The sequence below is a fragment of the Podarcis liolepis genome (genome assembly GCF_965112155.1).
Source record: "Podarcis liolepis genome assembly, chromosome: 10".
Classification (NCBI taxonomy): domain Eukaryota; kingdom Metazoa; phylum Chordata; class Lepidosauria; order Squamata; family Lacertidae; genus Podarcis; species Podarcis liolepis.
Window position 1 is genome coordinate 73,334,892 of NC_139562.1, and position 141,849 is coordinate 73,476,740.

The 141,849-nt window shown below is 44.1% G+C and overlaps 6 protein-coding genes and 1 long non-coding RNA gene across 16 annotated transcripts in view; 4 read left to right on the plus strand and 3 right to left on the minus strand.

Moving 5' to 3' along the window:
- Positions 1 to 2,490: 2,490 nt before the first annotated feature.
- Positions 2,491 to 34,525, plus strand: SEPHS1 (selenophosphate synthetase 1). 4 transcript variants are annotated; one of them, XM_083464219.1, is made up of 9 exons: positions 2,491 to 2,674; positions 5,354 to 5,620; positions 13,592 to 13,695; positions 18,999 to 19,106; positions 20,940 to 21,094; positions 22,533 to 22,623; positions 24,736 to 24,835; positions 27,966 to 28,178; positions 33,248 to 34,525. In XM_083464219.1, exons 2-9 carry the CDS (start codon positions 5,428 to 5,430, stop codon positions 33,460 to 33,462), a joined length of 1,179 nt encoding a protein of 392 aa, XP_083320345.1. In that variant the 5' UTR covers positions 2,491 to 2,674; positions 5,354 to 5,427; the 3' UTR covers positions 33,463 to 34,525. The 4 variants fall into 4 exon arrangements, with proteins under 4 accessions (XP_083320345.1, XP_083320343.1, XP_083320344.1 ...); XM_083464217.1 differs by having other exon boundaries at positions 2,569 to 2,779; XM_083464218.1 differs by lacking the exon at positions 2,491 to 2,674 and adding an exon at positions 3,055 to 3,898.
- On the minus strand, positions 31,444 to 33,241 carry LOC310688103. Its single transcript, XR_014516776.1, has 2 exons — positions 33,096 to 33,241; positions 31,444 to 32,984 (listed from the first exon to the last, which is right to left on the minus strand). It is a non-coding gene; the product is annotated as an uncharacterized lncRNA (long non-coding RNA).
- Positions 34,526 to 37,152: 2,627 nt separating the features above from the next.
- On the plus strand, positions 37,153 to 58,570 carry LOC310688086 (phytanoyl-CoA dioxygenase, peroxisomal-like). Its single transcript, XM_083464215.1, has 9 exons — positions 37,153 to 37,462; positions 48,108 to 48,163; positions 49,309 to 49,419; positions 50,360 to 50,528; positions 51,089 to 51,170; positions 54,720 to 54,901; positions 55,887 to 56,036; positions 56,270 to 56,404; positions 57,392 to 58,570. The coding sequence occupies exons 1-9, from the start codon at positions 37,361 to 37,363 to the stop codon at positions 57,443 to 57,445; spliced, it is 1,041 nt and encodes a 346-aa protein (XP_083320341.1). The 5' UTR covers positions 37,153 to 37,360; the 3' UTR covers positions 57,446 to 58,570.
- A 14,126-nt stretch (positions 58,571 to 72,696) lies between these two features.
- PHYH (phytanoyl-CoA 2-hydroxylase) lies at positions 72,697 to 86,236 on the plus strand. Its single transcript, XM_083464216.1, has 9 exons — positions 72,697 to 72,716; positions 73,224 to 73,334; positions 73,946 to 74,114; positions 75,159 to 75,240; positions 77,264 to 77,445; positions 79,174 to 79,323; positions 79,568 to 79,702; positions 83,987 to 84,212; positions 85,166 to 86,236. The coding sequence occupies exons 3-8, from the start codon at positions 73,956 to 73,958 to the stop codon at positions 84,038 to 84,040; spliced, it is 762 nt and encodes a 253-aa protein (XP_083320342.1). The 5' UTR covers positions 72,697 to 72,716; positions 73,224 to 73,334; positions 73,946 to 73,955; the 3' UTR covers positions 84,041 to 84,212; positions 85,166 to 86,236.
- A 4,326-nt stretch (positions 86,237 to 90,562) lies between these two features.
- On the plus strand, positions 90,563 to 100,856 carry UCMA (upper zone of growth plate and cartilage matrix associated). The gene is made up of 5 exons (XM_083462460.1): positions 90,563 to 92,105; positions 92,474 to 92,542; positions 92,698 to 92,793; positions 96,013 to 96,111; positions 99,515 to 100,856. The coding sequence occupies exons 1-5, from the start codon at positions 92,048 to 92,050 to the stop codon at positions 99,610 to 99,612; spliced, it is 420 nt and encodes a 139-aa protein (XP_083318586.1). The 5' UTR covers positions 90,563 to 92,047; the 3' UTR covers positions 99,613 to 100,856.
- Positions 100,857 to 103,424: 2,568 nt separating this feature from the next.
- MCM10 (minichromosome maintenance 10 replication initiation factor) lies at positions 103,425 to 130,934 on the minus strand. 2 transcript variants are annotated; one of them, XM_083464164.1, is made up of 20 exons: positions 130,605 to 130,934; positions 129,505 to 129,551; positions 128,750 to 129,067; positions 127,889 to 127,993; positions 126,941 to 127,069; positions 125,900 to 126,071; positions 125,074 to 125,239; positions 124,350 to 124,517; positions 122,340 to 122,456; positions 120,018 to 120,217; positions 119,426 to 119,526; positions 116,978 to 117,082; positions 116,771 to 116,888; positions 113,433 to 113,661; positions 112,132 to 112,270; positions 111,023 to 111,141; positions 108,371 to 108,484; positions 106,080 to 106,225; positions 105,320 to 105,362; positions 103,425 to 104,879 (listed from the first exon to the last, which is right to left on the minus strand). In XM_083464164.1, the coding sequence occupies exons 2-20, from the start codon at positions 129,509 to 129,511 to the stop codon at positions 104,796 to 104,798; spliced, it is 2,580 nt and encodes an 859-aa protein (XP_083320290.1). In that variant the 5' UTR covers positions 129,512 to 129,551; positions 130,605 to 130,934; the 3' UTR covers positions 103,425 to 104,795. The 2 variants fall into 2 exon arrangements, with proteins under 2 accessions (XP_083320290.1, XP_083320291.1); XM_083464165.1 differs by having other exon boundaries at positions 126,974 to 127,069; positions 130,605 to 130,687.
- Positions 130,935 to 131,140: 206 nt separating this feature from the next.
- Positions 131,141 to 141,849, minus strand: part of OPTN (optineurin) — a 16,210-nt gene continuing 5,501 nt past the window's right edge. For 3 of the 6 annotated variants that reach the window (XM_083464174.1, XM_083464176.1, XM_083464175.1), the window contains 8 exons: positions 141,515 to 141,596; positions 140,695 to 140,810; positions 140,394 to 140,546; positions 139,269 to 139,362; positions 138,383 to 138,541; positions 137,012 to 137,142; positions 136,721 to 136,794; positions 131,141 to 132,344 (listed from right to left, as the gene is read on the minus strand). In XM_083464174.1, the coding sequence (XP_083320300.1) occupies positions 132,220 to 132,344; positions 136,721 to 136,794; positions 137,012 to 137,142; positions 138,383 to 138,541; positions 139,269 to 139,362; positions 140,394 to 140,546; positions 140,695 to 140,810; positions 141,515 to 141,596 (934 nt within the window). In that variant the 3' untranslated portion in view covers positions 131,141 to 132,219. The remainder of the gene's footprint in view (positions 132,345 to 136,720; positions 136,795 to 137,011; positions 137,143 to 138,382; positions 138,542 to 139,268; positions 139,363 to 140,393; positions 140,547 to 140,694; positions 140,811 to 141,514; positions 141,597 to 141,849) is intronic. The other 3 variants (XM_083464178.1, XM_083464179.1, XM_083464177.1) reach the window with 1 other exon arrangement.

Consider the following 141,849-nt stretch of genomic DNA (forward strand, 5'->3'; position numbering starts at 1 on the left):
GGAGAAAGGTTGCTTTCTGCTGCTCCAGAGAAGCGGACACGGAGCAATGGATCCAAACTACAAGAAAGAAGATTCCACCTAAACATTAGGAAGAACTTCCTGACAGTAAGAGCTGTTTGACAGTGGAATTTGCTGCCAAGGAGTGTGGTGGAGTCTCCTACTTTGGAGGTCTTTAAGCAGAGGCTTGACAACCATATGTCAGGAGTGCTCTGATGGTGTTTCCTGCTTGGCAGGGGGTTGGACTCGATGGCCCTTGTGGTCTCTTCCAACTCTATGATTCTATGAAAAGACCCTCTCTTCAGTCCCCACCCACTTCACTTCCAATAGTGGGGGAACTTGGAGATGGGCCTCTGATGATGAACTAAGCAAGCACAGGCTGCTTTGGAGGCAGGCATTCCTTCAGGCATTTTGATCCCAAGCTAAGAACATGTTCAAAAAGAGAATAGCAACTAATGCCACTACAGTGGTACCTCTGGTTACGTACTTAATTCGTTCCGGAGGTCCGTTCTTAACCTGAAACTGCACAATTTCTCTTCTCATCCTGAAGCAGAGTTCTTAACCCGAGGTACTACTTCTGGGTTAGTGGAGTCTGTAACCTGAAGCATATGTAACCCGAGATACCACTGTACTTAAGATTCAGTGAGATGTGTTCCCACCTATTGATCCCAATCAACAGCTGAAGCTTCTGAGCAGCATTCAAAGGAAAACCCATAGTCTAACCTGGATGTTACCAGAGCATGGATAACTGCATTTAGGCAGCCGGAACATAAGCATTAGCCAAGGGAGACCCTGTCACCTCGAGGGCCAAAGGTGGATCTAAATGCACCTTGATCCCTCAAGGCCAGCGCAATCTCATCCACAACAGATTGAACTCCACCTTCTTGTCTAGACCAGCCACCTGCCAACAGTGGCGTAGCGTGGGGGGTGCCAGGGGTGCCGGCCGCACCGGGCGCAACATCTGGGGGGGCGCGAGTCCAGAGGGCCCAGCCCCGTCATGCCCTCGGCCCGCCCCTATTGTCAGAGCGGCCGGCCAGCCTCCGCCTGCTCCTACCTTGCCCACCCAAGGACTGCGGCAGCGCCCGCCCCCGTGGCCACCTACCCCCGCCTCGCCCATTGGCTTGCCTCCCTCAGCCCCGCCTCTCTCCGATGGCCACAGGGGTGTCCTGCTCGGCGCCGGTGCCTTTTTTCAAGAGGTAGGGAGGCTGGACGGGGAGGTGGGGTCGGAAGCGGGCAGAGAAGGAGGGGAGCTCGTAGCCAAAAGGGCTGCACCGGCCGGCAAAGGGCCGGGGAAAGTTTGGAGAGAAGAAACGCACCGTCATGATTTCCCGGTGGAAGTGGCAGGATTAGGGATGGCGAAGCGTAATTACGCACGAATTTCGCTGGGTGAGAGCTTCGGGGATCGATCGGCGGAAATGGGAATCAATTGGAATATGAGAAAGAGAGAGAGAGAGGGACCATCATTCATAGGCATAGATTTGTAGGGTTAGGGGGCGCAAATTACTTGCCTTGCCCCGGGTGCTGACAACCCACGCTACGACGCTGCCTGCCAACAGTTCTTACAAAGTAATACTTCAGTTTGTGTTGACAAGACTAAAGTTTCCCTTATATAAAAGTTAAAGGGCAAATTTGGACTTTCATTAAATAAAAAAACCAACAGCCTAAGGAAAGAGACAAAGTAAAATATGTCTTTAGACCTTTTCCAACATTTCCATAATTTTATTTTATATAAACTGGTTTCTCTTATGAGTAAAATATCTTAAATTAAGTTTCTTGTTGTTATGCAACTGGGATAAAACATTGTAAAAGGAATTTTGAAGCAGTTTGTGAGGAAAGTAAAACAGTAGTCACTCCAAGTTATTGCTCAATAAATCCACAACTGAAAGGGGGGGGAAATCAGTCCCACTAGCAGCAACTCATCTTAAGTGGCGTCCATGCTTTGCGGGTCCTCATGCAAAATACATTTTACATGCACACACCCCATACATTTGCATCTAATGGAGATGAAACATTATTTCAATATCTTCTAGTAATACAAAGAACATCTCTTCAGAATGCATAAAAATTATACATGCATTCTTTTAGAGATTATAGTATATATTGTATATTATACACTTTGCCCATGTTCAGAGGCGATTTAAAAGCTTTGCCCAAGAGTCTGCAGTGCTAAAAGAGAACAAATGGCATCCCTACCTCTCCAGACACACCTCACAGGTGTACAGCCCTTGCTCTCTGGGGGTCTTTGGACTCTAATGTCTGCCCACAGGGCGGCTGGAGAGAGGCATCCTGGGGGGAAAGACAGGCGAGTCGGCCCACAAAGCCCTTCCTCCCCGGAGCCCCTCGCCCTCTTGGCGCACTTTGGGGTGAACTCGGGGGGGGGGAGGGCAGCCCCTCCAGTTCCCCTCAGCCACGGGGGGGGGGGGCTCCGAGGGGCGGGGCCTGCCTCCGGCGCAGGCGGAGCGCCAGGCTCCCTCCTCCCCTTAAAGGCAGGTAGCGGCGCGGGCTGCTGGCCCCTCCCTCCCGGGTCCCTGGCGGGCGGGGCCGGAGCGGCCGTTGCAGGAGCCGAGAGGAAACGCGGGAAAAGGGGGGTGGCTTAACCCTCTCGCTGCCGCGGCCGAGTCGCCTGCCCTGCCAGAGAGAGAGAGCGAGCGCGTGAGCCGGGCCGGCCAGACGCCCGGTGCATTGTGGGACTGGCTGGCTGGGCTGGGGGGCGAGGAGGCGGCGGAGGGGAGTCCCGTTCGCGGGCGGCGGGCGGGCGAGGAGCAGCAGCCGGGGAGACGCGGTAAGAGGGCGGCCTGGGCGGGCTTAAAGGGGAACGCGGCCCTGCCCTCAGCCGCCAAGCTGCGGGGGCTGCGCAGGAAGGAGAGGCCGCTGCGCCGGCCGGAGGGGCGCGGCGGCGGCCCAGGCAGAGAGGGGCGGGCGGGCGGCGGCGGCGGAGGCTGGCTTTAGGGCCGCCGCTGTGGGCCAGAGCGGAGTCTGCGGAGGAGGGGAGCTGCGCGAGGGCGGCGAAGGGGTTAAACTTTCCGCCCGCCGACATTTTTCCCTGAGAGGAGAAAGAGGGGGCCGCGTGGAGCCCGCCGCGCCCCCCTTCCCTTCGGAGAAGCCCCCCCGGCGCCCCCGGCCTTCGCTCCCCGCCGCGCCTCCCCCGCCTCCGAAATGCCTTTAAAGCCGCCCGCGAAAGGGTTAAGGCTCCTCTTCCTCGAGGCGCGCGCCCGACGCCCCCTCCACCTCTTCCAGCTGCCCCCTCTCGAGGCGCGGCGCAGGGCGGGGGGGGGGCCTCCCAGAGGACCCCCGGTTCTGCTCGCCCAGGGGCCGCTTCGGGCAGAGCGGGAGGCGGGAAGCGGCCCGTCGCGAAGGGCGGGCGGGCGAGAGCCGGGGGGGGGGCAGAGTCGCCCTCTGGGCTCCCCGGGCCAGGCATGGTTGCCAGCCCTTTCCGCACGTGGCCGGGTTTCCTTCCGGATAGGCGTGTCGGCCTGCAATGTCTGTCCCCGCGCAGAACCTCGGAAGGGGGGAGAGTCCCCTGGCCCGAGCCCTGGCGGGGCAGGAGTCTCTTGCTCAACGTGGGGCTTGAACCCGCGACCCTCTGTGCTCGTTTGCCAGATCCACGGTGAAGCAAAGGTTAAATTCGTGGAGCAGTCTTGATTTTTGAACTAATGGAAACTGGGAGCTTGGTCTTTTCCGGTGCCACTCTGGACAGACTTCATGCAGCACTTTAATTCTAACTCGTGTGTTCTCAAAGTTACAAAACAAACTTGCAAGAAATTGTTCTAAAGTGGATAAAGTATGGTGTTGTGGACACTGTAGTTGTTTGGGACAGCTCTGCAGTCTTCTTTCCTCATTTCAGAAAACAGAAAAAAACGTTCAGTCAAGATTCAGAATGTTGCAGCTTTTAATTATATAGGTAGCTGCATTAAGTACTCCCGACTCTTTGTATGGCTTATAAGGCTTAGTTTCCCATGGGGAAAATAGGTGTCTGTCATTCAAACAATGGTTTATAGGATGGGTGGGGAGCTCCCTATGCCTTCTCCCCCAGCATTGTTGGACTCCCAACAACCCCAACTAGCGTGGCCAGGGATTGTGGAAGTTTGTTGTCCAACAACATCTGGAGGGCCACAGGCTCCCCAGCCCTGCTTCAGGAGATTGACACCTGTTTGGGGGAACAGAATGAGGAGAAAGCTACTGTTTTGTGTGTTAAAGTTCAATTGTTAATAGGAAATGTAGAGGAATCCGTAACTTTTTACTGCCTATTAAATACCGTGGGCACAGTTCCCACTGAAACTGATTTGTTGATGTTACTGTTTTAGTTTCGTAGTGTCATAGGTGCTTAACTTTGCTTGGACTGTGCTTCAGACATAATGAACTCAGCTACATTAGTAAAGAAAAAATGCTTTATATGCATTATAACACCATGACACTGTGGAGTCCCATCTTTCACTAGCAGACTTTCCCTTTATAAAGTTTACAGCAGGTTTAGCTGAATCACTTTTTTGATGTGTCTAGATCCAGCCAATGTTTATCTCCTCCATACCGCACAAATGTCCCATTTTTTTCCTGGGTGACCCAAAGAGCGCAGAATCAAAATATGTGTGTCTTTTTGTTTCATGCTCTCTTGGTTCCGCACCTTCGCTGGCCACCACTTGCCACACACATACGAGGTGGGCCACAGCTTCTGGAAGAATGGTGCCACTTCTGGAAGTATTGTCAGTGGCCCTTCTCTGTGTGGCAGCAGGTGGACGCTTAGGCAACAGTGGGGAGAGTGAGCAGGCAGCAGCAGCAGGATGGTGTGTGGGGATGTCCCAATTTCTTCTTGGGAAATGTTGGAGCGTATGCACCTAAGGGTGGAGCAAAGTGGGACATCTTGGGTGTGACACAGGTCAATTTGCTATAAACATAGCCGACCTTTAAAGACCTGGTTTTCTGTAAGCCTGTAGCAAGATCACATATATGCTACTATTACGCACTGAATTCGGTCCAGTTGGCTCAGCACAGCACTTCCAAACTCATGTTTGGCATGTCATTAGAGACATAAATTGAATTCAACCATGGTAGATGTTCCCTTGCTACTTGTCAAAGTGACCTAAGGAGGGTGGGTAGTTTTAGATCCATCCCCTGCTACAGAACTTGCAAGAAAGTAATTGTGCAGGGGCTTTATATGCAAAAATGAATGTTGCCTATTTTTTAAAAAATGTCAAGAGCTGGTAGCCTTAGTGAAGGAGGCGTGTATGGTTGCAGCTCAGATTTTTAGATAGAAGGGAAAAGATAGATAGATAGATAGATAGATAGATAGATCTAAAACTATTCTTCATAACAAGCCTGGAAAGTCTATATTGTATTAATACTTCTTTCTGCAAACTAGGATAATTACCACGAAAGCATACCAACAAATATCCTGAAGAAGAGAAAAAGCTTCTGGTACTTACTGTGTGAATCATGTCTGTCCGGGAGTCCTTTAACCCAGAAAGTTATGAACTTGACAAGAGCTTTCGGCTAACAAGATTCACTGAACTTAAAGGCACTGGCTGTAAAGTGCCTCAGGACATTTTACAGAAATTGCTTGAATCTCTACAAGAAAATCACTTCCAGGAAGATGAACAGTTTTTGGGAGCTGTTATGCCTAGATTGGGTAAGCAGTAGTTCTTCAATGATATTTAATGGTTGTATCATGTGTTGGAGAATAAGGAAAAATATTGTACTGTATGTGTGTGTACAAGGTTGGTTATTTCACCAATCAGAAATGTTTGGTCAATTCTGACCAGTCAGATATTAGTTAATGGTGTATTTATTTACTGCATCTGTATAGTCACCCCATCACAGTTGCCCCATGACAAATTTTCTGGGCTGCTCCCAATGCAAAACAACAGCAGCAACATTAAGATACAGTACAAAAGAATGAAAATTATAACACATTAATTAAAAAACAGAAACACAAGTAAAACTTGAAGCAGAGATGCTCAAACTGTAAAATACAAGTTGTTTAAAGGGTTTTTACATTTATTCTTATTGTTTAAGTTTTGTATATAACTTCCCTTAGATGTATGTGAGTGAAGGCAGAGCATAATTTTAAAAATAAAATCAAGACTATTACTGATTCTTATCCTGTAACTCCAGAATAATTATGGTGGTGTACCATTTATTTATTTAAAAAATCTTTATTGAAAGTTCAAAAAGTACATAAATATGTGCACCAGACATGGTGAGACACAAACAAGAAAGAGAAACAACCTGTGTAGAAGGGAAAACAAAGGGGGGAAGGGGGACCCAAAACTATATACAGTGGTACCTCGGTTTCCGAACATCTCCATTGACGAACATTTCGGGAACTCGAATGCTGTAAACCCAGAAGTAAATGCTTTGGTTTTCAAACTAGTCTCAGAAGTTGAACCGGAAATGTGGCTTCCATATTGAGTTTTCTGTTTTGAGGCTTCTGTTTTGAGTTTTCGAATGTTTTGGAACTCATATGGCCTTCCAGAACAGATTATGTTCGAAAACCGAGGTACCACTGTATTTTACATAGGTTGTTATTGTACTTCACCAGATCTTAACCTATTACAGTACATTGGTACCTCTGGTTACGTACTTAATTCGTTCTGGAGGTCTGTTCTTAACCTGAAACTGCTCTTAACCTGAAGCATCACTTTAGCTAATGGGGCCTCCTGCTGCCGCTGCGCCACTGGAGCATGATTTCTGTTCTCATCCTGAAGCAAAGTTCTTAACCTGAAGCACTATTTCTGGGTTAGTGGAATCTGTAACCTGAAGTGTTTCAGGGCTGTCCTCCTGTGCTGCTTCAGACATGTGGTTTGTACATTTTTCTTGGTACATTTATGAACATTTATTACATATATAAGACCTTAAAATTATTATTACAGTGGCAAGTCTGCGTTTATATGTTGCGAGTTTGTACAAGTCTTCAATCCACTCGTAGAAGGGAGCCACATTTCCCCCCCATCAGTCTTTTTCTGTGGTAAGGGCATGGAGAGTCCACTCAAATAGTCCTTTTGTAAGGTTCCATGTGCTGGGTATATAATTCAATAGGATATTTTGCTCTGTTAATGTAAGGTTGTTCCATACATTTCTGTTGATGGTTTGTTACCTTCTGCTAAAAACCTTTCAATGTAGGACAGTGAAAAAACATATGTTTTAGAGAAGCATTATCCCTATTGCATCTCTAACAGCCCTTCTTTTAAACAAACGTAATGGGCTCCAATATATTCTAAATATTATTATTTGTTGTGTGAGCCTCAATTTAAGATCCAGAGACACCCTTGTTATACCAGTTAAAACAGTTTCCCACTGTGTGGTTGAAATGGATATCTCTAATTCTTTATTCCAACCCTCCCTCAATACCTGTATATCAAAATGGTTAGCTGATAACAAATATTTATATATGTTGATGGCCGTTTCTGTTGTTGTGTAAGAATTAATCAGCTGCTTCAATATTTCTGGGGTCTCTGAGGCTGTAAAAGCTCCTGGTCTGTAGATGGTGGTTAGCAAGTGTTTTGTCTGGAGATATTGCCAGTGAGAATTTGTAGGTAATCTGTATTTGTCTCTTAAGATGGAATATGTATAAAATTCATCCTCTTCGTTTATCAACTGGTCTAACGTTAATGTACCCAAATTCACCCACCTCTTCCACATGACCATTTCTTTCTTGATTTTTAAAGACTGGTTTCCCCACAAAGTCGACAAATGTGTTGTGCCATAATTACAAGCCTCAGACTACTACTACAGCTCCAGGATGAAAGGTTGGCGACTTATCAGCTTGGCTCACCATTTCTGAGGTGCTCAGAGTGCTTTGGAACTGCATGGCCAAAACAAGCCCTAGCCCCATTTTGCAGCCCAGATCTAGAGAGGGCCCTGTGACTTGTGTTTCATGCTTCACTTCCATGTAATATGATCCCCTTCTGCAGCTCCTCATAATGCTTCTAAGTTGGTGAAAAAAGGATGGTAGACTACAAAAACAAAAATGTGTGCTTTTTCTGCCAAAGAGTACGTTTTATATTCCTTTTAATCTTTGGTTCCTGAGTATTTCACTTTTTAATTTTCAGAACATGGCCATGTTATGTGATAAATTTCAGAATGGGAGCACCAACATTTTCATTGACTGAGATTTAAGTATACATGCAAAAGCAAATTTGGAAAGCTAATGATTTGAATCAACAAATATCACCATTGTCCTTTGGGTTAACTGGACTATAGCCATAATCCTGTTGTAGCAATGGCCAACTGGCAGCGTCTGGGGCACAACTGGCCCCTGCTCACTTCTTGATTCCCCCCCCCCCGAACCCACCCTATCTGAGTGATGCTGAAAGGAAGGCCTACAAATAGTTCCACGTTGTACCAAGCCTGTACTATTCTTTCCTACTTCGCTGGTGCACTTACTACTGCTACCACCACACAGAATGTTCAGAGGCCAGTTGTTGTTATTTATTAAATTTTTATAACACACTTCATCTGTAGATCTCAGGGTTGTTCACAGCATAAAATATAAGATGTTTTTACACAAAATACATAATAAAAACAAAGCAAACCCCTTACCCCACCCCCTCCCAAATAGGTTTGGGGGGGGGGCATTCAATACTTTACATGGCTGGATCACTCAGGCATTCCAAGCCTTGCTTCTTACTAAGAAAGCACTCATGTTTTAGAGTTCTTTGAGAGTGTCAACAGGTATGTGGATAAGAGTGATCCAGTAATCTATGTATACTTGAATGTTTGAAAAGCTATTGATAAAAGCCTTTGTTGAGGGAATTTAAGTAAATTTGGCACAATGGGATTAGAGGGCCGGCATCTTACGAATTTGTAGCTGGCTAAAAAAGAGAAAGTAGACCACAGGAATGAATATAGTTTTCACAAGGGGGGCACATAACTTGGTTCCCCAAGGATCTATATTGAAACTGATTCTTTTTCGCATGTTCATAAATGATCTGGGGTTAGGCATGAGCAGTGAGGTGACCAAGGATGGACGAAATCAAAAGAGTGTCTCCAAATTGGGTGAAGGAGCAGCAAAATGGCAAATGCAGTTCAGTATAAATAACTGTAAAGTCTTGCACATTGGAACAAAAACTCCTAAATTCACATGCACACTGATGGGATATGAACTAGTAGTAACCAATCAGGAAAGAGATATTTGTATTGAGGTGGACAGCTCACTGAAAACCCTGACATAAAAATAGAATTTGGGGCCATTCGGTGAAACTAATCTTTAGGAGATTCAGGATAGAAGATACTTTACACAGTGCACAATTAATTTATGAAATTTGATGCTGCAAGATGTGGTGATTACTAGAATAGTTAACTCTGAAAGGGGATAAGATAAACTCATGATTTTTAGTCATGGGTTATATAGCAATATATAAAAAATTTAAAAAATTGTCCAGTAGCACCTTAGAGACCAACTAAGTTTGTTCTTGGTATGAGTTTTCATGTGCATGCACACTTCTTCATAGTATCTAAAGAAGTGTGCATGCACACAAACGCTCATACCAAGAACAAACTTAGTTGGTCTCTAAGGCAGTGTTTCCCAACCGGTGTTCCGCGGCACACTAGTGTGCCGCGAGACGTTGCCTGGTGTGCCGTGGGAGGGAGGCGGGCGAGTCGGGCGGCGAGAGGCGGGGCGGCGGCGGCGAGAGGCCGCCCAGCGTGGGGCTCTCGCCGTCTGCCTGCCTGCGTGGCGCTGATGTCACAGGGCTGTAACGTGCCCCACATAGGCACACGCGGGGCGGCGAGCGAGCTCCCTCCCACATCCCATCGCCGGCTCTGCACCAGGCGGTAGAGCTCGGCGAAGTCGCCTTGGCCAGGCTCTCGCCCACCTGTGCCTCCAGTCACGGCGCCTCGGCGTCGGGCGGCAGCGAGCCCAGGAAGCGGCCCAGCTGGCCGGGGTCACCCGCCTGCAGCAGCGCCTCGCACATGCACGAGACCTGCTCCGCCGAGAAGCGCGGCGAGCGCGGAGGATCAGGCGCGGCGGAGGCCAGCCTCGCGCTTGGAGAGGACGCAGCAGCCGTCACCAAACCCGATCCTCCTCCTCCTGCTCCGCCGCCGTCCTCTGGCTCTCGGCCGGGAGGAGCCTGCGGCGACGGGGCGGGCGCCGAAGTTGGCAGAAGTTGGCGCGCCTCCTCGGCAGCGCCTTCGTCCTCCTGCCTCTGCTCTCCTCCGGCGACGGGGGCGCGCCGTCCTCCCCGGCCGGGGGGCTCGGCGGGGCCCGTGGGGAAGGAGGCCATGTTCGCAGCGCGCGGGATCGCGGCCCCCCTCGCCCGCCTCCAGCCCGCTCCCCTCCCCCTGCGCGCTGCCCTAGCCATGCGGGTCTCCTCCCCCTGCGCCACCGTCCCCTTTCCACATCCTAGGAGCCGCGGTCCGCCTACCGCCCCCGGGCCGCGGCGCGGCTCCCAGCCCGGGCTGGCCTCCGCCTCCTGGGACGCGCGCCCACCCCCGCGGCCCCCCAAACTTTGGAGCAACTCTCCAGACGCTTCTCCCCCGCCTCGGTCTCCCTCCTTTCCACTTCTCTTCCCCCCTTCCTTCCCTCTTTCTTTCTCTTTCTCTCCCACCCGCCTTTCCTTCTATTAACTTTCCTTTCCCCTCCCTTCGTCCTTCCTACTTTTACTCCTGGGCTCCTCCCCCCTTTGCGCAGCCACAAATCAATCTCTCTTTTTTCCCCTCTCTCTCTTCTTTGCTCAGACGCAAAAAAGCGCCGCTTTTTGGAAATCCGGACTGCTGTCCCCGCTGAAACGATACTTTAAAAAAGGAAGAACCCACTGGCTCTTATTTCTGTTTAAAGCAGTAGATCCCGAACTCTTTTGGCCCACTGCCCCCTTGGTTCCACATCCCCCAGTGTCCCCTATGCTTACTCTATAGAAAGCATTACAGGGGTTAACGCGGCTCGCTAAGGAAGATATTAATAGAATTCTGCATTTGGGGGGAGACCCTAACAGTCATCTACCATTACCTTCTATGCTGTTACTATTTTTTTATTTTTTTTTACATAAGTAAAAAGTGACCTTTCCCCATCTGGCATGGTGGTGTGCCTCGAGATTTTTTTCATGAAACAAGTGTGCCTTTGCCCAAAAAAGGTTGGGAAACACTGCTCTAAGGTGCTACTGGACAATTTTTTATTTTATTTTTTTCTGCTGCATCAGACCAACACGGCTACCTACCTGAATCTATAGCAATATATTGTTGTTTTTTAAATCATGATTTTCCAAAATGCAAGCATATATTGCATACCTTGGATTCCAAAGTATTGTACTTGTACATTACATTTTTTACATGAAGAAGAGTAACAAGAACCTGTTAACCCTCCCTAAACATGTCAGGTAATCAAGACAGACATATTGTTGTTTGCTTGTCTGTTGTTTTACTTTTTTTGGTATCGTATCATATTTCTTTTTCCAGTTCATAGGTAATGTTAGAAGGCCGTCCATGTGTGGCTGGTGGATTATTTGGATGGTCATGGTTTATGTGCTGAATAAAGGAATACCAAGTACAGTGGAACCTCGGGTTACGTACCGTACTCCTTATGAACGCTTCAGTTAATGAGCTCCGTTAGCCCGGAAGTAGATGCTCCTGCTTGCAAACTTTGCGAGCGGAAGTCACACGGCGGCAGCGGGAGGCCCCATTAGTGAAAGTGTGCCTCATGTTAAGAACGGTTTCAGGTTAAGAACGGACCTCCAGAACGCATTAAGTTCGTAACTAGAGGTACCACTGTATTCCTAAGGATTATGTTGCTTAATCTCAGTTTCAACAGCAGGAGAGAGTTATTACCTTCATGCTTGTGGGTTTTCTTCAAACGCCTGATTTCACTATTGCAGAAGCAGAATGCTTGGCTTGATGCACTTGGTTCTGTTACTCTGCTGCAAGCAGGGCATGATGAGGCAAGCCCAAGAGTGGTACTGGCCAGAAAAAAATAGCATAGTTCACAAATTTCCCTCCTAGCTATGAACTGGAATGGCCATAAGTCATTAGTAGAGATTCCTGCGTTGCAGGGAGTCAGACTTGATTGCCCTGGGGACGCTTCCAACTCCTACAGTTCTATGTTTCTATGACTTGGGTGGGGAGTCAGGCATATCTTTGTGCCACTGCTCCTTTGGTCTACAAAGAGAGTTAAGCTGGGAGTGTGTGGCACCAGGTTTAACTTTTTTCCAAGTACCCCATTGATGGTGTAGGTACAGCAGAACCTGATTCATGCGTGGCATTGTGCATTTCTGTGAAATTTTATTGAAATTTTGATTTTCAACAAATTATAAATACAGTATAACAAAAATTACCCTGTTTTCCTTCTTCCCAGAACAGATGATCTCTTATCAAATCTTGCCATAAACTTGTTTGTGAGTCCAGTGGATGGCAATCTGAAAAGACTCTTGCTCAGAACACTGCAAAAGAATCTCTAAGCTTTAAGAAAGATCAAGGGGGAAATGGAACATAGGGGTTAGAAAGAGGTCCCAAGTCCTGGTATCATTTGGTCTTTAAAGTTGAGAGATGTATGGAAAACCTTTCTGAACAGTGCAGGAGACTTGGTCTACTACCTCCCATTTCCGTTGCTTCAAAGTGGTCTTCTTATAAAACTATTTGCTAATCAAGGGTCTAATAAATGCATATTGAGAGTGCTTTATCTTGGAGGTCATGGGGGAATCTATAAGTTCTGTGGGAGATTCACCCTAAATTATATGGTTGAAGCCAAGGAAGTACCAGAGCACCCATGTCATTTGTTCCTGACTACAAGTTCAACTACAAGTTTCTATGAAAGCTCTTAATGTCTAAATTCAAAGGGCCAATCTCATGCATCGCACATTGCTCCCTCCCTCCCTCCCTTTGTTAAATCAAAAGTATAGATGGCAGCTTTTCATCTACCAGGTTCTTATCCGTCAGAGAAGGCCGCTGTATTTTTGCAAGAGAGATGGTAAAAAGCTCTTAGGTTCTGCAGCAATTGGATGGTCAGGCAGTTTTCATAAGGCTGCACACCACAGGAGGAGACTGAACCTCATGAATGGCTGCTGGCTAATGTGCAGATCTGCTATCATTATTTTGTCCTAATCAGCTTGTGTGTCTGTCAGTTGTTTTCTGTAGGCAGACATGTTTTAAAGCAGAGTTCAGCAACCTAAGGCCCATGGGCTGGTTCTAGCCCATGAGCTTCCTGGAACCGGCCCACGGCTGTTCTGTGGATCGGCATGGGGATTCTGTGCTTTTTTTCCCGCAGCACCATTTTTTTTCTCGCCACGGTGACCGACTTCCGGGTCGGAAGCGTGCTGGAAATAGCGTATGCACACGGCCACTCCTCCACCCCAGAAGTGCACTGGAAATAGCTTGAGCGCACGGGCGTGCATGCTCCGGCCCACCCGAGAGGTCTGCCAGTGAGTGGACTGGACCGGCCTCAAAAAACATTGCTGACCCCTGTTTTAAAGACTAGGGTTGTCGGACTGATGTTTAATGAGGAGAAACAGACTGATGTATCTCCCCAAACCTCACTAGCTGTTGCTTCCTTTTGAATTTCATTGGTGTGTAAGGAGTCTTTGGGTGAGTGGGGTGGGCAAGGATAGAATATACTTTGAGAAATCCTAGGAAATGACTTTTATTAGTTGGTAATTAACTGCCACTGTCTTTACAGGAATTGGAATGGACACTTGTGTTATTCCTTTAAGACATGGAGGCCTATCTTTGGTCCAGACAACAGATTACATTTATCCTATTGTGGATGATCCTTATATGATGGTGAGTTGCCTAAACATATGTATGGGGCGGGGGAAAGGTGCCTGTTAGCTACCTAAATTGTGATTGGCGAGCATTGTTTTGGGCTGTTCTAGACTTTCTCTGTTGTGATTGGACAGTTGACCTGCCAGTTTTGTGAAATTTTTCTCCTGTTAGAGGCAGAGCTCTAGATCTGAGCTTTGTACTCCAGTTGTCTTGGGATACTTTGAATCAGAACTGTACTGTATTAGGATCACTCTTGGACTCTTAACTAAATACCTGCTCTCCATGAAATTTATTGCCCAAGGTACTCCAACCTACTGTATTGATACAAACACATTCAGAATAGCAAGTATGAAGTCTGCAACTGGGTGCTGCAATCCAAAGAATCAGTGTATACATATGGAATATAACTGCAGGTACAATCACAAGCGTGTATGGTGTTTGTGCTACAGCTGTTCCTATTACTGAAAAGACGAGTTGCTTTTTAATTGAATATCATTATATGTCCTGTCTAGTCAAATTGCGTGGGATAAATTCCAATCTGTTACCTCCGAGGATATGGACAGGCTGCTTGGACGAGTGAAACCAACCACCTGTCTCCTTGATCCTTGCCCATCCTGGCTTATAAAAGCTTCGTGGGGTGGTGAATTCTTCCGTCCGTGAGGGAGACTTCCCAGACCCGCTGAAAGAGGCGGTTATTAAACTGCTTATTAAAAAACCATCTTTAGATGCGGCCACGATGGCCAACTATCGCCCAGTCTCAAATCTTCCATTCTTGGGCAAGGTGATTGAGCGGGTGGTTGCTGAACAACTCCAGGCACGCCTGGAAGAAGCGGACCATTTGGATCCCTTCCAGTTGGGATTCAGGCCTCATCACGGGACTGAAACTGCCTTGGTCGCACTGGTTGATGATCTCCGGCGGGCTAGGGACAAAGGTGAGAGCTGTTTCCTAGTTCTGCTGGATCTCTCAGCGGCGTTTGATACCATTGACCATAACATCCTTCTGGACCGTCTAGAGGGGCTGGGAGCTGGGGGCACTGTCGTACAGTGGTTCCGCTCCTTCCTCCTGGGCCGTGTTCAGAAAGTGGTGGGGGGGGATGAGTGTTCAGACCCCTGGGCTCTCACTTGTGGGGTGCCTCAGGATTCTGTCCTCTCCCCCATGCTTTTCAACATCTACATGCAGCCGCTGGGAGAGATCATCAGGGGGTTTGGGCTGGGTGTTCATCAGTATGCGGATGATACCCAGCTCTACCTCTCTACCTCTCTTTCAAATCAGAACCAGTGAAGGCGGTGATGGTCCTGTGTGAGTGTCTGGAGGCGGTTGGAGGATGGATGGCGGCTAACAGATTGAGGTTGAATCCTGACAAGACAGAAGTACTGTTTCTGGGGGACAGGAGGCGGGCAGGTGTGGAGGATTCCCTGGTCCTGAATGGGGTAACTGTGCCCCTGAAGGACCAGCTGCGCAGCCTGGGAGTCATTTTGGACTCACAGCTGTCCATGGAGGCACAGGTTAAATCTGTGTCCAGGGCAGCTGTGTACCAGCTGCATCTGGTACACAGGCTGAGACCCAATCTGCCTGCGGACTGCCTCACCAGTGGTGCATGCTCTGGTTATCTCCCGCTTGGACTACTGCAATGCGCTCTACGTGGGGCTACCTTTGAAGGTGACCCGGAAACTACAACTAATCCAGAACGCGGCAGCCAGACTGGTGACTGGGAGCGGCCGCCGAGACCATATAACACCGGTCTTGAAAGACCTACATTGGCTCCCAGTACGTTTCCGAGCACAATTCAAAGTGTTGGTGCTGACCTTTAAAGCCCTAAACGGCCTCGGTCCAGTATACCTGAAGGAGCGTCTCCACCCTCATCGTTCTACCCGGACACTGAGGTCCAGCACCGAGGGCCTTCTGGCGTTCCCTCACTGCAAGAAGCCAAGTTACAGGGAACCAGGCAGAGGGCCTTCTCAGTAGTGGCGCCCTCCCTGTGGAACGCCCTCCCATCAGATGTCAAAGAGAACAACAACTACCAGACTTTTAGAAGACATCTGAAGGCAGTCCTGTTTAGGGATGCTTTTAATGTTTGATGTATCACAGTATTAATATTCTTTTGGAAGCCGCCCAGAGTGGCTGGGGAGGCCCAGCCAGATGGGCGGGGTATAAATAATAAATTATTATTATTATATCTTGCTGATAATGGAAACTGCTGGATGCTGACAAATGAAACTCCAGCTGTATGTGCAGTTATGTGTCACACATGCCTGCTGTTTGTTTCTTTATATTGCAGACAAGGTTTCATGTGTTCTGTTCTGCTTTGTGGGGGCTAGGTTTTTTGCAGATGTGTGTAACTTGAAGATAACCAGTAACAAGCAATTTGTGTCCAGCTATGCCTGGGACAATTTAAAAGTCCTGGTTTGTGAGCAATTGCCATATTCTTTTAAAAGGGAGGAGGAGGGGACCACTGGCCACTTTCACTTAACTCTGATACATTGTCAATTTTTTTTTTAAAAAAATATTTATTAAATTTCCAACAAATTAAACACAACACTACAAAAAAGCCAAAAAAGAAAAAAAAGCATACAATACAATACATAATAAAAAAACAAAAAAAAACATAATAAAAGAAACAAACAAGACAAAACAAAAACCATTTAAAATTTCAATTTCAACATCTTTTCTTTCTTTCCCTTATTTCCTCGACCTCCTCACACCTCCCTTTTTGTATTCCACTTCTGTTAATTGTTTCAGCAATTCCTTTCCATCTTCCTCTGTTTTCTATCCTATAATTGTCTTTAACACATTCTAACCATATTTTCCCTTTAAAGCTCAATTAATCTATTTATACTTAATTCCAATTCCTATCCATCTTCCCCTGTTTTCGCTACCTATAATTATCTTAACACATTTTAACCTTATTTTCCTTTAATACTCTATTAATCTATTTATACTCTATTCCTTATAACATTTCTACTGAAGCCATATAACTTCATTCCAACGTTCTTCTAACATTCATTAATTTTACAATATTTCTATAAATAGTCTTTAAACTTTTCCCAGTCTTCTTCCACCGACTCTTCTCCCTGGTCTCGGATCTTGCCAGTCTTTTCCGCCAATTCTATCTAGTCCATCAACTTCATCTGCCATTATCCAACACTTCTGTGCTTCCAGGAGACAACCATTCTCTCAGCCAGCAAAGAGCAGATGATTCACAACAAAGTTTAGGGGTCTGGCAGAGCAGGTCCACCTCCTTCTTTAGCGTCCGTCAATATCTTAAGTTTTACTCGAGGCTTCCTGCCCTGCCAAACAACTCCAAAAACATCCCTCTGCCACCTCCTGATACAATCCATCCCATCCAAAACTTGCACTATTTGAAACAAAAGCAACATCCCCAGCATCACAGCAACCCTCATCCCCACCACAACGACTCGGCCCAACAATAGCAACTTCAGATTTGTCCATATTTCCCAATCCCCCTTCTCTTTAATCCAACGTCCTTCACAGTTACCCTTAAATAGATTCACATTTTTGGCGGTCATACTGGCCCCCAAAAACCTCTCTTTCTCAACCGATGTTAGTCCAGTCTCCTCCTGAAGCTCTGTCAGGCTTTCCTTTCCCAATTCAGGTAGGGCTCTTGTCCTCAAATTCTTCTGTTTTCCTTTAAGTTCCATCATAACAGATGTCACATCAAATTGCCTTTGATTGGATGGAGCTCTTTCACACTCCAGTTGTATTATTTTACATTCAGCAGCAAGGGTTTTCTCCCTGACTTCATCCGCAGTTTGCCATATCGACGTAAATTCCTGTATCGATCTCTGAATGGTTACTGTGTTAGTGTTCACCTTTTGTCCCAGATTGTCTATTTTCCTGTGAAGCTGTTCCAACGAATCGTTTATTTTCACTAAAGCGACCACTAAGGCCTCTTCTGTCGACATTTCACCTGTTTTTTTCCTTTCCATTTACCATAACACTTGAGAAATTCAAGGTCAATCTCAGAGTCTCACAGTTCTTATCTTGCATCTGGAAGTCCCCCTAGCCCAGCTCTTATAAAGTAACCAATTTCAGAGATTTCCACTAGAGGGAAACAATGTCCCCTTTAAACACAACCCATAAAATCCAAAGTTAATTTCAGATTTCAGTTACTTTTTACTCCTTTTTAGAAGCAGCCGGAGACAATAGAAACAATGTATTTCTCTTCCTTTGCTAGCTGTCAAGGAACGTTCTAAGTGCTGTCAATGAACATTCCACAACGTCAGTCCACTAGCAGCCCATTTCCAGGGTCAGAGCGGCTTTATTTTATCTCCCTTCACTCTCTCCTGCAGGCATACTTAGTCCACAACTCCCCCCCCCCCTCTTCTCCTGCCTCCAAGGGGGGTTTTGTGCTCTTTACCGATGGAAATTTAGGCTTTTACAAAAGGCTTTCCAAGACTTCAGCCTAAACCTCCTTGCCTCAGTCTGTTTACAAGTAGGGAAGGCGGACTTCCTGTTTTGAACCTCCCCGTTTCGATGCCAAATTAAACTTTTAAAATCCGATTCTCCCGTCTCAGCTCTACTCACGGGTAATTACTTTGGAGTCAAATTGTCCACAGGAAAAAGTCAATGCTCTCCGGCAACAGCTATGCGGCTTCGCTCCATGGAAGAAGCAGACGATTCGAAGCACTGCGCCGCTCACCCCACGTCGCTCCGGATCCCCGAAACCGGGTTTCCCCGCGAGTAGGGGAGGCGCAAAAGGTGCCCGCCAAATCCCACGTTCACAGGCTTCTCCCGCCTATGATTTTTACGGGTCTCCGCCTTCGCTGCGGTGGTACAGACCCAAATTCCCACGGGGCAAGATCCTCCCGATCAGAGGAACTCCGCCATTGCCGGAGGCACCAACCCGGAATACATTGACAACTTGCCACTTCAGCCTAACTCTGAAATGTTGACACTGGTTAAATATCTTCCAGAGCTGTCTGCTGTGTCTCTTAAAGGAAGAAATAGATAATCATTCACCAATGCAATATTAAAATGTTTATTAAAACAAAGGAATTCTAATTGTAGTAGACCTGCCTGCAAATGTATATTTCTGCCTGGAGGTGGTGCCACATATATTACAGAATTCTGGACATTATTGGCAATACAGTACACTAGAAGCATGTTTTAATATAGTTGTAAAAAAAATGTTCCCTTTGAAACAGAGTATAAAAATCTTTAGTTCATTATCTCTGCCTTTCCGTTGTTGAAAAGTTTGGGAGAAGGATGTATCTTTTCCCCCTATCTTATTTTGTAAAGCAGCACATGAATTGATGATGCTTTGTAAATTCAATAATTTTTTTTGTGTGTGTGTTTTTAGGGACGTATAGCCTGTGCCAATGTTCTTAGTGATCTCTATGCTATGGGAGTCACTGAGTGTGACAACATGTTGATGCTGCTTGGAATAAGTAATAAAATGACAGATAGGGTAAGTACTGTAAATACTGCTATCGGAATGCATCATGCTAACATATTGCCTTGTGTCCCTGAAAATGAACACCAGCTTTCATAGAGAACAATGCAACCTTTATTCCAAGCATCCACAAGAGAATCCCATGTTTGTTGTTGAACATCTATCAGTTATCCTAGGATAACAAAAACATTTTTTTCCAGCTTCCGTTATGATTCATGCTCAAAGAAATAAGAATTACATTTATATACCACCTTTTCCTCCGAGGAGTTCAAGGCGGGACACACGGTTCTCCCCTTCCCATTTTAAAATAGTTGTAAAAAGAGTAAGCAAGCCTAGGGGAGATCAGAGGTTGGCTGAGTGTTGTGTGAACTGGGCCAGTCTGCAATTACCAGGGCCAGGTGAGACCAGACTATTTTTGTAGTCAGACTAAAACATGCACACAGGCTTTTGCGGTTCATGCCACTATTGGGGTACAGCAAGGTGCTTGAAGGTAGTTGGAATGTTTTTTTCTCACACAACACTTTGGCAAGTGCATAATATCAAGCAATATATAACTTCTGTTTAATCTGGAACTCACAAATATGGGATATCTACTTGCCCCATCTTTGTTTTGCATTTTCATCTCATTATTGAATGGCACAATGTGTGGGAGGGGTGCTTTTTTGCTTGGCATGACTTGTACCATGCAGAGAAGTGTTCTGCTTTTCACAATGTACATTTGTATTGTTTTGTGTTCTCCTGTACATACCTTGCTGTATGCTTTTTATTAAAAGTTTTGGATTCAGTGGTACAGAGAGGGGCTTTAGTCGAGTGGGGGCTTCCACAAACAAAAGGAGGAGGAGGAGGAGCTTTTTTTGGTCATTTCCCCATATTCCCCTATACCACCTCCCAAGCTGTCCTGAAAGGTCAAGCAGCTCCCAAGTGCAAACATTTTAGAGGTGGGGTAGAATGAGGGGAAAGAGAAAAGTTGCAGAAATCTCTTCCCCTCTCCATTAATGGCAGTTGAAAGCACCCACTTTCACGAGTTGAGTACTCACATCTCTACATCCAACCCGTTTAAGCATAGGTTTTGAATCCAAGAAATTGTTATTAATTGTACTTGTACAGTGGTGCCTCGCAAGACGAAATTAATTCGTTCCGCAAGTCTCTTCGTCTTGCGAGTTTTTCGTCTTGCGATGCACGGTTTCCCATAGGAATGCATTGAAAATCAATTAATGCTTTCCTAGGGAAACCGCCTTCAGAAGGCTGGGGGGGGACAAGGGCTTTTCTTCCCACCCCCAGCATTTTAAAAAACCCCGGGACAGCGGAGGACTTCTCCGCTGTCCGGGCGATCTTAAAATGCTGGCGGGCGGCATTTTAAAATCGCCCCGGGACAGCGGAGGACTTCTCCGCTGTCCGGGGCGATTTAAAAGCCCCTGGGAAGGCAGGCAGGGGGGACAAAGACTTTCGCCCCCCACCCGCCTTCAGAAGGTGTTCCCGCCCCGCCGCCCGGCTTCGGAGCAGCGTTCCGAAGCCGGGCAGCGGGGGCAGGTGTTCGTCAAGCCCATAGGGAAATTCGTCTTGCGAAGCGCCTCCAAAACGGAAAACCCTTTCGTCTAGCGGGTTTTCCATCTTGCGAGGCGTTCGTCTTGCGAGGTACCACTGTACTTTAAGTTTTTGGAAAATGTGTCTCAAAGACTTTCAAAGAAACTGTGAAACATTCTGCTCTGGTTTTGGTTTGACCAGTAGCTCCTATGGATGGTTTGCAAGTTAAAAATGGATTCAGCAGGTGCTGGTTTGCACCTCCAGACTGGATTTTTTTTTCATTGATTATAGAGTTTATCTGCTTGTGTTGTTTCTGATCTCTAGGAAAGGGACAAAGTAATGCCTCTAATTATCCAAGGTTTCAAAGATGCCGCAGAAGAGGCAGGAACATCAGTGACTGGTGGTCAGACAGTATTAAACCCTTGGATTGTTCTAGGAGGAGTGGCCACAACAGTCTGCCAGCCTAATGAGTTTATAATGTGAGTTGAAGCATTTAATCCTATGCAAAAGGGGTTGTAAAATATTAAAAGGGGTAGGTACTGTTAAAATTCTGGATATTTCCTTTCTGTAATGTTATCTGTAAGAAAACTGATGATATTTTGGCCTTTGGGTTCTTGGATATTAATCATACATGTCTAACTGCAGAATCCTATAAATATTTTCTTGGACATAGGTCTTGCTGTGTTCAATGAGGCTTACTCTCTAGTAAGTGTGAGTAGAATGGCAGCCTCAGAAACCTTTAAAATGAGTTACCCTTTTCATTTGGAGAAGCATGTATCAAGAATGAAAGTTAAGCTTCTGTTCTTCTGGTGTCACATTCTAGATTAGAATGTTAATTGAATGTGACCATTACCAATTTTTTTAAAGGTCCTTGAATAACATGTATAAACATACCCAGGAAATCATATTAATAGTTGCCACTGTATTCAGCATACAGTGGAACCTCGGGTTGTGAACATGATCCATGAGTGAGGCACCCACAGTGCCACGTCTGCGCATGCACGTGACGCAATTCGGCAGTTATGCGCAAAGCTTGATTTAGCACTTATGCGCGAGCGCCGAAACCCGGAAGTAACACATTTGAGTACTTCTGGGTTCAGCGCGTCCGTAACCTGAAAACGTGCAACCTGCAGCGATCGCAACCCGACGTATGACTGTACTGGCTACCTGTTACATTGTACCCTACAATGTAGAATGAACATCCTTGGAGCACTATGTGGCTGTAAATCCTTCCATGATTGCAGTTGTTGGCTTTGAGGTCTGCTTACTTTGTTTCTCCTTGATACAATAACTTACGCTGAAATCCTAAGCTTTTGAAGTAGGAGGAATGAGATTTCCATCTATATACAGAACTGAGACCAGAATCCTGCTATGGAAGCTTGACATAAATAAGATCTATTATTATAGGTAGCGTGAGTGGCAATTTCTCATCATTAAGCACTTTAAAAACAATCCTCTGAAACACGAATAAATGTCAAATGAATTATTTAAGCCACCTAAACAAGCACATTTCATGGGATTTCAAAAAGTATTTTTGTTATTTAAAAATAAAATCTTTGACCTTTTCTTTTACTTTGTCTTTGTGATTATATTCTTTTTTTAAAAAAAAACCACACACGCACCAAAGGTCTAGTATCTGTGACTGATTCACAGTATAGTTCTGAAGATGTTGTTTTTTCATTGGTTACCTGTAGTATCTTTCCATAGCCTTCTGTAGCTGGACAGAGGGCTACTGTTACTCAGTTTGAGATGCAAAGTTCATAAAATTGTCCTCTGGCATTTCACTTCTCATAGTCCTCAGTTTTAGAGTAAGCTCTTTTGGTGGTTGAGCGTTGTTGTATATATTCTGTGGAATGCTGACTGGGAAATAATCACATCATATGTGTCTTTTTACATATATGGGTGTCTTGTTTGCAGGCCAGACAATGCAGTGCCAGGAGACGTGCTTGTGTTAACTAAACCCTTGGGAACGCAGGTTGCTGTAGCTGTCCACCAGTGGCTAGATATTGTAAGTAAATGCGTCTGAATGGGGTCGGAGTAATGGATCAGAGAAATAATCTGTGTAGCTCTTTATCTGAGGCAGTTATCTTAACCTTGAAAATATACACCTGTTTAATCAGTATTTGAACCAGTGAATAGGCATAGGCTTAAACCTATTTACATAAACTGCTAGCAATTTGCTATTGAAATCTTTGAAACTGGGGTTTTGCTCTGCAAGTATAGATCAGTTAATTATCTAGAAATTAAAAAAAAATAATCTCTGAAATTCAGTATTAGTGATAGTATTGAAACTTTTCACTGTAAAAGCACATCTCTATGTATGTTGATATAGGGCATCTATTTTGATAATATGCTTTTCATTGTGCTTGATGAATACTCAGATGGTGGTGATGATGATGATTTTATGAATTTAAATTCATGCAAAGATTGCAGGGCAGTTCACAACATAAAAATACAAAATGAGAAGACAGAATACACAATAAACCAAAAAGAAACCAATAACCCCCTCCCACAAACACATTTAAAAGGCCGTAGACTGTTCAATCAGTCAATGGTTTAAAGATACATGATGAAGGCACTAGGTGAGCTTTCCTGGGGTGACCGTTCCACAATGGGGAGCCACTGCAGAAAGGCCCCATTCTCATGTTGTTGCCTCTTGTGGAGGTGCCACACAAAGAAGGGCCTTAGATGGTAGTTGCAGGGTTAGTAAACCACTAGTAAACAGTTTTTTAAAGCGTGTCATCATTTTAAGAAAGGTAAAGTATAAATAAAAGCAAGTTGGGCTATCATGTATGTTACATGCAAAGGCCAGGAGTTTTCTTGGCACACTTCTTACCATCTTAGGATGGGGAGACATGAAAGAACAATTCAGGAGATTCCATAGTTTTTTGAATGTGGGATATTCCTTTTCAGATCTTGCAGTCCCATTTGAGTATTCAAGTACTCACAACCTAATTGAAAATGAATACTGGTTGTTTAGATACCCTTTGCTTTGAGGTGGATTGGGGCATTCATCAGACAGATTTACTGTCCTCTGCCCCACACTGTTAGGCAGACTTGAAATGCTTCTTGATTCATTGTTGCACCTGGTTTCCCAGGTTGCGTCCGTAATTAAGTGTGAGTTATGTGTGTAATTATGTGTGAATTATGTATTGTGTGTTCATATTTTTGACATTAAGGCTGCAACCCTACATACTTACCTGATAGTAAGCCCCATTGAATACAGCAGAACTTTCTTCTAAATTAATATACACACTAGACCAGTGTTTCCCAACCGGTGTTCCGCGGCACACTAGTGTGCCGTGAGACACCGGCTGGTGTGCCGTGGGAGGAAGGCGGGCGAGTCGGGCGGTGAGGATCCGCGTCGAGCCGGGGGCGGCTCCGCGGTGGTGGTGCCGAGCGGTGGGGCAGCGCGGGCAAAAGGGAGGAGCGCGAGACAGCGGAGGAGGAGGAGGCCGGCATGTCCGGGCAGCAGCAGCAACAACAGCAGCAGCAACTCCCGCCGCCGCCCCCTCCTCCGCCCGCTATCGCCGCCGCCGCCTCAGCTGCCCTCGCTCTGCTGCCTCCTCCCACCCCGGCAAGGGGGAGGGAAAAAACTTTCGCTTTTGTGCGTCCCTCCCGGCGTGACGCTGCGCGCTGACGTCACGGGGCGGGGCTTTAATGGTGGTGTGCCGCGAGATTTTTTTCCGGCTAACAGGTGTGCCGTTGCCCAAAAACGTTTGGGAAACACTGCACTAGACCATTACTGAGGATGGTAGAAAGCCAAGCAAACTGTAAAGAGTTCCAAAAGCAGCTCTTTAATGTGGGTGAATGGATAACATTATTGCAAATGCAGTTCAGTGAAAGTAAATGTAAAGTGATGCACATTGGGAGAAAAAATCCCATCTTCATCATCTCCACTAGCTTAGGTGACTTTAGAAAGGAATTTGCCTTGAGATATGTTTGGAAGGCAACAAATAAATGACAACAGTAATAATACTTGACTCCTGTTGGAAGCAAGATGCTGGACTATATAAGACCTTTAGTTTACTGCACTTTAAACAAAGTAATTGCATCACATGCAGAATTTATGTAGTTAAAACACAGATAGTTTGATCTTGTTTCTTCTTCAACATACTAGCCAGAAAAATGGAACAAAATCAAGTTGGTGGTTACACAAGAAGATGTGGAGCTAGCCTATCAAGAAGCAATGATGAATATGGCAAGACTCAACAGAACAGGTATGAGAATGGGGTATACATGCTTCATGATGAAACTTTTTGGAGTTAAATATGGATAAATAAGTCACTAAGAGGCAAACAGTTTTTGAAAAGCATGTACACCGTTTGTATTAGAGCTGGAAAAATATTAGTGTTGCAATAAATCAGAAATAAATCAGATTTCCAAAGCCCTCAGAATATAGAGGCCTTTGCAATGTTCTGAAAATCAAAATGGAGGGTCTTGGCTTCCTTTTTAAAAGTAGGATCAGAGGACATCAGAACATTTTCTCTGCCTTTGATTGAAATGACAAGAATGGTTACTCTTGCTATCCTTGCCATGGCTTCATACCTAGTACTCCCTTTCTCTCTGGGCAGATAGTTTTTTAAATCAAACTTTGGTTGTAGAATTTCTGCATTCTTTGCAAATACAGTGGTACATCGGGTTACATACGCTTCAGGTTACAGACTCCGCTAACCCAGAAATATTTCTTCAGGTTAAGAACTTTGCTTCAGGATGAGAACAGAAATTATGCTCCGGCAGCGTGGCAGCAGCAGGAGGCCCCATTAGCTAAAGTTCATAAACCGAGGTACCACTGTATTTGGTCCTACAGAAGGGCTTTTCAAACATGTTAAAACTTTCTGCAATTGTGGGTGGCCCCAGGTCCATACAGACACTTTTTAGTATGTCCTATAAAAACTGCTGCTAGTCAGTGATTAATGTTTCTTTCAATGTTTGTGGAAATAACCTATGATGCTGGTTTATTTTGTATGGTGCACAAATTGAGAAACTGCTTACCTGATAGTTTATAAAGCTGTTCTAACTATCTTTCCGCAGGAGCATCATCTAAATATAATTCCCCTAAAAGGAAAATATATTTTAAGTGGAGTGTGTGCGCACGCATGTGTTTCAGGTCTGAATATCCCAAATCTATTATACATAGAGAATGAAAGAAGCTTAGACTTCAGTTCGTTTGAAATTAGGTTTTCCTACTCACTGGTCATGTAATTAAACTTATTAGTATGTAGGGAGTATATGTAGCCACTCAAATAAAACAAAGTTGAATTTAACCTGGAACTGTTCTTTCAAAGTTGTAAAATATATTTACATGACACTTCCTTCTTCTAACTAAGAACAATACTTCCCAAACTCCTCATGCTTTGAAAGCTACATTGAACAACACCCTAGAATGTGTCATCTGTAATGTATACTAATCATTACTGCATTTGATGACTACCTGCTCACATCCTCTTACCTGCTTACCGCTTCTATTGCATCTGCAGAAAATAGCAGGAGACATTTTCAGGTGGTTCACAATTTAATGGAACCAACATTGGGGTTCCGTTAACCCCAAGATCTCCTGCAATGATTTTGCAAAGTTTTTTGCAGATAAAGTCGCTCAGATTCGGGAAGAGGTAGACTCCACCGTGGGAGCAGGGCCGGAGTGGGAGAGTGCTAGAGTCCTGTCTAGTAGAGTTGCATGGAATCAATTCCAATCTGTTACCTCCGAGGATGTGGACAGACTGCTTGGATGATTGAAACCAACCACCTGTCTCCTTGATCCTTGCCCATCCTGGCTCATACATGCGAGCAAGGAAGGGCTGGGTGATGGGCTCTGTGGGGTGGTGAATGCTTCCCTCTGTGAGGGAGCATTCCCAGACCCATTGAAAGAGGCGGTCATTAAACCGCTTCTTAAAAAAACATCTTTGGACCCGGCCAATATGGCCAACTATCACCCAGCCTCTACCTCTCTTTCAAATCAGAACCAGTGAAGGCAGTGAGTGCCTGGAGGCGGTTGGAGGATGGATGGCGGCTAACAGATTGAGGCTGAATCCTGATAAGGCAGAAGTACTATTTTGGGGGAAAGGGGGCAGGTGGGTGTGGAGGACCCCCTGGTCCTGAATGGGGTAACTGTGCCCCTGAAGGACCAGGAGCGCAGCCTGGAAGTCATTTTGGACTCACAGCTGTCCATGGAGGCGCAGGTCAATTCTGTGTCTGGGGCAGCTGTCTACCAGCTTCATCTGGTACGCAGGCTGAGACCCTGTCTGCCCATGGACTGTCTCACTAGAGTGGTGCATGCTCTAGTTATCTCCCGCTTGGACTACTGCAATGCACTCTACACAGGGCTACCTTTGAAGGTGACTCAGAAACTACAACTAATCCAGAATGCGGCAGCTAGACTGGTGACTGGGAGCGGCCGTTGAGACCACATAACACTGGTCTTGAAAGACCTACATTGGCTCCCCGCACGTTTTGGAGCACAATTAAAAGTGTTGTTGCTGCCTTGAAAGCCCTAAATGGCCTCGCCCAGTATACCTGAAGGAGTGTCTCCACCCCCATCATTCTGCCCAGACACTGAGGTCCAGCGCCAAGGGCCTTCTGGCAGTTCCCTCACTGTGAGAAGCAAAGTTACAGGGAACCAGGCAGAGGGCCTTCTCGGTAGTGGCGCCCGCCCTGTGGAACGCCCTCCCATCAGATGTCAAAGCGATAAACAACTACCTGACATTCAGAAGACATCTTAAGGCAGCCCTGTTCAGGGAAGCCTTTAATGGGTGACATTTTAGTGTATTTTTTGTCTCTATGGAAGCTACCCAGCATGGCTGGGGAAACCCAGGCAGATGGGCGGGGTACAAATAATAAATTATTATTATTATTATTATTATTATTATTATTATTATTATTATTATTATTATAGACTGATGTTTCAATGTATTTTTAGTCTCCTTCTGGAAGCAGCCTAGAGTGGCTGGGGAAACCCAGCTGGATGGACAGTGTATAAGTAATAAATGATGGAGGTGATGATGATGATGCAACTTCATTTTTACTCTTTCTGCAACATTTCTGAGTATTTTAATAAAACCTAGTTCAGAATTACTGCTACTGCTACTGGTACTATTTCAGTTCATTACCTGCCCTTCACTATGTGGTCCATGGGTGAATTACAACAGTTTCAAATTCAATATGGAAAACAGTTCATATAAATTACAGTCACAGGAATAGGGTGGGTCCTGAAACCACATCTCTTGTGTTAAAGTTCAGAGTAAAGTGATGGGTCTTGAAACTTCACAGTACATAACTTAAACTGGTTCACAAAGTGGTGGAAAAGAAACTCCAGAATTCATCGTAATGTTTTCTCCTGTTTTCCATTTCCAGCTGCAGGACTGATGCACACATTCAATGCACATGCAGCCACAGACATCACAGGCTTTGGAATCCTGGGGCATGCACAAAATTTAGCCAAGCAGCAGCGCAATGAGGTTTCTTTTGTTATACACAATCTTCCTGTTCTTGCCAAAATGGCTGCAGTCAGCAAGGCGTGTGGCAACATGTTTGGCCTTATGCATGGGACGTGTCCTGAGACTTCAGGTAAATCTCCCTTTTTAAAATAAGGTTTTTCTCCTAAGAATGTCATAACATACCATATCTATAGCAGGAAATTTAATATGAATCTGTGTCAGCAGTGTCTTGGCCAGGCAAATGCTTACTTCATGTGACTGGGCAAATTTCCAAACTTTGTGCACTGCATTTTTAACAATATTTGAATCATTCATGGAGAGCAGGATGCATATTGCTGAGAGTTATCTTTATAGAATTAAATGACATTTGTATATTTGTGAAGTGCAGCCTGCATTACAATTGGGACTGGGAATCAATTCTAGGTAGGTTGCAGTGCGTGAGATGTTGCATTTCTGCAATTACAAATAGCCTTCAGTGAGACAAGTAAAAAGGAAGGCTTGCCATATTGACTGGACAAAGCAGTAAGAACTTATTTGGGCAGACCAGTAAATTTAAGTAAATATTATGAACACTTCCTACATTGAAGGATGCACCACACATTCAAAAAGCAAATTATAAAGATGTCAACTCTTTTGCTAGCATGTAGCTTTCAAGAAACTCCCTTGGTTAGTCTAATGGACTAATAGCTAGAGAAGGCCAGTTAAGTGTTTGAGCTTGCTAATTCTCTTGGGCTACGTAAGATACCATTGATCATGGCATCCTTCTGGAGAGGTTGGCTGGGTTGGTAGTAGGAGGCTTGGCTTTTGGTGGTTCTCTTCTTTGGAGCACTGATTCAGAGGGTGGCCTACCTGAGGGATTACTACTTTGCCCGATAACCTTTATGTTGAGGTGTTCCACTATATTATTATTATCATCATCAATTGCTTTCCATGAGGCATCCTGAAGAGGTTTACAATATCATAACCTATATATAAAACATTTTTTAAAAATAAGAATTTTAAAACAGCAGCAGCACATATGTAAAATTAATTCAAAAGAAAGACAAATATCAATTGGGATAAAGATTCTGGATGGCTTGTTGAAAGAGGAATGTTTTCCCCTGTTGTTGAAAGACAATGGAGAAGGTGCCTGTCTGATATGCAGTAGGAGGGAGTTCCAAAGAGACTTTAAGTAAAGATAAAGGTAACCCTGACTGTTAGGTCCAGTCGCGAATGCCTCTGGGGTTGTGGCACTCATCTCGCTCTATAGGCTGAGGGAGCCGGTGTTCGTCCACAGACAGTTTTTCCGGGTCATGTGGCTAGCATGACTAAGCCACTTCTGGCAAACCAGAACAGCACACGGAAAAGCCGTTTACCTTCCCGCTGGAGCGGTACCTATTTATCTACTTGCAATTTGATGTGCTTTCGAACTGCTAGGTGGGCAGGAGCAGGGACCGAGCAACGGGAGCTCACCCCAACCTTCTGATCAGCAAGACCTAGGCTCTGTGGTTTAGATCACAGCACCACCCACGTCCTATAAAGAGACTCTAGTGCTACACTTATGGTATGATTCTGACAGTTTGTGGAATGGTCCACCTGATAAAATGGTGTCTGCAAGATACCCTGTCCTGCATAGTTGGGTATATAGAATTATAGAGTTGGAAGAGACCACAAGGGCCATCGAGTCCAACCCCCTGCCAAGCAGGAAACACCATCAGAGCACTCCTGACATATGGTTGTCAAGCCTCTGCTTAAAGACCTCCAAAGAAGGTGACTCCACCACACTCCTTGGCAGCAAATTCCACTATATAGGAGGGAAAGACAGGATCCTGATCCCAAGCTTTTTAGGGTACACCAAGTCAAATCATTTTCTTATGATCAATGACCAGTATCAAGACAGACACCAGTTATAAAATATCACCATCCTAATATGCAGCTGCTGAAAAATTGCATTAGCTGCCGCTTTGCTACTGATTACTGGTAATGTACACCAATACCAGCAATCAGTAGCAAACCAGCAACAAGTGCCATTCTTTCAGCGGCATATTAGGATGGTAATATTCTGCCTCATGGAGCTGTCCAGCTGTTGCATTTTGCACCAACTTGCAGCTTCTGGGTCAGCCTTGAGCAGTCGCACACAGTGCATTGCAGTCATCCAAACTTGTCTCCTGTGCATCTTGCCACCTGCAGAAAAATGCTGAGAGAAGTCACCTGGGAATTTAGAGTGGGTGCCATGAATACGGTGATTACACTCAGCGCTCTTGCGCGCTCTCTCTCTCTCTCTCTGTGGGTTGAGGTAGTGGAATTGCAGAACCATTTTCCAGAATGCAGGCCAATAAACTGAATCAAACTCCTGACAAATGAGGTTCTATCACTACTTTAGTTGCTCAAGGACATGATGTTCAGTCTGCTCTAGACTGAGTTACACTCTCCCAAAGGATCGTGTTTGCAGTTTAGCGATACTGTTGTGCCAGAGGTGGGTCAAACTTGGCCTGCGAGGCTGTTTTCTTCAAGCCCTGCCCACCTGCCATCATATGTGACATCAGGTGGAGCCTTGGGCACAGTGGGGCACTCCTGGTCATGCGCTGGCAAGTGAAAGCAGCTATGGCTCTATTGCCCATAAGCTGATGGGCAATAGAGCCCAGACATGGTAGATCGGGTGTGGGAGCAGCTTCCCTGTGGAGAACACCCCTGCATGCCGCATGGATGGTGCTTGGAAGTCCAGACTTCAGACCGCAAGATGCCCAGTCCCCCAAGGCTTAATTCTGCAGCAAAGAACCATTGAGAAGAGCACGCCTGGCAGTACTGGGCAGCACAAGATGGCGCTACCCCGTTGGCATACAAACACTGCTTTTTCACAAGCATTGCTTAAAGAACTTCTTCCAGAGGTCAGCAGATGGTGCTCTTTTCCCAGAGAGCCCAATTAGCCACTGCTGCTGTGTGTCTTTAGTGCAAGTTCTAGTCTGGAGTAGTCTCCCAATGTCCACAACATCGTGGCTCTAGACCAGATGTGTGTTTTGCAAATTACACAGAAGGGCAAGAAGGCAGTATTAAGTAGGGAGAAAAAAATCTTAATGGAGTAACATTTCTGAGTACGCACTCCTAAGGCTTGGTTTCTCATGTTGGCCTGGTTCCCATGGTCACATTAAAGTAACGCTAATGTGAACACTATTGTGAACAAGCAGCGTGCTGGTTTGCACTGCCGAAATTGTGCCTCACTGGTCCCCTGCTGCTGTTGCGCTTCCAGGAAAGAAGCCATACTCAGGCTTGTTGTGCGGGCTGAACATGGGCTCCTGGTTTCTTTCCTCGTCAGGCTGGGCCGTTCAGACAACACAACAAGCCAGACTTGCCTTCTTGGCAGCCGGGGAGAAGCAAAGCAGCCAGAATTTCAGCAGTCTGCAAAGGTACACTGGGCATTCACATTAAACCATAGTTTATTTTAAGTATGGTTTGATGTAACATAATTCACGCATCAGAATAAGTTAATAAAGGGTAGCATGCACAATTAGGTACTATTTGTGTACATATTCATCAATATTAAACTTAGCCATTTACCTGGAATTCTTTTAGCTCATCTCTCTGTAGTGTGTAAATAACCTGCACAAATTAGCCTCCAATTTCCATGTTCAAAAGCAGCCAAGTTACTCAGATTAGGTTTTATTCAGAGACAGACTCCCAGCTTTGTTGTTCACATTTGAAAAGTTGGTACAAAAAACTGCAGTCTACTTTTCAAACACCGTCTAAGGAACTTTCTGAAGATCCTTTTGGAAACCGAACTGGATACCAGTTTGATACCATCAACCTTCTGGAGCGCCTGTCTGAGTTAGGGGTGGGTGGCATCGCTTTGCGGTGGTTGGAGTCCTACCTGGATAGACATTGCTGGGTGGGTGGTGCTTGGGGAGTGCCCTTCAATGTTGGGTTCCTCAGGGTTGGATCTTATTCCCTATGCTGTTTAACAGCTACATGAAACTGCTCAGTGGGGTTATCTGGAGGGTGAGGGCGTTGTCAGCAATGCCCTTATGGCACACAGCTCTACTCCTTTACATCTGCACACAGTGAATGGCTTGACGGTTGTTATGCTTCAGTAGTAGACTGGATTGTGGTTCTCTCCTCTCCATTTTCCTGGAATGGTGGGGGCAGAAGGGCAGGGAGGTGACCAAATAAAATATGATTACATGCTTGCAGTACATGTAGGCAAGAAAACCTGCATGTGGATGAATCCCCACGGAAAGCATCCTTGTAGAAATTTTAAGGCGTGCTCTGTCTCCAAGCACCATATTTGATATCTTTATTTTCTTCACCAAAGAAGTTCATGCTAAGTCTTGGTAGGAAGGATGCTGATAAATATAAATAATTTTTAGTTCAAAAGGCTTTGCTGACTGATAACCATGTATTATATAGCAATGTTGATTTGGCATGCTACTCACTCCAAAGAAGCTGTTTTTCATTCTGGAGTTAATGATACAGTATAAGGACCAGCATCTTTTGATGCCATTGTGTGTCCTTTATTCATTTATGTATTTTTAAAAATACATAATGTCACTGGTGGATATATATAACTATGTTTGATGAGAACTTGGTTGAAAAACTGTTACAGGAGTTCTCAAATGGTTTGCATGGTTGTTGTTAGTCATTTAGTCGTGTCCGACTCTTCGTGAGCCCCTGGACCAGAGCATGCCAGGCACTCGCTTCTTCCACTGCCTCCCGCAGTTTGGTCAAACTCATGCTGGTAGCTTCGAGAACGCTGTCCAACCATTTCGTCCTCTGTCGTCCCCTTCTCCTTGTACCCTCAATCTTTCCCAGCATCAGGGTCTTTTCCAGGGAGTCGAGTCTTCTCATGAGGTGGCCAAAGTTTGCATGGTGAGCCTCCCCAAATAAAAATAAGATAAAATGCTGAGCTTCTCCTAGCTTGATGCAGAGAAAAATTGCTGGTGGCTTAGGTCTGTTAGAAAGAATACTGAAATAAAAGGAAACAATCAGAATTACATGGAAGAGTGTTTAAAGATCCACAAGACATAGATGGAGGGAAGCAAAATCTCATGGAAAATGCAAGCCTATTCAATTGTACCTTAGCATCATCAGTCAACAAGGATGCCCAGACTTTGTAGCTGAAATAACTTTTACCAACTTCCATTTTAAGAATGGTGGGATTTAGATTGGAGTAATTGAGAAGGTTTGTGGTGACTTCTGATCTGAACTGTCAACTCTTCTTCCTTTCAGGAGGACTCCTTATTTGTTTACCACGTGAACAGGCAGCACGTTTCTGTGCTGAAATCAAGTCTCCGAAATATGGTGAAGGTCACCAAGCATGGATTATTGGGATTGTAGAAAAGGGCAACCGCACTGCCAGGATTATAGACAAACCTCGAATCATTGAGGTAGCACCACAAGTGGCTACTCAGAACGTGAACCCAACGCCTGGAGCAACTTCTTAATCTAGATGAAATAGCTTTTTTTTAAATAGATCTATTCCTTTATCATTTTACAGCCTAAAGAACTGTAAAAAGAGAAAAAGAAACACGTTGTGTCTGCAAATCTGGTGGCCTTAGGTCAGTTTGAGTGGATGCGTTTAATAAAATAAAACCCATTGCCTTTTTTCCTGTTACATTAACTGAAGATGCACCTAATCTTGAGGCAGCTTCTGAGTTGAGAATTATATTGTTATCCAATACTGTTGATTCATTTTGAATCTTTAGACACTTATCTCTCGCCGCATAGGCTCTTTTTTAAAAGGGTGCTTTCACGTAGCACAGACATTACCAATAGTGGTGTCAAATAGCAGTTTATGTCCTTTTTCACTATGTGTATATTTATCATTAGGTCTAATTTCAGATGCCTTGAATGAAATTCCAGGAAGGCAATAAATTTGATAAAGTGATGCACAGTGCTTTTATCCATTAGCCAAGAGGGTTGCATGTCTACAGTCAATCTTTGATTTGTAAAAGTCTTATCTGTGAGCATCTAAAACCCTGGACATTGCTTGGTAATACATTCTGCTAAAAACAAGCAAGTGCTGACTTCGCATGGAAGCACTTCAGAGTTGAAGGGGAAAAAATAATTTTCTTCTTTGTAGATCAGACAATATTTACTTGTATTATCAATAATTGTTTCTTTTATTGATAGCATAAATGATGATGCTCAGTTTTGCAATGTGATTGGGTGTGCTATAGAGCAACAAGGTATTGCCAGCCAAACAGGTTATTGTATAATCATTTACAATTCACTATATGATTAACTACACAAATAATTTTTAAATATAACCAATTTAAAAAACTGTTTTGTGGATGGTAGTGTTTAATACATTTTATATTTTGTATAGTGATTATTATAAATCTTTTTTGTTTTCTTAAATCAGCTGTCTAGTATAATGCCTAGTATTTTTGTTCTCTGCTCAAAATTCATTTTTGTGCACGCTTTTGTGATGTGTTTAATATCTGCATTGCCAACATTTCAGCCTGAACTTAAGCTTATTATTTGAATAAATATTTAATTTTTTTATTGCTCTTGTACAAATGGATGACTTTTTTAATTTTATGCCTAAGCTTATTGTGGGTGAAAGGTGGCAAGTAGGTTACTATGCCATTTAGAATTATGGTATGGACATTTATAATCCGTGAAAAATGAAAGCAGTTATATCCAATGGCTATTTTGGGGTTAAATTAACCTGTAAAAGTGCAATCCTATACTTGCTTACCTGGGAGCTCCAGTGAGCTCAAAGGGACTTGCCTGTATATTCAGAAATAGACATGCATTGGGTTATAAATTCTAGAATGCAGCATCTAAGGGGGCTTTGTTTCTTTTCAAGAGAATGAATGTGGAAGCCATAGGGCTGCATACAGTTATGGGTGAGTTGGCTAAATTGCATCCTGCCATTATAAAGAGGGAGGGTGGACAGTAAGTTCTATAGCTGGAAGAATGAACTGATTTCAAAGGAGAGATAAGTCTGAGGGTGATTTGTGCCTATGTGAAAATGCATGTGAGTGTGGTTTATCCCACTCACTACTGGCATGCAGCTCTTGTGCAAAGACAGGTAAGTAACCAATGTTTTAAAAATATTATATATTAAATACCATATACAGAACAGCTAAAAGAAAAGCCACAAAATGGTGTTGGAAAGTATTTCCTAAGACCCAAGTCCCAGTGGAGGCTTTAATTTTATTGTTTTTCCTGTACTCTAGCACCCTCCCCCATCATACAGTTGCATGATTTTTATTTCCAAGATAGCCTATCCAAAGGTCACTCATGTATTGCAGCCGGCTTTAGTGAATTAGGTTGCAAAGGTCCTAGTTTGTTAGCCACATCAGCTTCTCATAAAAACATTTGCAAAATGCAAAACTTAATTCTGCTCCCCTTTCCTAACCACAGCCACCAAAGTGTTACAGTACTTACCTCATTGAGGAAAATTAAACATAAGTTCATTTACCATAACTGCAGCATGTTGGGCAACTGTTCATATGTGCATAACCATTGAGATGGAGAAACCTTCTATATTGCAAGAACATGGGGTGGGAGTGCACCCTTTTCAGGATCCCTGTCACTGAAGTTTGGGCCCACCCGTATCAGATATTTGTCTCAAAGTCTGGAGGTTCTTAACCTTTCTACCCCCAGGGCCCACTGGGAATGGCCAAAACTCACTGAGGCCCACCAGTCACAAAATGGCAGCAGATAGTGGCAGGGAGCTGGCAAATACTGACATTATTTTCTACTTGTATCTAATCCCAATTCTGGAAATGGTTCAGTGATTTGCTACAGTGTGGTAAAGCGTTCTGTTACCTAGCTTTTTTCAAGACAAGTGCAGTCATTTGCCCTGGAGGTATTGTGACTGCCTGCCCTGTGGCAGAGGCTCTAAGTCGGGTGCCCAAACATTGTTCAAAGAGGGCCAGATTTGATGAAGTGAACATGCATGAGGGCTGACCAGAGTTGTTGACCTTTTCTTACGATTGAAGTTCTTGAGCTTTGGACATGCCTGCTCTAATTTTCTAGTTCCCACTCCTTTGTGCCCCTCAAAAGTATGTTTACCCATCTCCTGTAGCTTCCTCAATGCCCAACCTGTAGCTTATCCTCCCCAACTGACAGTTTCTTGCCCCTTGGGTTCCTTTAAGCTCACTTCCTCCTCTAGCAGCTTTCCACTCTTACTCCTTCCAATTCCCAGTTTTCATTTGTTTATTAATAATGACACTAACCTTTCACTTTCTAATTTTTGTTTACCAACCCCTCTGTCTCCTGCAAGACTGGTTACTGGTGCTGGCATTGGTCTATCTGTGCTATGGCTGGCTAAGGGGCAGGGCAGGCAAGTGAGGAGGCCACTGGGCAAGCTGTAGTCTTGAGGGGGCCACTCTTTTGAGAAATGCTGCCTAAGTGTGTTGGTTTACTTTCCCCCATAGGAAGGAATGGCATGTGCTCTACCACTGCTCATTTTCTGGTTACGGAAAAGGGAAATCCCACTGAGTTCAAGGCGAGTTGGTCCCAAATCTGTGTTTTTGGCTAAGAGGAAGGCTACCAAAAGGTTACCAGACGTCCCCATTTCCCGGGGACAGTCCCCAGATTTACAAATCAGTCCCGACAAAATCCATCCCCTTCAACTGAAGTTGAAAAGTCCCTGGATTCATTGAAAAAAATCTGGTAACCTTAGGCTAGAAATGTTCTAATGCCGGGGAGCCTGTGGCTCTCCCAAAATTGGCTGGGCTCTGGCATAGCCGGTGGCCTGGGATGATGGGCGCTGCAGCTCACCAACATCTGAAGGGTCCCCGGCTCCCCATCCCTCTTAACCCGCAAGCAGAATCTGCCAGGAACCTCTGAGCAATGTCATTTTGTCCACTGGCCTTGAATACAGCCTGCTCCTTATTCCAGAATGTTGAGGTGCATGTCTGTGTTTCAGGACCAGCCATCAGTACTACTGCGAGCAGGTTTGAAAGCAGATTTGTTGTCACATGAGATTAATAATCCAGATAATGAAATTAATGGCTGAGGAAGCAATCTACGGCCTTTTGCACGTGTCTGTGGTAGGGCGGCTACCCTGCGAGATCTCTTGGTGGCCAAGCCGGTTCCAGCCGTCTTGCCGCCTGGCCAGCCCGGGCCCTGCGCCCCAGAGAGGCCGCTTGGGTGCTGCTGGCAGGCCGCCCCGAGTCTGGGACGGAGCGAGCTTTTCTTCACATGTGACGCCCTCGAGGCTCCGCGGCCTGCTTCCTCTGCCCGCTGGCTGGCCGGCTCCTTCCCGCGGAGAGGAGGGCGGAGGGGTGCGGCCCCGGCAGGAGGAGCCCGGCCTCTTTCCGGCCCTCGGCGCCGCTGCCTCAGAGGCTCCGAGGCCGAGGAGGAGTCCGCACCGGGGGCGCCATGGCCGAGGGACCCAGCCACGCCGACAGCGCCGCCTCGCTCCGGCTGCGCGCCCTGCTGCGCCACGTCCTGCCCGCCCGGGGGCCGGGGGCCGGGCGCCCCGTATCCTTTGGGCCGAGCGGGCAGCCGGGAAGGAGCCGCGGCCGGGCGGGGGGCGAGGGAGGGCGAGGAGGGGAGGCCCGGCCTGGTCCGGGAGCCGTGGGATTCAATGGTGGCGTCGGAAGGGGCCCCCGAGGGCCATCGAGGCAGGGCGGGAAGCCGCCACCCTCGGAGCCAGAGACTCGTCCTCGCCCTCCTCTTTCTCGGACAAGCTCTCCAACTCCCTCGGACCCTCCTACGGTCGAGGGAGTTGGAAGGGGCCCGAGAGGCATCTAGTCCAGCCCTGCAAGGCCGCCTCCAGGCCCAGGCACCTGTCCATCTCGCCTTCGCCTTTCTGGGCTCAGTCCCTTCCAGGCAGCTTCACCTGCATCTTCCTTCTGCATCATTAAGTTGGAGCAGACTTGTAAGAAAGTCTGCAGAGAAACAGAGCCTTTGAAACTCGGGCTGGACACAGTCTCTGGAAGAGGTCTTGAGCATGTTGGACCTGCATAGCAAATTGGTAATGGGAAAAAGCTTCACCTGTCGAATTGCTGCTTCTCTGAGGCTTGTTAGAAGAAGTGCATAACCCTTCTGTGGGGAGAGGGCAGAGAGGACCTTGGTAACTGCCTCTGCCAGACATGGGACCTCATTCTAATTCCCAGACCAGGTCCCTTCTCAGGCTTCACCACTTTTTGGGTTTGGTTTGTATACTGACTAGAGAGCTATGTAATTCTTATATAGCTTGATGGGCCACTTGAATGGCTGTGTGTCTATTATGCTGGCCTCTTTAGTTGAAATGCAAAGCAGCCCTTTTAATTATAAATCAAATTATCTTGTATCTAGTCGAGGTTGCATATGTCTGAGCAAGGGTTGTACAGACTTTGGCCCCAGTGAAGCTGAAACTAAACGTTTGAAGCATTGCAGGGGGTTGGACTAGATGACCCTCAGGGTTCCTTCCAACTGTACAATTCTGTGTTTATATAATTCTGTCAGTGGGTGGCAAATAACTGCAAGTGTGTTTAAGCAAAATTATGTACAGCACAAAGAATTCTGCAGGGATAGGAAAATACCTGCAGTGGCCTTTGCGCCCTTCCCCCCCAATATCCTGATGATTTGGACATGTATCAATCCTATTTCTGTTGTCTCTCCATTGTTATTCACAGCTTTGTAGGGATATATTTTGATGGAAGAAACATTTCTTTATATTGCATAGCAGATCTACAGCTCTGATTGCTGCTAACCTTTTTATTTATTATTATTATTGTTGAACTAGCAATCTTGCTTTTGACCTTTGTACTTGGTACTGTTACATAAGGTATATGTGATTATCTAATACTTTTTCTAATACTTTTTCCTTGATTCTCTTCCCCTCTCCCCCACTATTTATTACTAATGTGTTTCAAGATGAGGAACAATAGAGAAGTCTGAGCATTTCCAAGGTTTCCTGAAATTTCCTCTCTGTTGAATACAGATTTAGCAACTCCCTTTAGGTCTGTCACTAGTTATGTGTATAGTATTATGCAGCCAGTGGTTGGACATGCAAAATGCCATCCTAGATATTTTATGCATTGGGGAGATAAGTTGGAGGTGGGTTTGCAAGCAAGATAGGCAGTGGGGGAGTGCAGGTTGTAGTTATCTCTCCTCCTGCTTCTCTTCTCTCCCTCCTACTGCCAGCTCAGCATATAATAATAATAATAATAATAATAATAATAATAATAATAATAAATTTTATTTATATCCCGCCCTCCCCAGCCGAAGCTGGGCTCAGGGCGGCTAACAACAATAAAATAATACAACATTCTAAAATAATTTCATTATAAAATCAATTCAAATCAGATTAATGGCAACCATTGGGCTAGAGTTCTGTGGGAATTGCCAAAGGAGGGAGTCAGGCTGTGCCCTGACCAAAGGCCTGGTGAAACAGCTCTGTCTTGCAGGCCCTGCGGAAAGATGTCAAGTCCCGCAGGGCCCTAGTCTCTTGTGACAGAGCGTTCCACCAGATTGGAGCCACAGCCGAAAAAGCCCTGGCTCTGGTTGAGGCCAGCCTAACCTCCCTGTGGCCTGGGACCTTCAAGATGTTTTTGTTTGAAGACCATAAGTTCCTCTGTGGGACATACCAGGAGAGGCGGTCCCCTAGGTATGAGGGTCCTAGGCCATATAGGGCTTTAAAGGTTAAAACCAGCACCTTAAACCTGATCCTGTACTCCACCGGGAGCCAGTGCAGCTGGTATAGCACCGGGTGAATGTGATCTTGCAGCAAGGACCCCATAAGGAGTCTCGCAGCGGCATTCTGCACCCGCTGGAGTTTCTGGGTCAGTCTCAAGGGCAGCCCCACGTAGAGCGAGTTACAATAATCCAGTCTGGAGGTGACCGTCGCATGGATCACAGTGGCTAGGTCAGGGCGACAGAGGTAAGGAGCCAACTGCTTAGCTTGGCAGAGATGAAAAAATGCCGCCTTTGTTATAGCTGCAATCTGCGCCTCCATGGAAAGGGAGGTGTCAAAGATTACACCCAAACTCTTAACGGACGGTGCTGGTACTAATTGTACCCCCACAAGAGATGGGAGTTGCCCCCCCAATCCCATATCGTCCCGACCCAGCCAAAGGACCTCTGTCTTCGAAGGATTTAACTTCAACCGGCTCCCACATAACCATCCAGCCACAGCTTCCAAATATCTGATCAGTGTGTCTGGGGCCGAGTCAGGATGGCCATCCATCAACAGATAGAGTTGGGTGTCATCAGCATACTGATGGCAGCCCAACCCAAAACTCCGAACAAGCTGGGCGAGGGGGCGCATAAAGATGTTGAAAAGCATTGGGGAGAGTATCGCACCCTGAGGTACTCCACACACCAAGGAGTGGCGCAATGACAATTCCCCCCCAAGCGCTACCTTCTGTCCCCGACCAGAGAGAAATGAGCGCAGCCATTGAAGGACTGTGCCCTGGATCCCCACGTCGGCAAGGCGGTGGTCCAGGAGTTCGTTGACCATGTCAAAAGCTGCTGACAGATCTAGAAGAATCAGCAGCCCCGACCCGCCTCAATCCAGCTGTCTACGAAGATCATCTGTTAGGGCAACCAGAGCCGTCTCTGTCCCATGACCAGCGCAAAAGCCGGACTGGAATGGATCCAGAGCCGATGTTTTATCCAGAACCCCACCAAGCTGTTCAGCAACTGCTCTCTCAATCACCTTGCCCAGGAATGGAAGATTCGAAACTGGGAGGTAATTGGATAGATCTAAGGGATCTAATGATGTTTTCTTTAAGAGCGGGCGCACCACTGCCTCCTTCAGTTCCCCTGGGAATGTCCCGGTGCCAAGGGACAAATTGATGATATCCCCCAGGGGGGCCCGCACCTCGTCTGGACACGCTCTAATCAGCCAAGACGGGCACGTGTCAAGAGGACAGGTGGTGGGCTTTCCAACTTGGAGGAGTCTGTCCACATCGGCTGGGGATATCCGGTCAAAGTGGTCCAATACTGGACCCGAGGACAGTCGAGGGGCCTCCAGTTCGTTTATTGTATCCAAATTGGCAGGGAGGTCATGGTGGAGTAACAAGGCCTTCTCCGCAAAAAAGCTCGCAAATGCCTCACATCTGTGTGTCAAATTGTTATTTAAATTTGGCTGTTCCTCGAGGGACGTTAAAGACCTAATTATACTAAATAATTGCGTCGGGCGAGAGCTAGCGGATGCAGTGGAGGCAGAGAAGTAAGACTTCTTAACGGCCTTCACTGTCATCTTGTAGATTTTCATAAAAACCCTATAAGATGTTCTTGAGGCTCCATACTGCCATACTCGCTCTAGCCGTCTGAGGTCCCGCTTCATTTTCAGTAAACCAGGGAGCCCGGCTTCTGCAAGGTCGCAGAGGGGGCTTAGGTGCGATCTCATCGATGGCTGCCAGGAGCTGGGTATTCCAGCCCTCAACAAGCTCAGTCAATGAGTCGCCAGGGGAAGCAAGGTCCCACAAGCCTTGGCGGAATCTATCAGGGTCCATCAGCCTCTGTGGGCAAGCCCAAATCGGCTCACCACCTAAGCAAGGTGGGGGTGTAAAGTCAATCCTGGCTTTCAGAGCATAGTGATCAGACCATGGCACCTTCATCAAAGGAGACATGATCACATCTATACCTACGCCAAAGATCAAATCCAGCGTGTGGCCTGCTTGATGTGTGGGGCCCGAAACAAACTGGGAGAGCCCTAGTGTCACCATGGAAGACACCAGGTCCAGAGCCTGTGAGGAGGGAGTGGCATCAGCATGGATGTTAAAGTCCCCCAATACCAATAGGTTAGGGAACTCCAAGGCCCAGCCGTCCACCGCCTCCAGTAGGCCTGACAGGGTGGCTGCTGGTGCGCTAGGTGGCCGGTACACCAGCCAGACAGCCAAGCTCACCTCAGAGCCCCACACTAGGCCAACACATTCAATGCCGGGGATCGATGGCGATGGTAGCGCCCTGAAAGAACAATCTTCCCGGATTAATCATGCCACCCCTCCCCCCCCCCCCCGGCCCACAGTCCGCGACTGGTGGAGGACAGAGAAGCCCGGGGGTGCCATCTCTCGTAAGGTAACTGTTTCCCCTTCGCGCACCCAGGTCTACGTCACACAAGCCAGGTCGACCCCCTGCAAGGTAAAGAAATCTCGCAGGGTGGCGGTTTTGTTGCCTATAGACCTGGCATTGCACAGCACCAGTGACGGAGGTGAGTAATCCTTGCTCACCCTACCCTCGTCCCTTGGAATGGGGTGCAGATTGGGAGGGGTACAAGCATATCCGTATCTCGATCCCCTTCGCCTATGACATCTGCCCCCACCACCATACCTCCCTCGCCCCTCCACGGTAGCAATCCCAGGCCTCATAGTAGCCTCCATTGATGGCAATTGATGTTATTCTTTCCCAGCCTAGTTATTCTGCTTATAGTATCAGCAACTCGATAACTCTAATTAGTCGAGTAGAACAAACCAGCTAAACATCAGCTACCTCTCTGATTATATGAAACTATTATATTCTTTGTCAGCCTACTATTATAATATTAGGCAAACCAATTAATTAAATTAAGAAATTGAAAAATAAACCCCAAAACATTCCATAGCTAAACAAAACTACCACATAACATACATTAAGGGGGGGACGACACCTAAATAGCATCAAACACCTAACAGTAAGCAAGCAAACACCTAACAGCAAGCAAAATTTAAATATTATCATGAAACAATGAACTATAAAAAACTAAAACAAATGGCAAAGGGAGGGGGGAAAGGAATGAAAAAAGTTATTGTAGCAGACGAAGTTCTTGTAGCATCACGCGCCAGCTCGAGTCTACTCGAATGATCTCTGAATGATCTCTGAATCTGCCAACCTGAACCACCAGGCGACATCGGGGGGTGGGCAGAGGAAGGCGAGGCAGGCTCAGTAAATGCCCTGTTCGATGCCAATGCCATCCCCGATGGTCTCAGGGGGCCCTCCTCTTGCTGTTGCGCTAGCACTTGTAGTGGCAGAGAAGGTGTTCCTATTGGCATCAGAAGTCCGCTGGTTTCCCCCACTGCTGGTGTTCTCAGGGCCACAGAATCATACCTCTCCTCTGCTACAACCAGCTGCCAGCCCTGTGGCTTAAGAGTCTCTGGCGTCTTGAGGGTGGAGCCCCCCCCCCCGGCTCCCTGGGTGCCTTTCAATTGAGTCTATCTTGACCCAGGCTCCTTGCCAAGTACTCGACCAGTCTGTCTCCGTCCAGGAGCACCGCTGGCATGCAGGGCAGCCGGACCCACAACTGGGAAGACAGAGCAGGCACACAGCAGAGTTGGACCCACAAGCCAGGAGGGCAGAGGCAAGCACAAACGGAGCACTCCTGCAACACAGCTTCACCTCCCTTAGTTCATTTAAAACGCCGAGTCAAAGCCTGAGTCAGAGTCAGTTTGGAAAAAGTTCAGGAGATTAATTAAATTGTTTAGAGTTACGAGTCCTTGAAATAAGCTGGGCGGCGGCTGTTAAGCTGTTTGACTTCGTTAGATCTAATTTACAGCGCCAATTTCACAAGTTCTCTGAAATAAAACCCCAGGTTGCCAAACTTTTGATAAGAAGAGGGTTAAAAGATTAAAAAGTTAAAATGTTGAAAAAGTTAAAAGGAGTAGAAGCCCCCAACATCTAATTGAGGAGCTCTAACAGGCGCGTCTTACCTCAACTCCATCTTGCAAGTACCAGGTATCCACCTCTCAAAGTTGCATTTACTGGAAAGTTTCTTTGCCCCTTCAGGTCATCAGAACGCCACTGTGACTGTATGAATATCTGTATATCTATCATCTATCTCTCTGTTTTCTATTTTTCTATATATCAAATATCAGTCAATACAGTGCAGCCCAATACAAAGGAAAAAGGAGGAGAGGAGCTTTGGTCTGTTCTAATGAAACAATTACGTCAGTCATTTCTATCTTTGAAAAGTGTCATGTTAAAGCTTCCAGTGAGAGAGAACCCATGTTTTTTAGTTACTGCATAAGAAATAAAACTTGTCTAAATAGCGTAAAGATTTTTCTGCCTCTTGAATTTTTCTACACAGTCAAAGGTTGACAGCTTTATTTGTCCATGACTGCCAAGTCCCAAAGTTTCTGATACCAGACTTCCATAAGGTCGGTGTCACAAGTTCTCCAGAATCTAGCTGCTGTGAGCTTTTTTGCAATATTTAATTATGTGGTGACCCAAATCAAAAAGAGAGAGGGAGATAATTTTTGGATGACCTATTTGGTTATTCACTCAATTTTGCGAAAGACCTGTAACCAAACTTGTTTGACTAGGGCACTACAACCAGAGGTGAAAAAATGAGCCAAAGCTGCTACCATATTTCCAGCGGTTTGTAGTGCGTAGTCGTTTTGTAATTTTATTCAAAGAGAAAGGATACATACACCAACGATATATGATTCTATGATAAAAGACCTTGGATGCAGTTTCACTGAAACTAATGTCTACTGAATTATCTTCACAAATAAGGTATCTCAGGCATACCCTTAGTATGTTTTTCTGCTCAATGTTTATGCACTGTGTTATGACTTCATGATATATACAAACCAGGGACAGTTGCATCAGCACCTGTCCTGGCCCTTTTCTTCTACTTTGGAAAAAATACTAAAAATTATCAGAATATTGATAGCAACAACAATGGATGTTTCCCTGTTAGAAGTTTCTATTGATGATAATTCCAGACTGAATTTTCTGTGAAAGAAATGAACCATGATTGTCTTTTCATAAGGTAAAGGTAAAGGGACCCCTGACCGTTAGGTCCAATTGTGACTGACACTGCGGTTGCAGTGCTCATCTCGCTTTATTGGCCGAGGGAGCCGGTGTAGAGCTTCCGGGTCATGTGGCCAGCATGGCGAACCAGAGCAGCACACGGAAACGCTGTTTACCTTCCTGCTGGAAGGTACTTACACTTTGATGTGCTTTCGAAGTGCTAGGTGGGCAGGAGCAGGGACTGAGCAATGGGAGCTCACCCCGTCGCGGGGATTTGAACCGCCAACCTTCTGATCGGCAAGTCCTAGGCTCTGTGGTTTAACCCACAGCGCCACCCGCGTTCCTTTGTCTTTTCATACTGGGCACCAATTATGGAAAAAAATAGATTGAAAGAGTAGCATGTATGCCTTGGTCTTTTGACTCGTATTTTTGTAATTTTTGTGGATTGGAATGTGTGGCACAAAGCTTTTAATGTTGTTGCAAAAATACTTTTAAAAACTGAATAGAGTTAATATCACAAATGGGTTTATCAGTAAGCTATGGTTGTCCACAGTTACCAAAATATACATACTAGCAAAACTGCCTGTGCGTAATGTGTGAAATGCCCTATTGGATAAATGAGCGTACTTGTATTAATCTAAAACACTTTACAGTGGTACCTCAGGTTACATACGCTTCAGGTTACATACACTTCAGGTTACAGACTCCGCTAACCCAGAAATAGTGCTTCAGGTTAAGAACTTTGCTTCAGGATGAGAACAGAAATCGTGCTCCAGCGGCACGGTGGCCCCATTAGCTAAAGTGGTGCTTCAGGTTAAGAACAGTTTCAGGTTAAGTACGGACCTCCGGAATGAATTAAGTACTTAACCTGAGGTACCACTGTATTCATTTTTTTCAAAAAAAAAGAATAAAAAAAGAATGTCAAAGTCAAAAGGCATATTTACAATATTACATTCATGAGCATCATAGTCTTGGAATTGATTAATAATTTAACAAAGTTTAAAGAAAAAGGGGGAGGGGGAAACCCCAGTGTTGTTCTCCTGCTATTACGGCATTTGCAACAAATTTATTTTCGGAATTACATAAATTGCATTTTCATTCTAAAATATATCTCCAGTTGCCATGAAAGACTTATTTACTTTTATTTGCCCGTACCAAAGCTGTAACTTAAGATATGGCCTTCAATGAAACTAATTGTACTACTTGAGTATGGAAGAAGCCTGATATCCATTTGGAAACCATTGGAATCTTGCTGTTAAGGGAATACTTCCTGCTGTTCTTTGCTGTTTCCAAATAAAATTGCTCTATGATTTAGTGGAAGTGCATATCCAGTTCAACTTATTTCTTCATTGAATTATTTCTTATTTCTATATTTCCATCCAACAAACCTTCATTTTGGAACAGTGTTATTCCTACAGTTGTTTCCAGCAGTTTCCTTTTTTTATTTTGTAGATTTTTCTGACAAAATGTTATATCACTGGTATTTTTTCTTAATTTTCTTGGAAGACACCACTTTGTGTTTGGGAATTGCTTTTCATCTGGTGTTTTTGTTAATATTTAGAAAGTACAAATATAGAAAACACTATTGTAAAAAAAATTGCTTTCCCCAAATAGTTTTCCATTTGTCATTAGAAGTTGCCACCAAGGTGACAAATAAAAACTTAAAACAATCAATGTTTATTATCCAAACTCTGTGAACTGTAATATTCATTATGCTGTCTATGGGTTACATTAAAATGTCCCCTCCCTAGGCAGTTAACTTGCATCAGGGAAGGGAACCTTTGGCTCCAATCCTGTGCATTGCACAAGATGATAGATTGTATAACTCAGTTTAAAAAGAGTGGAAACAGTGGGGAGTGTGTCTGTGAGGAGAATCACTTCTTTTGTTACGATTTGCTGAGTGGATCCATACATGCGTTCTGTTGTATCTTCCTATATCCATACTGTGTCCCAGGCTTAATAATTTGCAAAATGTATTCAAACTGTAATTCTTATTTCAGCAGAAGGAGCCATATCCAATGCTACTATTATTCTGCTATCACGGCAGATTTCTACTGGAAGTAAACTTTCCCTCTTCTCCTCTCTTTCTGGCAGTGCCCCATGAACACTCAGAATCTGCTCCAAAGGGTTGGAGAACCCTCCACAGTAGATTGAGGGTGTGCAGGGAGCTCCTGTTGTGTCCCTGCAACATTGGAATGTGTCATATAATCCAAATATTCCTTACTTGCCCTCCCCTCCTTTTTAATATCATAGCAAGTATTTCAATAGGATTGCTCATCTTCTTTTCTGTTTTTAACCAGCGGGGTTTTTTCGTTTCTGTTTTAATCAGGCTATACACTGTTTAATTGAAGGGGCATAATAATCCATAACTATTTGTGAGAGAAGACACAAAGATCATAAACTTTTAAATAGATGCATCTTGTTTCAAATTAAAGTTGTTTGTAGAATCCTTTCCTCAGGTTTCTTTAGAAAAGAGAACTGGTGTATTTTTTTGGGTGGGGGAGGGAATATTCATAAAATATTCATTTTCAAAATTGCAGTCTTTCCGGGAAACTTGTGAGAATGGCAGTGTGCCAGGAAACAGGGAATTATATTCACGTATAAATATGTACAATTTTTTTGGCAAAGGGTGTTTAAGGAGATAACAGAAATCACTGGATTAAAGCTGACCAAAAGTCCAGAGGTGGCTTTATTATCAATTTACGATGGGGTGGAAGGTTCGCAGGCTAGGAAAGACTTGCTCACAAATTTATTGACAGCTGCACAAGTTTTTATAGCTAGGAAGTGGAAGGGGTAAGCAGAATATAAAATGGAAGAAGTGGGATATAGCTATTAATGATAAATTAATGTGTCATTAAGGTAAGACAGAGAATATGCAGGAGAAATGATTTTGAGGAGATATGAATGGTGTTTGTAGAATTTGTACTGTTAAAACGGAAAGGAGTCAAACCATCGCAAGAGGTGCTGAAATTCTGGGAGGTTGGATAGTTACAGTGGAATGGTCTCGGTGATGGGTGCATATTTTTATTCTTTTTTATTTATGATTATTACTTTGTCAAAAAGAAAAAAGTGGCAGTTTTCATAATTGTCTTATGATTAACTTGGAATGTTTTTGTTTTATGTCAGGAGGGGAGATAAATGCTTAGGTGTTTGATTTTGGGTTGCATGAAAATCCCCATGTCTTACTATTTATTTATTTTTTTAATCTACCTTCTTTTACTGTAGCTTAAAATAAATAATTATAATGTAGAATGGCTATCTTCCAGTTCTGCTGCATGCGGCTTTAAATTATTAGGAAAACTTGGGAGATTAGTGGTGTACATCAGAATAAAACTAATGTACATTATATTTCCTCCTCCATGTTAATAGTTCCTATGATTCAAAATGAGTTCTGAGTTTTTATTTCACCCCATAAGATATAATATATATTCAAAACCGTATTTAGATTCCTTAACTTGTGCTCAAGACACAAATTCCAACTTCAGCCCAAGTAACTACGGTGAAATATCCAATTCAGTACCGGTAGGTAATTTTTCTTTTTCTGTATAAAAATTAGATGTGTTGTGGTGATCATGGCAATGAAAGGAAACCTTATATTTATTTTTTGGCTAGAATTCCAAGCTTGAATTTGATGAGCTTTTGATAATTTGGGGTGGATTAACCATCACATTGCTGCCTCACCTGAGTCCTGTGGAATTTGCTATTCTGAAGCAGTAAGCTTATGGGCATGGTTGCATCTGTTTATTTTTGGATTAGCTAGAATTCCAAGCTTGAATTTGGTGAAGTTTTGATAATTTGGGGTGGATTAACCATCACATTGCTCTGAATTCCTGCAGATTTTGCAGTTCTGAAATAGTAGAATAGCAAATGTTGGGATGCAGGATGCAGCAACCATTGCCCTCTGTTCCCCAGTATTTTGCTGTCTCATTTTTGTTCTTTAGCTCCTGCTCTCCCAATAGCTCCCTGCAGCATCTCTGTGTGAAGTAAAGATAGGGCACATAGTATAAACTAAATAACCCAATAGCACAGTTCCGTCTTGTAGCAAGTCCCTTTGCATTCATTATCTCTTAATCCATGCTAAGTATATTTGGATTGCAACCTAAATAGTTTATTTCATGCAAAGACCCCCTTTTTGTTTATATGCCAAATTCTATCTCAGCAGCACTCAAAAGCGGCATATAACATGAAATACAATCGTATTTTGCTGATGTGGTTGTTTCTTACCTACTGGGGGGGACAGGTTACAGCTAGCAATTGCAACACCTGAAACTTAATCCAAAAATTTAAAAATATATACATTTATTATTTTGTAAATATGTATTTTTATTTATTGTTTGTTTGTTTGTAATGGCATGCTGTTTCTGGGCATGGTTGCATCTGTGTATTTGTGGATTAGTAGAAACTTTTGTGCCTCTATTCTCAAGAAGCAGGCAGCAAACTAACTTTTGTGCTGACTTCATGGAAATAAATACCTTCATGGTACTGCAGATTTTGAACCTCAGGGACTCCCTCCCACATGGACTTGCCTGTTTTCCCTAGAGCTCCTCTGTGCTGCAGGAGACCCCGGGGCGTGTTGGAGGCTGCAGAAGAGTTCCCAGGGAGACCTTATTTCCTAGACTTCATCCTTGCCCTGTGAACTTATCCAGTGTGTGTTCCTATCTCCGCAGTTACACCTTAGATAATAATGTTCTAAGCCCAGAGCAAAGGGATTTCTATGAGGAGAACGGCTATCTCGTCATAAAAAATCTGGTCTCGGATGAGGATGTTGAACATTTCAGGTAAACTGTAGCCATGTGTCCTAATCACATATAGTGAGATTGTCTAAAACAAGTATCTCCAACCTTTTCCGACCCAGAACTCACTTTTCACCCAAACATGCATTCAGGACCCATTTCTTCATCTCTTTTTCCATAGCTTTGCAGGGTGGTAGTGATCCTGTTTCAACCCCCCTTGGGTCAGTCTTGACCCGACCCCCCCCCCTGGTACTTGACCCCACCCCCCGTGGTTTAAAACACCCTGGTTGCAGTCCAGAGGTCTCTCTTGAGGTGTGCCCAAGAGCTCTTGAGGTGTGCCCAAGCAAGACCTGAAGGCCGCAGGAAGGGCCCCACTCCAAATGAAAATTCCCCCGGATTTACAAGAACATCCAGCCAGTTGATTCGAGGCATAATTCACTTCTCGCTTATAAATATACACTCAAAGCCTCACAGAGAATGAGTTATGTGGATCTCTAGTTTCGAGTTCTTACCCATAATTTTGCACCAAGGTGTCCCAACTTCATACCAAGTCAGCTGCAAGAGTACCCTCTGCCCACACACTGCTTTGTCATGGGGGGCAGGGAAGCAAGCCCAAAATTTCACACACACTCACACACCCCAGATAAGCTAGGTGCTGGACTTCAGGAAGGAGGCACAAGGTATAGAGCTTTCCCACCGCTTTTCCAAAGCTGGGAATGTGCTAACTAGGCTTTGGGAATGAGGTGGGAGGACTTTAGGACCCTGTCTGAACCCTTACACCTTCTTCCCACAGCCCAAGGCCTCTCTTACCTGAGTCCAAGGGCTGCCCAAAAGAGCCTTAAGGACTGCTTGTGGCCCTCAGGCTACGCTTTGAACAGCCTTGTTTTGCGCAATAGAAGTATCCAGTTCATTTAGCAAGGGCAATAACATGGTTAAATAGCCTAGTAAACTTTGCCAAAGTAAATTTTTAAAATTCCCTCTTCAGAAATGAGTTCATGAAGATCTGCAGACAGGAAGTGATCGTCCCTGGACTGGTGGTCATGAGAGATGTGTCAATTGCCAAGTCTGAATTTATTCCAGATCAAAGAGCAGTTTCAAAACTACAGGATTTCCAGCATCATGAAGAGCTCTTCAGATATTGCACATTGTCTCAGGTTAATTTTTTTAAAAAAAGAATATCCTGAAGACCACAAATAATCTGCATTTTTTTATATGTGGTCCTTCACATTATATTAATTTGGAAGAAACTTGTAATCTCTATATACAGTCTCCATAGCTTGATCTAAGGATGTTGCCCTATGCTGCTCTAGAAAATCGCTGCCCAGCTCTTTAGCCACAGGCAAAGTCTGCACTGAATAGACACCTTCGTTATTTAGGTTACTAGCATAGTATGGCATTGAATAGCACCATCTATCAAAAGTTAAGAGACTCTGAGGATGAAATGACACGTGATGCCAGAGGCCCGTGACTTTTTCATAATGATTGCTTAGTTCCTGTCCATTTCAATGGAATATGCATAGGGAGACATTGCTGGTGGATTCTGTCAGTAACTTGGATGGTGGCAGTTTTTGCACAGGGCAGCGATTTTGCATAAAACTGTTTGCTTCTTCAACACTGGTGTATCGATCATGCGTATTCACTTGAGTCTTGCCCGTGAAATATAAGGGGTAATATATTTTTAGCATGTTTAAATATGCATCTCTCTTCACCTTAGATATTGAAATATGTCGAATGCTTCACAGGACCAAACATCATGGCTATGCACACCATGTTGATAAATAAGCCTCCGGATTCTGGTAAGAAATAATTGAACAGAGGAGAAATAAAATACTCTGTTCAAGAATGCAAGCGTGTATTTAAATATTAGCAGACTTGTCCTTTTTTCTTTTTCTTCTGCAAGGTCCTGTAGGTATCATTAGTGAGTTAGCTGCTGTGATGCAAGTCTAAATGAAAATATATACCACTAACATGGTTAATATACATCAGGTTTGGTATTGATACACTCTAAACAATGGGACCTTTTTTCCTGTTTACGGCTTTGTTGCCTCAAGATAATCTGTGAGCAGGGACAAACCTAAAAGTGGAAGTGGCATGGTTTTCTCTCTTACTGCCATCTTCCTCTTCCCCATGTCTCTCCCCATAGCTTGATTTCATTAAATGGCATGTTGCATATCCTTCTCTAAGTCATTGGTTTGCAGTCCTTTGGTGCCTTAGGGACTTGTCAGCCATTTCAGTTCAGTGCCAAGGATTCTGGTGTCTTTGTTTTCTCAAAGTGTATGCAGAAGCATACTCTGTAGGCAATAAACACTAGTTCACAAAATTTAGCGATATGGAGGGCCAAGGAGGGTGCGTCATCATCATCATCATCATGGGTATTATTTATACCCTGCCCATCTGGATGGGTTTCCCCAGCCGCTCTGGGCGGCTCCCAGCAAATTATTAAAATACAATAATTCATCAAACATTAAAAGCTTCCCTATACAGGGCTGCCTTCAGATGTCTTCTAAAAGTCAGATAGCTGTTTATTTCTTTGACATCTGGTGGGTGGGTGTTCCACAGGGCAGGCGCCACTACATTAGGGGTTTGTGGGGGGAGGAAGAGCCCCACTGAAATGGGCTGTAGATCTTTTGAAGGAAAGAACAAAAATAAGTTGGACACTATTGGGAGGAGGATCTACTTGCAGAAGGAGAAAATGTATATGTTGTATATTTTTGTCATTGTGAGCTGCTTTGAGGCCTGGTGAAAAGTGGGATATAAACATTTGTAAATAAATAAATAAATAAAATATTAAAGGACATAGAAGTTGGTAAGGAGCCCCTGGATGCAATCTCATCTGGGTCACTTTCAGGGCTGCTGTCAGGAGGGAACCTCTTGGCTTTCAGATGTCCCAGTCGCCCAGAAAATGTGCTCCTGGGTTTTAGCTCTAAGCAGTGGCAACTTATGCTAGTAAGGTGACTCAGGGAAAGAGGGGTAGATTAACTGGATGAGGAAATCTATGCATAGCTCCTACCATGCCATCACTACGATATATGGACGTGTATAGCCATTGCCAGCTTAAATCCAGAAATACCAGTCCTGGTTCGAGTCTTTGAATGCCACTGGAGGTGTAGCCGAAACTGCATGAGAGATACTGGTAGACTCTGGAGAACAGAGGGTTTCAGAGACTTTAAAAGAAATTGGTGGAAGGTGGGATGAGGGGGGCAAAACTAAAAAATAATTCAGTGGCAAGGAATGTTGGCTGCCCGAATGGGAGAAAAAATGAGAACCAGGTGGGAGCGGAACAGTTGGACTCAGGTATACAGATAATCTCATTCTGTATTGGTCACTTCTGTATCACACTGAGAATCTATTTTTAAATGTCCTGAGGGATGGAAGTTAGAGCCACCCATGGACATTGTGGAGAAAGTACAAGGTGTGACCGGAAAGTTTGGTGAATGATCGCAGAAATCCGACAGCAAGAAATACTCGAACATACATACCTTACAGGCCTTCAAAGTAGGCCCCTCTGATACAATGCACCATTGACAACGTTCATAGAACTGTTGGAAACTTCTGGAGAAGTCCTCTTTTCGTACGGCTTTCAGTTCCCTCGTCACAGCAGCTTGGACGTATGAAATGTTGGAAAATCGGTGCCCTTTCAGTGCAGATTTCAGTTTTGGAAAAAGAAAGAAATTTGGTGGGGCCAGACTGGGAGAATATGGAGGGTGGGACAACTCAGTAACCTTAGTAATGATTTCACACAAAATATGCAGTCGTTCCACCATCATTCGGACAGACACACGCTGATCCCGCATCTGCTAAACCAAGGGTCATCTTTGATGGTTTGCCGCCCTTCACGGAAAGGCTTAAACTACTCATGCACTGTCTTTCGGGTTACAGCTTCATCTCCGTACACAATTGTGACCATTTTGTGGGCTTCCAATGCCGATTGTATGTTCGAATATTTCTCGCTGTCCAATTTCTGTGACCATTCACCAAACTTTCTAGTCACATCTTGTAAATCATTTAATGTAGCTTATTCCACACCTGCCCACAAAAACAAGCCGAAATGTAGCAATCGTCTAATTGAGTGTGGTTTAAAACATGCCCACACACAACAGTGCTATTGTAAATCCCAAACAGATGTAGTTCACTTTTCCCATATTGCTGGTTGGATGGATAATGCATTATAGCACCTTTGTGGTGTAGCCAGTTGAGCATCTTGCAACAATCCTGCCACGTTAATCCATTGTTTTTTCCTCCACTTTGTGGATTAAGCGAAGAGAGTTGCGCACAGCTGCACTGCAGTGTAGTTCACTGTTAGAACCCTATTGCAGACATGAGGACTGTGCTGCGAGTAGTTTAACAGCAGTCCTGCCACATAGTCCACTGTTAATATTGAAGGCCAGAGGCAGGGCTACTTCAGTCTGATCCTAGGCAAAATCCAGAACTCAGCTGCGAGCATCAACTTCACATTTCATTGACTTGCAGGTAGACTAGATGTTTGTTTTTTTGTTTTTAAATAGCACACAAAGAAAAACAAGTTAGTGCAGCAAGTCCTGTTTTGGGTGCTAACTTTTGTTCTGTAAACTCCCAGCTACAGACTCAGGTAAAACACACACAGCAAGGCCACACTGTGACATCTTGTTCTCTCATTGTGCTTGTATTTACTTACCATATTTTTTGCTCTATAGGACACACTGGAACATAGGACTCACAGGACCATAGGAGGGGGAGAACAGGGAAAAAATTCTCCCCCTCTCTGCTCAGCACCCCTTCAGCGAAGCAGCAGGAGAAACAGAGCCCCTTCCATTTCTCCTCCCACTTCACTGAAGGGGCGCTGCGCAGAGAGGGAAAACTGTGCAGCGCCTCTCCAGTGAAGCGAAGCCTGGAGAGCAAGAGGGATCGGTGTACACCGACTCCTTCCGCTCTTCAGGCGGCTATCCGCAAGCCTTCTGAGCGCAGAGAGAACTCCCGCTGCTCTCCAAAGACTTGCGGATAGCTGCCTGAAACCCCCAGAGCGCAGTGGAGGTTTGCGCTGCGCTCCGGGAGCTTCAGGCTTCTCCTTTTAGCCGCGGGGCTGGGGCAGGGGAAGCCCAAGCCTCCCCCAACCCCAGCCCCCAGAACAGGTCGGGGAGTGGCGGTCCCTTCTCCCTCCTGGGGAAAAAGCCCGCAAGAGCCGCGCGAAGCTTTTGTGCGGCTGTTGGGGGCTTTTCCTGCCTGCCTCCCCCCTGCATTCACTCCATAGGACGCATAGACTTTCCCCCTTAGTTTTTAAGAGGGAAGAAGTGCGTCCTATGGAGCGAAAAATACGGTAACTAATTCTGCATCTGTACTATGAAAGCTAAGACAAATAATTGTTGCAGGAAAGAAGACCTCTCGCCATCCAATGCACCAAGATTTGCACTACTTCCCATTCCGGCCTGCAGATCGCATTGTTTGTGCCTGGACTGCCATGGAGAAGATTGATCGCAGAAATGGATGCCTGGTAGTTTTACCAGGAAGTCATAAGGGGTCTCTGAAACAGCATGATTATCCTGAGTGGGAGGTAATTTCTTTATGACTTCATCACAGGGAGGGATGGAGGATGGAAGTATCTGCAAATTTGGAGGTAGCCAATAGCAGTTTTGCTAATTGAGTAGTATTTTCAGTATCCTTATAATTTAAAGGTAAAGGTACCCCTGCCCGTACGGGCCAGTCGTGTCCGACTCTAGGGTTGCATGCTCATCTCGCTCTAGAGGCCGTGAGCTGGCGCCGTCCGAAGACACTTCCGGGTCATGTGGCCAGTGTGACAAAGCTGCAGCTGGCAAGTCAGCACCAGCGCAGCACACGGAAACGCTGTATACCTTCCCGCTATAAAGCGGTCCCCATTTATCTACTTGCACTTAAGGGTGCTTTCGAACTGCTAGGTGGGCAGGAGCTGGGACCGAAAGACTGGAGCTCACCCCACCGCGGGGATTTGAACCACCGACCATACGATTGGCAAGTCCTAGGCACTGAGGTTTTACCCACAGCGCCACCCGCATCCCGGGCTATAATTAAAAAGAGGACATTAAATTGAGATGAATGGGGAGCCAGTGGATTTGAGTTACATTCTGGACATCGGGAGTAGGAAAAGCAAAGGCAAGAAAAATTAACTTCCATGTTTGGGAAAACCAGCAAGGTTTGGAATGTCCCACCAGGTGTGGAGAGGGCCACGAGCTCAAAGGGCTTAGACAAAACGAATTAGACAGGCTTCTCAAATGCTGTGATAGGAAGCTAGAACATCCATGTTTGGTTGCAGGATGCATCTCCAAGATGCAAGGGAGAACAGAGGCAGGAGGGCCATCGGCTTCACATTCAGCTTGTGAATTTCTCAAGGACCACCCTGTCCTTTGTTGGAAATTGAATCCTGGGCTACATAGGCCTTGCTCTCATCTAGCTATATAAACCTTTTGTATGAAAATAAGTTCTAAAAGTTTTTGAAGCTTGGATGATTGAAAACATTAAGCTCTTTAGGAAAAATAAGTTAATTTTATACATTGAACTTCTAGGGTGGTGTAAACAAGATGTACCACGGAGTGCGTGATTATGATAAAACTATTCCAAGGGTTCACCTTGCTATGGAGAAAGGAGACACAGTGTTCTTCCATCCCTTGCTAATCCATGGCTCTGGAATGAACAGGACTGAAGGGTTTCGTAAGGTAAGATGCCATTTAAGGTTGCAGGTGTTGGAACACCTGGATTATGCTGCTCAAGCAAAGTCAAGTCAAAGCTTCCCCATTTTCTTAATTAACATTTGATGTTTCTTAATCCTCCTGTTTAATTTGTTTTCGAGAGTGACTTAGACCTACATATTTTTAGTTTAAAGCTGGTATAAAAAAGTAGTGAAGTGCTTACAAAGAGAAAAAAGTAAATAATGTGGGTCTTTTTACAGGCAATTTCTTGTCATTACGCAAGTTCTGACTGCCACTATATTGATGTGAAAGGTACAATTCAAGAGAACATTGAGAAAGAAGTTGTGGAAATTGCAAGAACAAAGTATGGTATAGACTCGCCTGTTCCCCTGAAGGTATTGTTTGTGAACATCCTTCATCAAAAACTTTTCACGTCATACGTCTGACATAATGGTATTGGGAATAATTATTCCATTGGTGGTAGCCTACTCAGCCATGTACTTTGGTGTTGAGCAGGTCAACATATTGCAATTCTCACTACCACACCACACCATTGGGGGACAAGCACTCGGCATGCTGTGTGATTTGTGTTGCTGGCAGCGAACTGAGGTGTTGCCTTGCTCAGAGAGATTATTGGATGAGTACAGAGGCCTGTAGCTAGAGCGCAAGATGTTCCTCCTCTCAATAACTTCTGCTGAACTCCGTGCCAAGAATAGATGTTTATCGTTCTGCATGAAGGTTCCTACTGGATCCATAATCAGGACGGTGGAAAACATGCTTTAAAATGGCATTCTGTAATGAATATTGCTACTCTCTAGTTCTCTTTGCAACTGCCCTAATATATTTTTACTGATGGCTGGCATAGAAATTTCTGCAGTCGTATCAACCTGTAATACTGGTTGTACATGGAATTACATAGGAACTGAAGAAAGCCGTGTAGGGGATTAAATCACCACAACCCCCCAATATGGAAAATTTTATTCAGCTGCCTCTTTGGCTTCTAAGTTTTGAGCATGCATTGCTCACCTTCTTTGAAACCATATCTCAGCCACGGTACAGAAAGTAGGAAATTGCAATGTAACCAAAATGCTCTGGTTCTCTCTTCGCTGAAGCTCTCTTTTCCCCTGTTGAACAGAGGATCAGCAGCTTGGGCAGAGCAGAAGGCTCCAGCCGTGCCACAGGCAGCCTGTTTGCTGCTGCTGCTGCTGCTGCTGCTGCTTTTCACTGAGATCTTGCAAAGCCTTGTACAGAACCAGAACTACTGGGTGTAGTGGGGGGTTTCTTCCATATACAGCTGTTTCTGTGTACAGGAATAATCTTGTGCACAAAACAAGGTTTTTCCTGTCCCACACCATAACTTTATTTCATTTTTTGATCTTTAGGATGTTTGGATGGTGCGAAGTCGTCTTGTTAAAGGAGAGAGGAGAAGTCTGTAGAATGTTATCTTGATGCCAAGGCTTAGTTCATGAACCCAGCATATCATTTTCTAACTGGGAGAAACCATGATCCTTTGGTTGGATGTGTTCAGAATTTTTCTTGCACTGATTTTGCACGTAATTTTTCAATTACTATGAAGTAAAACAGTTCTGAGGTATATATATATTTGATAATGATGCTTAATTGAGAATTCTAGGCACACCTCCTTGGACACGCCTGCTGTTCTGAGTAAACAATATTCTTAAGTTCAAGAACAGTTTTAACTATTTTAATTGATGCCCTTCATGATGGACTTTATCCAGTATTGAATGGTAGACAGCTGTATGATTCAACAAGGCACTGAAACAGCTGCCTTTATGCAGTGATTCAGAATGTTCAAGCCATATCCTGTATTCTTAGTAGCGTAGCATTATTTTCTCCAAACTGGGTGAATAAATGAACAAAATGGCAAATGCAGTTCCTTGTAAGTTAAAGGAATATACTTTGGGGCAAAAATAACTAAATAGGAACTTCACATATGCTGGTAGACTTCTGACTAATCAGGAAAGGGCTCTCCATTTCCAATTGCCCCATCTGGAAAGGCTGCGGCAGAGTTGGGAGCAGTGTAGAAAAGGGCCCCCCCAATGGCCAGACGGCTGTTTTGTGTGGTCTCCTCTCATGTTCTCCTCTGAACAGAGCTTGGCTCAGCCTCCAGCAGCATATTGAACCAGGCTTCTGCACCAATGGAATGCACCAATGAGATACACAGGTTCTGCATAGGGGCTACATTTGTTACCTAAGCTATACAAAGCTCTAACTAAAAGCTGTGTATTAGACTGTCAAAAGCCTATTGCAGTCAGCTTCATCAGCTTTTTAAAGAAATGACCAGTGGATTTAATCTCATTTGGAAAGTGCAATGTTACCCATATGACAGGCACGTTTTAAAAAATCAACTAAAAAGAGATTCAGCTTAAATAGAAAATTAAGAAAGACAAATGACTAAACTAGAAAGTAATTACAATAATGAAAAAGAAAACCACCCTTATCATTTGGAGTTATGTGTGAAAATAATATATAAGATTGCATGCTTTCTTTGGGTTTTTTGTGTTCTCAGAGTTAATAAATAAATGTCGTGCTTCAATTAATATTTCTAGTGCTTCTCCTTTCCTTCATTTATAATACGTAAGCTTAGTTAAATACACTACTACCCAGACATGTTCATACCAGTTCAAGGGAAATAGACTTTGAAGTTTTCCATTGGAAAGCTATTTGTCTTACTGCTCTGAGTTAAAGAGTAGTCAATTCCAGTTCTAAATCTTTCTTATTAGCAATCTTTTTCAAGTACACAAGAAGAGTTGGAGGGATATTGGTTCTACAGTGGTGCCTCGCAAGACGAAATTAATTCGTTCCGCGAGTTTTTTCGTCTAGCGAATTTTTCGTCTTGCGAAGCACGAAATCCCATAGGACTGCATTGAAATTCAATTAATGTGTTCCTATGGTCAAAAAAAGTCCAAACAAAGCCAAATTTGGTAAAACAAGAGTTTATTAAGTGCTCTTTAAAGTCACACATACTGTAAAGAGCATTTCAAAAATTGAAGGAACAATAAATTAAGTTTCTAAACATGACAGAAAAACATTTAAAAATCATCAAAGTGTACAGCACATTTTCTAAGACTCTGGGGGACAACTCGAAGAAGGTTCTTCTTCCACTCTTTGCTTCTTGCTGAAGAACCCCCTCCTCAACTGTTCCCCCAGCCACCCACCACACAGAAATTCAAATCCAGAATTTTTTTTAAAAAACAGCAGAGTGGCCCAATGGTCACAGAAAATCATAAAAATGCAGAAAAAAACAAGCTTCCAGTTTCTTGCAAACCCCTCCCCAACATCAAGTCCTTGAATTCCAAACACCCCAACCCAAAATCCAAAACCCCCCCAAAAAGTTTTAAAAGTTTTACTTACCAAATGGCTGCAAAAGAAGTTTTGGAAAAGCTTCAAAAATCACCAAAGTCTTCAAAAACCTCAAAAAAGGCTACCACACCGCGTTCTATGAGTTGCTCCTCGAAGCCAAGTCGCAACTGTATTATCGGTGTTAAGAAAAAGGAAACAAACTTGCAAGACATTTCCGTCTTGCGAAGCAAGCCCATAGGGAAAATCGTCTTGCGAAGCAGCTCAAAAAACAAAAAACCCTTTCGTCTAGCGAGTTTTTCGTCTTGCGAGGCATTCGTCTTGCAGGGCACCACTGTAGTTATCTCTTTTATAACTGCAAGTACCCCTTTTCCAAAATTATAGTATTTAGGTCAGGGCCAAAAATTATGAACTAAATCATCTAAAGCTTGATGCCTCTCGTTATCTCTCCTGTTGGAGGCTGTAGATTTTGTTTAAGTAAATTCTGATCCATCTGGGGGAAGATCTCTTGAAAGCCTTTTTGGGGACAAGGGTCTGTCCACCCCCAAAGATGACAGAATAAAGTTCATGCTAGTACTACACCTCAACATTGTAGTGCTGTCCTGCTGTGTGCTTTTTCCTAAAGAGCATTAGATTCAGTAGAATGGAACCCTTCCATTCATGGCAAGGGGCTTCAGTCTAGTGAGGGTTCCAAAAACAGAAGGAGGGGGAGCCATGTTTTTTGTCATTTTCCCATTCATTCTCCTATACCCCCTCTTGTGTTGTCCTGGAGGGTCAGCCACCCCCCAGGTGCAGACTTTTGGGAGGTGGGGGTGAACAAGGGGTTCTAGGGGTAAGATGGAAGGTGCAGAAGTCTCCACCCCACTTTTTCCATTTCCTTGATTTATTCTGAAAATTTTGTAGATGGCCTCACCTGTTGTACAAGAGGAAGTCATTGTTCATGCTGCAGGGCACACAAATGGTTCAAACTACTGGCAAATCCATGGCCCTTGCTGCTTCTGTATCTGTGATGCATAACTGTTCTGTTCCTCAACAAATCTGGATGTAATGCATGACTTATTCTTGGAATAGGGATAAATGAAGGGCCGGTTGCTTAGAGGGGTGCAATTTCTAGTCCATTAATAAACATGCAGTCCTCCCTTTACAGCTGATAAAGAGTGGATCAATGTGATATATAATGTTTAAACCAAATTAAGTTCACCCAAACATCCTTTCTCAAGCTGTTGTGATTTTGATTTAGGCTGCTGAGGCCATGATATCAACGTCTACCTGCCTACAGAAGGCTATTTCTTATCAGCAAGCACTTTAAACATATTGTGAACAATGCTCGGACACAAATTAATGTCACAGGAATTATCTATATTACCTAAACAAGTGCATTTTATGGGATTACCCAAAAGTGGTTTTTTTAAAATACGACCTCTGAGCATTGCTTAAAAAAAAAAAGAATATCACCACAAAGAATCTAAATTTCAGGCAAACATCACAGGTCCAGTCTCTGTGGCTAATGCACATTATAGTTCTGATATATTTTTTCTCTCCTCTGTGGGTTGAGGTAGTGGAAGTGCAGAACCATTTTCCAGAATGCAGGCCAATAAACTGAATCAAACTCCTGACAAATGAGGTTCTATCACTACTTTAGTTGCTCAAGGACATGATGTTCAGTCTGCTCTAGACTGAGTTACACTCTCCCAAAGGATCGTGTTTGCAGTTTAGCGATACTAAATTTGCAGATGACACCAAACTGGGAGGGGTGGCTAACACCCCAGAGGACAGGATCACACTTCAAAACGACCTTGACAGATTAGAGAACTGGGCAAAATCAAACAAGATGAATTTTAACAGGGAGAAATGTAAAGTATTGCACTTGGGCAAAAAAAATGAGAGACACAAATACAAGATGGGTGACACCTGGCTTGAGAGCAGTACATGTGAAAAGGATCTAGGAGTCTTGGTTGACCACAAACTTGGCATGAGCCAACAGTGTGACGCGGCAGCTAAAAAGCCAATGCAATTCTGGGCTGCATCAATAGGAGTATAGCATCTAGATCAAGGGAAGTAATAGTGCCACTGTATTCTGCTCTGGTCAGACCTCACCTGGAGTACTGTGTCCAGTTCTGGGCACCACAGATCAAGAAGGACACTGACAAACTGGAACGTGTCCAGAGGAGGGCAACCAAAATGGTCAAAGGCCTGGAAACGATGCCTTATGAGGAACGGCTAAGGGAGCTGGGCATGTTTAGCCTGGAGAAGAGGAGGTTAAGGGGTGATATGATAGCCATGTTCAAATATATAAAAGGATGTCACATAGAGGAGGGAGAAAGGTTGTTTTCTGCTGCTCCAGAGAAGCGGACACGGAGCAATGGATGCAAACTACAAGAAAGAAGATTCCACCTAAACATTAGGAAGAACTTCCTGACAGTAAGAGCTGTTTGACAGTGGAATTTGCTGCCAAGGAGTGTGGTGGAGTCTCCTCCTTTGGAGGTCTTTAAGCAGAGGCTTGACAACCATATGTCAGGAGTGCTCTGATGGTGTTTCCTGCTTGGCAGGGGGTTGGACTCGATGGCCCTTGTGGTCTCTTCCAACTCTATGATTCTATGATACTGTTGTGCCAGAGGTGGGTCAAACCTGGCTGTTTTCTTCAAGCCCTGCCCACCTGTCATCATATGTGACATCAGGTGGAGCCTTGGGCACAGTGGGGCACTCCTGGTCATGCGCTGGCAAGTGAAAGCAGCTATGGCTCTATTGCCCATGAGCTGATGGGCAGTAGAGCCGAGACAGGCTAGATCGGGTGTGGGAGCAGCTTCCCTGTGGAGAACAGCCCTGCATGCCGCATGGATGGTGCTTGGAAGTCCAGACTTCAGACCGCAAGATGCCCAGTCCCCCAAGGCTTAATTCTGCAGCAAAGAACCGTTGAGAGGAGCACACCTGGCAGTACTGGGCAGCGCAAGATGGCGTCACCCCGTTGGCATACAAACACTGCATTTTGCACAAGCATTGCTTAAAGAACTTCTTCCAGAGGTCAGCAGATGGTGCTCTTTTCCCAGAGAGCCCAATTAGCCACTGCTGCTGTGTGTCTTTAGTGCAAGTTCTAGTCTGGAGTAGTCTCCCAATGTCCACAACATCGCGGCTCTAGACCAGATGTGTGTTTTGCAAATTACACAGAAGGGCAAGAAAGCAGTATTAAGTAGGGAGAAAAAAATCTTAATGGAGTAACATTTCTGAGTACGCACTCCTAAGGCTTGGTTTCTCATGTTGGCCTGGTTCCCATGGTCACATTAAAGTAACGCTAATGCGAACACGATTGTGAACAAGCAGCGTGCTGCTTTGCACTGCCGAAATTGTGCCTCGCTGTTCCCCTGCTGCTGTTGCGCTTCCAGGAAAGAAGCCATACTCAGGCTTGTTGTGCGGGCTGAACATTTCATAGAATCATAGAGTTGGAAGACAGACTCCCAGCTTTGTAGTTCACATTTGAAAAGTTGGTACAAAAAGCTGCAGTCTACTTTTCAAACACCGTCTAAGGAACTTTCTGAAGATGCTTTTGGAAACCGAATTGGATACCAGTTTGATACCATCAACCGTCTGGAGCGCCTGTCTGAGTTAGGGGTGGGTGGCATCGCTTTGCGGTGGTTGCAGTCCTACCTGGATAGACATTGCTGGATGGGTGGTGCTTGGGGAGTGCCCTTCAATGTTGGGTTCCTCAGGGTTGGATCTTATTCCCTATGCTGTTTAACAACTACATGAAACTGCTCAGTGGGGTTATCTGGAGGGTGAGGGCGTTGTCAGCAATGCCCTTATGGCACACAGCTCTACTCCTTTACATCTGCACACAGTGAATGGCTTGACGGTTGTTATGCTTCAGTAGTAAACTGGATTTCTGCAGATATTAATAGTGTGCAGTTTGAAGCGACGGGATGCTTAAAAAACTGTTCCTTTTGGAATGAAGCATTGTCCAGACCCATAAGTTATTATTCAAAATTTTACTTGCAGAACTTTCTTTAAAAATAATTAAAACATCAAATGTACCTCAAAAATATGTCCAGCACAGGCTTAGCTTCTTAGAAAATATGAAATAATCCAAACAGACCTATAAGCAAAGGTCTCTCTTATTCAGAATCCATTTTTTCCAGAGCTGCTTTCCTCCCCCCCCCCAATAATATTCTTTATTGGTTTTCCTTTGCACACTCCACATACACATACTGTATTACATTTCACACCTGCTCCCCAGAGCTGACTTCCCTCCTTCCCTCTTCTGGCCTTTTATATCACATCTAACTTTTTCGCATTGTCTTCATCCGTTTTGTATATTATTTTTCTTCTTTCATATTTGTTCATAGTCAAATAAATCCTCCTGTATATACAATTCTTATTGTCTGTCTATATCCATTTACAACTACCATTGGTTACATTAATCACATTGTACATTTTACTTTTTGTTATTTTCTTTATCCATAAATTTTCCATAAATTTTCTTTACCCTGCTTCTGACACCAGTATACACTCCCCTCAGGAAACAAGGCCAGATACGAACACAGATGGTTACGGTGTGGCCCGAGGGAGCCTCTCAGCAACTGCAGGACTGTTTCCAGGAGACCGATTGGAATATATTCGACCATGAAGATCTAGAAACTTATACATCAACGGTCCTGGATTATATTAGATTCTGCACAGCAAATGTCACCAGGGAAAAGTATGTTAAGTTGTATCCGAATAGGAAGCCCTGGATGACAGGAGAGGTTAGGAGATTATTGAAGGCCAGAAATTCTGCTTTTAGAACTGGGGATCGGGTGCCGTATGGCATAGAAAGAGCGAACTTGAAGAGGGGTATCAGGAAAGCAAAAGCAGAGCACAGAGGAAAAATTGAGGACCACCTGTGAAATCACGATCCTAGACAAATGTGGCAGGGAGTCCAACATCTGACTGGTTATAAATCAAGGAATTCATCAGTGGTAGAGAGTGCGGCTTCCTTGGTGGGAGAGTTGAATACCTTCTTTGCCCGATTTGAGGTGACACCAACAGTGACTCCAACAGGGATGCCAGAGCTATTGGCGTCACTACCTACAGGAAATGCTGCCAGGGTGGAAGAGGGAGAAGTGAGGCGAATATTAAAGGAGGTAAACACGAGGAAGGCTATGGGCCTGGATGGGGTGGCTGGCAGGGTGCTAAGAGATTGTTTGGACCAACTGGCAGGAATCTTTACGAAGATTTTTAACCAGTCCCTGGCCCAAGCCACTGTTCCACCCTGTCTGAAATCCGCTACCATTATACCCCTGCCAAAAACACCAAAGATAGACAGTCTGAATGATTTTCGCCCTGTGGCGTTGACACCCATTATAATGAAATGTTTCGAAAAACTGGTAAGGAAGCGCATCTTATCTTGTCTGCCAGTGGGACTTGACCCTTACCAGTTTGCGTACAAGGCAAAGAGATCCACAGCTGTGGCAATGGCTTTACATGCTGTCCTGACTCATTTGGAGAAGCAAGGGAACTACGTGAGACTGTTATTTGTAGACTTTAGTTCTGCATTTAATACTATTCTTCAGCATAGATTGGTGCCCAAATTATTAGACCTGGGACTTCCACCATGTTTGTGCAGGTGGATATTAGACTTTCTATCAAACCGTTCCCAAAGGGTCAGGTTGGGTTCCCACGTCTCTGCAGATCTCATCACGAACACGGGGACGCCGCAGGGGTGCATGTTGAGCCTGCTTTTATATACGCTCTATACAGCTGACTGTGCCCCCAAATACCCCAGTAATAAGATCATTAAGTTCGCAGATGATACAACGGTGGTTGGTTTGATTACAGCTGGAGAGGGGGAGGCAGCCTATAGGAAGGAAGTTGAGCAGTTGGGGGAGTGGTGCAAGAAAAACAACTTACTCCTTAACTTAAAGAAAACAAAAGAGATCATTGTGGACTTTAGGAAATGTAAATTGAATATTCAGCCACTTATTATTGAGGGGAAGTGCGTGGAACAGGTCTCGGTGTTTCAATTTCTGGGAATGGAGTTGAGAGACAACCTAACCTGGGGAGAGAACAGCAAAGACCTGGTGAAGAGAGCACAGCAGAGGTTATATTTTCTGAGAATCCTCCAGAAAAACAATCTCTCAAAGGACCTGTTGATGGCATTTTACCATTGCACTGTGGAGATTGTACTAACTTATGGTCTGTGTGTGTGGTTTGGGAGCTGCACGGCCAGGGAAAAAACAATGCTATCCAGGGTCGTAAAGACTGCAGAGAGAATTATTGGGTGCACTCTTCCCACCTTAGATGGGAAGCGGCAGAGATAGCACATGACAGTACGCACCCCGGAAATGATCTCTTTCAGCTTCTGCCTTCTGGAAAAAGGTATAGGGTTATAAAGGCCAGGACTAGCCGCCTGAGAAACAGTTTCTACGCAAATGCAATTCTGGTTCTAAATGCAGCATAAGGGGTCTCTGTAGTATAGTGTATTTTAAAATGGGGTTTTAGAGTTTTTAGGGATTTTGAATGTTTTATGTGGTTTTTATGTAGTTTTATGTAGTTTTGTGGCAGTCTTATGTAGTTTTTATGTAGTTTTATGTAGTTTTTCAATTTCATTGTTCCACATGGAACAATGACAATAAAGATATCGTTATCGTTATCCATAAATATTTCACATTATGAGGTTTATTTCAGTTCTACTGGTTTCACTATTTCACCTTATCCTACCTATGTATGACATAAAATTTTCCCAATTCTTTTTGAAATGTTTCATCACCCTGTGGTCGAATTTTCCCTGTTAATCTAGCTATTTCTGCATATTCCATTATCTTCTGTTGCCATTCTTCTACTGTTGGTACTTGCTGTTGCTGTGGGCTAACAATAACCTTGCCACTGTTAGTGCATATGAGAACAATTTCTGGTCATTCTTAGTAATGTCTTCTCCTACCATTCCCAACAAGAATGCCTCTGGCTTTTTCAAAAACGTGTATCTAAATATCTTCTTTAATTCATTATATATATTTTCCCAATACGTTTTTACCTTATCATAAGACCACCACATGTGAAAGAAACTACCTTCTTTCACCCCACATTTCCAGCAATTCTTGTTTCCTGTTTTATACATCCTTGCCAATTTAATTGGCGTGAGGTGCCATCTGTACATCATTTTTAACAAATTTTCTTCTAACAAGGTACATGCTGTAAATTTTAGCCCTGTGTTCCATAATTTTATCCACTTCTCATATTCAATGTTATGGCCAACATCCATTGCCCATTTAATCATAACACTCTTGATTTCCTCATCTTTTGTGTGCCATTCTATTAAAAACTCATAAATTTTGGACCGTATTTTGTATTATTCTGTAATACTGCAATTTCTAATATTGATCTTGTTTGTTCAAAACCTCTTGCTTTTTGTCTTTTGAGAAAATGTCATTCATTTGGTGGTACTCCATCCAGCTTGATAGTTTATCTTTTAGTTCCTCATAAGGCCTGATCTTAATTACGTTATTTTCTTCCAACAGTATGTCTCTATACGTTAGCCATTCTCTTTTCATGTTTATTTTTTTCACTGAGAAGGCTTATTGGGGTGACAGCCACCACGGTGTTTTCCTTTCAAACCACTCTTTATATCTCTTCCAAACTTAATAAAGTGATCAAATGCCACCCGTATCTGTTTCCAAACCCCTCCAGATCTAATATATCTGTGTTGTTCAAGCTAAACCATTCTTTTAACCATGTTCTGCAAGCAGCTTCGTAATGTATTTTAAGATCCGGTAGTGAAAAGCCGCCTCTTTCCCTTTTATCCATTAGAAGTTTAAATTTTATTCTAGGCTTCTTCCCCTGCCATACAAACCTAGAAATTGTTTTTTGCCACTCCTTGAATTGACCTAATCCAGTAATAATCGGGATATTTTGGAATAAAAAGAGCAACTTAGGTGGGACACTCATCTTTATAACTGCTATCCTTCCCCAGAAGGATAGTTTCAGTCTATCCCAAATTTCCAAATTTGTTTTTACTTCTTTCCATGTTGTTTTATAATTGTCCTTAAATAGCTTTGTATTTTTCGGGGAGAGCCAGACACCCAAATATTTTATTTTCTTTGTATTTTATTTTCTTTACCACTGTTGTTTCCGTTTTGCTTTGATCTATTTGTTCCCCATTCATATTTTTTACCATCATTTTTGTTTTACCCTTGTTAATTTTCAGTCCTGCCAACAAACCAAATTCTTCAATTACTTTTAATGCTTCTGCTGTCAAGATTTGTGGTTCCTGTAATGTCAGAACTATATCGTCAGCAAAGGCTTTGACCTTGTATTATTTTTCTTCACACTTCATCCCTGTAATTCTTTCTGTCTCTCTTATATTTTGAAGTAATACTTCCAGTACTGATTTAAATAGTAGAGGTGACAGTGGGCAGCCTTGTCTTGTGCCCTTTGTGATTTGAAGACTCTCTGTCAGTCCGCTATTTATTATGAGTTTCGCAATTTGTTCTTTGTAAATTGCCTCTATACTCCTTAGAAAATTTGTACCCAGGCCCATTATTTCTAGATTCTTTTTCATAAAGGACCAAGACACATTATCAAACACCTTTTCCATGTCTATAAAAATCAATGTGGCTTGTTTATTTATTTTAGTTTCTAAGTATTCAATTATATTTACTATGTTTTGTAAATTATCTTTTAAATGCCATCTTGGTAAAAAGTCCGCTTGGTCTGGATGTATTTGTGGTCCCATAATCTTTTTTAGCCTCTGTGCTAATACATTGTTATTGAGCAGTGATATTGGTCTAAAAATTTTTACATTTGTAAGATCCGTTCCTTGTTTAGGTATTAATGTAATAAACGCTTCTTCCCATGTCATTGGAATCTGCCCTTTCTTCATTATACTTATTCATTACTTCCTTTAATGAAGGAATTAGTTGTTGGCTTAATTTCTTATAATATTTAATTGGTATACCATCAGGCCCTGGTGCCTTTCCATTTTCCCTTGTGTAATTGTTTCCATAATTTCTTCCTCTGAAATCAGTCTTTCTAGTTGTTCTCTTCTTTCTTGCAAGATTGCCTTTAATTTATGTTCCTCTAGGTAAGTTCTTATTTTTTCCTCATTTTCTTTGGGTGCTTTGTATAATTCTTTATAAAATTTATAGAAAACTTTCCTTATTTCTTTGGGATTATCTATTATTTCATTACTATCTTTCATTGTATTTATGAAGTTCTGCCCTTGTTTTTTCTTTACTTGCCAGGCCAGTCATTTTCCCGTTTTGTTTGCTGATTCAAAATTTTGTTGTTTTAATCGTTTAATTTTCCATTCCACTTCTTGATTTATAATCATAGATAGTTGTGTTTGCAACAATTTAAGTGCTTGTTTTAATTTTGGGTCTTCTGGCTCCCTAACCATCTGTTTTTCTATGTCTTTTATTTTATTTAATATTTCTTCTTTGTTCTTTTCCTTTTTCCTCTTAAGAATAGAGTTTTCATTTTCATTTTGTATTGTAATATCTAAAAAAATCTTAATAAATATCTTATAAAAAAATAAAAAAAAGAATAGAGTTTTGTTGCGGGAAGAATCCTCGCATAACAGCTTCGCTTGCATCCCAAACTACATTAATATCAGTACCTTTATTTAAATTTAATTCAAAATATGTGTTTGTTTTTTATCTAGTTTCTCTGTATTGTCTAGCAAGCTGTCATTCATTCTCCACCTTCGCGTTGTTAAATTTTTACTTTTCCATTCCATTACAGTGGCATTATGATCTGACAGTGTCTTTGGTAAAATTTCAGCTTTCACCACTCTTGTGGTTAATTCTCGAAACTCTTAGCAAACTTTCCCCAGGCCTTTTTATAACATAAGCCATTTCAGTATTTTTCACTGTACAAAGAGAGAAGCAGAACAACATACAAGCAACAAGCTGGGCAGGGGCAAAAGTAGATTAGAAGATTAATTAAATAAACTTTTGACATTGATAATGTTAGAATGAAGCAGGGGCGGAGCTTTGCCGTATGTAATGCATATAGTGAATATATAATGAATCTCATTCTGACAATATAGCCAGGAAGTGTGTGTGTGTGTGGGGTGTCATGTCTTATGATTCGACTTATGAAAGGCGGCTCAGTTCCTCATAGGCTCTTCAGGAGGCAAGATCTCAGTGAGGCTTCTGGACGGGGACCAGGCTTCGTCGGATCAAGGCCTCCAATCGAAACACTCAGGTATTTTGATATTATTACTATTACTACTTGGATTGTGCTCTCAACCTTCTTCTAGGCAGACACTATTGTAAATTCATAAACAGTTCCTTATTATAGAGAACAACTATGCATGCAGAACACATTTTTGAGCAGCCATTTTGTGTAGAGACTCGATTAGCCTCTAATATATGTATCGTAACAGAAGATACTAAAAAGAACTTTAAAATTGGCCATGACCATTTTGTCATGGAGGACAAATCCCAATCACCACTATGATAATGGGGATGTGCTCAGCCCCTTCAGTTATGCTTTCCGTGATGGAGAGAGAGAAGGAGAAATAAAAAATAAAACCCTGCAGACTTTTAAGGCAGAGCTTTCTAAACTTTTCATGTTGGTGACACACTTTTTAGACATGCATCGTTTCGTGACACAGTAATTCAGTTTTACTGGCAAGTAGGAGGCTCAACTCTCCCCTTTCCAGCCCCAGGATCAGCGCAGGGAGCATTCGAGTGACACACCTGCACACTGCGGCCGACACACCAACACGCCTGACACACACTTTGGAAAGCTCTGCTTTAAGGTGTGGACTCTTCAGCATCTTCATCAGAGTTTGGGTCTTTATTTTTCACTTAACACTTAACTTAATTAGACATAAGATAAATTGCATGTAGCCTCATATTCACAAAATTCCATGCCTTTCACTTCCTGGCGTGTTGCAGCTTGAGAGAAGCTGGACTTTGCACATGTTCATGGGAGCCAACGGGGGAGGCTGAGCTCCCTTTGGCCCCCTAATAACATATTTGAGGGGGCTGCGGTTGATGGGCATTGCCCTTCAAGTGCCGCATCTTGTGGCTGGTGATGCGGGGCGGGGCTCACCTGCCCCCCCTTTATTCGTTGGCCCCCCTGGCGTGTTAAACCCAGAGGTTTTTTAAACAGTATTTTAGTTCCTTGTGTAGCAGTAATAATTCAACAGGGTCAGTACTGGTCTGGAACCCATTTGGCGGGACGCCGCCGCCGCCGCCGCCCCCTGAGCAGGCGCGCCTGCCTGGCCCGGGGGGGGGGTCTTGCGCTAGACTGGCTCAGCCCCCCAGGCCGCCGCGGGCTCCTCTCTCCCAAACTGGGGGGGGGGGATGCTGCCCCGGCGCCGCTCTCCTTTCGCCCGGCGACGCCTCTCTTCTTCTCTCCCGCAGAGCCGCTCTCCTCGCCATGGCCGGCGCCCCCGCCTCGCTCCGCCTGCGCGCCCTGCTGCGCCCCGTCCTGCGCTCCTGGCCGCGCCCCGTATCCTTTGGGCCGAGCTCCGCGTCCAGTCCCGGAGGGCGGGCGGAAGGGCGGGCGGCGATGGGGGCTGAAATTGCTTCCCGCTGGAATCCAGGTGTAGCAACTCCCTTTAGCTTTCTGTATAGTATGATGCCTTCAGTGGTTGGACATGCAGGATGCCATCCTGGATATTTTATACATTGGGGAGATAAGTTGGAAGCGGCTTTACAAGCCCGAGAGGCAGCGGGGGAGCCGAGGCAGAGTCCGGGGGGGGGGGGCGGCGAGTGGTTCTGTGCTTGTCCTGCACTTTCTAGCCAAGGGCCTGAGCGGTTTTGCCTTTGCCTCACTGCTTTCCCCGGAAAACTTGCTCTTTGGCAACAAATGGGAACAGACGGCAATCTGCAGAAAACCAAATTCAGCCCAAAATATCAAGTTTCCTGGTGAAAAGTGGCAGAGGTGTGGATAAGCCCTCAGACTTGCCTTTGCCCCACAGCTTCCCCCCAGGAAAACCTGATCTTTACAGCTGAATTGGAGCAAACAGCAATCAGGTTTGCTCAGATTTATCACTAGAAAGTGGCTTTTCCTAATGAAAGTGACGGGACAAGGGCAAACTGCTCAAAAAGCTTGGAACAAGCAGAAAACTGCTCAGCCCCATGATTTCTCAGCACGCGACAAGCACAAGCCTGTCGCTCTTCTCTTCTTGCACTGCCATTTCCACATGCTCTAATAAGCACCAGGTTCCCAGCTCTCCAGGTTGCGTTTACTGGATAGTTTCTTTGCCCCAGAAAGTCCTCAGACCCCATTGTGGCCGTATATATATATATATATATATCTATATTTCAAGTATCAAATAATGCAGTACAACCCAATACAAGGGAAAAGGGAAGAGCAGAGCTTTGGTCTGTTCCAGTAAAACAATTACATCAGCCATGTCTCTCTTTGAAAAGTGTCCTGTCAAAGGTTTTCATGAAGCACAGTGGTCTATATCTGGTTCTGTCGTTGCTGTATAAGAAATAAAACCTGTCTAAATAGCTTAAAGAATTGTCTGCGTCTTTCCACAAGCTCAAAGCTAACAGGTTCCATGACTGCCAAGTCCCAAAGTTGCCAATACCAGACTTGCATAAGGTCAGAGTCCCAAGTTCTCCAGAATCTAGTTGTTGTGAGTTTTGTTGAAATAATTAATGATGTGATTAAGCCCTGGTGGTCCATTCCAAGGCTATGATGCTCATGACTGTAATATTGGAAACATGCCATTTGACTTTGACATTCTTTTAAAAAAAGTTTTTTATATTAATACAAATAAACTCATTTATACAGAAGGGTATTTAATGCATCACACAGAGGCAGTTTTGCCAGTATTTGTGGCTTCCAGCAGTTTCCATTTTTGTTTTGTAGATTTTTTATTACAGTGTTATATCACTGGTATTTTTTATTAATTTTCTTGGAAGACACCACTTTGTGTTTGGCAATTGTTTTCCATCTGGTGTTTTTGCTGATATTTAGAAAGTGCCAACATGGAAGGCACTATTGTAAAAATATTTGCTTTCCCCAAATAGTTTTCCATTTGCCATTATAAGTTGCCGCCTGGGTGACCTTTGGAGTTTAGTAAAAACTTAACAGAGTTTTGATAACAAACATTGATTGTTTTAACTCTAATATTCATTATACAGAGTTTAGAATGCAGTCTATGAGTTACATTAAAATGCCCCCTTCCTATGCAGTTAACTTGCATCGGGGGAGGGAACCAGTGATACAAAAGCTTGGATATAAATATGGAGAGTAATTTAAGATTAATATAGTATATTTCCTCCACCATATCAATAGTTATTATGATTCAGAATCAATTCTGAGTTTTTATATCACACAATAATATATAATAATCTAAATAAAACAAATGTAAGTTCCTTAACATGTGCTCCAGACACGATTTCCTACTTCAGCCCAATTTACTACAGTGAAATACCGAACTCAATACCAGTAGGTGACGACTTAAATTATTTCTTCTATTAAAAAGTAGATATGTTATGTTGATGGTGGCAATGAAAGGAAACTATGTTTAACTTCCTTAGAATTCCATCCTTAGATGTGGCGAACCTTTGATAATTTGGGGTGCATTAACCATCAAATTGCTGCCTCACCAGAGTCCTGCGGAATTTGCTATTCTGAAGCAGTAAGCTTATGGGCATGGTTGCATCAGTGTATTTGTGGATTAGTAGAAACTTTTGTGCCTCTATTCTCAAGAAGCAGGCAGCAAACTAACTTTTGTGCTGACTCCATGGAAATAAATACCTTCATGGTACTGCAGATTTTGAACTTCAGGGACTCTCTCCCACATGGACCTGCCTGTTTTCCCTAGAGCTCCTCTGTGCTGCAGGAGACCCTGGGGCGTGTTGGAGGCTGCAGAAGAGTTCCCAGGGAGCGCTTATTTCCTGGACTTCATCCTTGCCCTGTGAACTTATCCACTGTATGTTCCTATCTCCGCAGTTACACCTTAGATAATAATGTTCTAAGCCCAGAGCAAAGGGATTTCTATGAGGAGAACGGCTATCTCGTCATAAAAAATCTGGTCTCGGATGAGGATGTTGAACATTTCAGGTAAACTGTAGCCATGTGTCCTAATCACATATAGTGAGATTGTCTAAAACAAGTATCTTCAACCTTTTCAGACCCAGAACTCACTTTTCACCCAAACATGCATTCAGGACCCATTTCTTCATCTCTTTTTCCATAGCTTTGCAGGGTGGTAGTGATCCTGTTTCAACCCCTGTCTTGACCCCCCCCCCCCGTGGTACTTGACCCCACCCCCAGTGGTTTAAAACACCCTGGTTGCAGTCCAGAGGTCTCTCTTGAGGTGTGCCCAAGAGCTTGTGTTTGCCAAACAAGACCTGAAGGCTGCAGGAAGGGCCCCACTCCAAATGAAAATTCCCCCCGGATTTACAAGAACATCCAGCCAGTTGATTCGAGGCATAATTCGCTTCTCGCTTATACACTCAAAGCCTCACAGAGAATGAGTTATGTGGATTTCTAAATCTATGGATGATGGGTGGTATACAAATTTAATAAATTAAAAAAAATTATTACCCATGATTTTGCACAATAGAAGTATCCAGTTTGATTTGATTTAATTTAATTTACAAAGTTAATAACAGGGTTAAACAGCATAGCAAACTTTGCCATGAATAACTTTTTTTGAATTCTCTCCTCAGAAATGAGTTCATGAAGATCTGCAGACAGGAAGTGATTGTCCCTGGTCTGACGGTCATGAGAGATGTTTCAGCTTCCAAGTCGGAGTTTGTTCTAGATCATAAAACAGTTTCCAAAATACAGGATTTCCAGCAACATGAGAAGCTCTTCAGATATTGTAGATTGCCTCAGGTTAAAAAAGGGGGCAGCCACGGGGAAGACCTGTGCAAAATAGGAAACTTCATTAATTAACTTGCTGGCATAGTAAGGCAGTCATTTTCTATCAGGAACAGCACAATATAACAAAGGTTAAGTGACACCAACGGTGAAATGATGCCAGAGATGCGTGAACAGGATGTCCCATGGCTCCATTTTTTTTATAAAAGTTGAAAGCAGCCAGAGGTGTGAATTGAAAAAAGCAAGCAACTTCCTCCTGGTACCAGAGTCTTTCTGTATTTCCCTCGCCTCCTTAAACTGAATAAGAGATTTACACTGGGAATATGGCCTGGGAAGGAGCAAAGTGTGACATCCATCACATGGTGCTGCAGTCCTATTCAAAATACATCCTCCTCACTTCCATATGGCTGCTTTTAAATTAAGGAAGCAATACAGCAGTAGATTTGATCTGCTATTTGTCTCGTTCAATAGATGCTTTAAGCAGAGCTTAACTTTTGCAGATTGTACCCAATGTCTAGTGAAATCAGGCATCTCTGCAGTGGTGATCACTGTGTGTGATATTTAACCAACTTTTTGTGCTAGCTCAAGGATTAGCATTAGCCCAAGGGAATTCCCCCCTCCCCCCCCCTGCATGTATCCTTTCCACCTCCAAATCTGGGGGGAAACCCAAAACACATTTTGGGGAAGTGCAGAGGGCACTTCCTGATCAAGGAAAAACCCTTGCTGTAATGAAACATTCACATTAGCTCTATGTTGACATGCTATTAATTGTCATGTTAAGTATAAATCAACATAAAGTGATTTAATTTTTTTAAATGAATCTCTGTGCTATAGGAATAGGTAGCTCCAGACAGTTTACTGCTGGATGGGAGTTTAATTCCTCTTCGTTTCAATGGGATATCTATAGATGTCTCTCAGCAGTGCATAGCACTGGTTGCTGTTTCAACACTGGTGTATTGATCATGCGTATTCACTTGAGTCTTGCCCATGAAATATAAGGGGTAATATATTTTTAGCATGTTTAAATACGCATCTCATGAGAAACTTTCTTCACCTTAGATATTGAAATATGTCGAATGCTTCACGGGACCAAACATCATGGCTATGCACGCCATGTTGATAAATAAGCCTCCAGATTCTGGTAAGAAATAATTGAACGGATGAAAAATAAAATACTCTGTTCAAGAATGCTAGCATGCATGTAAATATTGTTGGACTTGCCCTTTTTCTTTTGCAAGGTCCTGTAGGTATACTTAGAGAATTAGCTACTGTAATGCAAGTCTAAACGAAGATGTATCATTGTATACAACATGGTTCATTCTGATACACGTCTTGATTTAACTTCTCTCAGATTTTGTACTGGTACTTTCTAAATCAGAGGTGGGACCTTTCTTTTTCCTGTTTCCTGCTTTATTCCTTCTGGGTATAATCTGTGAGCATGGACAGAGCCAACATTGACTGTGGCACACTTTTCTCCCTTGCCATCCTCTCTTCCTCATTTCCCCCCTTTCTTGCAGTCCTCTGCCTGATTTCATTCTTTAAAAGGTTTTATTCATTTTCCACTGAATATCACATGTACAGCACATGTCGCAACATACCAACCACAGTGTCACAGAAGATCAGATCTTATTCCTGAGAGTTAGTCCAAATAGTCTCTCTACTATTTGGATTGTGGTGGGTTCCTGTTACAGTGTTGTTGCATATATTCAAGAAACATTTGCCAAGTGTTGTAGAAAAGGTAAGGACTCGGTTTCTCTTTATTTGCATGAATTTGGTAGGTTAGTTTTTCAGCAAAGGCTATTGTCCATATCCGGGAATACCAGGCTTCAATGTTTACAGAAATTGCAGAAAGCTATTGCATAGCAATTTGAAATTTCTATACACACCACTAATAGGACAAATGCTAACTGTTCCTTTTGAGAGTTAGAAGTGTCCAGAATCCCAAGTAATGCAAGTTTGGGAGAGATTTGTAGGTCCACTTTGAACATTAAACTCAGTTCTCCAAAAACTGAAGACCAAAAAGGTTAAACCTCTTTACAAAACCACGTATAGGAAGGACCCTGCAGCTCTTTTTGCTTCAGCCCCCTGTCAGCCATATCAGTTCAGTTCCAGGGATTTTGGTGTCATTCCTCTCCATACTAGAGGCTTGTGTGGGGAGGAAGAACTCCCTGAAGTGGGATATAGATCTTTTGAAGTCAGGGCATCAAGATAAGGGGGACACTCTCATGGGGCACTTGCGTTACCTGGCAGGAGGAACCTTGCAGAATGAGAAAATGTGTGTTTTTATCATTGTGGGCTGCTTTGAGGCCTAGACGGTGAAAAGTGGGATATCAAATTTAAATTAAATTATTAAGATAGTAAAGTACCGGTATATGGAAAAGTAAGGAATCCCTGGGTCCCATCTCATCTGGGTCACTTTCAGGGCTGCTATTAGGAATAGAACTCTTCAGTTGTTGCTACCAGGTGTTCCAGTTTCCTGGGTTTTGGCACTTGGCAGCGACTAGAGCAGGGGTGTCAAAACTTTTTTCAAAGAGGGGCAGATTTGATGAGGTGAACATGCATGAGGGCCGACCAAACTTTTTTTAGGATTGAAGTTGTTGAGCTTTTTTATGATTATAGCCCTGGAAATAAAGTGCCACAGGGCCCGGATTAAGCCAACCAGCGGGCTGGATTAGGCCCCCAAAACAGACTTTAGACATGCCTGGGCTAGAGTAACTCTGGTAAAGAAAGCAGAGGGAGGGTGGAACATGGTTGGGACTAGGTATTGCATGTAGCTATTTGAAACCCAACCCTTATGATGGCTGACTCCTACATAGGGTTTCAGTGGAATTATGCTCCTGGCAAAACATTCTGCATTGTCACTCTAATGTAATTTCACCAGTATGAATTCCTAGGTATTTGTGGTACATTGTATTGTCCACTTGAAATTAAATCCAAAATTTATAGGTCATTCCTGCCATGCCATCACTACAATAGATGGGTGTGTACAGCCATTGCCAGCTTAAATCCAGAAATACTAGTCCTGGTTTGAGTCTCTGAGTGCCAGTGAAGGTGTAGCCAAAACTGCACCACCTCTACATGAGAAGTATTGGAAGATGGTGCTTGTATTTACTTAACTAATTCTGCATCTGTACTATGAAAGCTAATACAAATAATTGTTGCAGGAAAGAAGACCTCTCGCCAACCGATGCACCAGGATTTGCACTACTTCTCATTCCGGCCTGCAGATCGCATTGTTTGTGCCTGGACTGCCATGGAGAAGATTGATCGCAGAAATGGATGTCTGGCAGTTTGGCCAGGAAGTCATAAGGGGTCTCTGAAACAGCATGATTATCCTGAGTGGGAGGTAATTTCTTTATGACTTCATCACAGGGAGGGACGGAGAATGGAAGTATCTGCAAATTTGGAGGTAGCCAATAGCAGTTTTGCTAACTGAGTGGTATGATCCTTACAATCAAAAAGAGGGCTTTAAATTGAGATGAATGGGCAGCCAGGGCAACGGATATGGAACTGATGTCAGATGATCAGAACACACACATCTCCAAGCTCTTCTGGTGCATTCTGCATTCTGCACCAGTAGGAAGTTTCCAAACTCTCTTTGAAGGCAGCCTCACAGATGACATTTTGTTGTTACTGGGATCCACCCATCCAAGTGACATCCACAAGTCCAACCAAAGTTCTTGAATGTCCATCATGACACAGAGGTAACTATGAAAAGTCTTAGCTGGAGATCAGTGCATTTACAGGCAATTGTATCGTGCCCTCTCCACAAGTTGCAGTTTCTAGAAGAGTATTTTTATTGATCCCCCCCCCATATAACCAAAATAAGAAGAAGAAAAATTATGAGACAGACACATTAAAGCTAAACCAAATCAAATCAGGGCTAGCACTGGATGTTACATTCACAAGAAAAAATTATAAAGCCGGTTAGCTAGATTTTTGTGACAAATAAGTGGAGAGTACCAGCAGGTGGCGCTGTAGTCTTAACCAGAGAGTCTAGGGCTTGCTGATCAGAAGGTCGGCGGTTCAAATCCCCGCAATGGGGTGAGCTCCTGGTGCTCAGTCCCTGCTCCTGCCCACCTAGAAGTTTGAAAGCATGTTAAAGTGCAAGTAGATATATAGGTACCACTCTGGCGGGAAGGTAAACGGCATTTCCCTGTGCTGCTCTGGTTTGCCAGAAGCGGCTTAGTCCTGCTGGCCACATGACCTGGAAGCTGTCTGCAGACAAACGCCAGCTCCCTCCCTCCCTCCCTCCCTCCTCCCAATAGTCAGGGGTCCCTTTACCTTTACCCTCATAAGAAATCAGAACGAGAACAGACCAGCCCACCCATGAGGTGAGATGAAGCAGTTCCTCAGTTGGTAGATCTCCAGCCTCCTTTTACTTCCCTGCCACCTTCAAGATTGGGAGCAGGGGCCTGTGGAGAAGGAGGTGGCAGCAGCAGCAGCAGCAGCAGCAGGGGGCTGTGACAGAGGAGGCAGGGGGCTGCAGGTAAGATTTTCATGTAATGCAATTTCCCATATACTACTCCATCATAGAAACAATGTTCTCCATCTTTGGGCAGTCAATATACATGCAACAATAAGAAGGTAATGTAGCAAATCTTTTCATTTTATCTTTTTATTCTCTCCCTTAGAAAAAGATACCAACGTGGGGGAGAATACAATATTTTCTTTTAGCATCTTATTTATTTCACCAAATAAACGTTCTCTATTTCAGTGCCACCAGTTGTGGGGAGGGCCATGGACTCAAATGGCTTAGACAAAGCTAATTAGGCAGGATCCTGGGCAATAGGCTTCTCAAATGGAAGCCAGAACACCCATGTTTGGTGGCAGCAGGCATCTCCATACAAGACGCAAGGGGGGAAGGAGGCGGGAGGCCATCAGCTTCACCTTCAGCATGTGAGCTTCTGAAGGGACATCGCTGTCCACTGTTCAGCTGGATCAGGCCTTGGTCTCGTCCAGCTAAATAGACCTAATATTTATAAATCAGTTCTAAAAGTTTTTGAAGTGTGGAGGTTTCAAAAGATTACGTTCTTTAGGATAAATAAGATAATTCAATGCATTGAACTTCCAGGGTGGTGTAAACAAGATGTACCACGGAGTGCGTGATTATGATAAAACTATTCCAAGGGTTCACGTTGCTGTGGAGAAAGGAGACACAGTGTTCTTCCATCCCTTGCTAATCCATGGCTCTGGAATGAACAGGACTGAAGGGTTTCGTAAGGTAAGATGCTACTTGAGGTTGCAGGTATTAAACACCTAACCCCCCCCCCTTCAGTTCAAGTCAAGGCTTTCCCATGTTTGAGCTATTAATATCAAAACCTGAAGTTGCACCTTATTATTTCTATGTTTCTTTGTTGGAGGGCTGGAGGTGAGGGGTAAAAGCTATCCTCCATATGGGATGCATGCCTTTGCAGAAATGCATTTACAAATGAAAATAAATAAGTTATATTGGTCTTTTTATGCAGACAATTTCTTGTCATTATGCAAGTTCTGACTGCCACTATATTGACATGAAAGGTACAATTCAAGAGAACATGGAGAAAGAAGCAGTAGATGCTGCAAGAGCAAAGTATGGTACAGACTCACCTATCACCTTGATGGTATGTATTATTGTTTCCCCTGCCCCATTAAAGTTTGGGGAAAGATATATAAAGTTAATATCAAATACCCAATATATTTTTGGAATATAAAAGATAAACTAAAAACACAAAGAAAAAGAGGAAAAGAAAAATGAGAGAAAGAGAAAGAAAAAAGAGGAAAGAAAAAATAAACAAAGAAAAAACTTCCAGGGGAGCGATGGTGGCCGATGGACTATCTCCACCAGCTCATCTGTCTGTGGTGGTTGTGTGGTGTTTGATGATAGACAGACACCAATATAGGCTTTCAGCTTCCCTTCAGAAAAGGAGCTGGTGAGATTGGCGGAGAGAAGTCTTCTTGGAGGCCCTGACTTTGAGGAAATTTCACCTTGCCCAAATGATACAACAGCCAATACGGACACTGGATCCACAAAACACCTCTCTTTCTTAATTATTTTTGGAATAAAATAATTTACAACTTAAGTGAGTTTCTTCATCTGCCAGTGAAAACTTACATCCAGTGAGCTATCTACTTTCTACAACTTAGAAGAGAGGAGGACTGCTGTTTAAGCTGCTGAGTGAAGACAAAAGGCTTGATTTATGGTCTGAGATAAGAAAGATTTAAACAGACAAAGGAGTTTCTGTGTTAAGTTCTAAGTGGATTATTTTTATTTATTTATTTATTTTCTTGACAAAAGTGTGCCTAAGAATATAAAAGCTATTTTGCCAGTTGAAATTTCCTCTGTGAGAATGGAATCGGTTTATTTTAAATGGGCTACATTTATTGATGCTGCAGCCAGAACAAGATATCTGGGGAAGCTGTCCTGCTGCTGAAGTTTTTATGAGAGCAGTAAAGAGACAGAAAGGGCTGACATTCTTAATAAGCGAAGCAGAAACAGCTGGTGAAAATAGAAGTTGGCTTTAAAAGAAAGTCGGTTTGTTTTTATACTCCGAATACTCAGCACGCCAGGCAGCAAGAAAAAGGCAGCAGAGGAAATAAAAACATATTTTGATACCTTTTGACCCTTCTGACATTTTTCAGCAGATGATGGCAGAGCAAACAAAATCTCTTAAATTAGAGATGAATGAAATTAAAAACAATATGGACCATTTGGATTCAAATAGATGAAAAGTTGGCAAGATTTAGAAGGAACACTTAAGAAAATAGAAGAATCCTATGCACAGTTGTCTGTAGAAATGAAGCAATTAAATAAAAAGTGTAGGCTTTGGTGTCAGGGGCTGGTCTGACTCATATGCCAGAGATGAAGGAATGCAGACACAGACAGAGCAGCCTCTGACAGAAGAAGAAGGGGAGCGTTTGCCCCCCTCTTCCTTCAACTTTCCCAGCAGCCGATTGAGAGACGGCACAGTCGGGGGAAGAGCTAGATAACTCTGAGTCAGAAGCTAGGCAACCAGGAGGGAGCCACCGCTTGGGAGACTCTTCCTTTGAGAGCGGTGGGGACCTCCTTCCCTCCCCTTGCACTAGGAGGTCTGAAAGGGTGAAGTCTCAACAGAAGAACCAGGGTGGGAGAGCGGGGCAGTGGAAGGGGCGGGGATGCAGAGGGACCAACTGAGATGCTGAAGGAGGGTGGCTCCATGCCTCTGTGTAAATAAAATGGACTATAAACCTGTCAGAGGCTCGTTGATTCTTATCGGAAGCTTCCAGAGAGAAAGGGAAACTCCTGTACCTGCCAGCATATCTCACATCTGGAAAGTAGAAGTGAAGCTACAAACAGATGGAAAGATATTTGGAGAATTTGGCATTAATGGAGTTGAGAGAAAAGGAGATCTGCCTACAATTCAGAGAGATTCCAGAAGAGGAGGGTGAAGATATTAGGGATAAAATCATTACCGTATTTTTCACTCTATAGGACGCACTTTTTCCCTCCTAAAAAGCAAGGGGAAATGTGTGTGTGTCCTATGGAGCGAATGCAGGGGGGAGGCAGGCGGGAAAAGCCCCCAAGAGCCACATTTTGTCATATCTACAGCTCCCATTTCTGTTTCTTCAGTCTCATCCATTTGTATTTCTTCAATTTCAAATTTAAATTTCTCCACAAAGTCTCTTGCTTTCTGTACTGAAATATTTTGAAACCCAGAAGCCAGAACAGCAAGAGGGATCTGGCTTTTGGGATACCGTGTGGCTGTTCTGGCTTCTGGGATAACTGCGCCAAGCCTCTTCAGGGCAGCGGGATGAAGGCTCCCGCTGCCCTGAAGTTGAAAATTGATGATATAGATGTGATTGAATTGAAAGAAATTCCACTGAGGGTACTGCAAAAAAGAAAAAGGCTACTATTTTTTGACAAATAACTTTAGCAGAAAAGAATTCAATCAAGATGGGACATACAGGAGGGAGTGATTTTTATCTTTAAACAACAAAGATTTCAACTTGATTCAGTACAGAAAGCAAGAGACTTTGTGGAGAAATTTAAATTTGAAATTGAAGAAATACAAATGGATGAGACTGAAGAAACAGAAATGGGAACTGTAGATATGACAAAATAACCCTCTCAGCTATGGATTACAAGTACTTAACATGGAATATAAATGGAGCAAATATTCCTCAAAAGAGAAAAAATATATTTCTTTTTAAAAAAATCTAATTTGTTTACAAGAAACACATATGACAAAATAACCCTCTCAGCTATGGATTACAAGTACTTAACATGGAATATAAATGGAGCAAATATTCCTCAAAAGAGAAAAAATATATTTCTTTTTAAAAAAATCTAATTTGTTTACAAGAAACACATATTAGGGAAAAGGATATAAAATTTTTGACAAAAAAAGAATTTGGTGAGGAATTGATCTCTGCAGGATTGGGGGGGGGGGGATGGAGTTCTTTTGCCCAAAACTGATAATCTCTGATGAACAATGTAGATATGTTGGGGTGGAAGTTACTATCCAAGGCTGTAAAAAAAGTAATCAACATTTTATATAGGACTTGTGGGCTTGTGGTTGATGGACTTTTCATATGAAAACTGACTGGGATGGAGTGGTCTTTCCAATGCAGGACAGAACTTCAAAGAAAAATATTAAAACTTCCCAGGATAAAGTACCTAAGGTTTTCTTTGAAATGATGGATAATTTGGAACTTATTGACATCTAAAAATATAAATATTTCTCTGAAAGACACAGATGCTTCTCAAGAAAAATATGATTTGGTTGACTAAGACACTGGCAACTCCATAGACATATTACCAAAGACTTTCTTAGATCACAATTCAGTAATTATGACTTTTAAAAAGAAAACTGGTTTCTTTAGCCAGAGGCTTAGTGAAACGCTACCACAAGAAGAAACAGTTGTGGAAGGCTGCAAGCATAAGCTGAAACAATTGTTTGAGAGTAACTTAGACAAGGACAGGAATATAAATGGTTTGGCATGCCAATAAAGCTTTCATCAGAGGTTATTTCATACAACATAATTTTTTAATCCTAAGAAAGAGACTGGGCAGAGAAAACTACAGAAAACTGTCCAAGATTAGACTAAAAGAAAAATAGTTCAAATGATCTCCAACTGAGATAAATACAACTAGGCAAATCAAGATGCTGCAAAGACAGTTGTCTATGTTAATGCAGAAGAAGGAAATGAAACTGAATTATGCTAAACCAAAAATAAATTGAATTTACTTACAAACTGGGGAAATGTTTGGTGTATAAACTGTGGAAAGAGAAAGAGACGAAAGTGATATTGAAGTGGCAAAAAGGAAATGCTGTAATAACAGATAAGACAAATGGGGGGGGGGGAGTATTTCATCAATATTATTCTAAGTTGTATAAAGGTGAAGCAGTTTCCTAAAAAAAAATTGTTTGTGAACATCCTGCATCAAAAACTTTTCACGTCATACGTCTGAGATAGTGGTATTGGGAATAATTATTCCATTGGTGGTAGCCTACTCAGCCATGTACTTTGGTGTTGAGCAGGTCTGATCCTGATCTCTCTCCCAGCTTCTACATAGCATATTACAATTCTTTCTACCACACCACACCACTAGGCATGCTGTGTGATTTGTGTTGCTGGCAGTGAACTGAGGGTTTTCTGCGCATTGCCATTTCCTTCAGTTCAGCAGTAAAGAGTGTGTTTTCATAGGGAAAGTGGTAAGAAAATGGGGGGAAAGTTGTCAGACCTGGAGAGCTCAGGCCTGTGGCTAGAAATCTGGAGCAAAAGTGTGGATGAGGCCTCAGTTCGGAAGCAAAGCTTCATGCAGAACCAAAACATCCGGGTGGGGTGGGCTTCCTTCCATATGCAACTGCTTGTATGTGCAGCGGGAATGAACTTGCGCACAAAACAAGGTTCTTTTCTGTCCTTAGGATATTTGGATCATGCGAAGTCGTCTTGTTAAAGGAGAGCGAATAAATCTATAGAATCTTATCCAGATGCCACAGACTTAGAAAATGAGGTGCTGCCTTCCTGAACTGAGAGTGACCATGATCCTTTGGTTGGATGTGTTCAGAATTTTTCTTGCACTGAATATTTTTCAATTACTATGCAGTAAAACAGTTCTGAGGTATGTTTATATTTGATAATGATGCTTAAGTGAGAATTCTAGTAGTAGTAGTCGTAGTCTCTTAAGCTTAAGCCAAGAAATAGTATTCTCTATGAAATTGAATGTAGGGACGTGGGTGACGCTGTGGGTAAAACCTCAGTGCCTAGGACTTGCCGATTGCATGGTCGGCGGTTCGAATCCCCGCGGTGGGGTGCGCTCCCGTCGTTCGGTCCCAGTGCCTGCCAACCTAGCAGTTCAAAAGCACCCTCGGGTGCAAGTAGATAAATAGGGACCGCTTACTAGCGGGAAGGTAAACGGCGTTCCGTGTGCTGCGCTGGCTCACCAGATGCAGCTTGTCACGCTGGCCACGTGACCCGGAAGTGTCTGCGGACAGCACTGGCTCCCGGCCTCTAGAGCGAGATGAGCGCACAACCCTAGAGTCTGGCAAGACTGGCCCGTACGGGCAGGGGTACCTTTACCTTTACTTTATGAAATTGAATATCAATATACGTATCAAGGCTTTGAGATTAGACCACTGAAGAAGCCCGGAAAACTACCTTGGGAGTCTGCTACCTGCAAGCCCCAGTAAAAGGGCCCCATCAGGGGCGAACAACGGCCTCTTGATCACTTGGACTGCCAGGGCGAAACAGGTGCAAAACGCCAGCATCCTGTCTACAACTTCATTAACATCCATCTACAACTCCAGTAGCATCTCTCAGTATTGTGAACAACACCGAACTTACCTTTTGTTGGTCTCTTCATGAACTTACATAAAGACTGAGTTAAGCACCTGAAAAATCCATTGAAATCAGACATTAAGTTTATCTTAGGTTGGGTAGTTCGCAAGTCTCTGTGGCTTTGTACAAGGTTTTGTATTTTTCTCAGACGATTGATAAAGACTGTATAATCATTTTATTAATTATTGTGTGTATATGAGTCGCCAACGTGTTGCATGAGTCATACTATTTCTATCAGCAGCACAGGTTGCAGTTTTCTAGCATAGGTGAGAATTCTAGGCACACCTCCTTGGACACGCCTGCTGTTCTGAGTAAACAATATTCTTAAGTTCAAGAACAGTTTTAACTATTTTAATTGATGCCCTTCATGATGGACTTTATCCAGTATTGAATGGTAGACAGCTGTATGATTCAACAAGGCACTGAAACAGCTGCCTTTATGCAGTGATTCAGAATGTTCAAGCCATATCCTGTATTCTTAGTAGCGTAGCATTATTTTCTCCAAACTGGGTGAATAAATGAACAAAATGGCAAATGCAGTTCCTTGTAAGTTAAAGGAATATACTTTGGGGCAAAAATAACTAAATAAGAACTTCACGTATGCTGGTAGACTTCTGACTAATCAGGAAAGGGCTCTCCATTTCCGATTGCCCCATCTCGAAAGGCTGCAGCAGAGTTGGGAGCAGTGTAGAAAAGGGCCCCCCCCCAATGGCCAGAAGGCTGTTTTGTGTGGTCTCCTCTCATGTTCTCCTCTGAACAGAGCTTGGCTCAGCCTCCAGCAGCATATGGAACCAGTCAAGAAAACAGGCTTCTGCACCAATGGAATGCACCAATGACATGCACAGGTTCTGCATAGGGGCTACATTCAACAGTGGAATGGACCCCCTTGGGAGGTGGTGGACTCTCCTTCCACGGAGGTTTTTAAGCAGAGGTGGGATGGCCATCTCTCATGTATGATCTAGTTGAGATTCCTGCCTTGCAGGGGGCTGGACTAGATGACCCTTGAGGTTCCTTCCAATTCTACAATTCTATGATTCTGTGCTTTGGTATTCAGCCTTATAAAACTCGACCTAAAAGTGTTGTACTTGACTGTCAAGAGCCTATTGCAGTCAGCTTTGTAAGCTTTTGTAAGAAATGACTAGTGGATGTAATCTCATTTGGAAACTGCAGTGAAATTTAAAAGAAGTTCAACTTACATAGATGATTAAGAAAGAGAAATGACCAAACAAGAATGTAATTACTATCATGCAAAAAGCCTTATGAACTGTGTCATTTGAAACTGTATGTGAAAGTATATATTATTGAAGAAAACGCAATTAAATATCTGTTCCAAAGAGTGTCCTGCTCCCAGGCCCTCCATAACAACAGAGTCCATGCAAGGTACCATCTACATAAGAATTTTCATTGAAATTAAGAGGATGTAATATATTTTTTTATATATAAAATTTTTATTGGTTTTTCACAATTTTTATAAACACAAACATTACACAATAAAAACAAACAAACACATAAACAAACATGTATAATTTCAAATCCTTTTTTCTTAAACCTTACTTTACCGACTTCCCCATACCTCCCCTTTCTGCATCCCAGTTTCCAAATTTGTTTCAGCAAATCCTACCCCTTGATTTTATCAGATTTTCCCTTATTCTTTTCCTTTACCTAATCTTTTACAGCTGTAATCCCCTTTTTTCAAAAACCTCAACATTTTAAGATTCATTAATTTTACAATGTTTCTTGAGATAAGTTTTAAATTTCTCCCAGTCTTCATCCGCCGTCTCTTTCCCCTGGTCACGGATTCTGCCGGTCATTTCCGCCAGTCCCATATAGTCTATCACCTTCATCTGCCATTCTTCCAGAGTGGGTAAATCTTGTGTCTTCCAATACTTTGCGATAAGTATTCTTGCTGCTGTTGTGGCATACATAAAAAAAGTTCTATCTTTCTTTGGCATTACTTGGCCGACAATGCCAAAGAGAAAGGCCTCTGGTTTCTTAAGGAAAGTACATTTAAGTACCTTTTTCATTTCATTATATATCATTTCCCAGAAAGCCTTAATCTTCGGGCACGTCCACCAAAGGTGGAAGAAGGTACCTTCAGATTCTTTACATTTCCAACATTTATTATCGGGCAGATGATAGATCTTTGCAAGCTTGACTGGGGTCATGTACCACCTGTAAATCATTTTCATAATATTTTCTCTTAAGGCATTACATGCCATAAACTTTATACCGGTGGTCCACAACTTTTCCCAGTCAGCAAACATGATGTTATGACCAATGTCTTGTGCCCACTTAATCATACCTGATTTCACGGTTTCATCTTGCGTATTCCATTTCAGCAACAAGTTATACATTCTTGACAGATTCTTAGTATTGGGTTCTAACAGTTCTGTTTCTAATTTTGTTTTCTCCACCTGAAAGCCAATTTTCCTGTCCTGTTTGTAAACCTCCATTATTTGGTAATAATGGAGCCAGTCTCGTACTTTAAACTTCAGCTTCTCATGACTCTGTAATTTCAGTTTTTCCCCCTCTTGTTCCAGAGGATGTAATATTTTTGAGGAATTGGTATACTCCAGTTCCAATCCCCACTACAAATCAATTCTAGAACAGCCCCTGGCTGCTCAGGCTGCTCTCCAGACCTCTCCGCAATGAGGAACCTTGGCAAGACAGGGCTCTCTAGGGAGGCAGAGCTTCCGAGTGCCTTCCGCAGAATGTCCTGAGGAACCCTCACCAGACAGGCATGCTAAAGCCACCGTGAGGAGAAGCCAGCATGGCTGGGGCAAGGCTTGCTTGTGTATCCGTGCCCCTGCCACCTCCAGAGTTTTAGGATTAATCCTTTGGGTGCTGAGACTGAAGTCTGAACCTTAGTGGTTTCTTATGGCAGAAAAACGTGTTTAAAAATTTATATGGAACAGTTTCCTTCCCTGTGTCCAATATACCTCTGTCATGTTTTAGTGGCAAAGTTAAGAGAATGAACAACTTCATCTTGAGCGTGCCAATTTTACTTAGCCAGGAAAAGGGCAAATTTGCCCAGTGATTCAGCTTTCCTAAAATTCCCAGCTGCTCCCAAATAATAAATTTGGATTATTACCCTGTACTATGAGATCTAAATTATTATGGAGCTGAATCCCAAGTTATTGAGTTGGTTTACAGTGCAATTCTATACACGTTCACTCTGAAGTAAGCTCCACTGGATTCAGTAGGGCTCCTTTTCAGGAAGATGGTACAAAATTACATCCTAAAAATTATTTGAGGCAGAGTATTCTTTAAAAATACTATTTACCACAGGTTTTTCTATATTAACACTCATCCATTCAAAATGGTTTTGTCTTGTTTTGTAACTGGAAATTAAGCTGAATTGAGAGAGAAAATTTGAAAAAGTATTGAAAATGATTTTTTCAGGTGGGTTAATGCAAGGGTCACATTATCAGCAAACAGACAGATCTTCATATCCTGTTTTACCAATAGAACCCCAGTAACTTCCTTATTTGTTCCAATTTAAATTACTATTTCAAAGACTAGAACAAATAATGAGTCCATCAAGTTTAATTGCACAGCCAAGTAAATAAACACCATAAGATCTACAGAGGAAGGGTGGTCTACTACTACTAATGATGATGATAAAAATAATAAGTCCTAACTGAATGGTCTGCTGGTTGCTGCTTCATTTCCTCTTGCCATGTGGCTGAAGCAATTGAGCTGGTCCATGTGAGGGAATAATTAATATATGAACTTTGGCTAAGATCATGAGAAAAATAACATCCTTAGGTTGCAAAAGCATTCTTCCATTGTGTCCTGCCAATCACTCTATAAAATCTTCCTTCAGAATCCTTCACTGAAGACAGGTGTAGCTCCTGCTAAAGTAAGAGACATAGCATTGGATGCCTGGTCACTTGTGTTCTCCCAATTCTTCATAGGTTTGTAAGTGTAGAGTAATTTGGAAGATGACACACATTACAGCATAAACTCTGTAAACTCTGGTTTGGGAATCACCAGGGGACCCATGTGCACTTTAAGATGACACAACAGACCACAGCAAAAATAACAGAGAAAAATACTGAGCCTTTGAAATCTCCATCACAGGGTGAGAAAGCAATGCTGTTTAGCATTTTAAATTAAAGCTTAAAATGAAGAGTTGCTTTCCTCTTCAAGTGGGACAAGCAGCTGCAATGAAAACCTTGGTGCGGTGTGTGGTTCTCCCTCATGCATGAATACAGTGTGTGGTTGCAACACAGCCGCTAAGACAACTTCAGCTTTAATCAGAAGCCTCTCAAATGCTCTTCCACTTAGTGGCCATATGGTATGAAAACATGATGAATAGCTTCCTTATTTGTTCCGAGGAAAGCAAAACCATCCTGATCCACACAGTCAACATAGTTCCAAGAGCCACTCAAGTAGAGGAGGAATAAGGTTAATGACTAGATGATCCTCAGAGTCCCTTCCAACTCGACAATGCTGTGAAGGTGTGTCAATTTTTGTTCAGTGTGGGGGAAATATCCTTAGACACATTCAGTAGCTTAATGGTATCCTGTGTGGTACATGAAGGAACATCATGTGCTGTTTGTAGTAGAAGCATCAGAAGTGGCAAAGACATATGCAGGGCATAAACCCCCATTCATCCGCTTCACAGGCTGCTCTGCCAGGAGAACAAACTCAGTGTTTACTTTCAAGCACTCCTGTACATTCCATAACTTGGGTGCTGCCAATGCGGCATTTCAGGACTGAAGTGGTAGTTTTGAACATGAATGTTTACACCTCAGTTCTGCAGCAATCAGATACATCTTCTCTTTTAGACTGCCTTTCTATTCTAGTCCTTCTCCAATCTCTTTCCCCTAGTTTTTGGTTATTTTCTGTTAAAACAGTAAACTTGAATGGATGGCACTGAATTAGACTCTCATCTTCACTGGAATTACTTTATGGATAAAAAGCCTCATCAAATCCAGCATTCTTTTTTGTTATGTGTCCCAGTTATTGGATGCTCCCCCAGGGGACCTGCATGGAACACTGTTTTTGGCACCAGGTGAAGATATTTTTTATTTCCTTAGATCTCTCTCTGTCTCCCCCCCCCCACCCCAGTTTGGCTTCTCTGCTACTTTATCATTGATTGATTAGTTTATTTCATTGCTTAATGTTGCTCATTCCACAGCTTGCATGGAGGGAATATCTATCTGTCTATCATCTATATCTGTCTGTCTGTCTGTCTGTCTGTCTGTCTGTCTGTCTGTCTGTCTGTTTATCTATCATCTATCTATATCTATCATCATCATCTGTTTGTCTCTCTATCATCTTTTACTCTCATCTTTTACTCTCTGTCATATTTTACTCTCACTACCACAGATGTGGTTTGAACACATATTTGCTGCTTTGTTTTCAGGGCACCGAAAATGGAGCTTAGGTCTTCCCCCTCAAGTTGTCTGAGAGCAAAGTGTCCAAGTGGACACAAGTTTCTCTAGTCCAAGTGAAACATCATCAACCTCACTTGTTCCTGTTAAGATACTTAACTGTTAGCTCAACATTCATTTTTGACAAAGAAACTGTTAGCTATAAATGCAGCCCATCGTGTGGGCTTTCTGGTATTTAAAGCATAGGAGCCAATTCCTAGGGGTCAAGATCCCTTTGCCCCCCCCCCAAATATTTGAGGGGTCCCCCAGGGTTGATGGACATTGCCATTCAAATGGTGTGTGTGTGCTGTGTCATGGGATTAATTATGTGAGGCAGGGCATACCTGCCACCCAAATCATTTATTCAAGTTGGCAGCCCTGATTCAAAGAGCCTGTTACCCTGAATACCAGTAAGTCAGCTGTTGAGGAGATTTTAATAAGAAACATTCAATAAATGGCATTGGTAGAGTGCACTAACATCACAATGTGATTTTGTTGTTGTTGTTTAGTCAATTAGTCGTTTCCGACTCTTCGTGACCCCAGCGACCAGAGCACGCCAGGCACTCCTGTCTTCCACTGCTTCCCGCAGTTTGGTCAAACTCATATTAGTAGCTTTGAGAACACTGTCCAGCCATCTCGTCCTCTGTCGTCCCCTTCTCCTTGTACCCTCCATCTTTCCCAGCATCAGGGTCTTTTCCAGGGAGTCTTCTCTTCTCATGAGGTGGCCAAAGTACTGGAGCCTAAGCTTCAGAATATGTCCTTCCAGTGAGCACTCAGGGCTGATTTCCTTAAGAATGGATAGGTTTGATCTTCTTGCAGTCCATGGGACTCTCAAGACTCTCCTCCAGCACCATCTACATTACTCCATCAAAAAAGGAATCAGGTCTTCATAAAGAATCATTAGCAAAGCATCATCAGCATCATCCATATGGGACAGACATTTACACCCAGCCTCTGTTGTTTGCCTCCTCCAAGAAAGTGCATCCTGATTGTACTAAACTGTGGTAAGGCTCTATCCCGTCCACCTTCTTCCTGAAAATAGTGAGCTCATGAAACTCAATAACTTACTTTTCCATTCACCAGATGTGTTTTTTTCAGCAACTGTGCCTAGTACGTACTTTTTGCCTTAGGCAGAAGTTCAGAGATGTGATGGGGTGGGGGAGAGGGAAAGATGTTACCTTCATGCCCTGCTGGTCACTACTGGAAACAGCTGGAAGCAGAGTACTGGATTTGGTGGTCCTTTGGTCTGATGCACAAGGTTCCTCACATAGTGAATTCAGTTGCAACTGAAAACTAGATGCAATCAGACACATATATTAGCTCTGCCACCACCCTGAAGTTGCAGCTGCTACTACCCCTGCCACCCAGGTGCCCTTCAGCAGTCAGACTGTTTCTTGCTTAAATCTGTACTTCCCCATCACCATTTTTGCAAATAATATGTCTGGTTTCCATGACTCTCCTCACTTTGCCTGGCTGTTCACAACTCATTCCCCGCTGGGTCTGTGTCTCAGAGCCAGCATGTTTGCTTCACACTTGTTCCTATGCTGAGTTTTCCATGCTCCCTTGAACCTGTCTCTGCAGCCAAGGCAGGAGCTCCCAAGTCAAGGGCCATCCCAGGTTCCTCCTCTCCCCCCCCCCCCCCCGTCAGGGAAGAGCATCACTTTCTGCTTCATTTCCTAGAAAGAGAACAGGACTCTTTTTATTCTTTTTTCTGTGTGCAAAAGTCGCTGTGACGTTCATTACTGTGCCGGCTGGAACACAGCAAAGATGAAGTGGAAGCAAGTGCTTTTCCGTTCCTGCCTCATGGCTTTAGTGCTTCTGATTGGTATGTATGATTTGCAATAATAACTACAAGGAAAGGCTGAATTTCAGCAAGGAATAATAGGGCAACAAATGGCAGCATTTGTCAGTTTAATGGGATGAGAGAGACTGTAGTTTCCCCATCAAATCACCAAATGCTAAAAGATATTCAGTTTCTAGCTACTACACCAGCAATACTGCTTTTAAGCTATGTCCAGGATATAGACTAAACCTTAGTGCATTTGCTATCCAAGGCATGTTAAGAAGAACAATTATCTTTGCCATGTATAATATAGCAGGTAACAGTTTTAAAAAATCATCTGTGATTTTCTCCAAGATTCTGTACTTACTCTCACTAAATCCAAAACTGGGTTTATACTTCACCTTCTCTAGTTCTTGAAGAAGGTGGTGCCGTGGCTGTGGAGTCCAAGAAAGCAGCAGCTGGAGAACTCAGCAAGGAAAGTAAGTGGGGAGATTCAATTTTATTAATTAACTGGCTTTGGAAAGGGATAAGACAATATAAACAAGACACATATTTACTTTAAACATTTTTGAAAATGAATAACCCCCACCCATTTCTCACCAGTGGTCAGGCTCCCTTATTTTTCTACTTTCAGGTGTTAAAAAGAGAGTCTTCATGAAGGAATCAGATGCCTCTAACTTTTTCAAGAAAAGAGGCAAAAGATCTACCAAGTCCAGAGACGAGCTCAATGGTGAGATTGTTTGGAAGCTGTTTACGGAAAGCTGTGATTTATTTAATGTTCCTTTAATCTCTTGTTTTTGGGCACATTCCTAAATTGTCTGCCACGCTGTGAAATATTTATTAACTGATCAGTGAAGATTAGAACAGGCTCCTTACTCTTCTGATTTTCATATCGAAACACACATGTATGCAGTGGTCACCACTATCCATTTATCTGATTGAATACGACTACTCTAGAGTAATAGGCAGTGGGATGTCAGAGACTGGCACATGGGTGCAGAGGAGTGATAGTAGAAGGCAGCAGGAAGAAAAAAATAAGAAAGTTTGCTTGTGTAAGTCAGTACTTGAAAAACTCTTTGTAGCTGGGGGTTTTCATTTAATTTCTTAATACGCATATTTATTGGCTGCATTTCTAAATTAGCTAAGTTGTTGCTTTGGAAACTGAAATGTATTTGAAAGTATGAGATGTTTCTTAATTAGTTTAAACCACATGGTGGTCCATTGGGGGACAGAGTGGGAGGTGCAGGGCATCCTGGTGAACTCAAGATACCTGAGTGCAATGCAGAGACCTGCTCTGTCTCCTTCTGCACTTTAGGGAAGAAGCTGAACAAGCACAGGCTTGGCCACATTCAGACATTATTTGGCTGTTAATTCTCTTTGCCCTCATTGGAATTAGACCAGAGTAGTCCACAGATAAAAGTATTTGAATTTGTATTTGTACATGGGGAGCAACTTTGGCCTTTTTGTGTTTGTCCCTGCCTTTTAATCTGTTGCCTTCTAATCTATTACGCCAGTTGAGTACTGACAGGGTGTGCGCAGACAGCTTTGCGTGTCCCTTGCATTCTTAAGAAAAAATCTGACCCAAGTCGTATGCAAAAGCATGCAGCCAGGCAGTTGAAAAGTTGCTTGTGCACTTTCCTGGTTCTGCAAAAATGTGGAGAACCAATATGTCTATAACTAGACTCCATCATTCAGGAGTGTGCAGGAAATAGTTACACGCACATTCAGAAGTAGTGGGTGTGGAAAGGGGAGTGACAGGAAATGATGACTGATCACCCCAATTTACTAGATTATCTCTGTTTTGGGAAAACCTGATTTTACAGAGGGGGAAAAGCACTGAGATTGGTGCTGTTTGATAGTCATGTGGACTATGCAAATTAAATGGGAAGACGGCTGCAAGCACACCGGAAATCTGGGGTGGGCAGGCCCTGCAAGACCAGATTCAGCCCCCCTTGGTAGACCCCTAAACAGCATTCATAGAAATGCACACCCGACTTCATTTAAAGTAATTATTTTAAAAGTCCTGTCAGCGATTGATCTTGCCTTCTAGCAACCAGGGCTGGCTCAGACTGTTTTGTCACCCCTGGGCAGGCAGCATTTTGCATCCCTGACTCCTGCAGTTTTTGTCATTAGGTTAATAACACAAAGGGAGTTGTGTGCAGCACTTTGCCAGGGCTAGCAGGCAAAAACATGCCTGGAGCGTTTGGGGCAAGCAGCCAGACTTGCACACAAAGGATAGAGTTGGCACCCACTCTGAGACACACGCAGGCCGGACGGCCCCTCCTGCATTTCATTTTCTCACCACTCCCAGGACATTTAACAGCTGGAAGTGACCACCAAACATGACCCCTCTCAACATAGAACTTGACTAAGACAATAATAAAGACAATACTATCTCTTTTCTTGTGCATCACATTGATGGAGCATTTAAAATGGAGGAAACAAAAGCCAAACGTGGTTGATCCAATGTGTCTTTCCAAAGTCAGAATTCCTTTATTGGCATCCCTCCGCCACTGCTTGCTACCCTCAACTCAACAACCCATAATACTTAAACTGAACAACAAAAAATACACAGGATCCTTGCTTCTTGGCACCCATCAAGAGTTAATGGAGCGTGCCTCCAGGGCTGAAACCAAACTGCTGGAGAATCACAGCACCCTCTGTGGCTGCAGAGGCAGATAACTTGTACCTGCTGCCTCCCACATGCTTTTTGCTGCATTTGCAAGACCCAAGTGACCTTTCTGGGGCGCAAGCCTGGGCTGTATGGAGGTCCTGGGCTGCCCAGTCGACAAAACAAACCCCCCTTTCAGCCTCTCTGGTGGGGTCCAAAGGAAAACAGAGCAAGTCTTCTGGCACCAGCTGGGCTGCAGGAGTTGCTGGAAGGAGGCACACCAGGCGCCATCCAGCTGTCTTACACAGGACCCCTGAAACAGTGTTCGTTCTCCTTTTGAATACTTTTGACTTCCTTGATTAAGAGCAGCTGAGTGGTGCAGCTGGGTGCAGTGCCTTGGACAGGTCAGAAATCCTCACCCTCATCTAGTAGGATCTCCCTACAAGATAGTGCAGGCTAGCAAGAGAGGAAAGTTTCCATTCCCTCTTCTGAGAACCTCACTCAGAGCAGAGGTGAGTCTCTCCGTTGGGCATATTATGCAATCTACAGAATCCAGTGGTAAAGCTTTTTCTGGACTGTACTACTGCAGAATGCAGTTATGGTTTTGTGGGTTTATTACTCCCCACTCTTTTTACTTAAAAGCACAACAGCACCCAGCATTTTCAGGGACTCGGGGAGAAGGTTAGGCTGAACTTTTCTCCCTGAGATGCTACTTTTCTACACATGGGGTGTTTTCTGTGGGGCAGCAGGCAGCCAAATAAACAAAGACCTTAGAATATCGAACAGCAGTGAACTTTTCTGTTGTTAATTGCACTTTCTGTTAATGATCAGCTGGGGAGATGAAGGGCATGGGTAGATTTCCTCAAGTGCAGGTATTCCAAACTCACAGAATCACCATGAAAGTGAATAATGCAAACTAGCTGCTTGCTGCAAGCAAAATAAGGTGACTAATTTTGAGGCTACAAAACATCACCAGTTTGGATTCTTTTTGCCTATTTAGCCTAAAAAACACGTTAATTCTTGCTACTTCAAGGGGTGGGCTTTTGCACTCCTTTTTAGCTGGATTAACTCTTAAATAGTTGGGGTTAATCCAATAATTGGATAGCATTAATAAATGTTATTTTTCTGTTTTAAAATAGAAAAGCATTTCTAGACTTGCAGGTGGCATGTGAGCTGCAGGCTTTCCATTCTTGCTCTATAGTTAAGCACTCGAAGGCTTGCAGTCAAGGGAGATTTATAGGACATTTATATTGAAGTGGCTTGGTGCAACAAGAGCAAAACATCCCTCAGTCCCTTTTCAGGCCTTCTGGCTAATACTCTGCTCATCTTCCAATACAGCCGAGACCCGCCAGATGCTGGCTGCTGACGAACAAAGGAGGGAATACTATGAGGAGCAGAGGAACGAGTTTGAGAACTTTGTTGAGGAAGAGCGTGATGGTAAGACCTCAGGGTTTAGCCACAGAAGCAAAAGGGGTGTCATGTGTTTTCCCTGCTTTGGGTGCACACTTGATTACTGCAAGCGCCACACGCCACAATGTAGAAAAATGCATGTGCTGATATCCTGGCAATCTGCGGGGGACAAGGTTTGGGGAAGTGCCACTGTACCCTTTAAAGCAGAGGTGATGAACCTCTGGCCAAGTCTGGATGGCTGCAGTTGAACCACCTGTGCCCTAAATAAAAACCTCATGGAGTCTTCCTTAGCTTGTGAATTCTGGCTTGCAGTGACGACGGAAGGTTTCTTGTGAAATGCAAGTGATGTTAAGAAAGAGAACTTTCTTTGCTTTCAGGATACTGTTGCAAAAGTCTCCATTTCATGAGATCCTATCTGTAGTTTTGAAGAGAATTGTTCTTAACATGTGAGTTACTTAATACCACTAGGACACACACAACAAACTCCTTCTTGTCTCAGGTTGCCAATTGTTCTGATTTTGTGAGCGTCGTTCAGCAGAGGACAATCATGTATTGAATATTTTTTTTAAAAGCAAACCCTGAAAGCATATTCAGAGGGAGGCAGAAACAGTTTGGGAAATGTGTACTAAATATGGAAATGAACTTTCTGAACTATGGCACACGCTGCTCAAGAGCCGTTGGGTCCCCGGATCCTGTGCAGAGGCTGGTAGCCACTTTGTCAGCCAGGCAGGTGTGGCAGCTCTGATCCAATTCCCTTTCAAAACAAGTATTTGGATGGAATTTTCCAATACTGTCATCTGAATGTAGCCCTTTTTCAGGCCCCATAACAAAATGCTTTGCATTTCCTGCCCCAGCATAGCACAAGCCCTCCAACATTTCCCTGATGAAAATAAGGACATTCTATTCTACATCAGTACAACTGCTAGTTAGTTGGATTTATTGATTTGGGGTTTCCTTTTCCCCCTCAGGCTTCCCTAAATGCACTTCATAAGTTCAAAGATTTCTGTGCTTAAAATACTGCAGTCTTGTGTGTTTCCTCTAATAATTTTTGTACTTGACCAGGAGAAAATGCTCAGGCAGTGGTTCTGATGTAGAACAGAATGTCCCTATTTTCATCTGAGAAACGTTGGAGGGTATGATAAAAATCATGCTATCAGTTCCATCTTGGTTGGTGCTCAGCACTGACTGAAGGCCTCACAGTTGTTTTTAAATGCATAGGAAACCTAGTGGGAAAGCAAAACCCCCAAAGGTGAGGTACTCAACAAGCCAGAGATGCCTGTGTAGCTAAAACAAATCCTGGTGAAATCCCCAACGCACCATCTAGTTCCACCTTTTGAGATGGGTTTGAGGATGTGGACAGGACACAGCTGAACCACAGTCCTCTTGACCGGAGTTTGTTGTGAGAGGGGATCCCCACTTCTTTGAAGGAGGCAAGCCCTCTCTGAGCCCGGGGGGGGGGTATTAGATAACTAGCTCTCAATTGGGGGGGTGGGGACAGTAAGTTGATTGAGAGGGTCGTGGGTGGACAACTGCCACTTGGATGAAGCTGAGTAGCCAAGATACATTTAAGCTTCTCATTAAAATGGGAGAATTAAATTCAGCCGACTCACTCTTTTTAACACAAGTCCAACATATCATTCCCAAGGGTGATTTTTGGCTGACTTCCTTTAAACGACCTGGTCCCATTGTCTGCTTTGGAAACTTCCCTCTGTTTCAAAAGTACGGTAATATGTTGTGCAGCATGTTGAGGAACTTAGTCCAAACCTTCTTCATTGCAAAGAACGAAGCAGGGCTGTGTGGTTTTTTGGATTCTGATTTAATTTAATGTGGTAACAGTTCCTCAAGAAATACAAGTTACATCATGGTTTCTGGCATAACACGGAGGGGCTTCAGAAACCCTGAAGACAGTAAAAAAATCAGTCTGAATTGTTGCCTTGTGCTTTGCTTGCTCCTCAGCCACAAATGAAAGTACTTCTTCCTATACATATTTTTCCCTACCTAGTAAATCATGTTGCTTTTAACCATACCACCACATCATTTCCATACCACCACACCATTTCCACATTCGGCAGGGAATGCAAATGTGGGAGGAAGTTTTCCATCAAATTTTGTTCTCTGGAATTCCAAGTGCAGCCCCAACTGAATGCTGCTCTTTGCATCAAGCGTGTCTGCCTGGTGTGTCAATACATCCAGATATTTTTCCAGAGCTGCCCTTTCCCTGTAATGGTGGATACTCTTGACATACGCTGATACTGCCAGATTTCTAGGTATTCTGAAGCTGGAAAAGGGGAGATTCATCTTACCCTCAGTTTTTACTTCTTAAACGGCACATTCCTATGCTTGTCTCCTCAGATGTAAGCTCCACTCAGTTCAGTAGGGCAGGAATTGGATATGCAAACCTTAGAACATGAAAGCATGTACTTTCATTGTAATGTCTGCTGTCCTTATTGAAAATGATAGTTTTAACTTGGTATACAATCTGAAGAAGTGTGCATGCACACGAAAGCTCATACCAAGAACTAACTTAGTTGGTCTTTAAGGTGCTACTGGAAGGAATTTTTTATTTTGACTATGGCAGACCAACACGGCTACCTATCTACTATTGGTATACAATAGTTAAAGATAATTAATGTAAAATCTCAAAATTGGAAGACCAGGAAATCATAAATAATGAAGAGCCTCGTTGGTTTGAAGACCTACAAATAATGTATGTTTAAAAGCTGCAAGATTTCATTTAGAAAAAACAAAACAAAACAAAACGTACCGCTGGCAATATTTTGTATCTTTTTTCTTTTCCAATTAATATATTTCTGTAAGGAGTAAGAAATAACTTTTAATCTTCTATTGTGACCCTGCCCAGTCATACAGAAATATTGAAAATGTTAGATATTTAATTTATAGAATCACAAATATTAATAGATTCGGAACCTATGACACTTTAATTGACCTGTCTTAGGACCTATTAGGAGTTATTTTCTTACATGATGAGTACTGCAAGGGTGCTAAATATCAGAGATCAGAAATTCCATTTCAGTTAGAATAAAGATTAGGTCTATCTCTGTTGGAAAACAAACTACATCTTTGTAGACCCTGTATGGGGATTTACTATAAAAAGGTCCTAGATAAAATCCAGACAATGTCTGTTAAGAGAAGAGGCACCATTAGCATGGGAGGCAGCAGGCTTTGTGACCTCCACTCTGCCGGAAATTTTCACGGATCCCCAACTGTTCCATCCCCCCACCGACTCCTAAGTTCCCCTCTCTACACCCCCCCCATTGAATTGTCATGGATCCTCTCTTGTAGACGGTTTTATGAATATACAAAAGGAGTTTCCCCCTGAGGTGAACAAGCAACAAGCAAACCTAAGCAAACCAGAACGTGGGTCGTGTTCACCACCAATGATTTAATTTTACTTCTCTTCCCTCTACAGAGCAGGATGAGAGAAGCCGAGAGCAGATTGAGCAATGGCGCCAGTACCATTATGACGGTCTCTACCCACCGTACCTATATAACCGGCACATTGTCTAGGGCAGAGAGGAAGAGCGGGGAACACAAAACAATGAAAATGGGAAATCCCTGCTGAGCGTGCGATTGGCAGGACTGCCAGCAAGGCAATATAGATGAAGTCATGGAAACATGACTGATCCCCTCTCCATGGATCCTGTTTCACCAGGGCTTCAGCTAGGATCGAGTTGGCTCATAGGTGCTGCTTTGCTTTGCATCATGAAGCGCTGGTACGCCGCCACCTCCAGTCCTTGGAGCAAAGGCCAAATCACTGCGGGCAAAAGGGGATCTTTTAGACCGGTGCATATCTGAACAAGGGAGCAAAGGGATGCGAAACCCCTGCTTAGTCCAGCCCCCTGGCAGGAAGACTAACCCCCTCCTCAGTCACCAGCCTGACGCTAACCCCTCCCCCCTGCTGATCTGCTTTGTGCTGCTTTGGGTGTGTGTCCTGCAAGTGTGTGCCTGGGATGTGGAGGGGGCACTGTTGCTTGCAGCCCTGGGCTGGTCAAGGCTGCATGTGGTCTTGGGCCAAAAGAGGTCGACCAAACTTTATATTAGAGCAAATGCATAAAATAAGCACTGTATTTTGATAGGGGCATTGGAAAAAAACCCCAATGCCAGCTTGTGCTGTATCTTTTTCAAATGATTTTAGAATATGGAGCAAAGAACATTGTATTTGTTTATTAAAAATATATTAGCCTCTTGCAATCACTTTTCTTAGTTTATATATTTACTATTACATTTATTTCCTGCCTTTCCTCAAGGTGGCCTGTATGGTTCCTCCCCATCTTATCTTCCCAGGTAGGCTAAATTCCATGGTTCCCCAGGATTTTCCCAGGTCCAGCACTCCAACTACACCACTAGAGTTGCGGCCAGTTAAAGATTTTACGATTCAGGGTGTGAGGAATCTTTAGTTTTGCACTTGACGTACTGGTGGCAAGATTCACTTAGGATTCAAATGAAGTATTTAAAGTGACTTATCACTTCTCCTAGAGGACGTGGGTGCCGCTTGGGCTTGCCAATCAGAAGGTCGAATCCCTGCGACGGAGTGAGCTCCCGTTGCTGAGTCCCTGCTCCTGCCTACCTAGCAGTTCAAAAGCACCTCAAAGTGCAAGTAGATAAATAGGTACCGCTCCGGCGGGAAGGTAAACGGCGTTTCCGTGCACTGCTCTGGTTTCACTTAGTCATGCTGGCCACATGACCCGAAAAAACTGTCTGCAGACAAACGCTGGCTCCCTTGGCCTTTAAATCGAGATGAGTGCCACAACCTCAGGGGTCCCTTTACCTTTATCACTTCTCCTACAAACTCTAGCCTAGCCTTCTCCCTGACATCCTCATTTTCTATATGCAGCGAGGTTCTCTGGACGGAGGGGCATTCTTTAACCTGCATCATGGTTCTGCAGAAAGAAAAATGTAAAAGCAGTTATCTTTCTGTTATGCAAAATAGTCACAGATTTGTTTTCAGATGCATAATTTATGTCCTGCTTCTTTGCAAGTCCCTGGCAGTCCCACACCCCACCAGATGAGCTTGAGGGCAGCTTTGAAGTTTTCGCAGGGCACATGGGAAAGCCTGTGTTTGCTGTCCTAAGGGCTGGAAATGTCATTTATACCAAATCAAGCACAAAAACTCTCAGCTTAATGACTTTTTGCAGCTAATAACAATCAACTTCTGTGGCTTTTGGGGAGCACTGCAGAGTACAGCAATGCCTACCTAGGCCTGGGAACAGCCTGCTCCGGCCCCCAACAAAAGTTGCTCCCAGCTATCCCACCCAGTCTTCAGCCAGGGCTCTTTGAAAAACGGGAACCAAAAAACAGCTGACTTTAAGATGGCTGCACCATTTCAAGCAAGCACACACAGCAGCATTTCCATTTATTGATGAAGGCAGCCTTTGATTAAGCAAACTGCTGTAGTGGAACTGCTGACGACATCCATGCGAGGGGCCCAACGTGAGTGGCTTCGCAGTGTCTCCTGCCAAACGTCCCATCAACATGACTCACCAACAACAGCGCCAGCCAAGCACACAGAATTAGGCACTATTCACTGGGATATAGAAGTGTCCTATGAAAATGTCCACCATTATGAACGCTTGAATGCTTCAGTAGCTGCACCACGAAGGTCCCACTTCAGTTAGTAATCAAAGCTGGCATGGTTTTCACACACAGTGTTAGTTTTGCTACAGGTGCTTTTAGATGCTGTCTATGCACATACCTACATTTTCAAGAGACTTTTTATTATTATTTAACACTTAATGAGACAAAGCAAGTGTGTGAAAAGTTAAGACTGTTAGGTGTGCCAAGAGCAACAGAAAGAAATCCTCAAATCCAGGGCAACTGTGGAGCACCAAATGAAAACAAAGTTTTTAATGGAAGGGTTAGGATTCATCTTTGAATATGGGAGCTTGGCAGTTGGCGTCTGGAAAATAACCCAGTGGATAAGCAAACATTTCTTACCTAGGAATTCCATTAGTAGCTGGCCTGCTACTTCTTCCAGCAAGAAAACAACGCAGCCCCTTACAAAGGCACATTTTTAACATACTGCATCAAAGTCCAGTCATGTTTATCCTAATGGTTTGAAAGAAATGCCAAGCCAGAAACTTCAAAGGCCTTTATATTACTCTCCAAAGCAGGCACATTGCTCTTCCTTCACTAGAACAATTCCCCCAGGCTTGAGGATCTCCACCTGCAATTCATCTCAGCACCTTGTTTTTCATGATCTCCACTCACAATCCTCTTAATCCCAGTGTCTTCTGCAGCAACATCCCTCAGGCAATTGCAAACACAAGAAGAAAATCAGAATCAATGGCTAGTGCTGAATAGCCTGCAAAGTGCATGACCAGACAGGCTGGAGAGCGATTTTAAAATCAGCCATCTCCCAGGGCTAATTCAGGAGGTTTTAAAAAAATGGGTTTGTCAAGTATAGGAAGAGGCTCTTTTTCATCTTTGTATCTTAGGTGTGTGCATGAAAGGGAATGCCTTTCTTCTTTCCTCCTCCTGAGGTTAGACACAAACCAGCAGTTGCCTTAATGACTCCTCACTGTAAGATGATGTTGTATCTTGGAGAAAGCCCTTTTAAATGACGGTGTTGCATTTCAGCAAATTTGCTCAGATTCCACCAAGAGATCTGACATAGTCAATAAAATGGTGCTAGTGGGAAACTTCTCAGCTGTGGCATCACATCTAAAGAGTGAATGAATTATGACTGCTGATGTACATTGCCCATAAAACAATATAAAACCAGGGCCATTCCTCCTTTCGCCTCTTCACGTTTGCAGAAGACTTGCTGCATTTTTTAAGCATGTTAAGAAGGATGATGTTATTAAATTCTTGGGCAGTTAAATGTCAAACTATCAGCCATAGACAAAAAAACCCACCCCAGTCTTCAGCCAATTATGGTAAAGAGACCCTGACCATTAGGTCCAGTCGTGGCCGACTCTGGGGTTGCAGCGCTCATCTCACTTTACTGGCCGACGGAGCCGGCGTACAACTTCTGGGTCATGTGGCCAGCATGGTTAAGCCACTTCTGGCGAACCAGAGCATGGAAACGCCGTTTACCTTCCCGCCGGAGTGGTACCTATTTATCTACTTGCACTTTGACGTGCTTTCGAACTGCTAGGTTGGCAGGAGCACAGACCGAGCAACGGGAGCTCACCCCATCGCGGGGATTTGAACCGCCGACCTTCTGATCAGCAAGCCCAAGAGGCCCAGTGGTTTAGACCACAGCGCTACCTGCGTCCCATAATTATGGTACTTGAGGGCAAAGCAAGTCATTCTGCCTTGTTCAAAACTTCCAAAAGAAAGAGGGAGGGGAAGTAAGAAACTCAAAGCACCTCAACAGAGATTTTTATGGGTGTTTATTGTAAAGAATATATGTTGGGCTGTTTAGGCCCCCTTTGTACATTTTACAATGCTGCATATACAGCAGGCTCCAATACAACCTGGTGACATTTTCAATCACAGCACTGTGGTTAAGATATTTACAGTTTTCAAGAGATTCCAGTAACAATAAGATGCCAAGAAACTGTACGCCACTGGTTCACTGAACAAAATACACTAGTGATTGAAGGAACTACTTTTGATATTCAAGGTACATATGGGCACAATTGAAAGGGAAGCAAATTAATTAGTGATAACTGATGAATAGGTAAGAACGTTTCTAAGCCACATCTCAAAGTCCCTCTCTACATAATGTCACAAGGGAAGACAGAAGAGCCAACTTGGCATACATCCAGAAAAAAGTCCTTTGTTTTATGAGGTTTTAGCTCCATTTCACACAGCCGTATCTTCTAATTTTGGGGATTCCATTGTTTCTTGCTGTGTTTAATAAGAAACCTTATAGCCATTTGGAGAGAAGAAATACAGGTTTTTCTGACTGCTTCCACAGAAGAGCATGTTTTTGCAGCAGACCGTTCACAGTCTGAAACAGCCTGTACCCCTCTAAACTATTGATAAAAGATTCCAGCCCAAATTTAGAAGAATTTTTAAACGTTAAGCTAGATTAAAAAAAAGTTTTAAAAGCAAAGGCAATAAAAACAAGGTAACTTGCCTCACTAAAAATCACAAACTACTTTCCCCTTCAATAGGAAAATTATTCTAGGTGGGTATTTGGGGAAATACGTTAGTGTGGAGAGCATATTACAAATATATAAACAGTCACACAGTTTGGTGTAAGTTCTAGAAATAAAAAGGACTATTTAATGCTGATATCGCTCTCTAGACATGGGCCAAGTCTGGTCAATATTTCTTGTGGCACTTCGGAGGTAGTGTCAGATAATACAGCTGAATTTGGCTACAGTTACATTAGCAGAAACTGCAGTTTCAAAGAGGCACCCTCTAATTCCTTGGAAAACATACAACACGCAGTCTAGGAAAATAGCTCTGTCTTCTGACATCAAGTGACAAGCAATTCCTAAAGAATGACGGGTTCGCCCATTCAACATTGCAGACTGAGCAAAGGCAGCTCAAAGCAAAGGATCATTCAGACTTCATGAAGGAAAGGTGGTTGGGGGTCTCTAGGGCTGAATCCTGGCCACATCCACCTCACTGAACTGGATGGGGCTTACCGTCAGGTAAGTGGGGTTACTACTGCAGTCTGTGTCTTTCAGAAGGAACTCCTCAGTCATTCTGAAACGCAGAGCTACTTGCACCTTACCAGAAATGAGAGATAAATTCAAAAGGCAAGTGTAAATGAGAGAAAGAACTTTTCATAGCTATTTTATACTGCTGAGGAATCGCGGTTGTTCTTCCCCTCTTGGTAAAAGAGTTTCTGCACCAATCTTGGGACCTTTCTTCTCCTAGAAAGGAGAAACGTGCAATGAGGTTGTGTCCAATATGGTAGAATAAAAGCCAGCTCAATAAATAATTCTCAATAAATTATCAAGAAGCAAAACACAGGGATACAATCTTCTTCAAGTAAAACTCACCAGAAAGTTCACCTGCTATGCAATCCTCATTCATTTCAGTGAGGCTCACACAGGAGAACACCCCAGGGGAGTATAGGTATAAACCAACTAGTATAGGAGGACAATTCCAAAGATGGAATGTGTGTGTGGGGGGGTGACTTTCTCTGGCTCCAGCCACACCCGCCACTGGCATGCCACCCCTAAGTATGTTCCTAATGAGGGACCCTTGGGCTGATGAAAGGGACAAAGTGGGACTAAATGGAAAAAATTAAAATAAACCACAGCTTCCCCAGCTTCTTAATGTAGGTAGACAGTCTTGGGTTTACTCTTACCTTGAGCATTCCATCACGTTCCCATTTAAAGAGACCACAATTGCTGAAAAGGGAAGACAGAAAAATCAGGGTTGCTTCAGTAGCTGTTGGTAGCAGTGCTGCACCAAACTGTTTTAAGGTTTCATTTCCTACATGAACGTTACCATTTAAGTGTCCACCCCCCCCAATTCCACTGCTCTGGGCATTATCTTCATGCCTCTTCATAGCCATTTCTCATTGGAAAGGACTGCCTAGACCACTGGTCTCAAACTTTTCTCTCCGGGTCGCACTTGCAGAATAAAATCTGCTTGCATCACATCCAATGTTTTATTGACAAGAAAGACAGTTGGAAAACACAACTAGGATTGTCCACGGTATCACCTGAGGCTCTTGCTCTCATTTTAAAAGGATATCTATCCATATTCTGCATATTAAAAAATTATTTTGATACTACACTATACTGCACTGAAATGTTTAAATGCTTCTTTGATTGTCCTTGAATCTTCCAGCCACTCTTGCCATCCTCTCCTGCCACACCAGGGTGGCATTCCTGAACCCTTTGAGGGGCACTGGTCTAGACAAATGGTGAAGTGAGCTCTTGCCCACCCAACAAAAATAAACAAAATGAATAAACCAGACCACTATTATTTAGCAAGTCTTTTCAGAGTCTACAGCCAGGGATGAGAGATGCACGTTGACAAACCTTTGCAGATAGACTGCAGTAGGGTTGAGAGATTGTGCAACCGTCTGCTTGAGAAGGGGAGAATGCAGCTCCTCTTACCTGCAGTGTTTTTTCGGCAGCTTGTCAAGAGATATGGCTCTATTTCCACACTGACACTTGAAAAATCGCTTTACACCATCATGCCAGTGATAGTCATGATTTTGTTCCACACATGAATCCAGGAGCTTGAAATAGGTATACTTGCACTTGTGTAAAAGGAAGAGAGAGGGATATGAAGAGTCACACACACTTTCTCCAACTTCTTCAAAGTCACTGTTGTAGTGAAAACCCAATCCTCTGCTGTGGCAGAAGAGCAAATTACTCTGCGAACCAGAGGGAAGCAGCTATATTGTACACCTGAGAGGACATCCCATTTGAACTCTTTGCTTCTGCTCCCCCAACACTGGTCCCTCTTCCTCTTTAAGACCACCTCTGTTGCCACAGTGTAAATCCTGGCAAAATGCAGATCACACAATAGCTATCTGCATCAATGGTGAAACTCACCAAAGGATCAGGGCATTTTAATGATGGAAAAGAGGTCCATCTTCTGCAAGTCTTAAATACAAATATGCAGCCACATCACCAGCAATTAATACAATGAAATGCTGTGTGATGGGTTTGTTGTTGTTCTTATGGCAGCCCTGTTTAGGGAAGCTTTTAATGTTTGATGGATGACTGTATTTTAATATTTTGTTGGAAGCCGCCCAGAGTGGCTGGGGAAGCCCAGCTAGATGGGTGGGGTGGGGTGGGTAGGTATGTATGTATGTATAAATAAATCATTTATTGTTGTAGTTGTTGTTGTTGTTGTTGTTATTATTATTATGTGTTTTTATGCTGTGAACTGACCTGGGGAGCTACAGATGAAGGGTGATATGCAAATTTAATAAATAACAACATGCTACACTTGGACAGGGATGAGTTGGCCACTGAAAAGTTTGCTCTCTCACTCTAGCCTACCTACCTCAAAAGGTTTCACTATTCTGGGTTATTCGGAAAGACAGGATACCAGTGTGAAAAATACAACCTGGATCTGCTTATCATTGTATTCAACAGGACTTGGCTACCAAGCTTTAGATGGTTATGAGGCTGGAAGTGCTGGACTAGGACCTAGGAGAGCAAGGTTCAAAGCCCACTCTGCCATGCCCTGGGCCAGGAAATAGGGCTCTGCCTGCCCTCTCTCACAGGGTGGGTGTGAGGCTAAAATGGGAGAGGAGGAATGGTGCACGTCGCCTTCAGCTGCTTGGAGGAAAGATGGGGTGAAAATGTAATAATAAATAAGAGTGGGCTTTTAACGGTGAGTATTGCTTTTTGGAGAGTAAACTGACCTGTGCATGAGGCCACAAACCGAGGCGGATCCAACAAGGACATTCTCCCTCCCTGGGCTTCATGTGCTACGAGAGGCACAGGAAAGCTAAAGCTTGTTTCTTGGCGCCAACCCACTCCGCTAATGCTATTATTTTTTCAAATGCTATGGCACCTCACGGGAGGATCACTTTCCACTGACCTGGGGCTGCCTTCAAAACTCAGGTCACATCCTGATAGGCTTGGGAGATGCAGTTTAAGCCCCTAGCAGGACGCGCTGTGTTTTTGCAGGAGCGTGAGTACATGCAGTGCGGAGCGTGGAGTCCTTGACATGCCTTTTTGGGGTTAAGGATGGGAGGATTGCAGTTCACTTCATATTTTGGAACATACCTACCTATTTTGCCTGCCCATCAGACCCATGCATGGATCAGAATATAGATCTTCAGGTTAAGCCACATAATCAATGAACCGATTCATGCCTGCATCCATACCTGTGACCCTTCAGATGCTGCTGAAATACAACTCCCATCAGCCCCGGCAAGCATGGCCAATGGTGGGGAGGATGGGAGTAAATGCTGTCCAATAATATCTGGAGAGCCACAGGTTCCTCATCCTTGGTCCACACTGTACTTATGAGATGGCCAGGCGGCTTCCTTCTCCTTTCTTTAAACATGTTGAGGCTGTAAAGAGTGCAACTACCTCCTCCATGGCTGTGACAGAAGGGGGGGAAGGGAAGGGAAGGGACGGGAAGGGAAGGGAAGAAGTGGTTTTAAAATGCTTATAAGTCTACAAGGGACACTGCCATCTTTTTGACTGCACAATTTCCAGGAAAGGGGCTGCATGTATGATGCAGTCATTTCAAAGCAACCTTTTTTCTGTGCAGCCATGCAGGATGCCATTAGCTGTTCTAAGCAGCTGTAATCATGAAAGGAAAAGGCAGCCCTGAATCCCTTCCTGAGCAGATTTCTCGAGGAAAGGTTCCTGAGGGTCAAAATGAATTTTTCATCCAACGCTGATCAAGCTGGACTTCAAGGGGCTGCTTCACTCACCGATTTGCACGTTGCAACACGGCATTTCACTTCTCGGATGCTCCGCATTTTATCTTCCATTTGCTCCTTCTTCACCAGGGGCTCAAAATAGCGTTCCTGTAGCTCAGCCTCAAACTGTGGCAGGAGGAGAGATAAAACTTTAATCTAGATGTCTATAAAACTTGTTAACACTGTAAATGAAACTTTAAAAACCCCCACATAGCTGAAAAAAAGGATTTTCAGAAGCAATAAGCAATTAGCAATTAATTTTAATTGAATCCTCATCCTGAAATTATAAAAAGAATTTAAAAAAAATCACACACACAGTTGTATTTTTTAGCTTGTTCAGACCCCTTCTTGATTTTCATCCCTGAAATGCAGCCACTCTTAGAGCCACTTCAAATATATTATGTAAATCCACTTGATCTTTCATCACCCAAAAACCCAACATCTGACAATTTGTAACTGAACCATTCATCAATGGTTCCTCCTCATCCTGGAGAAGAGTGACTAGTGGGGTGCCACAGGGTTCTGTCTTGGGCCCGGTCTTATTCAACATCTTTATCAACGACTTGGATGATGGACTCAAGGGCATCCTGGTCAAATTTGCAGATGACACCAAACTGGGAGGGGTGGCTAACACCCCAGAGGACAGGATCACACTTCAAAACGACCTTGACAGATTAGAGAACTGGGCCAAAACAAACAAGATGAATTTTAACAGGGAGAAATGTAAAGTATTGCACTTGGGCAAAAAAAATGAGAGGCACAAATACAAGATGGGGGACATCCGGCTTGAGAGCAGTACATGTGAAAAGGATCTAGGAGTCTTGGTTGACCACAAACTTGACATGAGCCAACAGTGTGACGCGGCAGCTAAAAAAGCCAATGCAATTCTGGGCTGCATCAATAGGAGTATAGCATCTAGATCAAGGGAAGTAATAGTGCCACTGTATTCTGCTCTGGTCAGACCTCACCTGGAGTACTGTGTCCAGTTCTGGGCATCACAGTTCAAGAAGGACACTGACAAACTGGAACGTGTCCAGAGGAGGGCAACCAAAATGGTCAAAGGCCTGGAAACGATGCCTTATGAGGAACGGCTAAGGGAGCTGGGCATGTTTATCCTGGAGAAGAGGAGGTTAAGGGGTGATATGATAGCCATGTTCAAATATATAAAAGGATGCCACGTAGAGGAGGGAGAAATGTTGTTTTCTGCTGCTCCAGAGAAGCGGACACGGAGCAATGGATCCAAACTACAAGAAAGAAGATTCCACCTAAACATTAGGAAGAACTTCCTGACAGTAAGAGCTGTTTGACAGTGGAATTTGCTGCCAAGGAGTGTGGTGGAGTCTCCTACTTTGGAGGTCTTTAAGCAGAGGCTTGACAACCATATGTCTGGAGTGCTCTGATGGTGTTTCCTGCTTGGCAGGGGGTTGGACTCGATGGCCCTTGTGGTCTCTTCCAACTCTATGATTCTATGATTCATTCTCCCTCAAAAGGCATTGCACCCGAGGAAATCCAAAAAGCTCTAACTGTGGTATCTACTATGCAATGTCTCATTTGGAGGCAGGTTGTAAGTGTTCAACATGTATGGGTACAAAAAGGGCGCGGACACACAAAAGACCGCAGAGAATTTCCTGATAAAGGCAACTGCATTAATATACACTTAAAAAGGAAGACTGCAGGGTCTGCTGGATGATGCCTAAGGCAGCATGCATTTCCGAAACAACAGAAGGGAACGGATTCAGTGCTGACTCAGAGGAAGAGTGCCATCTACTGAACAAACAGCAAAACCAGAGGCCTTGTGAAAAGACAAGGTCAGTTGTTAAAGACGAAAAGCATGTATTGGGATATTTAATGGTACTCAAAGCTGAATAAAACAAATAATAAAATAAACCAGGCAGCTGCTCCTCCCACTGCAAACATCAACAAATAAGGCAAACGTCTGATAACAAAAAATGAAGTTGTGTAATCATGTAACAGTGGGGGTGGGGAACCTTTTTCAGCCTGTGGGTCATTCTCCCTCACAGGCACACTTGCCCAGGCCAGAGGTAAAAGTGCAGCAACAGGCAACTCACGCCCACCTCGCAAACAAGAGACATGGTCACAGCTTAAGGACACATTCCAGCCAGGCAAAGCCACTCGAGGAGGGGGAAGAGCAGGGCCACGGAGGGGCATAGTCTGGGAAGGGTCCCAAGGGCCAGACCCTCATTTGGCCCCCTGGGTCTGAGGCCCCCGCCCCTGCTTTGCAGACTTATGAAGAACTCACATTTTTGCCTTTGTCAGAAAAATGTTTTTCTGCATTCAGACTCTTCTTTGGTCAGCAACTACACTTCCCAGAAGTCTGCTTGGCCTTTCAATACTTGCCACATTCTTAAAGCAGACTTCTGGGAAACACAGTTGAGGGGTCAGATGTGAAGCCCACTACAGTCTCTTCTCCTGCACTGAAAATGGTCAATGCTGAATTTCTGGTAGTGAATTCTGACACACAATGCAGGCCAGCAGATCAGATCAGAGTAATGCCTCTCTTGCAAAACTGTTAGGCATGTCTCTTGAAGATGACACAGTCCTATTTTCTGCTGCTGGGCAGGATCCTTTCCTCTTTACACGCTCCCAATAGCACCCACATGCAGGCATTCCCAGCCAGTTCCCTTGCATGCGGGAGGGGCTTACCTCCTTAAGGACACCCGTGTGTTTGGATCTAGCATTCAAGATCTCTTGAAATTCATCGGACTCCAAGTACGCAAGCTGCTGGCGTAGTTTCTTTCCGGCAGGTTCTGCTGCATCAACATCTACAAAAACAGAAGAGAAGCATATACACGTGCTTAGCCATTATTTCCAAAGGATATTCTGCTGCAACAGAAACTAAGGTAATGCATTCCGCTGACAGTAGGTGTTGCATATACAGTGTGCCATACAAACAGAGATCTTTTACCTGTGCCTCTCTAATGTGCAGAATTTCGATTTGCTTGGGTCACCCCAGACAAAAAAAAGGGCACGCCTTTCTCTACCATGCCCTACTTACCAGATTCCTCAGGGTCATCCGGCTGGAAACTTCTGGAGACAAGGGATACCCCAGATGGGCCTTTGGTTGGATCCAACAGGGAAATTATTTCAACAATATACAGTGAATCTATTACATAACCTGCCAAGATCCTTCATTTCCCCAGTCATTCCAAGGAGCAAACTCTTGCTGCTGTGGGGGTATTTTTGGTCATGCACCTCAGCTGCAACTCTCAGGGTAAACTCAATAGGCTTGCCACTTGACAGCCAAATGACTGACAACAGAGGACAAGGGAATGAGGTAAATGGGCCTGTCAGCTAGTGGTGGGAAATGAATTTCTAAAAATGGATGAGGAAGAGAGAATTCAAAATTTGTATAAATATCTACTGGCAGGAATATTGAAGCCACGGAAGGCAGCAAATTATGTTGAGGGACTTTATACAAATGTTATGAATCAAGTTAGGAGAAGTCAGGAGAGCTATCCTCTTTTGCTACCTCAAGTCTGCTCGTATAGAAACCAGTGATTTCCAGCACAGAAATCTCAGGGATTTCCACAGAGCAGGCATGTAGCCCATAACCACACATTTAAGCGAGAAAGGAAAGATGGAAGCCCGCTGCCTGTAGTCTGCGCTGTTTTCTGCCTATTGTCTCAGGGAGAAACTTCAAGCCAAACCATTCAGCTTGACACCAGCTGGTTGAAACACTGGGCTGGACCCAAGTGACTTAATTCTGATGCAAGTCTGGCTATCTTTGTAAAAAGTTTCTACACTTTCCATACCTTGGGACAGAGGGATGTTTTTCTCAGCTCTCTCAGAAACCTCCGGAATGTCTAGACTGGATCGTTTCCTTTTTATGCTGTTTGGGTCCACTTTGGCGAGGACCCGGCCTTTGGCACGTAGTTTATTTATAGCTGCCATCTAAAAGCAACAAAAGAAAGACTCAAGACATGTAGCAAAAGTCAGCAATTAAAACCAGTATGAAAAGCCAGCAAGGATCACTGGAGCTGAATGTCAGTTTGCATTTCTTAGTGTAGAAAGTATTGATTTGATGTGTAATTAATTCAAGAGGCTTCTGGGAGCCTCTGGGAGCTTCTCTGTGTGAAAGAAACAAGCATAAGGTTCATGATGTTTGGGTTATTCCTTCAGAGAAGCTGAGTACAGCTGCTTTAAACTGGTCCTATTATCTTTCTCTCAAGGGCATGCTGACTATAATAATAGGCCAGAAGGAGTCTAGGTTTCACTTTCTCTTTCTATCTCTTTTCCTTCTGGTGCAGCGTTCTGTACATGGTATGCTTCATGTTAAGGTTTAGTCTTATTATACTGTAAGCTTAAGTCTGCTGCAACTGGATTTCTTATGGACAGTTCCAATCCTGAATGTATTGGATTTGTGACCATGATGCTCATTTGCCTTCAGTAGCAGTAAAGCTCTGCTAGATGAAATATAATTGCCTCTGTCTATTTCTTGGGAACCCGGCAATGTGTTTAAGTTTTTACTCTGCTCACTATACACTGGAATCTGCTCTGGATCAATACTGAGTAGACTTTAAATGTCACTGAAGACCATATAACCCCTTCTCACAGCTCTACTGTGCTTGTGGAAACTAGGCCAATGCTTGTTCTCCATCACACGCAAATATCACACACCCACAAACACCCCATTGCACAGATCAGATGCCCGCCCCCCAATCCTGGGAACTGTAGTTTGTTAAGGCTGCTGTGATAAGTTACAAAACTCACAGAATTATTTTCCTGTTTATCAGCTAAATTGGCTAAAAGTCTATTACAACTGAACATACAAGGCAAAAGCTACAATCAAAATAATCATTTTAAAATAACAAAACCCATCCTATTATTGTCTTTTAGCACAGTGTATGTCCAGTCCTGAAAACTGCCACAGTCCTTTGTGCTGGGCTAAAAAGCTGGCAACCTTATCACAAATCTTTGACAACCCAGTGGTTGGTCTCCAAGCCCATCTGGAATGACGAAGTTACAAGCTAATAGCAGCTTGACTGATCCTTGTACTATGACTCTGCACCCAACCCATGGGGCAGCAGCTAGGGAGAATTTGAGGAGCTGATACCTTTTTAGCTTCTGCCAAGCCATTCAGTTTGGGCACCGGAGGAGGCAAACTATCAAAGAAGAGAACATCATCTCCTTCAGAGAAGCCTGTGCCAAGTCTAGGAGTTTCGGGGCTTGACAGTTTGGCAGCTTTGGGAAACTCTGCCGCGGGAGTTGGAGAGCGCAGCACCGCTGGTCCTGAGGAAGGTGGCATTGCTGCCACAGTTGCATGACTTGTATTTTGAAGAAACCTTAAACAAAGGGACAAAATCCATTATCATCTTGCTTGGGGAGGTAGTGTAGGAAAACAGGATTCTCTGACCCAAAAATCCTGTTAAGACTCTGTAGAGCAGGGGCTTTTCAGACTGTTGTGGTGAAACCGGGAGCCCTTCAGAAGCTCATCAGGGTTTCTCAGTGAGAAAACCAGTAATGACAGCCAAGCTTTCCTGAAAGACAGTTGGGCCACCTGCGCAAGGTGAATCTGCACTATTAGGCGTGCCGCGTTTGGAGGCCACACTCTTTCAATTCACGCATGCTACTGAGTGCTTTGCAATGCATGGAGGTTTCATGGAAGGTGAGCAGGATGTAGAAAAGGTTCACTAAAGGTAGAAAGCTTGGAAACTGCAATGCTAGAGGAAGAGGTTTAAATACTCAAGGTCAGGAGACATCTTGCTTTCATACAGCCAAGGAATCTTTTGGCTTAACCTTCTCCCAACACATGTCTATGGGGGGTGGGGGTGGGGAGTGTCAACCAAGTAGCGCATAAGCCTCAGGCCAGCTTCTAGGTTCATGGCATGTAGGCAGAAAACGACAAGACACCCTGCCTGCCTCCTGAGCCAAAGACGACATGGCGAGAAACAGGCCTTTCCACCTCCACCACCAACTGCACACTCCTCTCTCCAAAGAATTTCATCTGCAAGGATTAACAACTGACTTTAAGTAGGGAAGATTTTCCATAGCTTAGGGTCCTGATCCTGCCCCCCCCCCCAATTATGTTTAGCTACACAAGTCTGCTGGAGCTAGCAGGGTAGTAAAAACATAATTAGTGGTTGGCAAGCTTGCCCATCCTGGATTAAGAAAAAGCCCAGATCATGCTTGGATGGCTGTGGAAGGGGCCTGGCAGTGCGCCAAGCGCCCCCAAGTGCCACTTGTAAGCCCACCCCCTTCCACGCCCAAACCTGAGTTTGCCAGTAGGTTTCCCTGGGCCCTGCTACTGTTTGGGGCTGCCAGGAATCATGGGAGATAAATTAGACCCCCCCCCGTGTACCAGGCTCTGTGAATTTGTATCAGACTAGTAACTTCTGCAGACCAATTTGCAAAATATAGAACCACTGACTCTACTGTCCACGGTTTTCAGAAGCAAACAAAAACTATTCACCAACGCACAAAGGTTTGGCTTGAGGTGTTTTTTTTAAAAAAGCTTTCTACCAGAAGTTTTTCTCTGAAGGTTTTTTACAGATGGTACTCGAGTACAAAAAGACTGAACAGAATCCATGATGCTAAAGGCTGTTGGGAGAGCATCAGTCTGCTGACATTTTGCCTTCTTGAGGGTCACGCCCCAAAATCAAACTGAGCAGGATAATGTTAGAGATTTAATAAGGAAGATTATAGGGTACAGTCTATCATTAGCGCCACTGGCCTTTCTGCTAGATAAAGGCTCTTTACTCGAGGAGGAAGCTGAACAGGTGTCAAGAATCATTGCTTTGATAAACACAGATGCTTAGAGATGAAAGATGTCAGATCCTCCATCCAAAGTGGAAGTTCTCTGTGAGCTATGGACTGTCAGAGTTCATAAACTGAAGACAAAGAGTGATCTCCAGTTAAGTCTATTGATTTCACTGGGTTGGCTCCAAGTACAGTGGTATCTCAGGTTAAGTACTTAATTCGTTCCGGAGGTCCGTACTTAACCTGAATCACCACTTTAGCTAATGGGGCCTCCTGCTGCTGCCGGAGCACGATTTCTGTACTCATCCTGAAGCAAAGTTCTTAACCTGAAGCACTATTTCTGGGTTAGCGGTGTCTGTAACCTGAAGCGTATGTAACCCGAGGTATACCACTGTATGACTTTGCTTGAGGCCAGTGTGAAATGTAAATGGAAGTAACATAATCACTTCAGGAAGCAGCAGCAGGGATCCTGATTAGGCATTTTTCTCAGCTCCGCAAGTTTATATCACATTCAGGTAGGGATGGAAAAGACTCAGAGTAGCCATGGGATGTCACCTTGTCCCATCCGAGGCCTCTCCAAAATGTTGAATCTTGGGCCACACGTCTGAAATGTGGAAATTCACAAGAGCAGTTGTAGACTGGGGCAGGGAACGGAATGTGGCTGCTCAGCTGGATCCTGCGTTTCCCACCCGCAACACCATTAGATCATCAGGTGACCCACCTTTCCATAGCCATGTGCCCAACTAGGCGGGTGCTGAAGTTATTGACCATCAGCTCATCAGCGCTGACTCCCAAGCCCTGCAGCTGCACCACGGAGGTCTCCATGGGGAGTCTGCGCTGTGGCCCAGAGGCCTTGAGGTCAGAACCAATCAGCCAATTGGTGGCACCAGATGAGCCCCTGAGAGCACATCTTAAGGCTCCCCTACCTGCCCCACCTCCCAGGCTACATGTGATGACAGGTGTGGGGCAGGTGGGCATGGTTTGGGTAAACAGCCTTGCAGGCCAAACTGGGACACTTGTTGGGTCTCATTAACCCCAATCCCTGTGATACACAATAAAGGGCCAGATGGACAATAGATCTGGCTTGATAGAAGGCAGATTCCTATGATCCAGTTTGGATTTTACTGGAGGCTTTCCCCCCTTTTGTTCATGATATGCTAACTTCAACTTTCCTTGGTATGCTTCCTTAACATGTTAGTTAGTTTGGAAAATGGAAGGATATTTTTTAATGCTTTTATGGGCTTATGCGCTGGTTCTTTAAAAAATTGGATTGGATTTTATTCTGTGAGTCATCTTGAGACATCTGCATAAAGGGACCAACAAGCTGAGTAAACAGTAAAAATAAATAAAAATGTATTATATATGCTAGATATTTAATACTGGATTTGAAATAGCACAGGGTGAGATCCACCTAAGTCTTGCTCAGAGCTGACTCACTTAAATTAATAGATGCTGGCTAGCTTAGTTGGTAGAGCATGAGTCTCTTAAATGTCAGGGCTGTGCATTCAAGCCCCACGTTGGGGAAAAGATCCCTGCTTGGCAGGGGGTTGGACTAGATGGCTCACATGGTCCCTTCCAACTCTACAGTTCCATGATTCGAAGTTACTGAGTGTATCACACCTGCAGTGAATAACACTGAAAAAGAAGCAGTTTGGGCTGCTGAACCATGTCCTCACATGACCATCATGGTGTTACCTCTTCTGCATCTCTTCAGACCTCCTTTTCCTGGCTTCCAGCATTTGCTGCTTCTGTTGCTTAATCAGTGCTGAAGCAGAGATGGACTGGAATGCTGGATTTTGCTTCCCAACAGAAACTGAGGAGGACATAAATAAAGTTGTAGGTGAGTCTGATGTTGCTCAGCAGGAGTCAAATAGGTTGCTCCCCCCCCCCCCGCAGACATACCTGGTGCTTTGGCTAGGTGTTTATTCAGGTTTCTTGCTCCAAAAGAGGGCATTGACAATAGTTCTTTGAATTCCTCTGAACATGGCAAAGGTTGTTTTGGCAAACCTGAAACAGAACATGCAATGTAACAATGCAGCAGACTCACAGACGAGTCACAGGTGGTTGATGACGCTGAGTCCTGCTTGCCCTTCAAAGAAAATTCAAAACAAATTTCTAGCCCTCAGGAGATATTTAAAACTGGACAAGTGAACCATCCCTACTAAAACTGCAGAAGCCTGTGAGATACCTAAATAGATCTCCACTGGTTGGCAACTCTGAGGCAATGCAGCCTCAAGGAACACAACTCGTGTGCTGTGACTAGTCAAAATTATACTCCTCGAAGCACACACAAAGAAGCCTAAACCTGGGATGAAAGCAGCACACAGATTAAGAACAGCCTAGGCCAGTGGTGGCGAACCTATGGCACGCGTGTCAGAGAGCTCCTGGCCACTCCCCCCCCCGGGGGGGGGGGAGGAATAGAGGAAGGCTCCTGCAATGCCGTTGTCAAGCCTGCAGCTCTGCCTCCTGTGGGGGTGGGAGGAGGAGGAGGAGGAGGGCTTGCAGGGCACCGCAACCAAACCAGAGGCTGCCTCCGCCTCCCTGCCATCAAGTCTGGTTGTGCCCAACCTGCCTTCCTGCTCTGCTCTTGGGCGCGTTTAGAGCCATGCGACACTGGCGTGCGAGCGAGGTGCGGAGCAGGTGTGACTTTTGATGCTCCATGGCTTCTCTCCAGTCTGTTTCTACTCAGGAGTAAGTTGCCTTAAGTTCAACAGGGTTTAACTCCCAGGTCAGTCAGTAAGCATATAAAGATAGTAACCAAAGAAGGGACTGCGGGGTTTATATGTTCGCTGGGCTGTCCCACAGAAGCCAACAAAGGAATTCATTCCGTAGAGGCTGTGATCAAATGGCAGCTGAAGAAGTGGCAAAAATATTATTATTATTATTATTAATTATTTTTCACCTGCCAGTCTGGCTGGGTTTCCCCAGCCACTCGGGGTGGCTTCCAATAGAATGTTAAAAACAGGGGGGGAAACTTCAAATGCAAAATACTTTCCTGAACAGGGCTGCCTTCAGATGTCTTCTAAAAGTCAAACAGTTGTTTATTTCTTTGACATCTGATGCAAAGACAGGGCTCATAATGAAGCTCAAGCCTTCTTTCTTTGGGGGGGGGGGGAATATATATATTATTTATACACACACACACATTTGTATGTGTGTACACAGACAATTATTATTATCCCAAATTAACAACTGGGAGAGGGTGGCTCTTAGTATAGCTCTCCAGTGTACACTAGTGTAATGGCCAAAATGGTGGAACCTTCTGGGAAAAGTGTATTTCAGAGGTTTGATGGATCATAACACCAATTTTTTTTGAATAATACCAGTGCTTTTTTACGTGGGGACACATACCCCTAAACATTTTGTGAATTTAACAGGAGAAGAAATTCACTGTATTTATTTTTCCCAATTTGAACTGATTTTCTTGAGTCAAAATTAGAGTACTCCTAAACATTTTTAAAGGAAAAAAAACACTGAGTTATAAAATTATGTCATAAAATTATATATGAATGGAAAGATAACTTAATGAAGAATGTTATGTAATAACTTTTATGAAGGATTATTTATTACACCAGCAGTCATAAAGAAGAAATGTGAAACACACAGAAAAAATGAGATACAGTCATACCTCTAGTTACGTACCGCTCTGGTTACGCAACTTTCAGGTTATGAACGTGGCAAACCCAGAAGTGTTTACTTCTGGATTTGCCTGCGCTTTGCGCAGAAGCAATCTACGCACTTTGCGCATGTGCAGTAGCGGCGCTCTACTTACGGACTTTTCAGGGTGCGAACGGCACCCCAGAATGGATCGCGTTCGCAAGTAGAGGTACCACTGTATATAGGTTAAATTGCCGTCTTGGCACTTTGTGATGAATAAGTGGGTTTTGGGTTGCAGTTTGGGCACTTGATCGCTAAAAGGTTGGCCACCACTGGCCTAGGCATACTTTTCAAATTGGGAGCCTGCCTAGGAAATATACTTGTTCTTCCTTAGTCTCTGGAACATCTCCTCCCTCCCCTTTGAAGTATTAACCATGGTATCTTGCTACCTGTGAACCAAAAGTAACCATCATGAACACCAGCCAAGTTTCATTCATGAGCCACAATTTGAAACAGGTTTTGAGGAAACATGGTTAGGGTTGGCCATGGCTTGTGCCAGTCTTCAAGTAACACAAAAACCTGACAGAGAAAGGGAGAGGGTGAAAGATTATACATTCCCAAGGCTGGCTCCCAACTGCAAACCATGGTTTACAGAGTCTCCTGCGCAACCGACTGAGCTATCCATGTTTGACGGATGTTAAAGACATTTTACAGCAAGGGGACATTTTAAGAAAACAGAAGAGAACGTGTTACCCAGTTTCTGCTTGGTCTCCTGTAGAATTGCATCAACTCCTCTTACAACCAAATTGGACAGAGTTGTTTGGATTTTCTTCTTTGGGGCGGCAGCTGCTGCACTGAAGAAGTAAAGCAGAGCGCAACTCAACAGAGGGAATGACACCACCCATATAAGGGGAATCACCGTGGTGGTGATTATAGTAGGGTAGTCAAAAACTGTGCCTAAGTATCTGTTTTTTACTATCCAGTTGCATTCTGTGGGCCATTTACAGCATGTAGAGACCAATAAACCAACCACTAAAAACTCCAGCAACACAAAACATTTAACACAATGTGGAGCAGCAGTTAAACATTTTGCACCAGCACAAGTCCACGGAGTCTTCCATACAAAGGGAAAATTTACTTTTGCCTCTGGCCTTGCTCATTGCCAATCTGTGGCCCCAGAAGGTTGCCCAAGTGAGAATGTGGTCCTCTGGCTGAAAAGGTCCCCCGCCCCTGTTTTAAACTGATCTAATAAAGTTAAATTCAGAAAAAAATGCAAGTGAACAACGTTCACATTCATCCGGAAGGGAACTTCCACAGAAGGACACTGAGATGTAGTTTCTCTTACGCTGAAGCTGCATAAGCAGCTGAGGAAACCCCGCCGTAGTAAAAGCCATCCTGACAAAGCCTCTCTTTCAAGCCAAGGCTCCTCTTTGCTGTTCTCTTCGGAGCTCGGGAATCTGAGAAGGTCGACTGCAGGTCCGCCCGCTTTGAACTGAGCCGCCGGTACTGGGACTGGACATGGTACTGGCAATATTCACATTCATTCTGAAGAAAGAGAAAGACGAGGGAGATCGTCCTTGTGTACTTGTCACAACAGAGCAAAATATGAGAAAAGGAAACGTGCTTCTGTTTGCAGACGCATTGGGCTCTAGTGGAAATCAGAAGCTATGGGCAAACACTAAGCTTGAAAAAGTAAGGCGCCAGTTGTCTCTGAGATGCCTTGCGGAAAACTACTAACAAAAATAATTATAATTAAAATACAAAGAACTATAGCCGTTTATGGCAGGCAGGAGTACACAAGGTGGCTTAAATCTCCTCCATGAGAAAAGCTTTGATCAAATTAAAGTCAGTCATCTCTAGTGTGTGCTGCCCCAAACCTGTAGCTACCGTATTTTTCGCTCTATAACACGCTCCCAACCATAACATGCACGTAGTTTTTAGAGGAGGAAAACAAGAAAAAAACATTCTAAATGAAACAGTGGATGTATGATTTTTGTGGTTCATGTTGTGGCCACAGACATGTGATCTGATGGTGAATTTGGGGTGACCCAGTGCAAAAATCCTGAGGATCCATGTGGATCCGTGCTTTGTAACAACGTTTTAAGTGGGGAGGGAAGGAAAAGCACTCAAGGGACAAGGAGCAGCGTGGGGTGTGTGTGTGGAGGAGCTTTTCGGGGAGCTGAGCGGGGAGGAGGGAGGGAAAGAGCACTGTTGCTTTAAAGGTATACTTAAGGTATTTGCCCTGTGCCTGGTTTTTTTTCCATTTAACAGTTTGCAGCCTTTTCCTTCTGCTCCTTGTTTTGAGGCAGAATAGATTTGAGCAAGTGAGGAGGACTTAAGCAGAGGCTTGACAACCATATGTCAGGAGTGCTCTGATGGTGTTTCCTGCTTGGCAGGGGGTTGGACTCGATGGCCCTTGTGGTCTCTTCCAACTCTATGATTCTATGACTTGGATTGCAGGGGATTCGCCATTAGCTGTGTAAAAGCGCTCCTCCTTGCAGCCTGAGTGATAAGCAGCCACCAGCAGCAACAGAATGGAGCACAAAAAAGAGATAGGGGCACTAGGACCCAGACAATGCTCAAATCTATCCTGCCTGAAAACAAGCTGCTCCGTCCCAGCGGATCAGCTGAGACACGGGGGATTTGCGAAGTTTTCCCCTCTCCCTCATCCCCAGCCTTTTTTTTTACTTCCCGGTTTTCACTGCGTGGCTCAGAGCTAGAGGTTGGTTTTATTTTGCTGCTGGTTGCTTAAATTTTATCTTTCCTGCTGTCCCTCTGCAGCCTCATTGCTCTGTTTAGAGAGCGCGCAGACCTTTGCTAGCATCTGTCCCTCCTCCGTGTCCGCTTTGCTGCCACGGCTCTCCTTCCCTCCCTCCTCCCCGGCTCCAGGTCACTTTAAAGCAAGCAAAGCGAGAGCCTCATAGAGCGTGTAAACGGCTCCCGCTTTGCTTGACTGACGGCAGCCATGGCTCCGATCCGTGCATTCGCTCCGTAACACACACAAGCATTTTCCCTTACTTTCTAGGAGCAAAAAAGTGCGCGTTTTGGAGCGAAAATTACAGTACTTTCTGCAGTCTCTCAGGTTCCTGGTAGCACAGGTATTTGTACATGCAAATGGAAAAAGAGAAGAACCCGCAACTGGGAGGAGTGGTATTGATCAAGGGATTTGGGCAGGAAAAAATGGAAGGGGACACATTAGGACTGAGCAGGGAAGATTAGTTTTAGAAATCCTATTACTGTCTTCCTCTGCCCTTTCCCATCAAAACCTCAGTGGAGAGAAAAATAACAGGTGTGACTTTTGGCCATATGTTGGGTGGACAGTTTGGCCCTCCAACACACGTGAGGTCACCATCTCTGCTCTGATATAAAGGGCTACCAATATGGTGGCTGTGGGCACGTATGGTGTGTGCCAACAGAGCCTTTCCTGGTGACCACAGGGTCCCCTCCCCACTCTGAAATCAAGCTTGGAAGTAGCATTAGACTCTATGCAACACAGTAGGTTGTGGTGCCCACACCAGCTTGCAAATGTGCCCATCAGCCCCAAAAGTCAGCAACCTCTGCTATAAATTGTGACTAGCACAATCACAAAACTAAACTGTAAGCCCTCAGGTGACATCTGCACAAGCTCACACCAAGCACAGTGTAATGTCAGATGAGCTATACATACCAGGTTAACCATCTGTGCACAGGGCTCGCCATTTTTCTTCCTCGCTTTACAGGTTCCCAAGTCCATGGCCTCACCCAGAAGTAAGATCTTCTGGGGATGATCGACAGACACACACACCTAACCAGAAGAAGTACAACAAGCTTCAGAGAGATGAAGGGACTCGTCTCAGCCAGGGGCATTAGCTTTCACTGGAGGTAGTGCTTTAAGTGCCATTAACAGGTGAAAAATTGTGTCGCTGTGAGAAGTCAGCAGGGGTCCACAAATTTTGACTCTGCTCGGTCACCAGCAAGCACCAAGGCTCGGCTTTCCCATTTCCTGCTCCGAAAAGATACAGGAAAATGTGTGTTCCTTTTGTTTGCTCCCCAGCAAAGTTGTGTTTTTTTAAATAAAAAAATAGATAGATAGATAGATAGATAGATAGATAGATAGATAGATAGATGGAGGGAGAATGGTAGATAGGCTGTGTATATTTGTAGCAATGCATTCCCTCTTCAAGTCATGACGGAGTCCCAGCCAAGATGCCGCCTGGTGCTATTCTGAAACAGGGACTCTCTGCTTCTTTTCATTGCCAGCAAGGGTTTCTAAAAAATATTTCAGTCAAAAAACACAATATTACTCCAATATATACTGGCAGGCACTTGCATTTTCTCCACCTCCACGCCCTTCGCCCATGGCTTGATAGCTGCCATCAGGCGAAAAGAATGCAGCATTTCCTCAGCCTTGAGTGGGATCTCATTCCACTGGGCACCTGGATGTGACGGGGATGCCCTGCCAGGAACTATTTGAGATTTAGTCCGAGGGAAAACACCATTTTTTCTTTTTCATCAATGTTATCCTTTTCATACACAGCATTCTTTTGAACTGAAAATAGCCAAGGATTCAGTCCAGGGCTCAAGTTAGGATCATGCTATGCCAAGGGTTGCGCCACTTCTTCCTTAAAAACTTGAGAAGTGGTGGGAGGATTTTCCCCACACAGGTGCATAATCCTTCCTCTGTGGGTCTATGACATCTGCCTCCCTCCCTCTGCCTCATTGCTACACATCATGGTCAGGACAATTGCCATTTCCCAACAAACCCCATACCCTGCTTAACAAAAACCTCAGCAATGAGGCTGGATCAGGTCAGGTCAGATGAGTGAGAGATCCAATAAAAAAGCAGAGAGTGAAAGCGACCTCTGGATCTGTAGGGCGAGGCATTTGCAAGTAAAGAGAACTGCTTTATAGGATACTTGTTTGCAAATCAAAGCCTTCTGCAAACTTGTTACAGCTCTATTTTCTCTTAGTCAATCTCACGAACTGCTTCCCGCAGCTAACTGCCACCAGGCCTCATCTCCCGAACAATAACTTGAAGCCAGCCAGTATGATCAGAGCTGCCCTGTTCAGCTATGCTATTTGCCTTTACAGAGGTTTCCACAGTGCTCTGTACCCTCCGCAAAGGGGATACAAAGGCAGAGCCCTTGCTTCCCTCGTAGTCAAAGACCCTCCAGGGACTGAGCAGCCATCAAGAGAGGCAAGGGGCTGCTACTTCCAGACGTAGTTAAAGAGAAGACTTCAAAGACTTCCTGTGTGACAGACGCAACTGTGGCCAAGGAGAAGGAATATTTATATGGGGAGACAGAGAAAACAAAGGATTTCCTCCTCTTTTCCACACTGATGTCTATGCAAAGTGTTATACAATATGGTTGAAAGAGTTCCCTATGGAGAAATCAATAAACTGTATGTCAAAAAACCAAAATCACCTGTTTTTAAATACAGTGGTATCTCGGGTTAAGTACTTAATTCGTTCCAGAGGTCTGTACTGAACCTGAAACTGTTCTTAACCTGAAGACCACTTTAGCTAATGGGGCCTCCTGCTGCCGCTGCGCCACCGGAGCACGATTTCTGTTCTCATTCTGAAGCAAAGTTCTTAACCTGAAGCACTATTTCTGGGTTAGCGGCGTCTGTAACCTGAAGTGTATGTAGCCCAAGGTACCACTGTATATATTTTATATAGAGACAGATCTACACACACCTCGTCTGATCCTTCTCTCGGTTTCATGAGATTAGCATTGAGTAGTCCTATGACCATGCCTTGCTCTGTCTTCCAGTGATCTTTGTGAACATCACCAAACAGGAACAATGAGACACAGCGGCTGAAGTTATGCAGGTCATTCAAGCGCCAGATGCTGAAGGTTCTACCCTGGATATGCAGAGTGGGAGCAAATAAAAAGAACAAAATAACTACAATCCTTTGAGTCAGCCTTAAAATAATTACCATCACCAGAGAACGTTATATGCACAGCAAGATGTCTGCTGTAAAGGTGTTTAATAGCACAATCCTATGCATATTTACGCAGAAGTCCCACTGTGTTCAATGGAGCTTGCTTCCTAGTAAGCATGCTTACGATGACCTGCTTGGGGAAGCAGCTACTTTGAATGCTTTAACCATAGCAGCCACTATGGTTTGTTTTCAGCCAAGCACTGTCCACACTCCATACACTGACTATGTGCTGCGTGAGTAAGTACTTTCTTTTATCTGCCAACGTTCAGCTTCACCAGGAATGTGGAGAGGACAGCCCTACCTGTGATGGTGTTTACAGCACCAGTACTGCAACAGGGCAGAGGGCAACATTCCAGGTGCCCAAGAGGGCTGTAGGCTTATTCATACATTAAACAAGAATTTTGAGATGGTAACCAATTTTTTACTTCAACAAAATGTCATACTTGAGAGGACATAACATCATAAAACCATTTACGTTATTGGAGCTCTGAGGCGTGACTTTCTTTATGATGACTCCGAACGTTACCCAGTCTGTTTCCTCAAGGTTTAATGAAGCAAGCTTGTCTTGCAATTGAGAAAGTCTAATAAACTTTCGGCCTGTCATTTTTCTTTCCATCTCAACAGAGGATACACGGGGTTTTCTGCAATGAAAACAAGGAGGAAACTATTAGAATGACAAAGGGATAGGGAAGCTTCCACCAAATCCCCCCTGTGGAGCTCCACTAAATACCCTGCACTCCGGGCAACAAGAGGGGCTTCATCACCAGTCTGTGTAAACATTTCCAGCCCAGGGAAAGGAGGAGTGTGGAGTTTCAAAAATACACAGAGAGCTCAGAACTGGGTATGGGATGCAAAAATCAGCTTCCTGAGCATCTGTACTTTCATTTTTTTTAAAAAAAGGACACAAAGACATGTTTCTAGTTATTAAGACTAAAATATATATGCATGAAGACAATTCAGTCTCAGAAACTAACTTGTAAGCTTTTCAATGGCCGAAATCTGGTGCTTTGCACAGTCCTTTGCCATGATAAAAAGACGTAAAAGGGAGGGTGCGAACGAGTTTCATTTGCTGTTGCTATTATGTAATCCTGTTTAAGTTTGAATTCAATAAAGTATTTTTTAAAAAAAATATTCAAAAGAAATGATGCACTTAATTTGCAGCTTTCATGCAGAAGTCAAAATCCATAAATCTGTGGTGCTGATTAATAATAATAATAATATTAGCAAGGTATCTAAACAGTTTTAGGCCACAAGCTATACTCAAGGAACAAACCCAACATTTCCCCCATAAGCTTGCTGACCTTAGCCTCAGCCCAGAGAAGGTTTCAAAGGAGACTTCTTGACTATTCACACCGTCATTCTTTGGCCCTTGGGATCTCTGACTGGTGCCCAAATCAGGTCTGTTCCCAGTCATGGACTTCAGAGGCTGAGGCGACAAACCTGTAACTGGTTTTGAAGCATGTCTTTTATTCTCTGTAAGAAGAACAGGGGGAAAATGGAAAAGTCATACCTTGTGAAAAGCACAGTTGAACTTTTTTCAGAAAAATAATCTTTGGCAAAAGCTGTGCGTCATGTCACAGAGCCAAGACAGACAACTAATTCTGCATTAAAATGTTTTCACCTTCCCATCTGCTGCCAAAAGCTAGCCATTTTGAGCAACAGAGGACAAGCTAGAAGCAGTGGTGGACACAAGAAGTCTTGGTGGCTGTGTGCTACCAGGAAACTCCGAGTACCAGCTGCTGGGGCACCCAAGAAGGGAGGGCTGCTGTGCTCATCTCCTCTGGGCAATTTCCCACAGGTACCCAGGTGGTGAGAACTGGATGCTGGACTAGTTGGGCTGAAGTCTGATCCAGCAGGGCTCTCCGGTGTAAACGCCATCTCCCTCAGCACCAGTCCCCCTTCAGCAGACACGCCTGTAATTCACACATGTACAGGCTTCCCATGCTCAACACATTTCAAACTCTGCAGGCAGAATTATATCCAGCCTGCCTGGTACATTCTTGCTGCAGAATTCACAAGGTAGTAAGCCCCTTTTCTTTAGAGGTGATTTGGGATTATGTGTGACCTTCTCCATTATAGCTCTATTCCAGAGTAAGTGGTACTAAGCGCCCAGTGTAAGATTCAGGCTTGTTTTCCACTCAGTTGCAATTACTAGTCATGCTGCCAAGACAATATATAAGATCAATTCTTTTGACAACATATCTACATTGGCAGCATCAAAAATATTCAGCAATATTAATTTCGGAAAACAAGCAAAGTAATATTTATCATTTCTGTGAAAATGAAATTCAAAACATCGTGCATCAACTGACGTGACTGAGAACAAATATTGATTACTATACCAGACAGTGAAGGTTTCATCTTCTGGCCCTGACCTGCGTTTGTGGCCAATGCAGGACAGCTGAGCTGGGCTGAGAAACAAGGTGACTCGTGAAGCGTCCTTTGCTTTAAGGGGGCAGCAGGAGACTTACCTGGTTAAGAAATGAAAGAATATTTAAAAGACTTACAGTGCACTCTTCCACAGATTTACAATACGTAATGGGGTTACTCCCTAGTTAAGTGCATTTAAAGACTGCAGCCCTAATGGCTTCCTTGACCCAGATGGTGAAACAGAGTGTGCAAACTCAAGTTAGGGTCAGGGGTGGGCAGCCGGTGGCCTTCCAGCAGTTTGTTGGACTCCAACTTCCATCACTCCACTCCCAGCCAGCATGATCAATGGTCAGGGATGATGGTAGCTGGCGTCCAGCAACATCTGAAAGACCTCATGATTGAGTTAGACACAGCCTTACGTTCCCCAGGCATCTGAGCTAGAGCAACAGAGAAGAAACAAGCCTCTTAAACAAAACATCCTGTATATTACTAGCAAACTCAGTTCTACTCCTTATGCAGCCAAAGCAGCAGTGGAGGGATTAGCATGCAATATTTGCTGGCGTACAAAAAGATTATGTTTACTCCCAAATGGAGATGGTACATTTTGAGAGACAAGAAGCATACGTTTCCATATTTTTCAATTGGGATTTTTTGGGCCATCAATGGACCAACCTTTAAGTTCATGGGTAATATGGAAGTCTGGTTATTATCTTGATAATCTCAGGAATGCACCAGCAAGGCTCTCATGTAGTGAATTTAACAACTTGCTCAGGCTGGCTTTTATAAAAATCCACACAATCCAATAGAATGTTTTGATATTAAAGGCTCCAAAGAGATATCACTAAGGATTACCACAATAACCTAGCAATAAGCTTGAGTTTAGATGCCGAACAGCTATATAAAACAAATAATCCAGTTACCAGAACTTTTCTTGCTAGGGGCCATGTTAGCAGGCTGCCCTATTGCTGTCTTTTGCAGTTGCTCCTGGAGTGTCTTCATCTGCTCCCGCAATTTCCTCAGTTCATCTAAGTTGAAAACAATAAATGGACATTTAAAAAGTATCTTACTTAAATACATGGTTAATTAAACAGCCATTTGTCATCAATAAAAATAACTTAGGTAAAAAGTAAAGTGCATAACCAAAAGTCAAATGTTCACCGTGTTCCCTGTAAAGTGCCCAGCTCTCACTCCCCAAGAGCCAGGCTTTGATAGGAGAGATTGCCTGTGATATAATAGACTCCATTGAACACTGCACCATACGGGATTTCTCTCTGATCCCAAACCATCATTTCTGCCGCCTTGAACAATGTGAAATGCTTAACACAGTGGTGTCCAAACTTTTTTCAAAGAGGGCCAGATTTGATGAAGTGAAGGGCCATAAGGGCCAATAAACTGCCACAGGGGACGGCTTGGGCCCCCGAAAGGGACTTTGGAAATGCCTGGCTTAACAAGTGTCATCACAACCACTACTCTTTCCCTAGGTCTATCCTTCCTAATCTGTGCCATGACAGAACACAGGGATGTTTGAGTCTTGAGGCCCTTGATTATTTCCCTATCCTCCCACTTGCTTTCAAATCGAAAAGCTAGAAGGCACAGAAGGAAATCTTCCGAGAACAGAGGAGCCTAGAGCACAGCACAGAGGTCCTTCGCATGACGGCGGACTTGGCTAATTAGATTATGCATTGAAAATCTTTTGTATTAGTAGGTATGGTTAAGACAAAAGCCTCAGGTTTGCAAGGTGAGCATCTTTAAACCATCCAAAATGAAATAATGATTTTTACCTTGCAGATGTTGATTGGTCTTCTCCTTTTCGGCTAGAGAATGAGATGTTTCCTGCACAGTTTTCTCCTCCTCTTCCTCAGACAGGTCACCCACATCTCCAAACAACTCAGACACATTTTCTTTGCCGCTACTGGACTCTCCCTCGTCAGCTTCCACTTCCTCGGTATAGGATTCATCATCTTCTGCATCAAACAGCTCATTATATTCATCCGGCTCTCCATCTGTGGCCACATTAACACCATTCTCCTCACACTCCAGCCCCACAGCTGCCTCATTCTCTTCTAACAGGGAGGCTAGCAGGTCCAAGTTATCATCACCTGGGAGAAAATAAATAAAAAGGAGCAACTTACCAGGGCTCAGATGAGACACAACCCCCAGCCCCAATACAATGCAAGTGTGTGTCTAAGGAGAGTCCTGATTAGAAAACAGACAGTGCTTCATCTTGTTCCAGTATTCAAGCCAGCTCAGAAATGATGTTCCGAAAACAAATGGGGATGCAGTTCAGCAGCAGAGCACATCAAATAATTCTGCACAGGAATTCACAAAGTTCAAGTTCTTCAAGCATCCTTCCACGTGCCACAGCACTGACATTTATCTGGCTGAAAAGAACAGAATGGGACTGCCTCCAAATCAACTGGCAACAACCTTCTCTTCCTGGCTGGTTTGTTCTACCTTGCATATGGAGCAGTGACAACATATTCAAGCCTGGAAGAAACTGAATGGCTTTAGAAGATTAGACAAATTCAAAACTCACCATCCATATTTTTTCCAACAGAGACTTTACTGGAGAATTCACGTACCCTAGAGACACATAAGAACAACAATATAAACATGCAATGCCTAATAAATGAAGCTAATTTCTGTGGAGTGCCATAAAATTAAAAAAGGCTAGCAGAAGGTTAATGTATCACTAACATTCAAAGCGGCAGAGAAGCAGAAGAGAGTATATAATCAATAGCTGCTGGGGCTCTCATCAAGCCTTGCATGGTCCAAGATAACAACCCTTTTCAGCAGAATACACCCCAACAGTCCAATCCCCAGTGTTACTTATTCACAGAAAGTATAAATAAGTACTGTATTTTTCCGTGCATAAGGCTAGGTTTTTTCCTAAAAAATAATGTCAAAAATTAGGGGTGTCTTATACACGGATACATCTCCCCCCCCCATTTTCTTAAATCAGAGTCCCCAAAAATAGGGGGCGCCTTATAGACGAAAAACACAGTCCTCTGCCTTCCCAGCTGGAGGCAGCAATGCTTCTGAATTCTAGCTGCTGGAAACCTGGGGGGGGGGAGATGCTCTTGTGCTCGGATCCTGCTCCTGGGTTTCCCATAAGAGGCACCTGCTTGGCGGCTGCGACAGGGATCTTCCCCTTGCCTTTCATAGTTCCAGTTACAGATAGGTAGCCGTGTTGGTCTGCCATAGTCAAAATAAAAAGTTCCTTCCAGTAGCACCTTAAAGACCAACTAAGTTCCAAGAACTAACTTAGTTGGTCTTTAAGGTGCTACTGGAAGGAACTTTTTTATTTTGCCTTTCATATTCCAGCGGGTCGCAGAATCCCAGGGCCGGAGGGGACCCCCGGGGTCATCTAGCCCAGCCCCCTGCTCGATCCCAGGGGCGCCTGCTCCCCCAGCCTCGGGATCCGCGGCAAGCGGCATTCCTGCCCCGACCCGGAGGCCGCGGGGCCCTCGCTGCGCCAGACCCACCGGGGCGGGGGGGGGACGTGTCCAGGCACCTGTATTGGCGACGCTGCTTCGCCTGGCGGCCATTGGTGAGCCGCTTTGGGATCTGAACGGGGCCCCCCCCGCACCCCCCGCGAGGCGCCCCTGGCCTTCCCGCGCGCGGCCTCCGCCTCACCTGCCCCGCTCCGACCGCCTTCCTCCCTCCCTCGGCGCCGCGCTCCCGCCAGAATTCACAGCCGAGGCCCCGCCCCCTCGCTCGCGCGCATGCCCGGAAGGGAGGCCGCGGAGTCCTAGAGCTAGAAAGGGGCGGAAGGAGAAGAGGCGCTCTGCAGGTGGCTAGAGAGAAAGCTTCCGGGCTCCTTCCTCCTGATTTGCCAAAGCAGTGCTCCGCATGGCGGAAGCGCCCACGAGAGCAAGGGAGAAGCCCGGGATTTTGACAGAGCGCGTCTCACGCCCAGCGAGGAAGGGAGAAGGGCTGAGCCTGCGCCGGAAAGACTGTCAGGACAGCCCTGCCATGGAGTCCACTGGGCAGCGCTTCTTTCCTGGCGCTCCTCAAGGGTGCGCAATACCAGCATCTCTTCCCCCCCAAATGTTAAAAGTGTGGCACTCGCTGTAACAACTTGCTTCGAGAAACCGGCTCTGACTCTCCAGAGTCTCTTGCATCAAGGTTCCTCCTAGCAAATGTAATGGAAAAACGCCCATACAAACCAGTTTTTGCAACGTAATTTTATTTTTGATGGATTGCTGTTAATTATGAGAACTAATTGAGTATCTCTTCTTCAAGCATAAAATTGCCTCTTTTTCAAAGTTAGGTGAATTTTTAAAAAACATTTATTTTTATATTAAACCGGGTTTATCAACATACCAACATGACAATGTTTTTAGGACCAATTAATCTTAGTCTATAGTTTAAAAGAGCAATTGTATCCTTAAGGTGCCTTTGGAGGGACTACAGAATTTCCTCTTCAAGTATTCAGTTACTAAAATATACTGTATTATTAAACCCACAATTTAGTTTCCCCCGAATAGAATTAAGTGAAACGGCAAATGAAGTCAGATGCACTTTTGCCTCCTTGATATTTCCTAACACAGTTCTCAATTCCATTCCAAAGCTACACAGGCTTTATCCTCTTGAAAAGTGCTGGGCATGTGCTGCCTAGGGGCAGACCAAGAACAGCCACATTTGAGCATGTAGCAAGCATGAGTTTTATAAATGGGACTTTCATAGCCTCTGAACTCAAGAACCAAGTTCTCTAGACCCATCTTTCTTCCCAACTGTGAGAAGAAAAACCCATCACTTTCATCCACATTCTGTATGTATATAAGCGCAGATATGTATAGGCAGAGAACATGGACTCTCATGAAGCACCTGAGCTCATGCAGGCAGACAAACAGCTGCATAGGCTCAGCTGCGCTGACAGATGCCCAGAAGACTGCTAAAATGGGCGCACACACATGTTCACGCACATACATAAATGCACATCCTTTCGATTCTCAAACAATAAAACTACCCAAAGGAGTTTATATTCTACCTCTTATAAATATTTTAGTTCAAATAATCATTACGGTGTTGGCATCCTCAGCTTTAGCCAGCTTAGAAAAAAAGAGGCTAACTGGCTTTTTAAAGGGGGAAACCATTTCCCCCACAAGACATAAAGTGAAAACCTAAAAATTCCTGTTGAAATAAATAGAAAAAAGACTATTAAATTTCAAAAATCAGGCTCTTTGCTAAGGACATATTCTCTTTAAAAAGTGCATTTCTCATCTTTGAGAATTGTTGAGGCCAGTGCTTAGATGATACAGTCCATGACATGAATCTGAAGTGTGTCCATATCAGGAAGAATCATTCCACACTTCGGACAAGAATGTATTTGGACACTCCTTTGTTGCTGCTGCCAAACCCGATCTTCTGTTCCTGCAGAGACAAATTTCATTTTTGAGAATGAAAGGAAGAGATGTAACATTAACAAACATCAAGATGGTCAGGTCCTCTTGTTGAAAAGCCAATGTTGCTCATCTTTTTGCACTTGTGGGCACATAGGGAATTTTGAGAGACAGCTGTGGGCACCAACCCCTCAGGTAACTTTTCTCCTCTCTCCCGCAAGTCACTTCCACAGAAAGAATGAGAGAACACACACACACTCTTTGCTTTTTCCCACTGGGTCTCAGTAAAAGTCAGATCCAATAGAATTGAAATGGATCCTCTTGAACTTGCATGATTTTACATCATATCTCCCCCGCCCAAAAAAACTACCACAATAACAGTGACCTATGGCATGACTCCTCATGATTCCCCCCCCCCATGACAATAAAGCAACCAACAAATTGCAGAAGACATTTGTAGATAAGTAAGCGGCCCAAGGGGGTTCACAGGTGGATTTCAAAGCCAGTCCCTCTGCCCGTGGAGTTCTGGAGACAGTTCCTAGGAAAAAATGTGGGCCATCTAACAACCGCAGCTCCCTTAAACTCTTAACAAACTACAGTTCCCAGGATCCTTGGGGGGAGGGAGCCCATAACTGCTTAGAGTTGTATGATGCTACTTTGAATGCATAGTGCAGATGGGACTCAAATGCTGTACCATACAAAAGTCCTTGCGTATGTATTTTGAAGCCACACAGCCCAGGAGTAGCTTTATCTCTTAAACCGGGCTTCCTCAAACTCGGCCCTCCAGATGTTTTGAGACTACAATTCCCATCATCCCTGACCACTGGTCCTGCTAGCTAGGGATCATGGGAGTTGTAGGCCAAAAACATCTGGAGGGCCGAGGTTAAGGAAGCCTGTCTTAAACTGTTGTGTGAGAACTGGACTTATGGGAATCTCAACAGTTATGCGACACGAGGAACTATTTTTTGGATGTCTCTAATAATCCACATGGTAGTCCTCTGACCTCCTGCAAGGAGCATAGTCAATGAGCAATTACAGTCTATACACAGCTGCTGGAATAGATAGGTTTGCAAAAAGATGGCAAAAATCTGAGGGTGGCATTCAATTGAGTTTTACTTAGAGATTATCCACTGAAGTTAATGAACCTAAATAATTAATAATAATAATATATTATTTATACCCCACCCATCTGGCTGGGTTTCCCCAGCCACTCTGGGCAGCTTCCAACAGAATATTAAAATACAATAGTCTATTAAACATTAAAAACTTCCCTAAACAAGGCTGCCTTCAGATGTCTTCTAAAAGTCTGGTACTTTCCCCCCTCTTTGACATCTAGTGGGAGGGCGTTCCACAGGGCGGGCGCCACTACCAAAAAGGCCCTCTGCCTGGTTCCCTGTAACTTGGCTTCTCGCAGTGAGGGAACCACCAGAAGGCCCTCGGTGCTGGACCTCAGTGTCTGGTTAGAAGAATGGGGGGTGGAGACGCTCCTTCAGGTATACTGGACCGAGGCCGTTTAGGGCTTTAAAGGTCAGCACCAACACTTTGAATTGTGCTCGGAAACGTACTGGGAGCCAATGCAGATCTCTCAGAACCGGTGTTATGTGGTCCCGGCGGCCTCTCCCAGTCACCAGTCTAGCTGCTGCATTCTGGTTTAATTGCAGTTTCCGGGTCACCTTCAAAGGTAGCCCCACGTAGAGCGCGTTGCAGTAGTCCAAGCGGGAGATAACTAGAGCATGCACCACTCTGGCGAGACAGTCCGCAGGCAGATAGGGTCTCAGCCTACGTACCAGATGGAGCTGGTAAACAGCTGCCCTGGATACAGATTTAACCTGTGCCTCCATGGACAGCTGTGAGTCCAAAATGACTCCCAGGCTGCGCTCCTGGTCCTTCAGGGGCACAGTTACCCCATTCAGGACCAGGGAATCCTCCACACCTGCCCGCCTCCTGTCCCCCAAAAACAGTACTTCTGTCTTGTCAGGATTCAACCTCAATCTGTTAGCCGCCATCCATCCTCCAACCGCCTCCAGACACTCACACAGGACCTTCACTGCCTTCACTGGTTCTGATTTAAAGGAGAGGTAGAGCTGGGTGTCATCTGCATACTGATGAACACCCAGCCCAAACCCCCTGATGATCTCTCCCAGCGGCTGCATGTAGATGTTGAAAAGCATGGGGGAGAGGACAGAACCCTGAGGCACCCCACAAGTGAGAGGCCAGGGGTCTGAACACTCATCCCCCACCACCACTTTCTGAACACAACCCAGGAGGAAGGAGCGGAACCACTATATAACAGTGCCCCCAGCTCCCAACCCCTCTAGTCGGTCTAGAAGGATGTTATGGTCGATGGTGTCAAAAGCCGCTGAAAGATCCAGCAGAATTAGGAAACAGCTCTCACCTTTGTCCCTAGCCCACGGGAGATCATCGACCAGTGCGACCAAGGCAACCAATGCAGTTTCAGTCCCATGATGAGGCCTGAATCCCGACTGGAAGGGATCCAAATGGTGTGCCTGGAGTTGTTCAGCAACCACCCGCTCAATCACCTTGCCCAAGAATGGTGGATTTGAGACTGGGCGATAGTTGGCCATATTGGCCGGGTCTAAAGATGTTTTTTTAAGAAGCAGTTTAATGACCGCCTCTTTCAGCAGGTCTGGGAAGGCTCCCTCACAGAGGGAAGCATTCACCACCCCGCAGATCCCATTGCCCAGCCCTTCCTGGCTCGCTTTTATCAGCCAGGATGGGCAAGGATCAAGGAGACAGGTGGTCGGTTTCACTCATCCAAGCAGCCTGTCCACATCCTCGGAGGTAACAGATTGGAATTGATCCCATGTAACAAGACTAGACAGGACTCTAGCACTCTCCCGCCCCGGCCCTGCTCCCACGGTGGAGTCTACCTCCTTCTGAATCTGAGCGACTTTATCTGCAAAAAACTTTGCAAAAGCATTGCAGGAGATCTTGGGTCCCTACCAGGCTCTGGTGACTCAGGTGGTTCTGACAGATTGCGAACCACCTGAAAAAGTTTCCTGCTGCTGTTTTCTGCAGATGCAATAGAGGCCACCGGTGCCCTAGCCATCTCAACGATTGTTTCATCGCCCTCAGCTCCGAAGAAAGCCACGGGGCTGTCTGGGCACCGGAGATGGTGTTTCGGAGCCAGACAGTCGATAGCCCTGGTTAACTCCGCATTCCAGCGGGCCACCAGGGAATCAGCTGAAAGGCCATCAACATGGGATAAAGCATCCCCTACCACTCTCTGGAAACCATTTGGATCCATTAAGTGGCGGGGGCAGACCATCTGAATTGGTCTCACCTCCCTGCAGAGGGGATGGGTCGCGGAGAAGTCCAGTTGTACCAGGAAGTGATCTGACCATGGCACTTCTTTTGTTTCACTTTTACTTAGTGTCAGATCACCAACATCCATAGAGGTGAACACCAGGTCCAAGGCATGTCCACAGCTATGGGTTGGGCCAGACTTATTCAGGGACAGCCCCATGGAGGTCATGCTTTCCACGAAGTCCCGAGCGGCCCCTTGTAAGGTTGTGTCGGCGTGGATGTTAAAATCTCCTAGGACAACCAAACTAGATGTCTCCGGGAGAACATCCGCCACGACCTGAAGCAGCTTGGACATGGAGTCCTTGGTGCAGCGGGGAGGTCAGTACACCAAAAGGAATCCTGTATTGCCCCTATTGCCCAACTTCCAGAACATGCACTCAGAGAACTGGGTCTTCCCAATAGGACACCTGGTGCAAACTAATGACTTCCTAAAAATCACTGCAACCCCCCCTCCCCGCCCACAAGGCCTGGGTTGCTGTGCGTAAGAGAAACCTGGTGGACAAGCAGCGGCAAGAACAGGCCCATCTGCTTCATCCAACCAAGTCTCTGTTACACATGCCAGGTCAAGTCCTCCATCCACGATCAAGTCATGGATGGCAGTGGTCTTGTGAATCATTGACCTGGCCTTGCACAGCAGCACTTTCAGGTCATGTGGGTCTCCCTTGCTGATTCCAGTATCCGTCCGGTCAAGACCAGACCCAGAGGTAGGGATAGTCCTCAAATAACAACTAAACCTGCCTCCTCGGTAATGACATGGTCTGGTCACAGTCCTTTATTTCAATGGGTCTACTACTTGGAGTAATCCCTGGAAAAGACCCTGATGTTGGGAAAGATTGAGGGCACAAGGGGAAGGAGGTTGGACAGTGTTCTTGAAGCTACTAATGTAAGTTTGACCAAACTGTGGGAGGCAATGGAAGACAGGAGTGCCTGGCGTGCTCTGGTCCATGGGGTCACGAAGAGTCGGACACGACTAAACAACAACAACTTGGAGTAAAAGTTATTTGGATGCCACCCTGAGTTGGCTGTGTGAACCAAGAGCTGTGGTGTGGCAAGTTTCTCAGTTTGCCCTTTTAATTTTACCTCCTTGAGAAAAGTGAGACTGGCCTTGATCTGATGGGAGTCTGTGCCGAGTTTGCATTTCTGCCAGCATATTCCTAGAGAGAGAGAGAAAAAGAGATTGCTAATGCCATACCCTCATTTTCTATGGCTCCTCCCCCCCCCAAATCAGCATGGCAGTGAAGAACTGAAAATGGAGAGAAAAGATGCAGCCCAATAAACTTATTTTTTAAAAAATAGTCCCACTGTTTTCTCCTCTCACAAAATATTGAAAACGTTTCAGCAGCTAAACATTTCCCCTGATCCATTTCTCACCTTCCGAGATCTTCATGGTCTTGCTTCTCTGTCAGCAAGTAAGCTAGCTGGGCAGCCAATTGCTCCTTTTCCTCGTGGATCTTCTCCCGTGCTGCTCGTTCAGCGTGGAAGTCAGAACAATAGAGCTCCATCTAATCAGGGAACAAACAGGAATAAAGATCACAATGTGCTTTAAAAAGAGATAAATGAGTCAGTCTGAGTTAATATGCTGCCCTAATCCTGTTCCAAATCAAGGGTGGCTGTACTAGCTAAAGGATTCTGCCTCACTGAGCTTCCTCAGCCATCATCCGCCATGAACCACCATTGGCAGCAGCAGCTGCAGGTGTGCTCTATGCTTATGATAATATTTTATTCTCTTGCTAGTTGTGCTGTTTTAAGTGTGCATTTTATATTCGACTTCCTCTAGTAATGTTTTCTCTTGAAATCTTTTAAGATAATATTTTAGTTTCTTGTTAATTATGTAGCCTTGAATGTATACTTGTCTGTCTTCAGTATTGTTTTATTTGATCCTTTAATCTAGGTTGTAAACTGGTTTGAGATTTTTTTCTTAAAAAATAAAGCAGTATAGAAATGAAAATTAACAACAACAACAACTCATTTCTTTACACAATCAAGACTTCAGAATTTGGATTACAATCATAGCCAAAAGACTGAATAATCTTAGCACTAATCAGTTGGATTTTTTAAAAAGCAGAAAATTGCAATCAACATCAAATGCCTAATTAATTACATAAAAATATTACAGTCAAACCAAGAACAATAAGCAGTTATTTTCCCCAACGTGTAAAAAGCTTTTGACCATGTAAAATGGTATTTCTTATATAATACTCTTGAATCATTGCCTTGATAAGTAGAATATAGGATCACAGTTTAAAAACTGGATTACTTTAATGTAGTACAAACCCTCAAACAACAGTCTATGTAAATGGCTCACTCTCCTCCCAATTTAATTTACAAAGTAATATACGCCAAGGGTGTACATCCTTATGTACTGAATTATTTTGTTAAGTGGCACACATACACACATGCATATGAGTTTATATTAGCATTTATTTATTTAAGCTTATCTATATATCTAAAGTTTCTAAGATCAATTCTTGTTTGCCTGTTATAATAAATTAAACTTTTTAAAGGGAAAAAATAAATAATAATAATTTTATTATTTATACCCTGCCCATCTGGCTAGGTTTCCCCAGCCACTCTGGGCACCTTACAAAATAAACGGATTGTCTTCAATGTTAGTCATACTTAAGAGTAGACCTGCTCAAATGAATGCGCTCAAGTATTTTAAGTCAATTGATTTCATTCTCTCTGCTTAAGAGTGGAGCAGGATTTCACCCACCCACCACATGACAGGTGTCCCTACCATACCTGAGCTCGGAGGATAGCCACGGTTTCCAGTTCTTCCTCCTGCCTGGCAATGGTCTGCTTCATTTCATCTATCTGGAACTGTTTGGCAGCTAGGGCTTCCTCTGCCATATCCAGTCTGCGAATGAGTTCCTCAGCTGTAGCCTTATTGAGCCTTTCAGCCTGCGGCAGGGTTAATCAGGGCAGGGAACACAGTGCAATCAGAAACATCTTATGGCTTCTGGTGGCCTGGCAGTCTAAACCCGTGAATGAGCTGCATCGCAGTGCAAGCAGCTGCTCCCAATGCAAAAATCAGGAGGGGAAAACACTGTGGTCACAGCTTGGTTCTGTGGGGCTCTGCATCCAGTTCTACTACTCCTGTCTGGAAAACAGGGTACTAAAGAATGGAAAAGTATGGTTCCACCACTGTTGCAGGTGAAGGAGACCATGATCTCTCCTTTGGATGCCATCATCCTAAGTGCCGTCATCCCTCCCCATTTTCTGCTCCCATACCAATAAATGCTCTAAAGCATAAATGCACATGTCACAACCTACCTCTCCCACAGTTATCTTTTATCAATTGCATTTCTTCTTTAGTCTTCTTTCTTTTTTTTCTTCTACACTACTTAAATCAGGGAAGTCTTTATTAACGCTGTGCTAAACCTCAGTACTGTCTAATGTTGCTATTTTTAGTCATTTTTGCTGTTGCATGTTATTATTAAGAATACAAATGGAAGAAAGCACTTTGCATAACACAGCTGGAACCAAGCAGAGCAACTGGGAGATATGGGCACCTCCTGCGTGTTCTGACCCTATTGAACCCCGAAGGAACTTTCACAAAGGGGGTGGAAATGCTGTTCATTCCACTTCCTTACATAGCACTGGGACTATTCTTTAGAGCAAGGCTTACCTCTTTGTCTTTTAGTTCTTCAACTGTCTGCTTTGCTTTGGTCAGTTCAGGTACAAGCTTGCTATAAGCATCCTGCAATGTGTTAAATTTCTGTCTGTTGGAAGACAAGACAGATATGAAAATAAGCAATTTTAGGAAGAAAGGCTTATTTGATGACTTTCTGCTTTGTTCACTTGTGTCCTTCAATGATTTCACAGTTCCTCAATAAAACAGAGATAAATTCTCGGTGTATTAAATTTCAACAACAAAAGAGACTGTAGACTGTGTGGCAGCCTTAGGACCCTTTCACATACTGCACTTCAACAAACCAGGGCTTGGCACAGAATGTACACCAGGACAGGGATCTACAGCAAATCCTCTGACAAGTGTATCATTTTATCATATTCACATTTTCTCTACATATATTGGGGGAGAGGGGAGAGACTGAATGTATACTTGTAAAATGCAATGCAAGAAGAGGCCCTGTACCTTTTCTTCACACAATGAATAACCAAGGTAGGGCAATTTCAGTTGGAAACTGTAATGGTTCAAGGGGTTGCTCGTGCGTAAGCCTGTGCCCACACCTGGCTGGGTTGCCTAAGTGAACCTTTTCTGTCCGGACAGCCACTCACCCGTGGCTGTTAAAATCGCTGGCAGAATCCGTCAGTGGGCGTTTCTTAAACTTCTTCCAGCAAAGAAGTTATTTCACGCCCAGTCTCCTCCTACTTTCCCTGCGCGGAAGCCTTCTGAGCAAGGAGGGCGTAGGCAGCGGAGGACCCTTCCTCCCCCCGCTGGTCCCCGGCAAGGAGTCATGTGACTCCCTCTCAGATTCCCCCATCTGCCCCCCTTCTCCACTGGAGCTGAGCTGATTCCCTTCCCCAGATTCCAGGGATTCCAGGGACGCTCTCTGGGATCCCTCTGGAGCTCTCTCTCTCCCTCCGGCACTGATGGCAGTTCCCTGACAGAAACCTAATCAGCACCACAGGTTTCCCTAAAGAGAAGGATTATTTTTTTGTCAGATTCTTCTTTGCAAGCTCAGTTTAACTGATCAACAGTGACAATCATGGAGGCGGAAATAGAAGGCGTGCATCGCAGCCACACTTCGAGCCTCACTTTCTCAGCCCCCGCTCCTGAGCCCCTACTCACTGCTCTTCGTTTGCTCTGGCTTCCTCCAGCTTGATTTCTGACTGCATGCTCTCCACTTGAAGCTCCAGCTTCTTAATGGTGTACAGCAGCTGCTGCTTCTCATCCAGGTCTCCAGCACTTTCACCATGTTGCTGTCTCTCAAAAGCCTGGCACCTGGGAAGGAGATCGTGGGGAACTTCACCAAGGAGTGAATGGAGGGAGAGAAATGGTCTGCCAGAAACAGGTTGCACCCCTTGAGGGATGCTCTGCCTCAAGAAAATATAAAGGCCTGTTCTGATATGTAATTCAACAGCACTCTTACTTCTCTTGCAGCTTCTTCTGGATTATCTCAGCATCTTTTAATTTAGCATGTGTCTCCTGAAGTTCTTTGAACAGGGCAGACACTTGTAGGTTTAGAGTCTCTACTTCATCACCCACCTGCAAGAAACACGCAAAACACAGGTTGAGTCCATACACTGACTGCAGACTGAATTAACAATACAGCCCTGCTATTATGCTTCTAGTTTTTTGCATAATTAGTCAGAAAAGCATGTCACTAGTAGCAGATTTGAGTTTAAATATTCTGAATATACACATAAGAAAGAGCCTCTTGTCTGCAGCAGAGGCAAGATAGACACAACAGCCATTTCTATAATGGGGCAAGCAGCTTCTGCAAAACCAATCAACTGTTTCTACCAAGCAAACAATTGTTCCTAGCTTGAGGGAAGATGAATCTCTTTGAGGAGGCCACACAGACCCTGAGCTGCAAGGCATCCACACCGACTCCCCTGACCTCCCTCATTTGGTGTCTACATGGGTAAGGCCAAACCATTGGTGAAATATAGGTGGTGTCACCTCCAGTTCAATGAGGCCGTGGAACTCTGCCTGTCAAGTTTCCCAGAGGCAAGTTTACAGCATCACCCAGAATGTGTGAGATATTCTGAGACCCAATGGTCCAGATCAGCATTTGCATTAGTGGGCAGCTGCCTGCAAATGAAGGCATGAGAAACTTTCGAAAGTTCACTCTGCCCATTGGGTGACGAGCATTCTAGAGCCCATCCGTAGGAAGGACAAGTCTACCCAAAAGCTACCCAGAAACAAGCATGTCTGGCATGGGGCATCAGTAGATAAGCCACACTTACACTTTCTGCTCTCTCTTTTACTTCCTCCTCCTCAGGTTCCATCTGAGTGCCTTTCTCTGCAGTTTTATTTTCTAACAGAAGTCTGTGAAACACAAGAATCCAATCCCGATTTAAACATATTAGTATGTAAGTCATATTGCTATAGATTTGATGGGAAAGGTCATGAGAACATGCAACAGTCAATGCTATTTTCCAGAAGCCCTTCTCCACTCCTAAAGCAAGTGGGATTCATTGTGGAATCTGTTCACTGTCAACACAAGAATACAAGATTGCTGCATTTGGGGGAATGTGTAGGTAGCACAGGTCAAAACCACTCCAGCTGCAGGGCATTCTCT

Bases quoted from the DNA above. Each gene is read 5' to 3' on its own strand.
- SEPHS1 (XM_083464219.1), top strand. From the start codon at position 5,428: ATGTCTGTCCGGGAGTCCTTTAACCCAGAAAGTTATGAACTTGACAAG. The intron at 19,107-20,939 runs GTAAGTACTGTA...TCTGATCTCTAG, and splicing joins GTAATAAAATGACAGATAGG to GAAAGGGACAAAGTAATGCC. The intron at 22,624-24,735 runs GTAAGTAAATGC...TCAACATACTAG, and splicing joins TCCACCAGTGGCTAGATATT to CCAGAAAAATGGAACAAAAT.
- LOC310688086 (XM_083464215.1), top strand. From the start codon at position 37,361: ATGGCCGAGGGACCCAGCCACGCCGACAGCGCCGCCTCGCTCCGGCTG. The intron at 37,463-48,107 runs GTATCCTTTGGG...CTTGTGCTCAAG, and splicing joins GGCCGGGGGCCGGGCGCCCC to ACACAAATTCCAACTTCAGC. The intron at 54,902-55,886 runs GTAATTTCTTTA...TTGAACTTCTAG, and splicing joins ATGATTATCCTGAGTGGGAG to GGTGGTGTAAACAAGATGTA.
- UCMA (XM_083462460.1), top strand. From the start codon at position 92,048: ATGAAGTGGAAGCAAGTGCTTTTCCGTTCCTGCCTCATGGCTTTAGTG. The intron at 92,543-92,697 runs GTAAGTGGGGAG...TTCTACTTTCAG, and splicing joins TGGAGAACTCAGCAAGGAAA to GTGTTAAAAAGAGAGTCTTC. The intron at 96,112-99,514 runs GTAAGACCTCAG...TTCCCTCTACAG, and splicing joins TGTTGAGGAAGAGCGTGATG to AGCAGGATGAGAGAAGCCGA.
- MCM10 (XM_083464164.1), bottom strand. The intron at 127,070-127,888 runs GTAACTGGATTA...TTTCTTAACCAG, and splicing joins CCCTAGCAAGAAAAGTTCTG to GTAAGTCTCCTGCTGCCCCC. The intron at 120,218-122,339 runs GTATGTATAGCT...CTCTTTCTTCAG, and splicing joins GTGCACAGATGGTTAACCTG to AATGAATGTGAATATTGCCA.
- PHYH (XM_083464216.1), top strand. From the start codon at position 73,956: ATGAAGATCTGCAGACAGGAAGTGATTGTCCCTGGTCTGACGGTCATG. The intron at 75,241-77,263 runs GTAAGAAATAAT...TAATTGTTGCAG, and splicing joins AAATAAGCCTCCAGATTCTG to GAAAGAAGACCTCTCGCCAA. The intron at 79,324-79,567 runs GTAAGATGCTAC...CTTTTTATGCAG, and splicing joins GGACTGAAGGGTTTCGTAAG to ACAATTTCTTGTCATTATGC.